Source organism: Lethenteron reissneri, chromosome 30, assembly GCF_015708825.2.
Source record: "Lethenteron reissneri isolate LAM-NWPU_2019-01 chromosome 30, ASM1570882v1, whole genome shotgun sequence".
Taxonomy (NCBI): Eukaryota; Metazoa; Chordata; class Hyperoartia; order Petromyzontiformes; family Petromyzontidae; genus Lethenteron; species Lethenteron reissneri.
In genome coordinates, this window is record NC_083808.1 from 14439310 (window position 1) to 14583488 (window position 144179).

General features: G+C 48.0%; 2 protein-coding genes and 1 long non-coding RNA gene across 7 annotated transcripts; all 3 read right to left on the bottom strand.

The window, feature by feature from the left end:
* Positions 1–992: 992 nt before the first annotated feature.
* Positions 993–20819, bottom strand: LOC133349566 (TNF receptor-associated factor 2-like). 5 transcript variants are annotated; one of them, XM_061563133.1, is made up of 12 exons: positions 20473–20812; positions 18910–19115; positions 15103–15181; positions 14142–14240; positions 13604–13768; positions 12890–12967; positions 9607–9696; positions 6540–6930; positions 5784–5941; positions 3128–3311; positions 2455–2585; positions 993–1452 (listed from the first exon to the last, which is right to left on the bottom strand). In XM_061563133.1, exons 1-12 carry the CDS (start codon positions 20665–20667, stop codon positions 1228–1230), a joined length of 2001 nt encoding a protein of 666 aa, XP_061419117.1. In that variant the 5' UTR covers positions 20668–20812; the 3' UTR covers positions 993–1227. The 5 variants fall into 5 exon arrangements, 4 of the variants coding, with proteins under 4 accessions (XP_061419117.1, XP_061419118.1, XP_061419120.1 ...); XM_061563134.1 differs by having other exon boundaries at positions 9619–9696; positions 20473–20810; XM_061563136.1 differs by having other exon boundaries at positions 20370–20528.
* A 10086-nt stretch (positions 20820–30905) lies between these two features.
* LOC133349567 (macrophage receptor MARCO-like) lies at positions 30906–67905 on the bottom strand. The gene is made up of 16 exons (XM_061563137.1): positions 67839–67905; positions 66736–66907; positions 64338–64442; positions 62885–62917; positions 61286–61375; positions 55036–55119; positions 52680–52796; positions 51617–51724; positions 50932–51093; positions 45722–45820; positions 44721–44897; positions 43329–43436; positions 42215–42376; positions 41389–41484; positions 34143–34310; positions 30906–32845 (listed from the first exon to the last, which is right to left on the bottom strand). Exons 2-16 carry the CDS (start codon positions 66857–66859, stop codon positions 32712–32714), a joined length of 1767 nt encoding a protein of 588 aa, XP_061419121.1. The 5' UTR covers positions 66860–66907; positions 67839–67905; the 3' UTR covers positions 30906–32711.
* Positions 67906–116050: 48145 nt separating this feature from the next.
* Positions 116051–128218, bottom strand: LOC133349605 (uncharacterized). Its single transcript, XR_009755965.1, has 5 exons — positions 127678–128218; positions 121917–121967; positions 120032–120062; positions 119713–119793; positions 116051–116872 (listed from the first exon to the last, which is right to left on the bottom strand). It is a non-coding gene; the product is annotated as an uncharacterized LOC133349605 (long non-coding RNA).
* Positions 128219–144179: the final 15961 nt, after the last annotated feature.

The following is a 144179-nucleotide window of genomic DNA, read 5'->3' on the forward strand; positions in this document are numbered from 1 at the left end:
AATAAACAGAGTGTGCCTCAACTTCGACATCGTCTCCTCGAACTTACTACACATCTATAATTTATCTTATCCAGTCAATATATCAATGCATCTCATCCCGTCTGAAGAATATGTTCACCATCTCACTATTTTCGATCTCATCTAGAAATACTGACACCACGTCTCCTGCATATTTAATTTAATGTATTACTGTATACACGTGTATTACTGTATACAGTCATTGCATCAAATGGCAGCAGAATACCAATTCAGCCATTTCACTTTATATGAAGCTGGCTGCATCTTCATATATGGCCAACAGAAAGTGAAGAGTTTTGGGTACAGTTTGGGATAACCCAACATGCAATTAGTTTTATGGTATTAAACCAGTAACGAAATAATTTTTTTGGTTATCATTCCAGAGCAAAACTTTTTCACATTTAGGTTACTGAAAATAAACTATTAAACCTGTTTACCAGATCCAGTTTTTGTTTCTGCAGGGACTCCTCTACTTAAAAATGAGTTAGGTTCCAGATATCTGTTCCTAAGTCACAACTTTACTCCTGTCGATTCAAAATATGTTGTACATGTACACTAAATACATGCTTTAACAGTTGCATAATCTGTCGATGAAGATTCCACTGATTCTTCATGTTTTGCAGATGTAGATGCCACCTCCGCCATCTATTGCGCGGCGGTTGAACTTATAATTCTCGGTCCAAAGAGGCAACTGGACAGGTTTGTTTGTATCTCTTCAAAGTTCGTAAGTCGAATGTATGCAAGGTGTGCCTGAACTTGGCACACGATTTCTTAACGCGATGGCATTGCTATGGCGTGAAGAGAGATTTAAAATAGCATCGTTAATTCAAAAAATAAAATCCTTACACCTTACCAAGCCCCGGTCTAGGGATGAAAGACTACCCAAAGCGCGCAATCCCTAGACACTTACTTGTATGCTCATGTGCTCCAAGTTGACTTGATTTGGGTTCAATAAAAAAACATTAAAAAGGAAATCCTGTGTCAAACATTTAATCTTTGAGCAGCATTTTACGTGGTATCTGGTGACGTATGCGGATCCAACAATGTCACAGCTGCACACGGTCCCCGTCGGAACAAACGATGACATGGCTCGCCTGAGCAAAACCGACCATGCACAAAGATGAACCATTTCACAACTGTAACCTACTTTGCATATTAATCACATGCGGCGATGGCAACTGCACTTTGGCAAGTTGGGGTGCGGGTATTTTAAGTGTCTTCAACCTCTGCCTTTAAAAACAAACATTCTTCACCATTGCTGGTGACGTAATCCCGCATCTTGGAAAACTGAAGGAACCCGACTTCCCCGAAGGGTGGATTCCACCCCCCTGCGGGGCGCATAAAAGACGGATTTGATGGCTGAGTCCATGGCTTTATGTTCAACGATACTTTTTTGCTTCTTCTCTGAGCTGGGTTTTGTATGTAGATGGTTGTCTGAAACATAAGAGTCAAACAATAGCATTCATCAAATCTTTAGTGTAAAATAATCTTGAGTGTAAAAAAAGAAAAACCCCAACAATGTAATTTTGGCTAAACATCTCAATGCCATAATGACTAAATTGGGGTCACACAATGCAACGAGCGAATGGCAATTGTTGATGCCGGCTCAACACCTGGCTGTCTTCCTGCTTGTCTGTGGTTCCTCATACGTCTCATTCTCTTTGCATATTTCAAGTTTACACTATGTTAAACAAACGTGGCAGGACCCTTCTAAAAACGAGTCCTGAGACTGTGAGACTGAGACTTTCCTGGGAAAACATGCATAATCATAATAACAAACTGATATCATTAGCTGGCTAACAAACAAATCACGAGTGTTTACATACTGGACTCCCCATGTAACAAAGCCAAAGAGACATGCACAGCTGTCGGAGGATTACTGTGTGACCAACACCGTGTTTCCATGATCACTGAACAGCCGAGGCCTGTGAGCTCCACCCAGACGACGCAGCTCCCTTGGTGAAGTGCGAGTTGGGCCACTCTCAGAAACAGCCATCGCATCACGATGTCCATGTGCACCATTTACCGAGTCATGGGAAGTCAGTTTCAGGACCTTGTTTTAGTTTCTAATGAAATGGCAATAGAAATACAAATTGGAATCGGTATGACCCATGCTGGAGTCCAATCTGGGCTGAGCCAAGTCTCCACCAGTGCCATGGCCTTGCCTAGTTTCACTTCCCACGATTCCTGCACACCCAACCCTACCTATCCTGTAGCCTTGTGTCCAAGTCTTAATTGGTCTAAAATCTAGGCAAGGATGGAGATAGTGGATGTTTAAATTACTTAGTATGTGTTAGGTTCATTTGGTGGGCCAGCTTTCAAAGGTATCAGCTTCACGGTGTATAACAGCTGGAGATGTGAAATATTGGGAGCATCTCCACTTGTGTGGGTGCTACACTCATGGAACTCATGTTGGGTTGGGTGTGCCAGGGTTACCTTCAGCTGGTATGGCCAGGCTAATGTTGCATCATAAGGTCCAGGGCCCAGCATGGCATACGCAGACACGTGCTCACCGCTACGACAGAGCCTCAGTCGTAACCTGTAGCCATATCGTGTGGTGAAGAAAGCTACACAGGGGATGGTGGTTGGAGAATGCAAGTTGATTTTCAGAAATGAACAGCAAACCCCCACCAAGTCGGATTTCGCATTTGGCTGCACCAGGTCGGCTAAATAATAAAATAATTACATGCAGCCTCCCGAGCTCCTTGTAGCTCCACGTGGCCCGGTCTCTCTCCATCTTTCTTAGTTTATTTCACTCCATTTTGTGTTGTTTTTTTATCTCTCAAGAGAGCACCAATACAGCTCAACTGTGGGTGCCATGCAGCACACGCACCACCATATCAATTATTTTATCAATCCCATTTCAAACTGATCCCAAGCGAGATTTGAACGCCCCCGGTGTAAACCGCTATGTCAAAAACTCATCATTGTTATTTGAAAAATGACCCGCAAATTATTCAATGTCATTGCACGTAGCAAACACCGGCCCCCCACTGCGGAAAGTTGGCAGTACTCTAATGAAAGTGTTACACTAGACAAGTGTAATAATAATAAATAATTACATGCTCAGTTATAATTTAAATACTGTAACGTTAACAGAAGCACTAACCCGGGGAGTCTATTTGTGGAGGGCGTTCAGCACCGCTCCCTGCCTCCCTAAGTCTGTTGATCACGTGTTTTATTTTCCACAAAAACATGCCATTGTAGGCAGTGTTCTCCAATTCAGCCAGTCTACGTGTTAATCCCAAGAGACTCCGTTCTGTCTCTTGGTCACTGTGCTCTACACGGGCCATCTGAAAGGAAGGGCAGAAAGACACACGGGCAGGGAGAAGAGTGACGAACAAAGTATATGTGGAGAACCAAAGAACATAGATACAATTCCAAGGTCTACACACACAACTTAGGGCTGTAATACGGCCCAGCGGTAGCACCTTTACCGCTTGTATTTGGTCATTACTACAGGCGTATTAACCATAAAGTTTTCGCTGTCTGTTTCACAGTGGACGTTTGACAATCCCTTGATGTAATTTGCCTCTGGCACACAATGACTTATTTTTTTATTACGTCACGAGATATTTCATGTCCAATGTGAAGCAGACAGCGCAGATAATTTTATGGTTAACACGCCCGCAGTAATAACTCAGGCCTACTGGATTTAAATTGCGAACCTCTACAATAAGCATCGAACGCGGTATTGCTGGGCGATACATTATGTATGTTGAACTCCTTTTGCACTGTACGTAGCCAACCGTGCTAACCGGAGGTGTGGGCGAAGTACAACAAACTAAACACAAAAAGCAGTTCTAAAGAAATTAGTTTTCAATATAGATTTAAAAGTGAGCTCCAGTGGCTTCCTAATATCGAAATAGCTTCCCAGACGGCCGCAGTATTCAATGTGTGTACGGTTAGTTAATATTGAACTGTGTTTTATACCTTAATATGTAGCTTATTTTATTCACGTCTATCTTAGCACCGCATGTAAAACTGTGAGCTTCGGCGTAAGCATCGATTTACCTGCACGCATCATCGTAACAATGTGTGCCGTGTCACCAGTGCGCACATGTGCATTGGTAGCCATTTGCGATCTCATCGGCGGATCTGAGTGGGGAGCAATGGGGGCGATGCCACCACCCCTCACCTTCTCGAAACCCTGAAAATTGGTACCTTATTGATGTTTACCAGAGAGAACACGCTGAATGTTTAACATGTGGGCTTTCGCAATCGATGTTATGTCTCAAAATAGAGGTTTTTTAGGTTAGATCGCGTAAATATATAAATGTGTCGTTAAAACACCACCCGACACAGCCAACTAGTAAGGGTTGTCACGTGAACAGAACGTGCCAATTCGTCACTAGTACAGCACACCGGTGTGTTGGAGAGCCAAGTCTCAACATTTACAATCTCAGTACGACGTTTCAGCAGTAATTACAGCTAGCTTAATCTATTATGGATATTGGTCGCAAAAGCCGACGTGTTAAACTGATGTGTTATGACTCATTATTGTTTTTTTGGGTCAGATCGCCACGTGATTAAAATGCCAATGTGTGTTGTACACCCTCTTCCACCCAACACAGGCCAATAAATTAAGTCGTCACATGAACGCGCACATTTGATTATTTATTCAGCATGACGGTGTGATGTTAAGCAAGCCGTCACATTTAAACAAACTTCAAACCAAATTGTGTACTATTGTGGACCACTCTCCAAAGTTAGTGGTGTGCTGAAGAGTTATACAGGGAGGAACAATGTTCCACACTGCCCACCAGGGATTATTTAGCTGTCTGTCTGACTGTCTGTCTGTCGTACATAAATAAATATATAATACACACAGCTCTTTGATTGGTGGAGACCTTACAAACAGCTCTTTGATTGGTGGAGACCTACTGCCGGGTACGGAGAGGGGAGGTGCCTAAGGGAGGAGGGTCAGGGGAGGGGCCTAAGGAAGGGGGGAGTCAGGAGAGGGGCCTGAGGGGGGGGGGGTTCAGGGGAGGGGCCTGAGGGGGGGGTCAGGGGAGGGGCCTAAGGATATGGGGGGGGGGGTGCTCAGGGGAGGGGCCTAACAGAAGGGGGGTTAGGGGAGGGGCCTAAGGGAAGGGGGGTCAGGGGAGGGGCCTGAGGATATGGGGGGGCGGGTGGTCAGGGGAGGGGCCTAAGGGAAAGGGGGTCAGGGGAGGGGCCTAAGGGGGAGGGGCCTAAGGGAGGGGGGGGGATAGTTAAGGGGGCTGTCTGCCTGGCTACCTAAAGTCAAGTTATCTTTTATACATACAGGTAGGAACAACAGGTTCCACACTGCCCACCAGGGATTATTTGTCTGTCTGTCGTGCACGAATGCGCTGTCCAACCAAGTTCCTACCTGCCCACTCCGAAGGAACGTGTTACAAATTGGTGCGTTTGTTCACGTGACAACTTACATTTTTCGGCTGTGTCGGATGGAGGAGGGTTTTACAACACATATTTCCATTTTACTCGTGTGGCGATCCGGCCAAAATTAATAATCCATGTCATTTATTTATTTAGTAGGGCCCATATTTAAAAAGCCTGAAATCTCAGGACTCCCCCCTCCTGCCACCCCCTCTTTCCTGTTGGGAAGTTTCTAAATCTGTCCTTCCGCACCTCCGATTAACACGGTTGGCTACGTATGATGCGAAAGAGGTTCAACGCACATACGTACATCTGCCGCCGGTGCATCTACACGTCACCGTGTGTGGGTTTGTTTACAGGTGGCCATGGCAGAGACTGTGTGCTGTGGTTCTTGCGCTCGCCACCTTGTTCTGCAGGCGAGCGGTCCCGTCTCGGTCGATGTTCCCCTGCCGCGTGGAGGCCTCCGACACGCGAACGTCTCTCTCCACACGCTTTGCGACTTCCTCCATTCGCCTGTCCATCGCGGCCAGCTGAGCCTCGGCGGCCACAAGGCGAGCTGAGACTGACGGGCACCAACACACATCATTGGGGGTTTCATTATGATGAGATTTTTATATGTATATAAAATATATATATAAAAGAGCCACCCTCCTTTGCGTCAGGGCATCTCGAAGCGCTTTACAGGTGATAAGCAACTTGCACCGCATCTAATCTCAACACATTTGAAAGGGAACCCCCAGTGGCAGCTGTCTCTGGGTGGCACAAGGTGACTGCACATAGCTTGAAAATGGGCACGAGTCGGCCAGGAAGGGTCGATGATTGCCACTGTGTCATCCCATTTTATCAATTTGTGGGATTCCTTTTTATAGATTTGGCAAGTTTAGACTATAACACTGGCACACAATGGCCTTTCGTTTCGAATATCATGAGATCCTTTACGTCCATTGAGAACCAGAGGGTATGTATTACATTTATGATGAATACACCCATCAATCCTTTCTTCAACTCACTCTCTTAAACTGGCTCCCTCCTTCAACTCCCTTCCTGTCAATTCAAACCATGAATCTGTGCAACAAGTGGCAGACGCATGACCGTTGGACCGTGTCACCATTCCTGGGTTACACCGTAAAAACAGCTGCTTGTTATGCCGTAATGCTTACCTCCTCTCTCAAACCCCTCTCCACCTCTCACGGTGCGCACATTCCGGACAGATAGTAATGATGATGGCGACAAGAATAAGGATGCGTTGGACTCGTTCTTCAACGCTTCTGCTCTTGCTTCTAAACTTTGCAGCTGTTTCAACAATTCGTCTGCTGCCAAACGACTGGTGTGCGACCATGCGTGCGGTGCCTGCATTTGCTGTTGTGCGTGGTTTCTCGTCTTTGAGAGGCAACATTGCATTTCGTCGAGAGTCGGTTTATGTGGATGCTTGATGTTGTCCGTGTGTCCCTTGATAAGCTGCTCGAATGTTTTTTTGAAGGCGTCGTAGACTATGGCGAGGTGAACTTCCACCGAGTTTTTCTCGTGATCGTGCAAACTTTCTCCGTGTCCCTGCAAAACACGAACACAACATTCAAATCTGTGTGCTGATTATGAAACCAGACGCAGAATAACATTCAGCTAATTGCATTGGCCATAGACACTTTAGCTCACACTATTATTTTACGTAAGAAATCCATGGATTACCCTTTTACCAACTGCATATTCACATGCTGCAAAACTGTACACTTGTGCAAAGGAACAAATGTAACCTTCCCCAAAATTTCGCTAAAAATTATACAGCTCAAAATAAATTCTACATTACAATTACATCAACTAAAACGCACGTCAAGATGCCATTCCAGCCAACATTCCTCTTCTGCCACCAGCTCCCAGTACAACCTCAGATCAAGTTAAGATCACACTCACCATCTGCAGGACCCTCCACCCACTCTCCCCTGCCTACCTCTCCCCTCTGATCTCACTCGACTCCTCCCACCCTCTCCTACCTCTCCCCTCTCATCTCTCATCTCACCCGCCCCCCACCGCCATCCGTGCTGTTGACTCCCTGCCCCTGTTCAAGTCCAGACTCAAGACCTTGCTTTTTTCCTTTGCCTATGTCTTCTCTCTCGCTATAAAATTCCCATTGTTCTTTAGGTTGTAATTATTTGTGGATGCTACATAAATCCAAATTGTGTGTAATAGAGTTCGTAATTGCTGAAAACTGGTCTCCATCACTCATCTGCACTTAAATTTCGATTTAAATCTTTCGTGACTGCAGGGATTCATCTTCTTGGTTCTTTCGGTAAAGTCACGTAGAAGGGAAATAATAAAATAATAAAAATAAAACATATATAGTACGGGGTAGACCCATGTGATGTAAGAGGAAAAAGTTTAGCTGGAGGCATATTATATTTTTTGCGACATAGAATTGTAATGTATGACTTACTGTTAGTAGCTCAGCTTATTGGAGAGTATATTTAGTATATTGATGATACTGATGTAGTTTATATTTTAGTTTCTTACGTGGTGGTTTAACTGCTGCAGCTCCATACTATTAACATTCCTTCCCTTTATTAATGCTAACCCTACTCCCTCCCTTTGATGCTGCTAATCCTGCATAATGCACGGGCATAATGACTTTGAAAACCCCCCGCCCACCTCCTACGCATTTCACAAGTAGTGACTAATCCCATATCTGCATTTACCATAAATATGCTAATTTCCTCTTGATATGCAAATTCCTTTATCAAGGCGCTCTTCCCCCTCCAACCCAGCTTAAATATACGCTTCCAAGCCTGGTGGTGTTCATTCAGACACTGTCTTTCCGACAGACCTGTTCTTCACCTGAGGACGGCTGCTTGCGTTGTGGCCGAAACGTCGTGAGAATTATTTTATTATGTTTACTTTTTATTATTTTATTATTTCCCTTCTACGTGACTTTACTGAAAGAACCAAGATAATCTGCACTTATTTTGCTCGCCCTGTATTTCCCTCGTATATATAACATTGATGATCTGTAACTTGCTTTATTATGACCATCACAGCTGATAGACTGAATCAAAACTAGCACCACACCTAGTCACCTTTGGCCATCATGACAAATAAAGAATTTGAGACCAGGATCACACCTCTGTGTCCCAAGCATTGTTTCTAAGCCCGATAATAAGAATTATTTGTTTTTGATAGAGTGCCCTTCATGTCGGGGCCTCTCAAGAGTGCTTTACATTTGTAGTGACTGTGTATGTGACTCTGTGGTGCCGGGCTTACGAAGGCACGGCGGATAATGTGTTGGCAATATGCGTAGCCCGCTTACTGGGTGTAGTACCAGCCCTAGCGGGGCTTGGGTGAGCACTGGTCAGCGCGGAGGCACCACGTACAGTGTGCGGTGCGGGCTCCCGGTGAGGGAGCGAGAGGGAGTGTCAGCCAGCCAGGGTTACGTTGGGGCATGATAAGCTGGTTGACCTGCCGACACGTGACCGGATGATATTGGAGAGGGGCCACCGGTGGACGGGGGCCGCTGGGCGGTCACTTGGAATAAAAGAGCTCTCGGGAACCTTCGGGGATAAAGGTCGAGAGATCTAGAAGGTGGGCGGGGCGAGGAGCGGAGCCAGCACCAGCCCGGGCGGATATAATGGGGGCCCCATGAGGGGCTCGGGGTTCTTCATGTTGCTGGTGAAGAAGATCCAAATCGGGTAAAAGAAGCCTCTAGCCACGCGGTCCGGGACCCAGCTCGTGGTCCGGGCCGGGATAGCGAACTGTGTCTAGTTCTGCCGTAGCGTGTCTAGATGGGCATTCAACACGCAAGCATAGGTTATGTTATGTTGAAGTTACTGGAATAAATAGTGTTGCTCCAAAGACAACGTCTGTGACTCAGTTGGACTCACTACACATGCGATTATCAACTTACATCAATCACACCTCATCTCAAACATTTTAAAAAGGGCAGCTGTTCCTGTGGACACAAGGTGACTCAGGATCTGGTGTACAATCGGGTATTAGTCTGTCAGTAAAGGGCAAGGTTAATCTGTAATCCCAGATGAGTAATTTAAGGGTAACTTTTGGAATTTGTATACATTTGGACCAAGATGCCGATACAACAGCATCAAGGCACCTTTGACATTCACTGTGAAGCAGACGGCGTGTATTCTTATGTTAATAAACCCGCAGTATTAACCAGGGTGGGCTTCGGACCTGAACCACAATGTCATCATGAGCCAGACATCACACAAGCCCAGTGCAACCCACCGCAGCACCCACCCTGTAGAGACAGCCGAGCGGGGAGTACGGGCAGGTGTCGCGATTCTTCATGCACCTCCGCTCCTCGTGGTGCTGCCACTGTCCACACCAAACATATTGTCATCAAGAACCTCGAACACCCAATAAATGGTCATCGCAAGGGTAGACCGTACAAGCGTGTGCACAAGCGTTTAAGGTTCAACTTTCTGGACCATTATTCTGACTAGCTGCATCTTGTCTCGATGCTTGACACAGTCTCAAGTGAATTGTCATACCTAAATGCAAAATTAGGCTGTGAAATTTGCTCTTCGACTTACCGGTGAGCTGAAAGAATAATTGGCGCGTCATTAAACTCATGTACACGTGACTATTTAATTTGTCCGTGATGGGTTGTGGAGGGTTAACGACACAAAATTTGTATAGATTACATGGCATAACTAAAAAAGTAAATTATGAATTATATTGGCTGTAAAAACATAAATTAAATTAGTAGTTAGGAAAGCATATCACTGTCAAGGGGCCACGTCAGTACCAGTGAGTTATATGTCTTTTTTAATGTTTAGGTTAATGCAAATACATTTCAGGTGTGTATGGTTCAAGCCTAATGGGACAATCACGTTGGGTCTGATCAGACCGAGTTTGACTTGAACTCATCGGGTCAAGCCTTATAAAAATCCAAATCCTTGTGGACAAGGACCTCAATGGGTCTGGATTTTAACTCATGGACAGTATCCTTTAATGCAAATGTGGACTTCTTAAAACATAAATCCCATTGTAAGTCAAGCTTGTGCTGAATAGGTTCGGGGGGGCAGAGGCAGTAGCGGGATAGGTGGCACACTTAGGTACGTCTGATGACATGGGAAGGTTATTTGTTCAATACCTAAATTCTAAAACACACGTGGGTTTTAACATAAACTAAAATCTAAATTGCCACTCCAGCCACATATCTAGCCTGTAACCATTCGGACAAAACCTAGTGTTCTACCCCTCTTGGTCAATGGAGAGACGCACTATATGATGGCTTAAATGTATTTGGCCAAAAATCACAAGATAGGATCAAGGAGCCAAGCCAATTGTTGGTACCAGATTCTGGTTGTTTTCCCACTCGTGTGTGGTTTTTTGCACCTCTGTGCGCATTACATATTCTGCAGCATTTTTTAGATTCAATTGGCATGAATTCTTTCTAGCGTTGTTCCCGCTGTGGCGCAGGGTCCGCTTTTCGGCATTGTCGTCTCCATTTGGCTCGGTCCAGGGCATCTTCAGGGGATGCGTTGACCGTCTTCATGTCTTCCTTTATTCGGTCCATCCATCGCTTCTTCGGACGTCCGCGTGGACGGCGGCCCTCTGACTCAATACGCATGGCAGTCTTGGCCACTGATGACTCTTCATTTCGCATCACATGGCCGTACCACCGAAGCCTTGCCTCAAGCATCTTGTCCGCAATGGGGGCCACACCAAGTCGCTTCCGAACGTCTTCGTTCCTGACACGATCCCATCGAGTGAGCCCGAGGCTCCATCTGAGCATCCTCATCTCCATGGTGTGGAGAGCTTGTTCGTGCACAGTTGTGGCTGGCCAGCACTCGGATCCATAGAGTGCCACCGGTCGGACGATGGTCTTGTATATTTTTCCCTTTAGCCTATCCGGCATTTTCCGATCACAGAGGACTCCGGTGACTTGCTTCCATTTCATCCACGCCGCATTGACTCGTGACCTCACATCAGTCGTGATGCTACCATCTGAGCTGATGGTGGAGCCCAGGTACTTAAAGTCCGTCACTTTCTTCAGATCTTCTCCGTCAATACTGATGGTGCCGTCGGTTTGGGGGCCACACTCCATATACTCCGTCTTTTTGATGTTGAACCTCATCCCGTTTTCGTCCAAACGTTCCTTCCACAGGCGCGTTTGTCTTTCCACTTCTCCTCTCTCTTCATCTGAGAGGAGGACGTCATCCGCGTAGAGAATTGACCATGGAAGGGGCGTGTGCAGGTCGGCAGTGATCGTGTCCATGCACAGGATAAACAGGAGTGGTGACAGGGCCGATCCTTGGTGCACTCCAACGCTGATGGGAAATGGCGGTGATATGCCCACTGCACACCTGACTGCACTGGTGACGTTCTTGTATAGGAGTTGCAGCCAATGCACGTAGGTTTCAGGGACTCCATGGGATCGAAGCGAGTGCCAGATGAGGTCGTGGGGGACCCTGTCAAATGCCTTTTCAAGGTCGAGGAACGACACGTGCACAGCTTTGTTCTTCTCTCTGTGCCTCTCCAGCAGGAGCCTCGCTGCGAATATGGCGTCCGTACTGCCACATCCTTTGACGAAGCCGCATTGGTTGGGTGATAGGGTGATGATGTTTCTAATCCACGTGTCCAAAACTCGCTCAAAGATCTTCATTGCATGACACAGGAGCCTGATTGGCCTGTAATTCGAGCATTCTGCCACGTCCCCTTTACCCTTCCAAATTGGAACCGTCGTGCTGGTCGACCAGGCTTCTGGGACCTCACTGGTGCTCGTGATGGTGCTGAAGAGCTGGGTAAGGAGGGCAGCACCCTGCCTGCCAAGGATCTTCCAGGCCTCAGCAGGGATATCGTCCGGGCCAGTCGCTTTCCCATTCTTTATTGCCAGAACATGTAAAACCTATTCTTATTATAAATAATTTATTATAATTATGTTCGGGTACTACAGATTTCTAACAGTGAAATATGTATTAAAAACATACCATGACTGTCATGTAATGATGCTTGCCATGATTGTAAAATTCAACAATACACCAGACAGGGCCAACCTTGGATTACAGCACTGTGAGATCCTTGACAGGGATTACGGATTGGGCTACTCCTCGAAGCATTCTCTCATCTGCAACTCCTCTACATCACCACAGAAATGTGTGTGTGGATTAATGTGTATGCATGTGTGTGGTGGTACAAGAAGTGAAAAAGCAGTGATTAGCATGCTGTGCTATATACCCGGCGACCCGAGTTCGATTTCTGCTCATGGCCAACATCACCTATAAATATAAATTAGTACCAGGTGCAAGGGATAAACATCAGCAATGGTGGCTGAGCTTGATGCTAGCCAAACCACCCCCTTGTGCCATGTTGGCCTTTATTCGCTCACCAACAGTACTTACCCCGACATCCTGCGAAGACATTAGAGAGATCTTTGTATGTGTGGCACCTAGCTTAGCACAGCCGCTATGGTGATGCCGCTTTGTGGCAAATTGCGGCCGTTTTATGCGCATTATATGATCGTCATTCAGTGCAGTCTGCGTTTTAATTTCATTTCACAAACCTTGTCTTCTGGTATTGCTTTCTGGCCACACAATTTGCATTCACGAGTCCTTCTGGAACAGCAGTGCAGTTGATGTTTCTGAATAATAACCAATATCAAAAACACAAATAATTAAATACAAGGTCACCTTAACTCCGTCCATTACGCTTGTTTACACAGTAGAGGGCGATGTTAATATGTGTAATCCCAATTGAGTAATTTTTAATTGAGTAACTTTCATCATTGTGATATTTTGCTAATACCAGTCACATTGTGTTTGCTTATTTTAGTTGTGGAAGGAAAACGGAGAACCGAGAGGAAACCCATTCTGAACATAGAAAGAACATACAAACTCCATGCAGAAAGGCACCCCAGTCAGGAATCAAACCCAGGCCCATCTTGCTGTGAGGCACGGGTGTTACCACGGTGCCTCCCAACTGCCCCACAGGCACATTTCCAGTACACACAGAACACCACACACCTCCACCCCCAGTTCGTAGTCATCTGTTTGGAGTCTGAATGTCTCTCCCCGTGGTCGCGTGTATTTTTCCAAGTTTTTGGAAACATGCGTTTTAGAGTATTTGGTTGCTATACATTTCCACACGATAAGTCACTTCGTTGAGCTATCATTTTTGGCCAGGTCACTTCTAAAAAAGAGCTATATAGCTCTGTAGGCCTTATCTGGTAACATAAAAATTAGTTCAATTTATAGTTTAGAATCTGCACAGTGAGCACCTGCAGCTGTCGGTAAGGCAGGAGCTGCGCACACGCGGCGCACGGCACAGGCCGCACAGAACACTCCTGGGCGACGTGACGGTGCAGTTCCGCGCGGGGCAGCAGCAAGGCACAGCCCGCCAGCAGGCACGGCACCAGCACCCAGTCACAGCGCTCCACGTGGGCCTGCGGGAAAAACATACGGCGTCACTCGCACAGGGGTGCAGAGGTGTGGGTGCGCTGTGTGTATTAGCCTGTACGTGCATGTATACTGGCCTGTGCGTGTGTACTATTGGCCTGTGCGCGTGTATGTGTACTGGCCCTGTGTGTGTGTGCGTCGCCTCAGCCTGAATTGAGTACCTAGTGCGGTGTAAAAACATTGCCACGAGGGAGACAAAGGCGGCCGGGCGTGGTGCTGGCTACCCACCCCCTTATGTGCCGTTCTGGCCTTCATAGGTGCTCGCTAACAGCACTTTCCTGAACAGTCTGTTAAGGCCATACTCGAGGATCTGTCTTTGTTTGTGTAAAGTTGCGTGTGTAATGTGTGCATGTTCCTTACATCATATTCCAGGAGCAGGCCTCTCCATTCACAGCCCTCACTCACACATCTGACCGGCAATACGCCCATCTCTCTACGCAGAGCCGCATCTGGAAAAAACTGAGTTGGGAAGTAAACCAAAAAAATGTAATTCATTAAAGTGCATTGCAAGACTAAATTATCAGCTTAAAATATCAAGTGAGCTGGTTGTGGTGGGTGCACACCTGTAATCTGCATAGGCAGCGCTACTAGACAAACAACAGCATTCGCACTCTATGAAGCAGCGTGCCACTTATTGTCATAACAGTTAACTTTTTTTTTACTTCCAACAAAGGTCATACATAGGTCATATAGGGTGGGCAGGTTGGCGGAGTGGTAACACTTGTGCCTCAATTCAAGGGTCTAGGTTTAGAATCCCAACTGGGTTGCATTTCTGTGTTGAGTTTGTATGTTCTCCCCCTGTTCTGTATGGGTTCTCCGGTTTCCTCTCATAGCTAGAATAAACCCTACAATGTAAGTGGCATTGGCCAAACATCCCCATGCTGAAAATGTATCTATAATTGACTCAATTGGGACTACACACAACATTGTACCCTACTATAAAAATTTGGCAGGACCCTCCTGAACAAGTCCTGACACTCATTGAGTCTATTTGGATAATTCAAAGTGCTCGCTAAGAGACATCACCTTCCTGTTTCTTTTCACCAGATTCACTACTACTTAATTTTCTACGCTTGTCAGTGTGTGTTGTTGAAGGTAGGAAGAGCGCAGAACAATGCATTTATTACGCCTGCTCTTTGTGCGTGTCGGTCACTCATCCAAGCATTACCCAGACTCTAACCATGCTTAGTTTCCTAGATCTGATAAGACTGGGTGCATGCAGGGTTATCTGATCGTTGGCAAATGGCGACAATGAGGGGTTTTGTTGCATGAGAGTGATGGGCGTGAGGCACATTTGTCAAAGACACAAAGAGTCACCCACGCTATTTAGTGACAGAACACTCTCCGTGGTCACTGCGTTCTCATCTTGGCAAAGTGGGCACAGCGGGTTTACGTTTTGCCTGTAAAGAGATGCACACAAAACACAATCAAATGGGTATATGTGTACTAGTACACTTTAGAACGATACTGTCTTTTTAACATGTAGGCATTAGCGTACCAATATTATCCAGAGATAGAGGTGTTTTTTGGTTTAGATCATGTAAAAAAATAGATATCCATTGTAATTTATGCAAATACATTAACCCCCCTTCTGGGTTTTGCACCTGATTGGGTCACAAGTGACGGCATCACATGTATCTCTCTATTTTAGACTGAAACAAAAGGATGTCTCCACAACTCTGGCTGTTGCCTGATGAGGGTGGTAGTTATGACCGGCGAAACATCGTATAGTCATACCTCGGTATACGACCGATTTGGAATACGTCAAATTTGGTATACGTCGTGTTTTGACGATAAAAAATGTCTTGGGATACGACGTCTTGCTTGGGATACGACGCGCTTGCTAGAACTTGTATGGGTCAGGATGAGTCACCGCGTACCCGTGTATACCCCGTTCACGACTGAAACAAAGCGCCGCTCCTCAGTCTGCCTGTAGATCTCGTTCAGTGCACAACCCTTGCTATAACTCTATGTGAATTTTCACTTGTTTTTTTGTCATTTTAACTCCTCTCAGCAAGGTAAAGTGACGTAATTTTTTTTTCAAATTTTTTCTATTTATTTATGCATTTATTTTAATTTATGTATGTATTTTAGTCATAAGTCGTGTCTAAATAATTTAATACAACCCCATTAATGTATAATATGCCATATAAAATAGAATTTTTTATACTCTGGAACGGATTATTTCCTTTCCCTTTATTTCTTATGGGAAAAATTTGTTTGGTATACGTCATTTTCGGTAACAGGACCCTGCGGGGTGGGCTGGTAGGAATAATACTTAGTACTGGTACAGGGATATCGACCGGGTATAGAGGAGTTAAAGAAAAAATTACTGTACTCTAGTGTAACGTTAATTAAAAGTGTTTGTTTTGACAAGAAACGCTTAGCGAAGCCTTCTGCACTAGGCCTCGCGAAGCCTGCCGCACTAGGCCTCACGAAGCCTGCTGCACTAGGCCTCGTGAAGCCTTCTCTGCAGTAGACTTAGCGAAGCCTTCTGCACTAGGCCTCGCGAAGCCTGCCGCACTAGGCCTCGCAAAGCCTGCTGCACTAGGCCTCGCGAAGCCTTCTCTGCAGTAGATTTAGCGAAGCCTTCTGCACTAGGCCTCGCGAAGCCTGCCGCACTAGGCCTCGCGAAGCCTGCCGCACTAGGCTTCGCGAAGTCTTCTCTGCAGTAGACTTAGCGAAGCCTTCTGCACTAGGCCTCGCGAAGCCTGCCGCACTAGACCTCGCGAAGCCTGCTGCACTAGGCCTCGCGAAGCCTTCTCTGCAGTAGACTTAGCGAAGCCTTCTGCACTAGGCCTCGCGAAGCCGCGCTTTTCGTGCACAAATAAGGCGATTAAATGTATCTCGTCTCTGTGTTAATAAGCCTGCCGCACTAGGCCTCGCGAAGCCTGCCGCACTAGGCCTCGCGCCGTGCTTTTCGTGCACAAATAAGGCGATTAAATGTATCTCGTCTCTGTGTTAATAAATGTATCTTGTCTCTGTGTTAAAAAAACGTGCTGCGTTTCAGTAAAGTAATTAAAAAAAAAAACGTGCTGCGTTTCAGTAAAGTAAATTTGAAGCGAAGTTTAAAGTTTCGCCGTGAGGCGCCGGAAGCGACGGCCATCTTGTTTAGTTGACAGATCGCAGGGGGAGCGGGCGGCCATCTTGTCGGACAGGGTCATGCCAAGTGTTTGCAGTAGGGGGCGATGTTGATACACGGACGGACGGACGGACGGACACATTAATCTATTGGTGGTCTGGTCCACTTCGTTCCTACCAGTATAAGTCCTACCTTCTGGAACGAATTAACGACGTATACCAAGGTACCACTGGACTTGAATTGTAAATGTTGTGGGTTTATTCTCCAACACACCGGTGTGCTGAACTAATAACGAATTGGCATGTTTTGTTTACGTGACAAACCTTACTAATTGGCTGTGTCGAGTGGTGGCGGGTTTAACAACAGATTTATATTTACATGATCTAACCCAAAAAAAAACCTCTATTTTGAATACTGTCTTTCAAATGAAATAATTTACACATTTCGCATTTGTGCCATTCTTATAGTGCTTCACAATCAGTCTGCAGTAGTTTCAGAGCGGGAGGCAGTGTTGCTCTGTGTAATCCCACTTGAGTGATTTTCCAGGTAATTTTTTTAATTCATGAACTTTGGATCGTGACTGACACACAATGGCCTACTTGTTTCAAATTACGTCACATGATCTTTAACATTCACTGTGCAGCAGAGTGCACATATATTATGGCGAGTACACCCCCAGTAATAACTAAGACGGCCTGCCACATTAGAACTGCGAGCCTCTGCAACAAGCAGCAAACACGCTACGCTAGGCCATGTCGCTGCCCTACTCTGTCAAATAGGTTTTATAAGTCAAGGTAAGCAACGTGATTACTAATGGATAGGAATAAAATGCGACTTTTGGAAATGTGTTTACAGTCCTCAAACAGGTATACGCATACATAGAATCCACCGACTCAAAACAACCCACACTAAATCCCATGCAGGTCTTTTGAATGTTTGAGTCCTTTCTCAATCGACCGCTGGATGATGGCCACCCCAAGTTGTGTTGGTTGTGGGATTGTTTTACCATACCTCCCCAGTCTGATAGTGCGAGTTGTTGAAGGGGTAGGTGCCCAGGGCTAGTTATCACTTGCTATGCATGTTGACTGTGAACAGGAATCGAATCTAAGGCTAAAATAGTGCAAATATTCATATTGGTTTAAAAGATAATTTACGTGAATTTGAGGGGGCACTGCTGTGGCGAGATGTTAAATACCCCACACGGTATACGGGAGGTCGTGGGTTCGATCCCAACCCTGACGCCTACTGTATATTTGGAGATTTTTAACTGGGTCCTCCGGTTTTTTGCTCCATATTGAGAAACATACGCATAGAGTATTTGGCTGCTATACTTTTTCAAATGATAAGCCACTGAGCTATCATTAGTGACAGCCAGGTCGCTTATGAAAAATAGCTACTGTATATAGCTCAGTGGGCCTTATCTGGTAATATAAAAAGTAGTTGTGTGCCTGCGACCAAAATCCAGCGTGCTAACCCACCTGTTTGTACCACATTTTACATTTCACCGAGTTTCCAAGGTTGTGGATAAGGAAAAGACCCCCGTATAGCCTTAACAGATTGTTGGGGCAAGTGCTGTTAGCGAGCACCTATGAAGGCTGGAATGGCACATGAGGGGGTGGGTTGCCAGTACCACGCCCGACTGCCTTTGTCTCCCCAGTGGCGATGTTTACACACTGCACCAGGTACTCATCTGAGGCCGTGTCGACCTAGGTGGAGGCCCTGGACCGGTTCCAAAAATAGCCGCTGGTGTTGGCCGTGAGCGGAAATCGAACTCGAGTCGCCGCTACACTACTGCTCCCCACAGTAGCATACAGACGCACACCAGTATTGATATACCCTTAGCAGTGCCTACCTTATTACAGACCAATTCAGACCTTGTTGGTCACAACGTGTCTCAACTTTCATCGTACAAAGTCCCATCACCAATAGACAAAAACATGTTCCTGTATTGAAACGGCTACACGCCGTATGGACCTCAAAACTATATTTCCCTGTACAAGAATATGGGGTAAACCGTGTGGATTGAGACGCATCGATGTTACTGACGTGATCAAGCGAGCTATGCAGGGCCTGCAGAAGCGGTGTCCGCAGTGGGTCTGCACGGCGTCGCGGAGGAGGCCCTCGCAGGAGCCGCACGCGAACCGCGCGGCCGCTCCAGGCGCGCCCCCGCCGGGGCGAGCGAGCAGGGCGCGAGGGTAGCCGCACATCGCTCGCTCGCCTGGGCTCCTGCCCTCGGCCATGCCGTGCGCATCCTAGAATGGGGAGGGGGAAAAAACCACGTGAAAGGGTGAAACGTCGTCGTCGACGTCCTTCTACACCGGTTGTTGTTCACCAGAGGTGCGCGTCACCCTGGGAAGTGCTTCTTGTGAACTGTTACAGATAATAGGATTGTTATTTTTGACTTCACAAAACACCACGTGTGTGGTTTTTAATGTACATTGAAAAAACAAACTATTTAGACCGCATTCGTGCCTCTCACCAACAGAGCTGGCTGACTGAATCAGCAGATTGCTGGCACGGGTTTACTGATGCTGGAGAGTCTCCAAACATGTTGGGGGAGCCACCCTTCTACATTGCACCAATCCGCATGATATCAAATATTGACACCTCCGATGAGCACGGGTGGCTACGTGTAGCCTGTGACAGGCTATTTGGGGCAAGTGCTGTTATCGAGCAGCACCTGTGAAGGCCGGCATGGCACACGAGGGGGTGGGTGGCCGGCATCACGCCGGGCCGCCTTTGTCTCCCCAGTGGCGATGTTTACTACACACCGCATCAGGTACTCATTTGAGGCTGAGTCGACCAGGGGAAGAGGCCCACGACTGGTTCGGATAATCGTGACCGGTGTTGGCCGTGAGCAGGAATCGTCGGGTTCGTAGCGCAACGCGCTGCTGCTCCACCACCGCTCCCCGTTCAACAAAGACACAGAGACACTCACAGACGATCAATACGTTAACTCGAGCGAATTTTGGACAGCAGTGGCCCTCCACGGCCGCGCACGGGACTCGCAATTCCAGACGACGTCGCCGGCTCCATCTCCCGGCGCGGCAGCTGAGACCACCACCCCCCCCCAACACCACCCCCCCACCATCACCCCACCCCCCGAAACCACCACCCCCCCCCACCACCCACCACCACCCCCCCACTCCCCCCACCACCCCCCCACCACCACCACCCCCCCCCACTCCCCCCACCACCACCCCCCCCCACTCCCCCCACCACCACCCCCCCCCACTCCCCCCACCACCCCCACCACCACTCCCCCCACCACCACCCCCCCCCCCACTCCCCCCACCACCACCCCCCCCCCCCACTCCCCCCCACCACCCCCACCACCACTCCCCCCACCACCACCCCCCCACTCCCCCCACCACCACCCCCCCCCCACTCCCCCCACCACCACCACCCCCCCCCACTCCCCCCACCACCACCATACAGCGGGTAGAGGTGGCAGGACGCGTGCGGTCTGCCACCGATACTCGCGTGTCCATCGGCGTATTCGTTACCGAGTATCCACTGGTGAACCGTCCCAGATTCCCTCAACCCCGCGCCGCTGTCGGAGCCGGTAACAGGTTCTCTAAACGGTTACCGGTTCTTCCAAACAGTTACCGGTTTTCGCGGCAGGTTTTTTATTATCTCGGACCCCCGACAGGAGCGCTCGGGCACGGACCCCGGAAGCGGAAGCCGCGAGGCGGCGCCCACGTGGCCCGGCAGGAGCTGCAGCAGCGGAGGGTCGCGGTCTCTCCACTGCTGGATGGAGTCCGCCTCCCACACGTCTCGCCGCCTCCTGGCAGCTGCGTCCATGGCTGAGCTTCACCTCCGTTTCCCAACCTTTGGCTGCCGCTTCGTCGCTGCGTCTCGGCCACCGTCCGAGGCGTGAGGCGACCTCTGCGCTCCGACTCGAATCCACGACTCGCTCGTTCGCATTGCCTGCCTCGGCACGGCTCTAGGCGTCCGTCTCTCTCTCTCTCTACAGCAAGGGTCTTCGTTGCAAGGCCCGCGAGCCACTGGCGGCCCCTGGTGGCCTTTAGTGGGGCCCCCGACAATATTCAGCACGTGAAAAACACCACCCCATCATCATCATCCTGCTGCTGCTGTCAAACCCCAACAATGGTTTCAAATGTGGTGGTGAAAGTGGCCGCCCTCAGAGCATGAGTGAAGAACACCGCTCTCGACTGCGCATTTCTCAGCAGTGCTGGGACCATTGGTCGAGTCTTCGACTACAGATTGCAATCAAAGTTTTATTTTTTTTACGGTCGATTGCTCGGGGCCCCTCGAAGATGAATAATGTTCGTCACCATTTAAGTATTTTCTTAGGCCTAGCGTAACATGGTTGGCGACGTCACCAATCCCCGCCCAGCACCTCCCGTCCAGCGGCACGCGGGAACTGTGAATGTGCGCAGGGCCTAAGTGCATTATTTACAAAACGGGACAAAAGCGAGGGTCGAGGGGACCCGGGGCAGCAACCCTTACTAATTGGCTGTATCGGGTGGTGGTGGGTTTAACGACACGTTTACGCGATCTAAACAAAAACAACTATTATAACATGGTGCGACAGAAAAGTTACCATTTTATGGGATTTACTTAAAGTTACCATAGTATTGAGTTAAAAGCAGTTCCCATGGTATGACTAACTCGGTCAAGGGGCGAGTGTATTCGAGTGTGAAGTGTGCACGCTCGCCTCGTGAACACTGCTGCCGCAAGCGGCGTGGTCAGCGCGAGGAGCGAGTGAAACGGGAACAGACAGCCGGGTGAACGTGTGACTCGTGAACTCTGGTGCCGCAAGCGAGAACAGACAACCGGGTGAACGTGTGACTCGTGAACTCTGGTGCCGCAAGCGAGAACAGACAACCGGGTGAACGTGTGACTCGTGAACACTGGTGCCGCAAGCGAGAACAGACAACCGGGTGAACGTGTGACTCGTGAACACTGGTGCCGCAAGCGAGAACAGACAACCGGGTGAACGTGTGACTCGTGAACACTGGTGCCGCAAGCGAGAACAGACAACCGGGTGAACGTGTGACTCGTGAACACTGGTGCCGCAAGCGAGAACAGACAACCGGGTGAACGTGTGACTCGTGAACACTGGTGCCGCAAGCGAGAACAGACAACCGGGTGAACGTGTGACTCGTGAACACTGGTGCCGCAAGCGAGAACAGACAACCGGGTGAACGTGTGACTCGTGAACACTGGTGCCGCAAGCGAGAACAGACAACCGGGTGAACGTGTGACTCGTGAACACTGGTGCCGCAAGCGAGAACAGACAACCGGGTGAACGTGTGACTCGTGAACACTGGTGCCGCAAGCGAGAACAGACAACCGGGTGAACGTGTGACTCGTGAACACTGGTGCCGCAAGCGAGAACAGACAACCGGGTGAACGTGTGACTCGTGAACACTGGTGCCGCAAGCGAGAACAGACAACCGGGTGAACGTGTGACTCGTGAACACTGGTGCCGCAAGCAAGAACAGGCAACCGGGTGAACGTGTGACTCGTGAACACTGGTGCCGCAAGCAAGAACAGGCAACCGGGTGAACGTGTGACTCGTGAACACTGGTGCCGCAAGCGAGAACAGACAACCGGGTGAACGTGTGACTCGTGAACACTGGTGCCGCAAGCAAGAACAGGCAACCGGGTGAACGTGTGACTCGTGAACACTGGTGCCGCAAGCGAGAACAGACAACCGGGTGAACGTGTGACTCGTGAACCAGGGGGCAAGGGCTCTGTTAGGCGCGCTGTCACAGGATACAATTAATCCGTGACAAAATGATAAATTATGGTCAAGTTCGGCTATGATATTTTGAAAGCATGTGCCTGTTAGAGCATTGATCAAGCTTTGTATCGTATATGTAGGGCTGTTACAGAAGGGCTGTTTGTGTAGGGCTGTTTGCATAGGGGCTAACGGATAACAAACACAGTGGGCGGGGACTCCGTGAGCACACGGGGTGGTGCCCGCAACGACGTCCGTACTGGACGGCGTGAGGGGGGTTTCGATCCTCTAGGGGGGTATAAAAAGGGTTGAGCCAGAGAGCTCGGGGCTCAGTCTTAGTGTAGTTAAGGGAAGAGAGAAGACCGGCCAGATAGGCCCTGGACTCCCCCTGGGACGCCGCCCTTGTAAGGGCAGTGCAGGCTGGAGCCAGTGGCGTGGTCCCGGAACCAGAGTCAGACCTCTGGGATTCCGGGTACCGTAGCCCGACTGACCAGTGTCGGGCCAGACAGCCTCCCCTAGCCCGTTAGCGGAGGACTCGGCTAGGAAGGCTAGCTAGGGGTGAATTCCCAGTTGTACGGGTGAGGGGGCCGATACATCCCTCCAGTATTGTAAGACATTGTGCAAATAAATACGTGTGCCTTACCCCGTTGTCCACGCGTCTTCAAGAACACTTCATCTGGCGTCAGAAGAACCAAGAACATGGACACGCGCCAAACAGCTCGAGCCAGGGAACAGCAAACGGAAGACGCCGCCGAAATTGTCGAGCCCGAGATGGCTCAACAAGACGACGTGCAGCCGGGGCCGGACGCGTTCTTGCCGGAGCGTCGCCATGAAGAGGAGCAGCGGACAGACCACCTGAGGCTGGCTCACGAGAGGCTGGCGGAACTGCTCTACGCCGCTGCCGCTACGCTGGAGAACATCACACGGCTGGGGGCTGGTGGTCCACCGCGGGGCGAGGGGAACCGGCGTCCGGAGCGCCTTCCCGCCATTTCTGAAGATTCAAATTTTGAATTTCCCGCCATCGACGCGGCGACCGCTAGGGGCGTGGCCAACCTCAACCTGGGGTCCGACATCGGCCGCGCTGGGGCTGCCGCATCAACGACGGAGGAGGGCGCGTCATCAAAGCTGCGACAGGCGATGCCATCTGCCGTTCGCGCCGAGACGCAGCCGGGTCGGGGAGACAGCAGCCCACGGGACTCCACGGCAACTGCTGCGCTGCATCAAAGGCTGCCCCCGCTTAAAGAATTCGTGGGCGCAGAGGGCGACTGGAGCGGCTTCCGAAGACGCTTCCTCGCCCACCAAGAAATGGCTAAATGGACAGACGCAGAAGCTCTCAGCGCCCTGCCGGCGCTCCTGGACGGCGACGCGCTTGCCGCCCTAACATCGGCACCGAAGGAAAGGCGCTCTACGTTACCAATGGCGCTGCAGCTGCTGGGAGGGGTCTACGGACCATCGGCGGAATGCAGACAGGAGTTCTACGACCGCAAGCGGGGAGAAAAGGAGTCGCCCCTGGCGTACCGAACGAGCCTCCTGGCGATGGCCAAGTCGGCCTTCCCCCGTATGGATGACGACGGCATCGACGCTATGGTGACGGAGAAAATACTCCTCCTGGCTGACGATCTTGACATCGCTGTCGTCGCACAGGAGGACGCGGAAATGACATCGCTCCAGGCGGCGTGGCTCCTCCACGCAAACCTCCTGTCGCTCCGGCGAAAAGCCAGCAGGGCATCGGCGGGGCGTGCGGTGGCTGCAGCCACCCTTCCGACGGAGGAACTCTACGCCGTCGACCACCGACGGCAACAGGCGACGAGTGCACGGCCGGGCCAGGACGGGTCGGGCCGTTCCGACCATTCGTCACCTCCGACGTCGCTCCCGCGGTGCTTTAACTGCGGCGTCCGGGGCCACGTCGCCTCGGGGTGCCGCTCTCCTCGTCAGCGCGGGACGACACCTCACCGGGACGACGGGCCTCATCCCAAGCTCCACCATCAAAAACCGGCGAGTCGCGGCACCCCACACGTTTGGCCCACACACACACCCGTCACGCACTCAAACTCCGCGACGAGAGGGGGGCCGGTATCACGCACCATCGCACCATCACGCACCACTCCGGGTACCCATATCGAACCCGGCCAGTGGTCCGTGCTGGCCGATCGTGTGGTTGCCGCATCGTCGGGGTCGTCGGCCGTTGTGGGGTATATCGACGGGGTTGAAGTGCGCATCCTGGTCGATACGGGAGCATCGGCGACTATTATTTCGGAATTAATTTATAATATTCTCCCTGTCCGGAGTCGTCCCTTGATGCCAGTTAACATACCATTCTATGCGGCTAACGGGGGCTCACTTGGCATCATCGGACAAATTCGTGCCCAAATTTGTATCGGGGAAATAAAATTGTCTGGGCCGATTTTTGTTTCTTCCTCGCTGGCGGTTCCGTGCCTGCTGGGGACGGACTTCCTGGCCAAAATGCCGATTGTAATTTTGATCGACCAGGGGTGCATAGAGCTTCCATCGGGCAGACGCATGGCGTTTCTGCCATCGCCGGTTGCGACTCGGACGGCGTTCGCGACGGTGCCGGCGCTCGTGGAAAGAACGGTACGCGTTCCTCCGGGGACGCAAATGCTGGTACCCTTGAAACTTCGGCGGCCCCTCGTTAAGGGTGCTGGGGCACAAGGGGTACTGTTGGGACCGTCTAGGGCCGGGGTTAGTGGACCTGACTTACTACCGGCCCAGACCATAGTGAGAGGGGATGGTGAACCCTTCATCGCGGTCCTAAATGTGGGCTCGCGGACGGTGGTGATCCCACAGGGGACCGTGCTTGCTCACGCAACGCCGGTGCCGTGTGAGGAACCCGCCGTAAATTGCGTCAACACTGTCCCTGCGTCGCGACCGCATTCGGACAGCGATGAAGGGTGGCTCGAGGCGCTTTGTGCGGGATCGACGGACCTGTCCGATTCAGAGCGTCAACAACTTAAAACATTACTGCGAGAATTTTCCGACGTTTTTAGTCGAAATAAATATGATTTGGGTTGCACTCACTTGCTGCGTCACCATATTGACACGGGTGACAGCGCGCCAATTCGCCAAAATCCGTTTCGGTTGAGTCCCGCCGAAAAGGACCATGTCAAATCGGCTGTTGATGACATGTTGGCCGCGGACATCATTTCTCCTTCCACCAGCCCTTGGGGAGCGCCGATCGTCCTGGTTAAAAAGCAGGACGGTTCGTTGCGGTTTTGCGTTGACTTCCGGCGTCTTAATAAAATTTCGGTTGCCGACGCATACCCGCTCCCTCGGATGGATGAATCGCTTGACGCCTTGGCGGGAGCGCGATTCTTTTCCACACTCGATTTACTTTCGGGATTCTGGCAGCTTCCTCTGGATGATGAGTCAAAGCCTAAAACTGCTTTTCGTACACCGCACGGCTTGTTTCGATTCAACCGGTTGCCGATGGGCTTACACTCAGCGCCGGCAACTTTCCAGCGTTTAATGGAATTGGTTTTGGCTGGACTGCAATGGGAGTCGTGCCTCATTTATTTGGATGACGTTATCGTCTTTGGAAAAACCTTTGATGAACATCTCCAGAGGTTGCGGGCGGTTTTCCTAAAGATGCGGGCTGCTAATTTGAAATTCAAGCCCCAAAAATGCCATTTGTTGCGTGATTCGGTGCGTTATTTGGGGCACATCGTGGGACGCTCAGGTATTGCTACCGATCCCGCCAAAAGGCCGTGTGTCAGCTCCTGGCCGACTCCCACCTCGGTGGGAGAGGTCAGGAGTTTCATTGGGTTCGCGTCGTATTATCGACGGTTTGTTGCTGATTTTGCGACAATTGCTAAACCCCTGCACGCTTTAACATCTAAAGGGGTTCGGTTCCACTGGGGTCAAGAGGAGGAGGCTGCGTTCCGCTCCCTTCGGGACGCCCTGGTGAAAGCCCCTCCCTTGATCTACCCTGATTTTTCGAAGCTCTTTTTGCTCGACACCGATGCGAGCAACACGGGTATTGGGGGTGTGCTTTCCCAGGTGGTTGATGGCGTTGAACGGGTGGTCGCATACGGTAGTCGGGTGTTGTCTCCTGCGGAGCAGAGATATTGTGTCACCCGTAGAGAACTGTTGGCAATTGTTTTTTTCATCCAACAGTATCGCCCATATCTGTACGGTCGGCATTTCACCGTCCGCACAGATCATGCGGCACTACAGTATGCCCTGCGGGTTCAACAACCATCGGGACAGTTGTCTCGATGGTTGGAGGTTCTCCAGGATTTTGATTTTGAGACCACTTACCGTAAGGGCGTTCGCCATACCAACGCGGACGCTCTGTCACGCATGCCAACCACCTCGGAATGTGCATGCCTCCTGGGGTCGGGACGTTGCAGACCTTCAGGGGACGCATCGGTTCCGATCCTGGCAGCCACCGACGACGACGAACCACTGCCTGATAATTCGATCGAACAACAGGGAAGGGATTCCCTGTTGGGGTTGCCCGTCACTGAGTGGGGGCGCCTCCAAATGGAGGATACCTCCCTCCTCGGGTGGCGTCGTCGCGTCGGGGGTGCTGGCCGGGTGAAAGGTGATTCTGGTGCATGGGAAATGGTACAGGGTCTGCTCATGCATTGGGACGCAAAATTACAGCGACATCGGCTGGTCGTCCCTTCGGAGTTGCGAGGCAAAGTGGTGTGGGCCGCGCATGAGCGCCTGTTACATCTGGGGACTCTAAAGACCCTTGCACTGATACAACTAGATTTTTTTTGGCCTGGTATGACAAAGGATGTTGGGGATCTTTTGAATTCATGCCCGCGGTGTGCGCAACGGAAACCGCCGGCACGGGAGTCTAACCCGCCTTTACAATCAATCAAGGTGTCCAGAATAAATGAGCTTGTCGCGCTGGACATCTTGGGCCCATTTCCCGCCACCCCCAGGGGCAATAGGTATTTGCTGACAGGAGTCGAGTATTTTACGCGCTGGCCCATGGCCTGGCCCCTTGCCAACCAGTCGGCAGCAGCCATTGTGGACGCCTTTGTTCAGGGATACGTCCTGGACAAAGGTGCTCCGGAACGGCTGCTGACCGACCAGGGTAAACATTTTTCAAGCAAATTACTTAAACAAGTTTGTGACCTCTTAGGCACAAAGAAAATTCGGACCTCCCCGTATCACCCACAGACAGACGGAATGGTCGAGCGCCTGCATCGCACCATTTCGTCAATGATGGCACAGCAGGTCTCAGATTCTCAGACTGATTGGGACCTGCATATTCAGGGGGTCTTGGCGGCATACCGGATGGCACCCCATGCAGCTACGGGATTTTCCCCCTTTTACCTCATGTACGGTCGCGAACCCGACCCGCCTGTTCGCGCCCAGCTGCAGATCCCCGACCCGCAAGGAAAAACTAAATTGGCTGACCACGTCAAATTTAATCTGGCTAAATTAACAGAGGCGCGGGATGCTGCGAGGTTGAACTCGGACCTCCGTCAAAAGGCGAACGAGCGCCTCAGGCTGGGTCGGGCGCATGTAATACACTGGAAACCGGGGGACAGGGCATGGTTGCACTGTCCCCAAGTACCCCTGGCCACCTCCCCTAAGCTGGCGCGGCCGTGGCGGGGCCCCGTGGAAGTGGTCGAGGTCTTGCGACCACAGTGCGTGCGCATTCGTTGGGGGAAGCGGCGATGGTTCGTGCACCCCTCTCGGTTGAAACCTTTCGTCGCGGTACACAAACCCACTTCACACATGCGTGGCCAGACGTGTGGGGGGTCGACCGACTCGCTAGCTCCGTCTCCACCGCGCTCACCTAATGCCTTGCCGGCCGTGCCACCTCCAGGTGCATCGGGACTGACGAGCCCGCACCCACCTGCTGCTGCAAGGGACGCCGAGGTTCCCGCGACGTCAGACGCGGACTCTATACAAAACGAACAACCGCCACCGGCGGGTTCGCCACCCGGGATTGCCCCGTGTGACGGGCCTGCAGCAAGGACACGCGCAAAAATGCGCAGACTCTTATAATGCATTGGACGAACATTTTTGTTTCTTCTCTCTTACGTACGGTTGCGTGGTGCTGCGTCGGTGGGGAGCTCCTAACACATTTTTTTTTGTGTTGTGTTGCATGTGTGCTGCGAGTTCCCTGCTTAACCTGTATATATGCGTCGCTCTTACGGTATTCGTATTTATTCAGGGGGGGTGCGTCGGATTGTTCCCTTCGGGGTTGTGGGTTTTGTTGTTGTCATTGTTGTTGTTGTTGTCGTTGTTGCTGTTGGTTCCTTCATGTTAGCGTTAAAAACGTTTTTTTAAGGCACACGCGGGTATCCAGGGGTTAAATAGCCTTTATTAAAGTTGTTGCAGCCGGGACGGCTGCGAGCTGTACAGGGGGGGGGTGATGTAGGGCTGTTACAGAGGGGCTGTTTGTGTAGGGCTGTTTGCATAGGGGCTAACGGATAACAAACACAGTGGGCGGGGACTCCGTGAGCACACGGGGTGGTGCCCGCAACGACGTCCGTACTGGACGGCGTGAGGGGGGTTTCGATCCTCTAGGGGGGTATAAAAAGGGTTGAGCCAGAGAGCTCGGGGCTCAGTCTTAGTGTAGTTAAGGGAAGAGAGAAGACCGGCCAGATAGGCCCTGGACTCCCCCTGGGACGCCGCCCTTGTAAGGGCAGTGCAGGCTGGAGCCAGTGGCGTGGTCCCGGAACCAGAGTCAGACCTCTGGGATTCCGGGTACCGTAGCCCGACTGACCAGTGTCGGGCCAGACAGCCTCCCCTAGCCCGTTAGCGGAGGACTCGGCTAGGAAGGCTAGCTAGGGGTGAATTCCCAGTTGTACGGGTGAGGGGGCCGATACATCCCTCCAGTATTGTAAGACATTGTGCAAATAAATACGTGTGCCTTACCCCGTTGTCCACGCGTCTTCAAGAACACTTCATATACAATCGGTCGATTTTGATTTAATCCAGCATTAAATAATTAAAAACACGTCGATTCCCGTTCCAGTATTCCTTATATGGGCAAAGCCATGCACAATTACTCCATACATGGGTATGGTCTAAAGTAGTAACATAATTATCATTCATTCTGTCGCGGATTCATTCATTTTATCCTTGTCTATATCAGCTATTATTTCCGACTCTCTGTCTTGCTCTCTGCATCTCTCTCCGATCTCTACTCCAGTGACCTGGGTTCTGCCGCGGGGTCCACTTTCTGCCCCCCCTTCTCTCGCCCCGCCCCCTTCTCTCTCGCCCCGCCCCCTTCTCTCTCGCCCCGCCCCCTTCTCTATACCCCCCCCCTACTGCCGAGGCCTATATAACCTCGTTCCACGGCAGATCTCTCGCCTACTTCAGCAGTTTTTTCTTGCTGTGGTTTTCCCACCTGATGACGATTGCTTGTGCTGCGATCGAAACATCGTGATCTATTATTTTTCTACCTACGTGGCTTTACCGAAAGAACCAAAGAGTATGGATTCCTGCAGTCACGAAATATTCAAATCAAGATTCATTTTATCCTGTTACAAGCACAGCCTTCAAACGCTCACCGCGAGACCACATCTAGCTCGATTCACCTCCCTCTACCTGCTCCCAACACTGTTCCGGGTCTACGATACGGTCGCCCTGACGTATTCAGGATCCTCCATGGACTTGTTTTCTCCTCCGTTTGTCTTTGTTTCCTCTTCGTCTCTCATTCGTTTGTTTTTTTGTGTCCTCAAGTCCCTCACCACCTTCCGGATCAGTATGAAGTCACCGCTGCCGACTTCTCTCTCAGTCCCTGCTTATGCCCCTCTGCTCGAGCAGATCAATTCACCGTCAAGGATCGCTCACGGCCAATTATCACCACTCCAGAGCCATACAAATAAAGACCACTTGTGGGAAGTAAACATTGGTGCTGAATGTGGAACTTCCACCACTGGTTGAGGGCCTCCGGTAGGGATTCGTGCCACCCAACACTCAACAACCCTTTGTACACTGGACACGTGTCAATGTAATGTGGAGATTTTTGGTGGTGGAAAGTCTTTATGAATCATTTTGAATGTGGCATTTATATTGAATATATAAGCTAATAGCTGCTTTATCCAATATAAAAAATGCGAACCAGAATCCAGGATTATAAATCTTTTGAAATATATTTTATATTTTTCATTATTGTAAAAAATTGTTATATGCGGATACTGCTCACTGGACTGATGTAACTCACATCCAACACGAATTCAAATACATTTGGCAAGTTCGGAAATAGCATTTTAATTTTGTAATCATGATATACTGGATGTGAAAGCTACTGAACATGATAGGTTGTCCAAAATAATGATTTCACACTACGTAAATTAACAAAACTTGATAAATACGTTATTAAACATCTTAGCACGGTTGTTACCTGTAAAAATAAACAATCAACTGTGCCTTTAACAGAAACATGACTTGATTGAATGCTCTACAGTATACTGCACATGTAAATATTTAATGAACGTAAACATTTCTTCGTTAAATGCTTTTTTGTTGTGTTCTTAAATTGTTACTTATGTAACCCGGTTCAGTTTAACACGTAGGCTTTCGCGACCAATATCCATACTATGGATGATACCTAAATCACCCTTGCAAAGAGGCAATGCGATTTCTTGAGTTAATGAAGGATGTATAAGAACTGGACGTGGCATTTGGTTGTGAATGTTATGGAAGTTTTTTTGCAACATCATAAATGGAAAATGTTGAATGCCTTTTTCACCATCAAGGTACCTTAACCATCCCAGTTATGATTAAACGTGGAGACTCGTGTGTGTATATGTACCTAAAATCCTACACGTGTATGGTGGCGGATTTGCTTGTTGCATAACGCAAGTTGTCTTTTTTGCAATCATAGAAATATGAGTCATGAGTGTAATGGCGTGCATTGTATGATTAGGCAAGAACATTGCGGATGGAAGCTGAGGGTGTGTGCAGTTTAAACTGGGGAATTCCATGGTGTGTGCTCTTCCAAGGTCACCATGGAAGAGTAGACCAAATAGCCTCTGGAGTTCTCTGGTTGAGGCCCTTCTGTCAGCAGTGACGTGAGCAAACAATTTCAGGACTGCACCGCTACCAAGGTGTGTGTGGAGCCCTCGGCGGTTTTGATTGCATTTACAGCACAGAGTAATCCCTACATAATTATCAGGCTGTAATGGGAAGTAAATCTGCTTTCGAGTTTGCTGGCAGCAACCATGATGAGGAAGCGGAAAGGGCTGCGATGCGTCTCGTCGCATTGGTGATTATTTTACAAAAAATACGAAGTTGGAAAAACATGCTTATGCAGAAAATATGCAGCTTGTCGGTGAAATGTCACGGCATCCTGCTGTTACGCCATAAATGAATTGGACCATTTCTTGGTAACGCATGGGTTAACATCATTACACTGTTGTTTGAAATACACACGCAGCATTAACATTTTAACAAAAATGTAATGTTATGATTGAATAAAGTAGAAACATTAATGCGTTTAAAGTATTGATGAATGCCTTGTGTTAGCTACATACCGAAATCTAAAATATTCCATAGAACATGGTCATTGTTATTCTGTATGGTTTTTTATGTACAGGTTTGATTGAACGCAGTCATTAACAAAACATTTTACAAAAACTGAAAAGTGCATAAAGAAGCACGGAGAGACGCATGCTTGGAATTACACAGAGACAGAAGAGGAGTAGAGGACGTACGCTGAGTGGGCTTGGGCCAGGATGAGTCACAGCTAGAAGGGATGATTGACGGTGGTCAAGAATAATCATAGAGTGGCAGCCAAGGAATGGAACGCGTCTGACGGGGACGTTCGCCAACGAGATTATGCAATCGTGGGAAGTAGCAGCGGCTTGTGGAATTATCAGCGCTGATGATTATGAACGATGCTATTGACTGTTGGTGAAGGAGGTCGATTCTTAGATAATGGTGGTGGGCGAGTGTGAGAGCAGACTGCTGTTTCATTGTATGTAATTATATGCCTTATTCCCCCCCCCCCCCATTTTCCTTCAGTGCTATGTATTTGATGTTTTGAATAGGTTTAAGATGATGTTAGTGTATAAGTGGTTAATGAAAGCAAAAGCCCTATTATTTTGGAATAATATATTGCCACATTCCGTTTATTTTTGAGCTGGTGGTCTTGATACATGCGATGCTGTACACATTTTGCTTGTTGCTAATTTGACGCGTCTTAAATTTCGCACCTGACTCCGACATCCTCATTGTGATTGCAATTGTGATTCCCCCAATCACGGGCAGGACAGAGTAGCAAGCTCATCTCGTCACCAGCGCAATTCACATCGTCCAACCAGATGCGGCCACTGCCTAAGAGAGAAAATCAACAAACTCACAATGTATGCTTGCTTCGAGTGACAAATTATAATGTATGCAATCATAAGGTAGGGATGTTCAAGTTAAGACTTCAAGTAATTAGGTATGAAGTTAGCAGCTGGATATGACGTTTTGTGGCCGAAGCGAAAGGTAATTCTGTATCATAATATTGGCTGCAAAAATCAACGTATTAAGTGAAGGATTGGCTTGCTTGACATTTAGTGACTTAGCAGCTGAACTGTGGACCTCATTAAAAACATCTCAAACGCAACATTTTTTTACCCTCACCCCGCCCACAAAATAAAAATGTAAAAGTCGTAATTTCCTGCCCAAATGAGCATTGAGGCTATGCTATTAACAGCCCCGAGCCATTAGGGGAATTTCCGCATTCCTGGGGCATCGTAGAGTCTATCCATAGTACAGACACTGCTGACTTGCCCACAAAGTGATACTCATTTTTTAAATCCTTTATATTAAGTTCGCATGCTTGCTTGCTTGCTTGCGTGCTTGCTTACGACCGTGCAAATCTTTCGGTCGTTTTTTAACCCACTTCCCGTGATCCAATCGAGCTGACATTTTCCACACAGACTCGTTGTGCCAGACAATTAATGTTCGTGAAAAAAAATTCCCAAAATTTTACACTTTTTAGGCAAAAAAAATGTATTTTACATATATTCAAATAGAACTCATTCATGGCTTTGGCTGAACGTCACAGTATAAGAGCCCAGAGCGTAACCACTCCACAGGCCGTGGCGGAGTAGCGCAGTTGGTAGCGCCCTCGCTTCCCATGCCAAAGGTCGCGGGATCGATCCCCGCATCTTCCACAGGCGAATATATTTTTAAATCCTTTATATTAAGTTCGCTTGCTTGCTTAGGACCGTGCAAATCTTTCGGTCGTTTTTTAACCCACTTCCCGTGATCCAATCGAGCTGACATTTTCCACACAGACTCGTTGTGCGTGACAATTAATGTTCGTGAAAAAAAATTCCCAAAATGTTACACTTTTTAGGACAAAATATTATATTTAATTACCAATTGCTTAATGGTGCAATGCAATCATCTGACCCATAGGTGGCAGCTATCTCAAGCCAGAGGACGAGAGGACTCTAGCCGCCACGCATATAAAGGATTTATAGTGAAAAACTTTGTTTTTACGGGTTAATTTTTATTGACCTCGGACCGATGACGAGTAAACCCCCCAACCGCCATTTGCAACCTTTTGTGAGCCGCTCTCTACCATTTCGATACCTGGCTTATAATGTGAAGATGTATATAAATGTGTTTAACTTACCAGCTCCATGTTTCTGCATCTGGCCTGCCCCTCGGAATCCCAGCATGCGGCACAACACCAAGATGTTGTTTTGGTTGTCCCATTTATCATCGCACACGGTGCCCCACTCTCCGTCGTGAAGCACCTCTAAGCGCCCAGTGTGCCTGCCCTGGCCACCGGTCAGCCGCACTATGGGAGTGTATAGGGGACGATATCGAGCACAGGTGTTCAAATAACGTTAACGCTGACTTAACGCAAGCACTGCTTTAGGATTTACAATTGATATCCAGGTTTGGACACAATGATCTGGCCAAATTAAAAATGCATTCTGACCGTCTGGATTTACCTGAGGGTGTTTGACATAGTTGGAAGTGAAACGTGAGAATTTAGTCTAGCAGCTATATCTTCAGAGGGCGTTACATTTTTAGTTAGTTCACTCATAAAGCTAGAGCATTTCTGATGGTGCCATGATTTAGTATGACACACTTCTGAAGTGGTGTAGTTTTTTTACAGGTGGGTTTGTTGAGGGAATTGGTACCGCAAATAGGCCATCAATAAAAAACATGTTTTCGATTGTGTGTGTAGCCTGGTAGCTTTATGCAAAACAATCTGATTACACACTGTTGCTGTTGTAAAAGAAAGGAAACATTTGAAGTCAATAGGACTATAACATATTTTATATCACAATGAAAATACATTTCATAACTAAATACCATTGCTAAATATAAAGGTTGTTTAATAAGATTTTTATATTTTACTCTATTTCAGATGGATTCCAATCCTTTAAGATGTATTATGCCACCCAAGACTCTAATTTAACCCTAGCAGATATGTTATCAGATGTGTTATATCCCAGAAACAATGCAATGAGGATGTCAGACAAAGAAGAATGCACTGAGACTTGTTGTAGCCTTGTCTGCCTTTGAGAACAAAGATGAATCTTAACTCAACACTCACAGTCTTGTGCTTGAAGGCGTATGCTTTGAGATATATACTGTATTTTATTCACAAGACAAGACTGCTAAGAAATAACTAGTAAATAAATAATCTTGAAATTATCATATTTATGATGCCTATTTTAGACAAATGCTTGGAAGAATCAGTTCAGTCAAGCCAGATATCATTTTGAGGCATAATTAAAGAGCTTTATAGCTCATCGGATTCATCCAGGATAAATAAAAATTCTGATTATGAAGTACATTTATTTATTGTCATCTCGTAGTACAGTAAATTAAGATTATCTTGAAATAGCCATTCTTCAGACATATATTTATATATCAGAATCCCTCAACAAACTCCTTTGTCGGAAGAAAATAATATTGCACCACTTCAGAAATCCACATCCACCCTTGCCCACAAGGGTCATAGAAAAGCATGGCACCATCAGAAACGTCCCAGATTAATGGGCAAACCTTTCGAAAAATGTTGGTCCTAGCTGCTAGACTAATAGTTCAACTTACCAGTGAGCAGAAACATAGCAATTGGTGCTTTATTAAACGCTCATGCGCCACGTGACGATTTAATTTGTTTGGCTGCGTCGGGTGGTGGAGGGTCTGACGACTGCAAATTGGCCAGATTATTACATGGTGGCCAATCCCCAAAAATCGATGATGAATCAACGTGAAGACTGCATTATGTTTAAAGTCAATGTTGAAACTTTCAGTTCAATACATTATTGAATCAGCAAAGTTTTAAAATCGCAATTGCACGATTCCTCTGCTTAGCTTGCACCCGTTCCAACCGTATGCCTGTGCATGACCACTTCCTGCAAACCTACCACCGCCTCCTATACGTGGCGACAATATCCATCTCATTCTCGAATGTCATTCCAGATTATTACACGCAATTAAAGAAAACATTTATCAATGGGCTTTATCCCGTCCAAGCCAGTTCGAGTTGTCTTAACAACCACAACAATTCTTAAGGCTGCAGTATTAGATGGAAAAAAAAACACGCCAAGAAGAACAGGTGAATACTTTCAGATGCTGGGGCACACTGATCATGGAAGATGGGTGGTGTGTCGCGGAATTGAGATCGAGGAATGGTTGACAAGAACTCCAATTGAAACAGTGAAGAAGATATATACCTACGTGAATTTCGATTTAAAGCTTTCGTGACTGTAGGGATTCATCTTCTTGGTTCTTTCGGTAAAGTCACGTAGAAGGGAAGTAATACAATAAAAATAAAACATAATAAAATAAAATAATTCTCACGACGTTTCGGCTACAACGCAAGCAGCCGTCTTCAGGTGAAGAATGAGACACTGCCAAGCTAGGAGCTTATATATAAGCTGGGTTGGAGGTGGAAGAAGAGCGCCTTAACAAAAAGAATGTGCATATCAAGAGGAATTTAGCATATTCATGGGAAATGCGTAGGAGGTGGGCGGGGGGGTTTCAAAGTCATATTATGCCCATGCATTATGCAGGATCAGCAGCACCAAAGGGAGGGTGCAGGGAGTAGCATTAACAAAGGAAAGGAATGTTAATAGTATGTAGCTGCAGTTACTAAACAACCACGTAGAAAACTAAAGTATGAACTACATAAAAACTAAAGTATAAACTGCATAGCATCATCAGTATACTTACTATACTCTACAATAAGCTGAGTTACTAACAGCAAGTAATACATTACAATTCTACGTCGTAAAAATTATATAATATGCTTCCATCTAAACTTTATTCTCTTACATCACACGAGCATACACCGTACTATATACTGCCATAGACAAATCCAACATTAAATTATATACTGTATTGCTATAAACCACCCTATACCTTATACATTTTAATATAACACTATGTATTATTCTACCCGCCCTAATGTGTATCACACTGCTATATGTTTACTATACAATTACGATACTATATATTACTTTGTACATTGTATTAAGCATATAAATGTTATACTATTTGTTATTATACACTGTACCATTGACCGTCGTGTCAATGGGTGAGTCGTGGGGGGAAACTTGCAGCGGAGCAAAGAATCCATTCCCTGCGGAGAATACAATGCCAGTGAGTGGAACGCGGTCTGAAAGTCACCGTAAACGTGAACACAATCAGTTAAGATACGAAATGGTTTATTACGTCCTTCCAATGATTGCTAAGCCAGAATCCATCTTCAACAAGCTCCGGGATAAGAAGGCTCAGCTAATCGAGTCTCTCACCTTTCTGAAGAGATGCCGCGACTCTAAGGTAATACCAAACGCATTTACACTAACATCTGCTGCTGTAACTTCTTCTAATGCGAAACGAATTCTGTCTAGAACTAGCTTAGCTCTTATCTCAGAGAAAATCAGACTTACACGCACCGAACTAGATCAGTTAGACAAGACACTCTACAAATCACACTTATCTTTGAGTGCAACAATGTCCACATCGGATTGGGAACATGTAGATAAAATGACTGCCTCTTCAGCTGCCGCTATGTCGACTAAATGTAAGGACAACTTGATTTCCAAATTCAACCGCCTCTCAAACAAGAAACCGGACCCACACATTGAAAAGCTAGATGTTAACAAAGTCGTAATTAATCGCAGTAACAGTTCTATTTTTGAAGGTCTGAAATCCGTTTTAGCTAAAGGACTAAACTTTGCAGTCACACCTAGACACATACCAGTTAATGATATAATTGCTAGAGTAGATGTAGCTCTCAAGGGCCTGAGTAACATCGCTGCAGACGTAGCAAGATCTGAAATCTCTGTAACCCTCAAAAACGCTAAGATGCCAGCTAGCAACATCAGCAAAGATGAGCGTTTTGAATTAGCTCAATTAAAAAAGAGGGATGACATTGTCATCCTCTCAGCCGACAAAGGCAATGCCACTGTCATCATGGACAAAACAGAATACAACAACAAAATCCAAGAACTACTCAACGATGGCAGCTATACAAAAATAAAAAGAGACCCCACCAACAGCCTCGTCTCAAAAACCAAGCAAATCATTTCTGATTCAACCGCATTAATTGATCATACCAAACAGTTCTCGTTGAAACCTTCTGCAGCCAGGCCACCAAGATTATACGGCTTGCCAAAGATACATAAAGAAGATACACCTCTTCGTCCCATTGTCTCTACTATCAACTCCCCCACCTATAAATTGGCTCGTTTTTTGTCTGAAATCCTACGGCCTTTCACTGGAAAAACCACCTCTGCGGTACTAAACTCTACTGACCTGGTATCGACAATCAAAGGGATTGCCCTGTCCCCAGACGACCTGCTTGTCAGTTTTGATGTGGTTTCCTTATTCACCAAGGTTCCTGTACCTGACACCATCGCAATCATTGAAGACTTGGTTCATCAAGGACTGAATGCTGGGGTACCCCCCCTGGTGAGACACTGCTTAACCAATACATACTTCACCTGGAATGGAACTTTCTACAAGCAAACTGAGGGCACCCCAATGGGCTCCCCCCTATCTCCGGTTGTAGCCAACATCTTCATGGAGAAATTTGAGACTGACGCCATCCAGACTGCCACTCTACGCCCGACCTTATGGAAGAGGTACGTAGACGACACTTTTGTCATCTGGCCACATGGCCGGCCTGCTCTAGACAAATTTCTCGACCACATCAATTCCATACACCCAGCCATCAGATTCACCATGGAAGTCGAAAAAGATGGCAAGCTACCCTTTTTGGATGTCCTAATTAAAAGGAGACCTGATGGTTCAATGAGCCACTCTGTCTACAGGAAAGCCACCCATACGGATGCTTACCTAAAACCGGATTCCCACCACCATCCATCCCAGAAGAATTCCCTCATCAAGACTCTATACCATAGAGCCCAATGCATCTCCGACCAGGAACACATTGCCAGTGAACTCAAACGCGTACGCCAAGCTCTTAAGGCTAATGGTTACTCCGACTACACAATCCGCAAAGCCATCACTCCAACCATCAAGAAGGATCCTGTTGAGGAGCCTTTCAAGACCATCACCTTACCCTACATTGCTGGGGTCACAAAAAAGATCTCCAAAATCCTGATTAAACACAAGATCCAGGTCCGATTCAACACAGTACATCCGTGATCTGGTCCCGTCTGTAAAAGATGTGGTTCCAGACATACAGTACCCTGGCGTCTACAAACTAAGTTGCCTCTGTGGTAGCAGTTACATTGGGGAAACCAAATGACATGTCTCAGACCGCATCCGTGAACATAAAGCAGACCTGAAACACGGTAGGACAAACACCTCAGCCGTGGCAGATCACTGTTACAACTCAGTGGGCTCACATGACATTGACTTCTCCAAGACAGAGGTTCTCTGCAAGCAATCTAGCTATCATGAGAGATTCGTTCATGAGGCGATCCACATATACAAACACAGAGACAATTTCAACCGAGAAGATGGATTCTGGCTTAGCAATCATTGGAAGGACGTAATAAACCATTTCGTATCTTAACTGATTGTGTTCACGTTTACGGTGACTTTCAGACCGCGTTCCACTCACTGGCATTGTAATCTCCGCAGGGAATGGATTCTTTGCTCCGCTGCAAGTTTCCCCCCACGACTCACCCATTGACACGACGGTCAATGGTACAGTGTATAATAACAAATAGTATAACATTTATATGCTTAATACAATGTACAAAGTAATATATAGTATCGTAATTGTATAGTAAACATATAGCAGTGTGATACACATTAGGGCGGGTAGAATAATACATAGTGTTATATTAAAATGTATAAGGTATAGGGTGGTTTATAGCAATACAGTATATAATTTAATGTTCGGTTTGTCTATGGCAGTATATAGTACGGTGTATGCTCGTGTGATGTAAGAGAATAAAGTTTAGATGGAAGCATATTATATAATTTTTACGACGTAGAATTGTAATGTATTACTTGCTGTTAGTAACTCAGCTTATTGTAGAGTATAGTAAGTATACTGATGATGCTATGCAGTTTATACTTTAGTTTTTTATGTAGTTCATACTTTAGTTTTCTACGTGGTTGTTTAGTAACTGCAGCTACATACTATTAACATTCCTTTCCTTTGTTAATGCTACTCCCTGCACCCTCCCTTTGGTGCTGCTGATCCTGCATAATGCATGGGCATAATATGACTTTGAAACCCCCCCGCCCACCTCCTACGCATTTCCCATGAATATGCTAAATTCCTCTTGATATGCACATTCTTTTTGTTAAGGCGCTCTTCTTCCACCTCCAACCCAGCTTATATATAAGCTCCTAGCTTGGCAGTGTCTCATTCTTCACCTGAAGACGGCTGCTTGCGTTGTAGCCGAAACGTCGTGAGAATTATTTTATTTTATTATGTTTTATTTTTATTATTTTATTACTTCCCTTCTACGTGACTTTATCCGAAAGAACCAAGAAGATACCTACGTGACTTTACCGAAAGAACCAAAGAGTAATGATAGACAAGATGATGGTGCAGAAAAGTGGACACTAAGACAAATGAAGTGACACCGTTAGAATTGTTTGGGATGTGGCTTTGGAGGATGCACAGTGTAACCGAATGGAGAAGATGACCAACTGCATTTTGGTAGCATTGGGAAGGAAAACTGTATAATCAACAGCCTTCATTAAACATGTGTAGTGACGGCGGAGCGGGAGACAAGGGTTTTCAGAAGACACCTTATTAACACCTTCACACTTTACAGGTTCATCCTAGTACTCTCAATAGTTGTCTAGCCTAGCCTAAACACAACCCTGACCATGTAACACTGACGGCGCTGACCGAGACAGCCAATAACTATCCGGCCGCGCAATATCTAGCGAAGACGGCAGCGAAAAAGGCGGTGAAGACGACAGCGACAAAAGGACGAGTCCACTTCCAGAACTGGCAGCCCTGAGCTCCTGCTCTCAGCTGCTTTTATGCTACCCAGCGCGCCTGGCTCCGCCCTGGCCGCGCCTTCCTTCTCGAACCCACTAGCAGGTTCCAGGGGCTTCCAGATGGGGGTTTCCGTAGCCCTTGCCCCAGTTCCTCCGCCCTGCCGACACACCCGTGTATATGCCCACTGTTTGTCCACCGCAGTTGCCGTTGCTGGACAACAGTCGGCATTATTACACTACACATACTTAAAGGTAGTTCTTAATGAAAAGCATATTGTCGTGCCACCGTAGCATGCCATCATGCAATGCGACCGCCCTCCGGTCTAGCCACTGCTGTTAGGGGAGTTCTATTGGGAACGGCAACCACCTGGCACCAGACCCGTCTCCGGGCTCCACGTATTCGACCTCATCCTCTGCGCCTTCCGGAAGAGGAAGTCGAGCTGACAAGCTGGTGTCAGTCCACGCATACTTACCCATATGTGCATGTGAAGATACTCCCTGTGGACCAGGCAAGCCCTGAGGCCCTATCGGGCCACGCTCTCCCTGAGATCCCACTGGCCCAGGATTCCCTGAATGGAAAAAAAAATATCAAAGCATAGCAAGCATCGCAAAAAGTACTCTTACCTCATTACACAGTTTCATTAGCCAAAGAGGTGGAATAGACTACACCATGACATTACGTCAATGTTGCTGAAGAAGCCGAATTACAGGACACATGCAATCCAACCATTGCTGTACTGGCTCCTCATGACAGTCACTATTGTAAAACAATGATCATACTGATTTGCTTTTAATATAGCTCCTGTATCTTTGGGTATTTTAGAGCACTTTAAACATGACAAGTGACTTACATCACATCTAAAATATCTGAAGGGCACTCTCAGTGGCAGCTGTCTCTGCGTGACACAAGGTGACTCAGCAACTGGTCTGCACGTGGAGACTAATCGGCCAGTCAGGGGTAATGGTCACTACGTTGTAATTCCAACTGAACAATTTGCAAAGTAATTTTTTAAATTAACAAATTCGAACCGTGACTGTCATTTATAAAAACGCCAGTGTGATTAGTCATGGCTAATGATGATGAAGCTGTCTATGGCTTAACGCTACAATTCTGCGCCTCGGAGGAAGGCAGAGCAAATCTCACCCACATCGATATGTGCATGTGTGTGTGCACTTCCGAGTCAGGTCTGATTGCTCGTTTCACTCCGTAGGTGCGGCCTGCATTGGAATTTCACAAAAGCATGAAAACGAACTCTCCATGCCAGGGCCCATTGTCTCTGCAACACTCCCAGCTCTTACCAGGAGCTCCACGGGGTCCTGCAGCACCTGGGGCGCCAGCTTCCCCTTTGCTCCCCTGCACACCTGGGGCCCCGCTTAATCCACGTGCCCCCGTGTCACCTTTGACCCCTGGAGAACCCATGGAACCCTGTTCGCCTTTTGCACCACGCTGTCCATTTGTTCCTTAAGAGTGGAATGGATAAAACTGTTTAGATAAAACATTATTACACTTGTAGTGAGCCGTAGACGTTCTTCAGAGGCAACACATTTATTACGCAACACGTATATATACAAGGGGTAGCTGCCCCTTTACCATATACAGCCTAGGGTGGTGACCACCCAGCTAACTACACTACCATACAGCAGTTATGGCTACAACGGACCGGACCTCCACTCGGGTCCTGGGCCACGTGTTGGTGCCTCTTCAGATGTAGAACGTGGAGCTTCCAGTTTGCAGAACGAAGCGACCCCGGTCCCTCCCAGGGACCCAACTTATATCCTCCAGGGTCGGGGCCGGCTCTGCCCTCGGCCCTGCCCACCTTCGAGAGCGTTCCAGCTCTCTCTCGATCCCTCTCTCCCCGTACATGTGATCACCCCTAGCCCCCCCCCCCCCCACCTGGGGGCTCCCTATAGACACTCTGGATCACGTGCCTACGGGGTCAACCAGAGTGCCATGGCCCGGGGCAACCCTGTCCCTGGGCTGACACTCACCCACTCCCCCTCATGTGGGAGCCCGCACTGCACGCTATGCGTGCAGTGCCCTCGCTATCCCAGTGCTCACCAAGCCCTGCTAGGGCTGGTACAACACCCACCTACGGGGTGTACTCGATGACAGTGCATCACACGCCGTGCTCTGCTAGAGACGGCCTCACTCAGCAACACACACGATGCTGTCCGCGATGTAAGTACATCGCACGCCATGGCCCTCCAGGGCTGGCACCACACAGTGACATCCCCAATGTCACTCCACACTTAATAATCAGCGCGAAAGATGCCATGGATTGCCCAACGCTGATTATGCATCACAAGGGAGTTAAGGTGTACCCCGGGCTATTACAGACAACACTGCAGAGAAAACTAAATGTCTGTAGCGAGGCATAGTGACAGCAGTGAGCATTGGCCACGATGTTGGTACCTGCATCGCCCTTCGGTCCAGGCAAACCACGTAGTCCAGGATCTCCAATGGAACCCTTCTCTCCTTTTGTGGCTGGAATACCTGGCACTCCCATCATGCCCTTTTCACCTGCAGAGACGACATCAGTCTGAGTAAGTCAGAATGATTATAAATGCTCAGTAAAGTATTCAATACATTTACTTGAGACATCATCCCAAATTAGTCCGAACAAATATATTCAGGGCATCCATTCCACTAGAATGTAAACAGACAAGGATACATGTCAGATACAATTGCAAGTAGAGTTATCAGAAGGACTTGACAGCTTAGCATCGAATTGTGATGCAGATGCTAAGCATCGCCAATCCCAGCAGGCAATGCGGATCCATCGAGGGCAAGCTCAAGGGAACTAACTGTTCGAGTGGCGGCATCATACATCCTTGCCGTACCCATGTACAGCCAGGATGTACGGTGCAGCAAAGTTTATAGCCAACGCTATAAATAGTGTATACAAAAACATACATAGATCCCCTGTATGGCCTTAAGAGACTTTTGGGGCAAGTGCTGTTAGCGAGTACCTATGAAAGCTGGTGCAGCACACGAGGGGGTGGGTTGGCCGCACCACGATGGGCCGCCTTTGTCTCTCTAGTGGCGATGTTTACACACAGCACCAAGAACTGTACTTGTTTGAGGTTGAGTCGACCCAGAGGAGGCCCAGGACTTCTTCAGATAATTGTCACTGGTATTGGCCGTTTAGCTGGAATCGAACCTGGGTCTTCATGTTCATAATACACAACATTAACCACTACACTACCGCTCTCCACATATATAATAACAACCGTCATACGCCACTAAGCGGTGGTGGCGTCAACACGGTGATAGCGCCATGCAGGGTGTACTTTGAGGCCATGTGGAGTGTTGAAGGCATGTTGGCTATACACATACGTTGTTCTGTGTATCGCCTAAGTCAGTTGAACATATAGGCAGAAAGCCCTCTTGCCTGAACATCTTATTCCGAGCGTTTGTCCCACTAGGTAGAATTAGCTTTCTGAGTCCTCTCCCCTCTCCAGTCTTCGATCCATCACCTTCTCTTCGCTGACAACTTCTCATGCTTTCTTCGGTCACCACCCTCAACTGACTTGGTCTCAACTTTCTTTCCAACGTAGTCTTCTGCCCTTCTGGCCACGTGTCCGAACTATCTCAGCATATTCTTGCACAACTCGTTCTCCTCGATATCAACGCTCCCAAAACCATGAGATCAGACCAATTTTGGGTGATACGCATCAACGATGCATTACAACAGCATCTCTTAACCCCCGACATTGCTCTCAGAGGGCACACAGCAGGTGTCAGATGCGCACGTACTTTGCAATCACAAGCATCGCCTTCAGTGCATTTGATTAGCTCTCTTACCAAGTAGTCCAGGGGGTCCACGTGGGCCGGCAGGTCCAGCCTGCCCCACAACAGCATCCCCTTTGTCCCCCTTGGCACCTGGAGTGCCATTCTCTCCGCGTTCCCCTGCGTGTCCTTTGAGGCCAGAGAGACCAACTCCACCCTGGACACCCTTTTCTCCGGGATGTCCTTTCACACCTGAAGATATGTAAAGCAACTGCTGGTACATAGGTTGTGTAACATCGCGAACAGTAACATGTACATCGTAGATTGCATTGGCTTTCTGGATTTCCCTGAAGATTCGAAAGGTCACATCTAATCGCTAAATCTGGTTGTGATATTCGTTTTACAACTTACTGGGGAGCTAAAGCAATCGTAATTGGCGTGTTAAACGCTCGTATGTTTGAATATGTCGGATAGTGGAGGGTTTTACAACGGTAATTTGGTCAGCCTGTTGGGCTTGGTCCGTGACAAAGTGGATAGCCTGGTGCCCATCGTGCCAGCATGGCTGATGGCTCATGGAGGTGCAAGGCAGTCTGATCTGAGACCAGAGTGGAGTGCAAAAGAGTCAGCATTTCAGAGAGTATTAAGCAAAGGTCATGCGTTGAGAGAATTATAAATTTGTGAATTTAGTGTGAGGCCAAAAGCCGTGAATTTACAGTCGTTGAGTGATTTGGTCGTTAAGCGAGAATAGGAAATACATGTTAAAGGCTTAATTCGTCTGATAGCATCGAAAGTTACCCTTTTTCAACCAAAAAAGTAGTTTATTATATTTTAATAATGGATTTTAACATATAAAGATACTAACAGCATAAAACACATAATATTAAAAGAAACATGGTCAATAAATGCATTAATTAGTATTTACGATACCTACAACAGTCTGTCATTAACAGGGGAATGGTCGGTAAGCGAACACATTGGGCTCTATGGAGGCCTGTCGTTGATCAATTAGTCGCTAACAGCGGTGGTCGTTAAGAGGTGTTCTACTTTATTGCAAAGGGCCCGAGGCCGCACGGTACCAGTGTCTCCCTTTGGTCCGGGCTCCCCCCGCAGTCCGCTCACCCCCGATGGACCCCCCTCTCCTTTGAGCCCCGGATGGCCAGGTAATCCCACACTCCCTGCAAAGCAATTGTCATCACCACGATCAACAATTCTGTTTTGAATTGAATTTAATCTAGGCTCTTTTTCCAGCCGGAATCAATGATGTATAGAACACGATTTTCAGTGGTCCTTTTTAAAATAAAAAAATAATCGTGAGCATTGCTGTGGAGAATATATAACAAAATAAATACGCAGACAATTCGACTGTTTCACAAAGTTGCTTCTCCAAACAATAACAAATATATATACACAATAAAAAATATATACCATATGTATATATATATATTTAAAAATATATATACAAATATATACACAAAAATATATATGTATACCATATGTATATATATTTAAATATATACCATATGTATATATATTTTTATACATCACATTGGCCACGCAGACTTCCGGGAGTGCATCATTTCAGCAGCTTGGTTCCACACAAGCAGACTCTGGGACAGTTTTGACATTCAGTGGCTCATCTGCAGATGCCATTTTCTCCAACTTAGTCTCTACCCTTTCTTCCCTGTGGTTTGGATGTTTTGTATTCTGCAAGGTATAGATGCACAGCTTACATGATTCACTCAATTTCAGGATTATTTGGCCATTCATGATGTCTCAGTTAATTACTTGGCAAACTTTGGTTTGGGCCTATGTATGTTGAACTTCTTTAGCTCCGTACGTACCCAAATGTGCTAATCGGAGGTGCCTATGTGCCTCTTCAAACTCTTTCAGCTTGAACTTTGATTTCCCATCTTCACCCCTCCAGTAGACTAAATCTTGAATGCACATTTCTTACGACAATGCCTGTGGAGCTGTGCCTAGCAAGCAAACGAAACAAGTTAGGAGCTGGAAGGGTGAATAAATGGCCCCAGCCTTGAAAAATGGCTGAAATGACTTCCGAGAGATGTTTTTCTCTTGGAGCCAAATTTAAAATATCGCAAACAACAAGCATAAAGAGTGTGAATTTTAAAATAACATAGATTTTGGATAAAGACACCAATTTGCATCTTATGCACATTTGCAAGTGTTTTGAAAACCTTACAGTGGCCAAAATGGGTTGAGATATTTGGATGCTGTTTGCTGTTATGGACAAAAGAGACTCAAGATGGAAATGTTCAGCAAAGCTTACAAAGCATAAGCATAGCACCACAGTGATAGTCTGTATGCTGTAAGAATGGCGTGAATACTAAACATATATTTTTGCTGTATTGATGTGCATCATGATAACGATGTTGCTGTTGTTGTTTTCCTCGCACTTTCTGTTTATAGGTGGCGTTTTGTCGCCACTTTGGAAGGGTTTAGCCAGAGATCAATCGATTACATTTTTGGCCCGCGTTCTGGGCAACTGAGGAAATGGGAGACGTCTTCTGGCGTTGCTTGGCACAAAGAGCAGCAGTTTGGGACGTTTGGGTCGATTAGATTCTGGTAATCGGCTAGCATGGAGCAGTAACCTGAACGGAGTTGAGCCAGTTTTGTGCGAGTTGCTCGGGTCAAGGATTTTTCGTCATCTGCTATGGGTGGGGGCCAACCCCCTAGCACGACATTGGGCTTGTAGGCGTTCATGCAGTGCATGGTGGCAGCGGTGTGCAAGTGGTTTAAAATTTATTTGGTGGTGCTATTTGGTGGAAGAGCGTTTAAAGTAGATTGCATGTTGGCAGAGCTGAAGGAAAGCAAGGTGGATTTCATTTTCCTAGCAGGTGCAGGGGCTTTGAGTAGCTTTGTGCAAGGATGCGTTGTCGAGTGGCATGACGCCAGATATTGATCGGTAAGAAGCTTGCAGTGTTCTTGAATCTGAAGAACTTTGGTTTCTTGGTGGAGATGGTTAATGAGCGCCATGAGGTGGCATCCTGTAGCTCGGCGAAGAGCTTGGTTTTGGGAGGTTTGGAGCTTTTGGTAACCTGTAGAGGAGAGTATTGGGCACCAAATGGGACTGGCATAATTGATGATGGGACGTCAAATGGCTTTGTAGGTTAGGAGCAAAGTCTCCTTTTGTTGACCCCAAGATGTGCCGGCTAAAGCTCGTAATATGTTGTTTCGTTTGTTAACTTTTGCATGTACGTTTCTGCTGTGTTGAGCGAAGCTAAACATGGTGTCAAAGGTTACACCATTAATTTTTGGGTTTTTTGCTAATGGGAGGCATTGGTTGTTTATTATGACGTTGGGATGTAAGTTGGCTTGATGAGGATCAGGTGTGAAAAGGGTGATTGTTGATTTAGATGTTGAGAGTTGAAGCGATCTATTGGCTAGGAAAGTTCTGAGCCGTTTTAGATAGGAGTTGATGGAGTTTTCCATTTTGGGTATATTTTGATTAGAAGTGTAAACTGTGATGTCGTCGGCATAGCTGACTACTTATACTCCTTTTGGAGGAGTTGGTAGATTGTGGAGGTAGGCATTGAACAGTGCTGGGGATATTATGGAACCTTTGGGTACTCCTACATGAATGTTTCGTGAGGAGGATTGCATATCACGAAAGAGAGTGTGTGATTGGTGGTAATTTGTAAGCCAGCAAACAAGGCCTGATGGTAGCGTAGAACCCTGTATGATGGTGATGAGTGTGAGGTGGTTAATGGCGTCGAAAGCCTTTGTAAGGTCAAGGGAGGCGACGATAGTGCGATATGGGGGCTTTTTCTCATTGAAATCATTTGAAATTTGGGTGGTTAGGTTGAGAAGAGCTGTTGTTGTTGAGCGTGCAGGGCGAGATGATGGAGGTAAGTTGGTGGTGATGATTGGAAGGATGAGGGCCTCTAAAATCTTGATTGATGGGCAAAGTAGGGAGTCAGCCTGTAGGACTTTGTTTGGTTTAGGTCTTTGCTGAGTTTGGAAGTGGGATGATTGTCCATGATTTCCAGATGGCCGGAATGAGGTTGCACTGTAGTGAGGCGTTAATGGTGGAGGCGAGAAACTTCATGCCAAGGGGGCCGAGGTGTTTGAGATGGGGCATAGCTATGCCATCCGGGCCAATTGCGGAATATTTTTTGGCTTTTTTGATAGCTAGTTTCATCTCTTCAAGGCTAAATTGGGGGGGGGGGGGGGCGTTTAGAGGTAGTTCCTTGATTTGATGGATTTTTTGACTGGCGGATTTATTGGAAGAGTGTGGGACGACTGATGAGAAAAGTTTGTTGAAGTGGTTGGCGATGTTATTGTTGTTTATGACGGATTTGTTGTTAAAATGTATTGCACAATTGGGTGGCAGTTTGGAGTGTCCCTCTAAGGCTTTGATGGTCTTCCAAAGTTTTGATGAGTTTTGCCGATGGTCAAAAGATTCAACAAACTCGTGCCAGAATTCTGTTTTGGCTTGATTGATTAGCTTTGTGATTTCAATATTGAAGGCGGGGATTTGTGGTGATGTAGGATTTTTAGTCCTCAGAGTATTTCGTAGGTTTATTAGCGTTGAGACTTCTTTAGGGAGGCAGGGAAGGTGTTGCTTGTAGCAACCCGCCGGGATGGTGTGCTTGGTGGTAGTTGCGATGATGTTTCTGAAAATCTTTTCAGAGTTATGTGTGGATGTGTGGATATGGTTGATGTTGTCGGCGAATAATGCTTCTGATTCTGAAGTAAAAAGTGGTCAATTGGCTTTTTAAAAGTTGTAATACAAGCAGTTTTTAGGAGTTTGTGAAGGCTTGGCGGCATTGAGGGTCAACACATTTGATAGGTGGTCGGATCCAAGGGCAGTAAAGACTTGCCAGTCGATTGATGAGAGGAGGTTTCCTGATGCTATTGAGATATCTGGTGAGGATGAAGGGCCAGCTGACGGAACTCTGGTTTGCATATTTTCATTGAGTATCCCATAGCGAGAGCCGTTCAAGATATCGGCAATGAGGTTGCCACGTGCACCTGAAAGGGAAGAGTGCCAAAGTTTGTTGTGGGTGTTGAAATCTCCAATAACAATTGAGTCGTTGTTTGGTAAAAGTTGATTTATATTGAACTGATAGTTGCGAGGGCAAGAACTGGTCGGTGGGATGTAGACGTTGATTATAGTGAGTGGGCATAGATGGGATTTGATACCGACGCTTAAGACTTCTGTGGTGATATCAGAAGAAGGCATTGAGATTTTATCTTCTTCAAATTGAATGCTATTATGGATGAGAAAAGCTAAACCGCCACCAGCTATTGGTCGGTCTCTATGGAGGAAAGTGACATTTTTTAAGTTGGGCGGTCGATAAGTGGATTTAAATTTTGTTTCTTGGATGGCGGCTATATTAATGGAGTTTTGTTGTAGAAAGATGCTGAGTTCAAGAGATGTGTTGTTGATGCTGTTGATGTTTAGTTGAGGGATTTTTAGGTCGTTTTTGTTGTGGACGTTTTGTTGTGGTTGAAACGGTGGTTGCGATGGATGAGGTGGTGGTGCTAGTGTGATTGTGCAAGGTGGAGTTGTTGGAGTGAATGATGTACAATATTTGCAGAACCAGCTGGAATTTGAACTGGGGATGTGGGCTAAAGTAGTGCAGCGTTTGTGGTACCAAGCTTTACAATCGTTGCATTGGATATAATTTACATTGACGTTCTTTCTGCAGCCGCCACAAGGGGAAAACGGGCCTGGATTCAATTTGACATCCCCAGCAATAACAAGAAGCCAGCCCCAGTATGCTTGGGAGGCCTGGGCTGGCTGGCGAAAAACAGGAAAGTGCGAGGGGTGATGTTGCCATTTGCAAGTGCTTTCGTAGTACTTGGTCTCTCCACTTCGAACAAACGGAAACACTGGAGAGATGATGTTGCTGTTGATGCTGCTGTTGCTGATCATGCTTCTGCTGCTTATGGTGAGGATGAAGCAGATGATGAAATGTTCACCAGAGCCATCTGCAGTATTTCATCATCTTCATCATCAATGTCTGCATCATCAACTTGACAATTTCAAAAAATTTGCCACAAATTACTCATTTGGGATTACAGAGCAATCATCACCCCCCTACTGGCACACTGACACACCACTATCTGTGGCTTGGTGCTACAATTCCGTGCCTCATTGAAGGGTGGGGCAAACCTCACACATTATCGATGTAAGAGTCTGATGAACCCTGATCGCTCGTCTCACTCCTGTAGGCGCGGCCTGCATTGGAATTCCACAAAGGCATGAAAACGAACCCTCCAGGCCAGGGCCCATTGTCCCTGCAACACTCCCAGCTCTTACCAGGAGCTCCACGGGGTCCTGCTGCTCCTGGGGCGCCAGCTTCACCTTTGCTCCCCTGCACACCTGGGGCCCCGCTTAATCCACGTTCCCCTGTGTCACCTTTGACCCCTGGAGAACCCATGGAACCCCGTTCGCCCTTTTCACCGCGCTGTCCATTTGTTCCTTAAGAGTGGAATGGATAACACTGTTTAAATAAAACTTTATTACACTTCAAGAATACATAATTTAGGTTAGGCTACGTAATGATCTAGCCAAATTTTTGGTGTGTAATTCTCCACCCCCAATATAGCCAAACTCGCTCACTGGTAAGTTGAAGAACAATTCTCACAATCATATTTTGCAATTAGATACTTTTTTTAAACTGCGTCAAACATCCAGTTAGAAACTATAAAGTCAGAATAGCCATGTCACCTCACCCAACTTGTTAAATTATTAATTGTAATATTGGCTGTGAAAACCTACAGATACAGTACTACATACATAATCAGCAATTCCCATAGAGCGCTTTTGGTGTCAGGATCATCAGTGCAAAAGGTGCCATGGATTACCTATGGCGGAAACGCAGATTATGAAAAACAAGTTAGTTGAGGTGTACTCCAGACTCTTACAGAAAACACCACAAAGCAAACTAAATGTCTGTAACAAAGCATGGTGCGGCAGTGGGCATTGGCCACGATGTTGGTACCTGCATCGCCCTTCGGTCCAGGCAAACCGCGCAGTGTAGGATCTCCAAGGGAACCCTTCTCTCCTTTAGTGCCTGGAAGGCCTGGTACTCCCACACTGCCTTTTTCACCTTCAGAGACGGCATCAGTCTTAAGTTAACATGTATTGTTTTACATGCTTATTATATTAATTTGAAGCTTTCGTGACTGCAGGAATCCACACTATTTGGTTATTTCGGTAAAGTAACGTAGGTGTCTCACTGGCTTGCCTCTCACTGCGCCACAGCTTGTGTTACACATAGACATGACATTAACCTGCTAATCTCTCTGCATAATCTCTCCCATCAACATAGTGCTAATCTTTTATTAACACTGCAGTTGTGCGCATATGCGGGGGCGATACTCTTATAAGGCGACAGAATCTAATCTCTCTCCCTAATCTCTCTCTCCATAATCTCCCCCATTAACACAACTGACGTGCTTTCGTGCGAAGATGGAATTCCTTTCCAGCTCTTTTCTTGCTGTGGTTTTCACACCTGATGATGATTGCTTGTGCTACAATCGAAACGTCGTGAGAATTTAATAGTTAAATGTGTATTATTTTATTATTTCCCTTCTACGTGACTTTACCGAAAGAACCAAGAAATTCGCATTGCTTGCACTTTGTAATGCTCATCAGATACTTCAAAATGAAGTTTCAATCAGTACACATTGCTCACTAGGCAAATTGTTGAGAAAATATGGACCCCGCAACAACGTAGTTCGGGTTGCGTAGCAGGTCCCGCACGGGCACCCAGCCCCGGAGCAGGACGCTGTCCCCGTGTAATGCCAAACAAGCACCGCCCACGCTGCTCTATCTACGTAACAATTTTCACCATCGATTAGTGACTCCAAATTTAGAAAGTGGTTATCATTCTCTTTATGCAATTTTAGTCTCGGTGAGGTAGGCCCCACCACACGCAGCCTGCCAATCGCCTAAATGTGCTGTACCCTGGTTTATAGACTGTAATGCTGTACTGCATCTTGAGAATAAGCAGCTCTTTGACCTCTGCACTGCTCACACGCCCCTGCGCATGTGGGACGTACCTGTTTCCCCCTTGCTGCCTCTCTCGGCCATTGGCCCAGGGCTGCCCGGTGGCCCAGGTCTCCCAGGCTCTCCCTGGGGCCCTGCAAGACCTGGCAAACCGGCCTCTCCTTTGAGCTCTGTTAATTTATATAAACATGCACACAGATGTAAAGGAATATATATGAAACAATAACACGTGAAAACAATGATGAAAATCATGCAATTTGCACGGATTCTGTAGCATTTCCCAACTATTCCCAGAAAAACGTGATAAGCAATTGTAACGATATGTTTAATTGGCGATCATAACATTAAATGCATAATTGAATATTTACGTTTATCGTATAATTGGAAATGCAAATATCAATATGGAATTGCCAAAGTTTCCCATCCTTGAAATGTATACAACTGAATCATCTCCATCAGCCATAGACCTCCCCCATCCTCATTCCTTCAATGGTGATTTTACTATATTTGCATCTAAATAGGTTACGATTAATACAACTGCGCTAAAGCCAATGTAAACCTGCTCATCCAAGCAGATGTCAGACACATACCACGAACTCGACTCCCATAGCGCAAGCCATTCTAACAAGCAGCTGAATCCCTCACCATAAAATTTTGATTCGACACAAAGAACATTGGAGGACAACGTTGAGCTAAGCGACGTCCCGAAAACAATATCTGGAAACCGGATCCCACCACCGAACTACTCAGCGCTGCCCTTCCCTGAAGTCAATGGAGCACATGACTTGATCGAATCCGCACGACCCATCATCACGCCAGATCTGGTCACGACCTTCATGAGTGGAACATCAAAGGAAGCCTGCAATACGACTGCAGAGATCCTGTACAAACCGTCGAGCATGTTGTGAACCACTTCCAATTTTTCATTTTATTTTATGGAGGCGCAGCAGCAGCCGCAATTCAGATCTCGAAGTTTCTACTCACCCGTTCCCCACATATATAATAATAACAACCAAATCTAAAAAGGTTACGAATGGTGATTCCAAGAATTAAATCTTGACTTAAAGCTTTCGTGACTGCAGGAATTCATATTCTTGGGTCTTTTGGTAAAGTCACATAGATAGGTTCAAAGAAAATAACAAAAAACTACCACGTTTCGATTGCAACACTAGCATTCATCATCAGGAAGAGAGGGTTAGCTTCTAAAGGTAAACTGTTTTTAAAGGTTTGAAATGGGCGTAGCTCAAATGTCAGCAGCCAATGTTGATGTAAGTGGTGGGCAGGGACAATAAACGGTGGTGGGTTTTCCCACCAAAAGGCTGCCCAGTAAAAATTTTCACGATAATGTAGGATCATTGAGCGACCTCCACTGCGGGCGCCATGAGGTGGCTCTGTTAATGTGAGAGATTAGTATGTTAATGGATAAAAAAAAGATTCGTTCATGAAGCCATCCATATATATAGACACAGACACAATTTCAATCGAGAAGATAGGTATAAACTGATGAACCATTGGAAGGACGTTATCAACCATTTTAAGTCATAACTGGCTGTGCTGTTCCCATCCTACCACCTTCCAATGTTAGTTGTTATTTTCGGATCTCTGACTGTACATTAACAGGTAAAAAAATTCACCCTAACACAGCCACATCGCTCACCGTGCTCGAGGTTTTTGGTTTGCAATCTTCCATTAACATGCTAATCTCTCACATTAACATAGCCACCTCAGGGCGCCCGCCGTGGAGGCTGCTCAACGATCCTACATTATCATGCAAAATTTTACTGGGCAGCTCTTTGATTAGTGGGAAAACCCACCACCGTCGCGGTCATTGCGCACCACTTACATTAATATTGGCTGCTGACATTTGGTCTATGCCTATTTCAAACCTTTATAAACAGTTTACCTTTAGAAGCTAACCCCCTCTTCCTGATGACGAACGCTTGTGTTGCGATCGAAACGTCGTAGTTTTTGGTTGTTATTTTCTTTGAACCTATCTATGTAACTTTACCGAAAGACCCAAGAATATGATTCCAAGAATTCCATCAGGATTCCAGACAAGGGATCATAGGCATTACACAGCACACAAAACATGAGAATTACAAATCAGATTTTTAGCACAGAAACCATGAATTTGTGGACTCGTCGTGTGGCTGACGTGGGGTACTGTGCTCATAATGAACATGTGAATGCCACTCATTCTATTCCCATAAGCTTTGCTCAGTCATCTTTCCCAACCAAGTTACATTTTTTAACGAAACCCTCAGCCTTCATTTATTTTATGAAGGCACCTATGCATGATTATTAACGAATACATGCTACAGAGAGCAATGCATATCCAGTCAAGACCCATTCTCCCCTTCAGTTAAATTGTCACTGCAGTGAGAACTCCTCAAATTCCATTGCACTTACCTTGAATGTTAGACAGCTTGAATGTTATAGCTTCCATTTCCACTGTTAGTTGATGTATTCTCTCTTCCACAGACAGCTCTAAATCTGCAGAAAATCAAACACACAGCATCACTGAACGTAAAAACAAAAGCCCCCGTTGAACATGAATACAATGGGATGTGGCACATTTTGATCACGACGCTAGCACACAATGGCCCACTAATTTCGAATGACGACAGGGAATATTTAACGTCCAATGTGAAGCAGACAAAACGTAGTAGTTTTTGGTTAATACACACCATGGTAATAACCAGGGCGATATGGTAGTTACCATGATGGTGTGTTGTTATTTGGCTGCTAGAAATTTCCACGTGATAAGCCACTTCGTTGAGCTATCACTTGTGGACAGGCCATTTCTGAAAAAGAGCTACATAGATCTTGACTTAAAGCTTTCGTGACTGCAGGAATTAATATTCTTTGGGTCTTTCGGTAAAGTCACGTAGGTAGGTGATGGTTTTGATTGGGTCCTCAGATGATTATTTCCCACTGGTTTGGGTGATAGCTTTACGGATTGTGTAGTCTGAATATCCATTCATCTTGAGAGCTTGGTGTACGCGTTTCACTGACTAGGTGATGATGGTCAGAAATACATCTAGCTCTATGGTGTAGAGTTTTGATGAGGGAATTATTCTGGGATGGATGGTGGTGAGAGTCAGGTTTTGCCATAAATAGCAGGGGTCACCAAATGGATTTCCAAAATCATGAACAAACACAAGATCCAGGTTTGATTTAACACAGTACATAAAATTCGTCATCTGATCTCGTCTGTGAAGGATGTGATCCCTGACATGCAATACCCCGGCGTTTACAAACTAAGCTGTGTCTGCAGCAGTACTTACATTGGGGAAACTTAAGCGAAATGTATCGGACCGTGTTCGTGAACATAAGGCAGATCTGAAACACGGTAGGACCAATACTTCGGCCATGGCTGATCATTGTTTCAATGCAGTGGACTCACACGAAATAGATTTCTTGAAGAGGAAGGTACTATTCAAACCCACTGGCTATCAATAAAGATTCGTTCATGAAGCCATCTATATATATATAAAATCGTGAATGTCTGTCTGTCTGTCTGTGGATGTCGGACCATACGCACTTTCATTGGACGCCGGTTGCCCCTGCCATCGGCTAGCGACGCCTTCGCCGCTTTCATTGGACCTGGCAACGGCTAGCAACGCCTTCGCCTCTTTCATTGGACGGCGGTTGCCCCTGGCAACGGCTAGCGACGCCTTCGCCAAGGGCTGCAGTTTCATTGGACGGCGGTTGCCCCTGCCAACGGCTAGCCACGCCTTCGCCACTTTCATAGGCTCCGTAAATAATTAAATAATAGCCATTACACAGTATTGTTGGAGCGCTAGGTGGGGGGGGAAGGAACGCCACCCGTACCCTGCCTCTGCCGGGTGGCCAATTTTGGCGAGGCCGCAGGCTCTGCACGCTACTAGGCCTCGACACCCACCACGCCACTCTGAGGTAAATTCCTCAAAGTTTTTCCTACTCTTCACTGCACCCCCACCACAATGTGTGCAATTTATATTACTTTTAAACCCAACGCGCCAACAATCGATTACTTAAATGTTCACTGTACAAATAGTCATTAAGCTGGGTCAGTGTACTGCCAGTCTATCATGTAGACTCTAGCCTGCTTATTAAACTCGGTGAGCGTACTGCCACTCTATCATGTACACTCTAGCCTGCTTATGAAGCTGAGTGCGTGTACTGCCAGTCTACAATGTGGACTGTAGCCTGGTTATTATAATCGATTATTTATATGTTCTTTGTACAAATAGTCATTAAGCTGGTTGAGCGACCCCAGTTCGATTCCAACTCACGCCCACCACCGCTGACGATTATTTGAAACGGACCTGGGCCTCCCCTAGGTCGACTCAGCCTCAAACGCGTAACTGCTGTCGTGTGTGAACATCGTCACTGGGGAGACAAAGGCGGCCGGCCATCGTGGATCCAAGTCTCGGGCGAAGCCGGGTCATGTGTATGTGTGTATGTGTTTATGTGTATGTCTGTGTGTCTCTATGTATGTGTGTATGTATGTGTGTGTATGTGTTTGTGTGTATGTGTGTGTGTATGTATGTGGGTTTTTTTGTATGTCTTTATGTGTATGTCTGCGTGTCTGTATGTATGTGTGTATGTACGTGTGTGCATGTGCTTGTGTGCATGTATGTGTGTGTGTATGTATGTATGTGCGTGTATGTGTTTCTGTGTATGTATGCGTGTGTATGTATGTGTGTTATGTGTGTGTCTGTGTGTCTGCATGTATGTGTGCGTGTATTGTGTATGTGTTTGTGTGTATGTATGTGTGTGTTTGTGTGTATGTGTTTGTCTCTGTCTATGTATGTGTCTGTATGTGTGTGTATGTGTTTGTGTGTATGTGTGTGTATGTATGTGTGTGTATGTGTTTGTATGTGTTTGTGTGTTTACGCGCATTACACAAATGTGTTGCAGGTCTAAGGCGTTCCTCACGCAGCATTGCCGCTTTATTATTTCAGTCGTTTACTGCCGTACGCACCCTGAAAGTCGTGTGTCTGCAGCAAGCGCGTGTATGTGTACCTATGGACGCGCGCGCGTGTGTTGTGTAGGGGGAACGGTAGTGTAGTGCTTAGCGTGCTGTCTGTGTCTGTGTGTGTGTCTGTGTGTGTGTCTGTGTGTGTGTGCGTGAGCCGGGCGGTAGTGTAGCGGTTAGCGCGCTGCGCTGTGAACCTGGCGACCCGGGTTCGATTCCCGCTCACGGCTAACACCATGTGACGATTATCTGAACCGGTCCCGGGCCTCCCCTAGGTCGACTCAGCCTTAAATGAGTACCTGGTGCGGTGTGTAAACATCGCCACTGGGGAGACAAAGGCTGTTGGGCGTGGTGCTGGCCACCCACCCCCTCGTGTACCGTTCCGGCCTTCATAGGTGCTCGCTAACAGCACTTGCCCCTACAGTCTGTTAAGGCTATACGGGGGATCTTTGTGCTGTGTGTGTGTGGGGAACGGTAGTGTAGTGCTTAGCGTGTGCCGTCTGTGTGTCTGTGTGTGTGTGTGTCTGTCTGTGTGTTGCTGTGTGTGTCTGGTGTGTCTGTGTGTGTGTCTGCGTGTGTCTGTGTGTGTGTTGTGTGTTGCGTGGGTGTCTGGTGTGTGTCTGTGTGTGTGTCTGCGTGTGTGTCTGGTGTGTGTCTGGTGTGTGTCTGTGTGTGTGTGTCTGTGTGTGGTTGTGTGTGTGTCTGTGTGTGTGTCTGTTGTGTGTCTGTGTGTGTGTCTGTGTGTGTGTCTGGTGTGTGTGTCTGTGTGTGTGTCTGGTGTGTGTTCTGTGTGTGTGTCTGTGTGTGTGTGTGTGTGTCTGTGTGTTGTGTCTGTGCGTGTGTGGTGTGTGAGGAGCGGTGGGTGTAGTGCTTAACGCTACGCTGCGCTACCAACCCGGCGAACCGAGTTCGATTCCCGCTCACGGCCACCACCGGTGACGATTATTTGAACCTCCCCTAGGTCGACTCAGCCTCAAACGAGTAACTGGTGTGGCATATTAACATCGGCACTGGGGAGACAAAGGCGGCCGGGCGTGGTGGATCCAAGTCCCGGGCGAAGCCGGGTCATGTGTATGTGTGTATGTGTTTATGTGTATGTCTGTGTGTCTGTATGCATGTGTGTATGTATGTGTGTGTGTTTGTGTGTATGTCTGTGTGTGTATGTATGTGGGTTTTTTTGTATGTGTTTATGTCTATGTCTGTGTGTCTGTATGTATGTGTGTATGTACGTGTGTGTATGTATGTGTTTGTGTGTATGTATGTGTGTGTGTATGTATGTGTGTGTATGTGTTTCTGTGTATGTATGTGTGTGTATGTATGTGTGTTATGTGTGTCTCTGTGTGTCTGCATGTATGTCTGTGTGTATTGTGTATGTGTTTGTGTGTATGTATGTGTGTGTTTCTGTGTATGTGTGTGTTTGTGTGTATGTGTATGTCTGTGTGTATGTATGTGTGTGTATGTGTTTGTATGTGTTTGTGTGTTTACGCTCGCATTACACAAATGTGTTGCAGGTCTAAGGCGTTCCTCGCGCAGCATTGCCGCTTTCTTTTTTCAGTCGTTTACTGCCGTACGCACCCTGACAGTCGTGTGTGTCTGCAGCAAGCGCGTGTATGTGTACCTATGGACGCGCGCGCGTGTGTTGTGTAAGGGGAACGGTAGTGTAGTGCTTAGCGTGCTGTCTGTGTCTGTGTGTGTGTGTCTGTGTGTGTGTGTCTGTGTGTGTGTCTGTGTGTGTGCGTGTGTGGTGTGTGGGGAGCGGTAGTGTAGTGGTTAGCGTGCTGTCTGTGTGTCTGTGTGTGTGTCTGTCTGTGTGTGTCTGCGTGTGTCTGTGTGTCTGTCTGTGTGTGTGTCTGTGCGTGTGTGGTGTGTGAGAAGCGGTGGGTGTAGTGGTTAACGCTACGCTGCGCTACAAACCCGGCGAACTGAGTTCCATTCCCGCTCACGGCCACCACCGGTGACGATTATTTGAACCTCCCCTAGGTCGACTCAGCCTCAAACGAGTAACTGGTGTGGCGTATTAACATCGCCACTGGGGAGACAAAGGCGGCCGGCTGTGGTGGATACAAGTCCCGGGCGAAGCCGGGTAGTACAGCTAGTCCATATATATAGACACAGACACAATTTCAACCGAGAAGATGGGTACAAACTCAGCAATCATTGGAAGGACGTTATTAACCAGTTTAAGTCATAACTGGCTGTGATGTTCCCAGCCTACCAATTTCCGATGTTAGTTGTTATGTTCGGCTCTATTATTTTTTACATTAATAGATATAATTTCTCACTAACACAGCTACTTTGCGCGCCATCCTCGAGGCTGCTACTTCACAATCTTGCATTAACATGCTAATCTCTGACATTGACATAGCCACCTTGGCGCACTCGCCGTGAAGGATGCTAATTTTTGTCTGGCAGCCCTTTGATTGGTGGAAAGCCCCCCACCGTCACGGTCGCTGCCCACTACTTGCATTGGCATTGGCTGCTGACATTTGGCCTATGCCCATTTCAAACCTTTATAAGCAGTCGTCTTTAGAAGCTAACCCCCCTTTTCCTGATGATGACCGCTTGTGTTATGATTGAAACGTCGTAGTTTTTTGTTATTTTATTTCAACCTATCTACGTGACTTTACCGAAAGACCCAAAGAATAGAGCTACATAGCTCAGTGGACCGAACCTAGAAGAATAAAAAAATAGTTAAAATATATTTTGTATTGTTTAAATAGAAGTTAGAACCTCTGAAAATTAGCGTTATATGCACGACCACTGGGCAGGTCCCCGCCCTACCTGGTTTCAACATTCTGGTGAGCGCAGCTGACCCCGCTGGGGGAGTGCTCCACTCACAATGCAAAGGTCATGCAAATTCTGGAGCCCATTGCTTGCTCAGTTTATAAAGTAGCTAACATGTGGAAAGCTGACAGTAAGTGTACTAATATAGGTCGTCACCTAGGAATGTGGAATTTCCACCATTTGCTGCCAGCTGTCAATGGAGATGAGCACTGGTTGATTCTGATTTGAGTACGAATGCAATTTTACTGAAAGCAGTCACGATTACATTGAGGCCTGTATTCTTAGTCACAACTCAGCTCAGGTTCGAATCTGGCTCAAGTGAGCATGGGCCCAGCCATGCTCGGGATTTCCATGAGCCGAGTCTGCGCCGAGCCGCTCATGTGACTTTAGAAGTAGCTGAGCGGCTCAAGCCTGAGCTAGGCCTGAGTGTTAGAGGCTGAGGCAGAGCCAAGCCGTGGCTAAGAATTCGGCCTAAACATTATACAGGCGTGTCTTGCTTAATGAATAAGTCCCTAGAAAATTGCTCGGCAAGTGAACACTCGTAAAACGATAATCGTTTTCCCATTCACTCCCATGTTAAAAACTGAAGTACGTTTCAACTCCAAAAGTTTCCACTCTTGAACAAATAAAGTAAGAAAATATATAACACTTACCACACATGACAAACCACAGTGCTTGCAGATCTCTGTCCTCAGCGTTTGTAATTAATTAGCGCCACCGCCCCCCACCGACCCATTACAGCACAACTGGCAAACAAACAGCTGCGAGCCGCCGTGTGCCCCGTCATCTCCGCTCGCTAAACAAACATTTTGCTCGTTTTGCGAACAAGTTGGTCTAAATTAAAATTGATCGTTTTAGCGAATTCTCATGTAAATAACGCTCGTTAAGCGAAACGAGCCTGTGGTGTCTCACCTGTGTTTAAAGCATGATGAGAAGAGTCAGAGTGATTATTCATGTCACCTCTTGGCATTATATTCTTCCCAAAAACTCCCGATGGTAAATCTGTATTGTACAGTGCAACACACCCAAGACATGCATTGCGACCCATGCATAAATATGAACCACTTCACACACTCTGGCCAATTCACTACGCAATGCGTCCATTCAGTCTCGTCCTGTGCTTTTATTTACAGAACTCTGCATCAGACATCTCCCGCCTCTCTTTTCCTAAACATTTACATTCTCTTCTACCTTTTCTGAATACAACGCTCATATCCTATTATGAATATATATTTATTCTATCTCTTATTTTTCTCTCCACGTATTCCCTGTATATTCTGAATACATCTCTCCTGTCTTCTTCTGAATGCACCTCATTAGCCTCCTCCGGTAGGTAAGTATGAGTTGGCTTGGCCACGTAGCCCGCATGCGCAGCCACTCCACGGCACGTGCTAGAGAAGAGTTGGACTGATGTGGTACGGGAGGATTTGAAGCTGAGTGGACTTGCAGATGACTGATACCAGCGGTGCCAATATCGGCCTCCGTGAAAGAGGCTTGTGAAGGACGCTACTGGGCAGTGTGCTAGGCTAGGTACACTCGAAGGCTACTGGGCATTTGGAGGCATCTCTTTTTAGCGACAACGGGGGGCGTAGGAGCGACAGTGAACTCAATAATCAGAGTGCCGGGCAGCTAAAACACAGCATGGTGGCATGGGTCTGTCACGTCATCTCCGACCAGACACACACTACTCACCAAAAAAATCTTGCCAGATACTCTCTATTCACCAGCCACCATGCACCGCACACCCGCCACTCACTAGACACTCACCTGGCACAATTCACCAGTCACTCATCACTCCCCTAACATTTACATAACACACTCACCTGACACTCACATCTCATCACATCAGAAACTCCCATGACAATACATATTCATCAGACAATACTTACCTGACACTCACCAGACACCCACCAGACACCACTTATCATGCACCACACTCACTTCTCACCTGACAATCTCACCAGACATTAGCCACTCACCATTCACCTGACACCTCTTATCAGACACTCACCAGATATACACAATTCACCTGACATCCAATTATCATCGAACATTAACTATCCAATCTCAGTACTGACCGTACGTGACTCACCTGACAATCCCCACTCACGATGCACTCTCCACTCACACCCAGCAGCACCACCGCTGTGTGCAGGTCTTGGTCTTACCTTCGCGTCAGCCTTCAGAGGCGCTCGCTAACAGCACCTTGTCTAACAGTTGGTCTCAACCCAAGGACACCAAGTTCAAAGAGCAGTGTATGTAACGCGCACGAAGGGTGATGTCCAATGAGGATAGAAGCAGAAATTAGAACACCCGAAGGGCGAGGGTCACGAGATTTTAAGCGTTTTTTAGAGGGCCCTACATTAATTTAAAAGTATGCAATGTACATTATTTGATGAATATCAATAACTTAGGGGACAATCTCCCCGTCACCTCCCCTCGGACCGGTCATTAGGGATGCTCTGCGTGGCTGTGAATGAATTGTTTCAAATTTGCTTAAGAGGTTCTTACTTTTCGGTGGAGTGTTTTGAGTGAAGAATCGTTCTGTGGAAACAAATATTTATCACAATTGCAATTTAGTCACGGCAACAGTGATCATTATTATTCACTACGCTTGTTAACCCAGAAAAGCCTCACCGAGACTCTTTTTTAAAGAGGGCCCTGCCGAGTTTTACAGGTACTTGAGAATCCGGATAAAACCCATTTCAAACAGGGGGAGAACACGCACACTCCACAGAGAAAGGCGCCCGAGTTGCGAATCCAACACAGGCGCTTCTTGCTGTAAGGCACCAATACCGTACTGTACATGCATTTGGTAATTTATGTCCGTGTCATATCGTTATTAAACAACGTAAACTGAAGCTATTCTAATTTATGTATTATATATTTATATTTAATGATATTCAGTACATTTACTGAGTAACATTGAGGCTATAACCCAATATAATATAACGAGAAAAGTCATTCCTTTCACAACCTACTTTCTTTCTCGAGGAGTCTGGTTCACGCTGATGTTAAACTAAAACAATTTTATATTTGACCAGGTAAAGCCTACTGAGCTATACAGCTCTTTTTCAGAAGGTACCTGGCCACAAATGACATCTCAGCGAAGGCTTATTACGTGAAAATGGATAGCAGCCAAATATTATAAAAACACACGTTTCTAACTCGAATACTCTAAGCGCTTATTTCTAACTCTAAACGTTTGTTTCTAACTCTAATACAATACTCTAAAAACACATTTCTAACTAGAATACTCTACACGCATGTTTTTGTAACTCTCCCACCACCCTCCAACCTGCCCGGCTTTCCTCTGCAACGCTTCAGCCTCTTCCTTCTCTCCCTGACCCTCTCCCTCCGATTCCCCTTCCTGATGGGCACTCCCCCCACTCTACTGGCGGCGCTCTCCCTCGTGTGCGGCATGCAGCACCTCCTTTGGCTCACCTGTCGGCCTCACCAAACTACCCCCTCCCTCGGCTCTGACAACCCAAACAGTCCCCTTCTTCGCGTGTACATAATTAACATACTTCGCTGTACAATTACAGTAACACCAATTAAACCCCATGAGCCGCTTTATATTTAAAATACCATTCATATGCAGCATTTTTCTTCCGCATTATCTTGATAATATCAATGAACCTCCGTAATCTCTTGAAACGTACTTACTGAACCGTTACCCAATTTGATTGATATCATTACTCACCAGCCCTGTTATATGATTAACGATGACGTTTGCGATATGAATGTCTAGCTCTGTGCCTCGGTCGATTCAACCTCAAATTAGTACCTGGTACGGTGCGTTAACACATCGCAACTAGGGATACAAAGGCGGCTGGGCGTGGTGCTCCCACCCAAGCCTTCGTGTGCGGTTCTGGCATTCATAGGTGCTCACGAGCAGCACTTGCCCCAACAGTCTCTTAAGGAAATACGGGGGATCTTTGTCTTGTCTTTGTCACATCCGTACCATAGTAGAGGAATCCGCAAGCGACGAATGAAACTCCACTCAGTACAAAGAGCACAATGAGCACGAACATCAACCAGCATGGCATCTTGTGTTTCGCCTCGCCATCTAATCACCACACAGTGCACACACACGCATCAAACACACGCATGTAAGCTAGAACCATTAGGTATGCAGTACACATAATAACATCTCAGAGCCGCATACGCATAAGTCACAATTTAGAATATGCTGAAAATGGACATGTATTTTATTCATACTTTGAAGCAATCACAAATTTATTGCAAAATACAGCCATCAACGCATTCATTATGGCAGGCATCAAGCATCTATCCATTAACTAATGCATCCATACATTAATTCGATTAGTATTTATTTTCCATAATAGAGGTTTTTGGGTTAGATCGCGTAAATATAAATGTGTCGTTAAACCCGCCAACACGACGCAGCCAATTAAGTAAGGTTTGTTACGTGAACAAAACGTGTCAATTATTTACTAGTTCAGCACACCGGTATGTTGGAGAGTAAACCAACAACATTTACAATTCGAGTATTAGAGTTAGTTTCTGGCCGTCGCCTGATGAGGCGGGTTGTGAGTACCGGCGAAACGTCGCACTCGAATTCATATCTACGCAATCTAACCCAAAAATCTCTTTCTGGATAATATTGGTCGCGAAAGCCTACTACGTGTTAAACTGATTCATTATTTTATTCGTTCATTCATGATTTAATTCATTAATCCACTCATGCATGCATTAAATGATCCATGCATCCCTTAATGCATTCAACCATTCCTTCATCCACGCATCTCGGCATCACTGTAGTTTACGCGCTGTCTGTGCGATGCGCGCTGCCTGTGTCATGACCAAGTCTGGACCTTGTCGCAGTCAGACGGGTTCACGTTTGATTTTAACTTGTAACTTCATCACTCGAATACAACAGCAACAACGACTGTGTCCTCAGCGTTAGTGTGTGAGTATGTGACTAAACTGTCCTGTCTCCTCGTGCTGCTCTGCCCTGTTTCTCCCGTCTCTCCAATTACTACGTACGGTGCGAAATAATTCGACATACGTCTCTCGGTCTCGGTCTCTCTCGACCTCTACACAGCGCCTTCCCGTCCGTCCCTTGTCATACCTCTGCTAATTCACCCTGCCTCCTCCTACTCTTCCCCTCCGATGGTTGACGCCAGCTCTCTTCTTGCCCTCTCGATCTCCCTCCTGTCGTCCCTTGTGGCTTCTTCGTCCTCCTGCTATTGGCGTCTCTTCTGCACTTTGCCATTCCCCTCATTGTCAATGACGCGGCTAGAGGCTCCCGCACGGCGACCCCAACACCCTGGGCTGCCCGCCTGCCCGTACCTCCCCCACCCATCCGCCACAATGCCTGCAACCCTCCGTCGAAGTCCTGCGAATCGGGGAAAAAGGTCGCCTTCCCATTCACCAGGACCTCATGAACGTCCCTCGTCATCGCTTCAAGTCTACGCCGCAAGCCCTTTTGGACCCATGGACTCAACCTTCAACAATGTGAGTTCAACCCCGACGAAGCTTGGAGAGCTGAATGGCATTCAAAATAACTCACAAACAAACACCTTGTGAAAGACCAAACGCAGGAGATCTCTGAGTTTCATCTTCCACGAAGCTCATTTTCCACCCTAAACTGCATCCAATGCACAAACCATGACAGATGCGGATACCTGACGCACAAAAGGACGATGACCATAGTGTGCGACTGTGGTCATTCAAAACAACATATAACGATCCATAAATACGAAGGAGATATCACAGCGATATACTCCGCTGCTCCTGACGCGGTTGTCTGGCTGAGACCGCCTAAATGTGGAATTGTAGTTGTTGCTCTGCCATCTAGATCAGCAGCCGGACAGAAGAAGAAGAAGACACGGCTGGAGCGACGCGGGGCTGTGTCGCTCTCCTGTTAACCGCGCAGTTCTGGTTGCCGAGAAGAGGGGACTGAGCGACACGTTCACCCTGTTATCTGCACACATCCACTTTTCCTTACGGATAAGGGGATGCACAAAATACAGATAGCCTGCGTGTGGATAATAGGACTGCCACTGTTGAAAATCATAAGGGGAAATAAATAAAAGCGGAAGCTGGAGCCGAGCGTCTGGAGCGGTGGCTCGATTTACCATGCCACGCATTACATTCTGCACGCTACCATCGTGACTGCTCGTATTGATCAGCGTCTCCTTCACGAGTCTCTCCCTTCGCATAAAACACACCCTCCACACGAGTCTCTGTTTGTCCACATCCCGCCATGGCAGCGTTGTGCTCTTGGGAGCGCACAAAGCGTTTGGGGCATCTCTCTGGAGGTGTGGGTGCGTGTTGCCTATCGGTGCTGCTCCTGCGTTGTTTCCCGGCAGCTGTGAGGGGATCGGAGCCCGTACCCTGGCCGAGGCTGTACTCCCCGGTGGGGCTCAGGCAGCGTCGGCTGGATGACGGCTCCGCGACGTTGCTCATCAGCAGCTCTTGGCCACCCAGATTGATCCACTCCGCGGCGGCGGCTCCCATCCTCTCCTCGCGTCCAGGGTCACCTCTCCTCACCTCCTCGCCCGCCTTCTATGAACAGCCGTGCGTTTAGCGTCATCGACATCTGAAAGTCGGGTTTTTTGTTTACATTTCATCATCAATTCACATCTATTTGTTTTAGTTATATAAATAATAATGACCTATTTACCCAGGAAATTCCCATTAAGTTAGAATACTCCTTTTTCAGGAGGGCCCTGCTACATTGGGATACTTGACCAACACCAATAACATTGTGGGCGTGTTTAGCTATGAAACCGCATAACCTGGAGGAAACCGATGTAGAACAGGGGAAGAACATACAACTTACACTCTCCACACAAATCTCGCAATCTTACTCACACCACATTCACACACTCACACCACATTCACACACACACACTACTCACACCACATTCACACACTTACACCACATTCACACACTCACACATCACTCACTCCACATCCACACAAAATACTAAACACATTCACACATGCTAAATTCCTTTTGATATGCAAATTCTTTTGTCAAGGCGCTCTTCTTCCCCCCTCCAAACCAGCTTAAATATACGCTCCAAGCTTGGTGGTATTTCATTCTTCACCTGAGGACGGCTGCTTGCGTTGTGGCCGAAACGTCGTGAGAATTATTTTATTATGTTTTATTTTTATTATTTTATTACTTCCCTTCTACGTGACTTTACCGAACGAACCAAGAAGACATTCACACACTCACATACCACTCACACCACATTCACTCACTCACGCAACACTCACACTCTGTAGAACAGGAGAACATACGAGCTCCGCACAGAAGGTGCCCGAGTCAGGAATATAACCCACAAGTGTTACCACTGCGCCACCCAGTTACCCAAGCAAGTAGCACGGTAGATACAGACTCCGGTGTGTACTGCACGTGTCATCGTGAAGGGTGCTCACTCGCGCGCCCTGAGTGAAAAGAGAGGAAGCGGCAAAGGAGTACGCGTACCTGAGTCTCCCCGCGTCTCCCTCTGAGTCTCCCCGCGTCTCCCTCTGAGTCTCCCCGCGTCTCCCTCTGAGTCTCCCCGCGTCTCCCTCTGAGTCTCCCCGCGTCTCCCTCTGAGTCTCCCCGCGTCTCCCTCTGAGTCTCCCCGCGTCTCCCTCTGAGTCTCCCCGCGTCTCCCTCTGAGTCTCCCCGCGTCTCCCTCTGAGTCTCCCCGCGTCTCCCTCTGAGTCTCCCGGAGTCTCCGGGACCTCAGTTGGACTCCTCCTCTTTATACGAGCAGGGTCGGTCTCCCCATGAGTCCCCTCCGTGAGTCATCAACATCCTGAGGTAATCCATGCGTGAATCTCAGATTGTGAACATTTGCGCAGTGGTGGAACTACTTTTGCTGTGTCGTGAACAAGTAAAAAAACGAAATCTAAACCGCTTCGGTTAGCAACTAATGCGCAGTGAGTTACAGTGCAGTCAGTGAACACTCAGAGCGAAAATCACGCAGCCTCATTTGTGAGTTATAATGCAAACGAGTGACTTCCGAAATGCAATGTTGTGTGAAAACACCATATATACTACAAATGCGATGTTAAAAGAGAGACAAGAGATCGTAGTGCATGTTTTATTGTTAATTTCTGAAAATAAAAGCAACAGCCTATGTTATGATTGATAAAATATGTTTGGGTTATGCAACATATATTTTGTGTTCTTTTGCAATATTGGTGATCGATGCCACTTTTGGTCTATTGAGTTGTCACCGGGTTAAACAAAATACATTTGAAACCTAAAACTATTATCACAATACAGAGCAGTAAACTGTGGGCATGGTTATGGTGACGCCAACATTGGCGGGAAGGTTTCGCTGGTTCATGCAGAATGGCAGAGAGCGCAACGTGGGGGTGTGGCATGTGCGGAAACACTCCGAAGGCATGGATGATCGTTCCACGCAACATTCAGGGCAGCCTTTTTGTGCTCTAAACTTATCGGAAAGTGGCAAGAATGAAGGATTGGGTGCATATGAAATGAACAGTGATGATAATTAACGCAAAATAATACAAAGATGGCGATGTCGATGATTGATGAATGCTGCCCGCATGTTGAAAGGGTCGCAATGCTTCACCATGAAGAGATCAGCGTGAAAGTCCTGAGCGACTCATTAAAAATCACGTAATTTTACTTGCTGCTTGTGAAAATAACAAATAAAATGCAGGGACTTACGGTCGCTGTCATGTATCGACTGCCGTCTTCATCGCTGTCAGAATTATTTTCTGAGCTTCCAGGTATGTTCGACTGTGGGTCACGTGGTTCTCACTACATCATCTGGAATGACCTGAAGTGTCCCGGACTGACCGGTTCTTAAATACAAAATTATCTCGCAGAGATTATCAATAGTCGCAACATGTCGCTCAGGAAATATACTGGATCACATCTTCACATCTTATGATGCCATAACTGTGACCGACGTTGTTATCGAAGATGTGGATATTTCAGATCACAGTCTCGTGACGTGCAAAGTGGCATTTTCGATTATTCACCCACCTGTTACAACGATATCAGACAGAGACTGTAAAACGACTGGACCAGATGCTACATGTCAGAAGATCCGGTCATAATCGGCGTGTCTAAGTCCTGCAGCGACCGTCGATTAATTTGCATCACAACTGTTCTTGATGAACCCATACCCATCCGGTCACGCAATACAAGAACAGAGAAAGTACATAATAACTGGCTGTCCCGGAGGCAATCACTGCAAAGCAGACGTGGAGGATGCTGGAATGAATTTGCAAGAAAACTGGTTTCGAGGCTCTCCGACTGCAGGTCTGCCAACGGACTCATTATTGAATCTCACGGATCTTTCTGTGCTCTGTGTGTCAACAAGTCAGCTCGCAAACTCCATCCTCTGTGGCGGGTCGTGAAGGGTCTGCTGCACTCCAAACACCCATCAACTAGTCAATCCGGTCTGTGCACAGTACTTGCGATGTTCTTCGCCAATAATATAACGATCAAGACGGCAGTTTCCAACTTGAATGCAACGCATTCTGCCAGTCTGCCATCTGAGTTTGATCAACCTGGAACCAATACAAAACTCGAGATCCTGGCACCAGCGTCGGTGGCAGAGGTGTCGATCTTCATCATATGGCTGCCAAAAAAGACATCTCCGCTCGACTAAATCCACGCGTCGTCGATTCTCAAATCACATTCAGACGTGCTTGTGCTGCTAATTTCCCACCTGGAAATGTTTTTGTTCAGACCATTTAAAAATAGCGCAGGCAACACCACTCCTGACATAAGCTGGCTTAAGCCATAGTGACCCCACAACCTGTCGCCAAATCTCAAACCTGAGTATGATTTCAAAGGTCATAGCGTGCCTTTGTCTGAAGCGGTTACTTCCCCCACATCGCTGCAACAGGCAGATGCAACCCGTTGCAGTTAGCATACTGGAAGTTCCACAGGACTGAGACTAAAGATCACTGATGACCTCTACAAGATCACGGATGACCGTTGCGCCGCATCGTTTATTAGCTTTGATCTGTCAGATGCATTCGACACCATCGACCATGGGATATATATCGGGGACTGCACTGAGGTGGCTTGAGTCATACCTACATTGTCAATCACAGTTCTGCAAGATGGGTGACGAACAGTCATCGCCTATGCCGTACCTAGTTGGCACACTACAGGGGTTCGTCCTCAGTGCCTTCCTATTTTAAACATACATCTCTCCAATTGCCGATGTCATCTCATCGCATGATATCAAGTTCCATCAATATACCGATGACACAATTATACACCGCAGTGAAGTCAAAGTTAGATATGGAAAGCCTTGGTAACCTCGAAGATTGCATGTAAGTAATGCACGTGTGGTGTGCACGAAACGAAATGCTGCTTAATCCACAAAAATTGGACGTCCTGCTGTTGGCACTCAGGCTCAGGCTAAACAATTTGTGGGAGGTCCAGGTGTGGTGGTTGTAGACTCCAGGAATAATTTTTCTACTCATCTAAAGAGCCTCGGTACTGTACTTAACCAGAATATGTTCTTTAATCACCACGTGCAAAATATAGGTCCTGCAATTTTCATATCAGGGCTCTATGACACATTCAACCATCATTGAGTCGTGGCATAGCCAACACGTGGCGGGTAGCATTGTATCGACAATCCTCGATGATTGCAATTCACTACTCAACAGGACGTCTGTAAAAAAACTCGACCAAGCTGCAGCGTGTACAAAATACTTTGGCATGTGTCATGACGGGTACTTAAAGATTTGACCGTGTCCATCCAGTGGTCGCCGAGCTGCATTGGCTTCTGGTTGCCGAATGAATTCATTATAAGGTCGCACTCACGATACCTTGCTGATCTCGTCAAGGAGCATAAACCATCACGTGAACTCCAGTCATCTTCGCAGCGACTTTTGGCTAACCATCGAACAAAGACAGTCACTGCATCACACGCTTTCATTTGCACTTCTGCGGCTGTTTGGAATGCTCTTCCTTCCATTATTGGGAAGCCACTGGTGTTTTACAATTTTAAATGTAGATTGAAACTCATTTCTTTAGAACTGCTTTATTTTTAGTTTGTTGTCTTTCCCCACGCCTCCGATTAGCACAGTTGGCTACGTATGGTGTGAAGGAAGTTCTACATACATACATACTGTATATACATTATGGATACATATGAAGTATTGGAAATGACGGCAGGAACTTCTTGACGGGTAACACACTTTTATTAAATCTTGACGTGTCACAATACAACGTGTGGTCTCTATTCTTTGTACTATACACTCCACTTAACTCGTGTAGACTCTATGCCTCTGGCTACACACAATACACTTGACTCGTGTAGACCCTATGCCTCTGGCTACACACAATACACTTGACTCGTGTAGACCCTATGCCTCTGGCTACACACAATACACTTGACTCGTGTAGACCCTATGCCTCTGGCTACACACAATGCATTCGGCTCGTGTAGACCCTATGCCTATGGCTACACACAATACACTCGCCTCTGGGTTACACAGAGTCCCGGTCCCGTTAGGACAGCGGGACTAGGTACCGCAGGGCCCTATATCTTCGATCCCCGTCTTCATTCTTCGCTGGTTACATACTGCCCTTACGCCTGTGTGCCTCCCCTTTTATAGCCCCTGCTCACGGGAGACGGAGCTGATGCGGACGACTACGTGAGCATCGCTCCTTAGTTAACCAATCACGACGCGCTCTCTCTACGATCCGTTTTCCCCCAGCGCGTGTTAACACTACTCCACCAATCACACCGCGCTGTCACCTGATCACTCCCTCTCAGCGCGTCACCGGCACACAGCCAATCAGCACCCCGTAACCCACGACCCCGCGCTGACCCCTGATCCTCCACCGTCAGCGCGCGTCACCACATACACAGCCAATCATTACGCGCTGGCATACGATCCCTAATCCCAGCGCGTATCACCACTACATCACCCCCTCCCACATAGCTTGCAGCCGGCCCGGCTGTTAACCAACAACACAACCCAACGTCAACGCAATAATAAAAAAAAAGAACCCCACCCCCCAGTGTGCCCCGTAACGCAACAACGACAACACAACAACAACACTTAAATAAGAAGCAATATACAGCCCGACGAACAACACAATAAAAGCGAACTCCAGAAACCGAACGCGCCAAGTGTCTCTGTGACTAAACGCAGTGACGAGGCGCTCCGGCTGCCTCGACTCCTCACGTGGTAGGTCATAAAAAGTAGCGCGACCTAGCGCGAGTCCGTCTGGCCGGTCCGTCGTATGGGACGGGACGCTGGCGACCGTCCGGTGGCTCCGGCAGCTCTAGACGGCGCGGATCAGGCCTGGAAGGACCGGCCCCGCCGCGAAGATCCGGCCGCCGATGGTCGGCAGCTGTCAGTTCCGAGACACCTGGGAGCGGATCAGGCGGAGACATGTGAGGATCAGGCAAAGACATTTCCCCCTTAGGGTCGTCGGTCACGTCACATGCTCGGCCCTCACGACACAAGGGGAGGCCATGTGGAGGCGAGAACGGTTTCAGTCGGGAGGGGTGGACGTACCATCGGCGTTTTCCCCATTTTATCTGAATGCACTGGGGGCGTGCAACCCGCACGACCTCCACGGGTCCCCGCCATGGCTTCAACAATTTAGGCGACGTAGCCAAAGGTGCCTGAGGGCAATGCAGCCAGGCCCTGTCACCTGGTTCCCAGTTGTGCACGGACACCTTTCGTGCACGCAACCGCTCGTTTGCAATTTGGCGAGCCCGCGAATTAAGCCGTGCGGCCTCCCTCGCCTCTGTCAGCTTATGAATATTAAATTTAATATGCTCTGCCAATTTTGAATTAGTTCGTGGTGCGGGCAGGCCCAGCTGCGTTTCCATGGGCGGGTCGGCCTCCCGACCGTACATCAGATAGAACGGGGAAAATCCCGTAGCTGCATGGGGGGCCATTCTATACGCGGCGAGGACCCCAGGGACCTGCAGGTCCCAATCAACATGTGCCTCACACACCTGCTGGCACAGCATAGAAGTCAATGTCCTGTGGAGTCTCTCCACCATCCCGTCCGTCTGCGGGTGGTACGGGGAGGTACGCACCTTCTTAGTACCCAACAGGTCGCACACCTCTTGCAGTAATTTACTCGAAAAATGTTTCCCTTGGTCGGTCAGCAAGCGTTCGGGAGCCCCCTTGTCCAGGACGTAGCCCTGGACAAAGGCGTCCGTCACAGCCGCCGCCGACTGGTTGGCGAGTGGCCACGCCATAGGCCACCGGGTAAAATATTCGACCCCCACCAACAGGTACTTATTACCTCTAGGCGTGACTGGAAAAGGCCCGAGAATATCGAGTGCAACGAGCTCGTTAGTGCGCGAGACCTGAATAGATTGCAGCGGTGGATTAGCTGCCACAGGCGGTGGTTTCCGTCTGGCGCACTCAACACAACCCTTCAGAATATTCACCACGTCACTCCCCATCCCCGGCCAATAATAGTCACGCTGAAGCAGGGCAAGCGTTTTGTTAACTCTCAAATGCAAGAGGCGTTCGTGTGCGGCCAAGACAACTTTCCCCCTCACAGCAGAAGGCACCACAATCGCGTGCCGCCGGGACAAACTGTCCCATCTCATTAACAGGCCTTGCTTAAGTACGTAGGAGCCAGTTCGTTCATGGTCACCTTCGGAACCCCCCGTCCTGCGGCGCAATGCTAGCAGGGAGCTGTCCGCCATTTGGAGACGGCCCCACTCAATCAGCGACAATGAGAGCAGCGAGTCCTGACCCCCTGGGGTAGCAGGAACATCCCCAATTGGTGTGCCCGCGGTCGCAACCAACGCCCCCATACCTTCCGTAACTGGCGGTTTACAGCACGCCGATCCCGATAAGCACGCACATTTGTGACAAGGCAACAATCGCGACAGAGCATCGGCATTTGTATGTCGCAACCCCTTCCGGTATGTAGTCATGAACTGATAGTCCTGGAGGACTTCCAACCACCGTGACAATTGGCCCGAGGGCTGGGCGACCCGCAATGAATACTGGAGCGCCGCATGGTCCGTCCGGACCGTAAAGTGACGACCATAGAGATATGGTCTGAATTGTTGTACGAAAAAAACAATGGCAAGCAGCTCGCGACGGGTGACGCAGTAGCGCTGCTCTGCCGGCGACAACACCCTGCTACCATAGGCGACCACCCGTTCGACCCCCCCAACGACTTGGGACAGCACCCCCCCAATGCCCGTGTTGCTAGCATCCGTGTCTAGCAAGAAGGGACTCGCAAAGTCAGGATAGCGCAAGGGTGGGGCACCTACCAAGGCGTCCCGGAGGGAGCAGAATGCAGCCTCCTCCTCCGGTCCCCATCGGAACTTCACTCCTTTCGCCGTTAGAGCGTGCAAGGGTTTTGCAATGGTGGCGAAGTGCTCAACGAATCGGCGATAATAAGAAGCAAAACCGATGAAACTGCGCACGTCCGAAACTGACGTGGGCGTCGGCCATGAACTGACACAGTCCGTCTTCGCAGGATCGGTAGAAATCCCCGAAGAGTCGACAATGTGACCCAAGTATCTAACGGATTTACGAAAAAGGTGGCATTTGGCCGGTTTAAACTTTAATTTAGCCGATCGCATTCGCAAGAACACCCCTCTCAATCGCTGGAGGTGTTCTTCAAACGTTTTACTGAAAACAATGACATCGTCAAGGTAAATCAGGCACGTATCCCATTGCAAGCCCGACAAAACCAACTCCATAAGGCGCTGAAACGTCGCAGGAGAGGAGTGAAGTCCCATGGGTAACCGGTTAAACTGAAACAGGCCCCCTGGAGTCCGAAATGCAGTCTTAGGTTTAGACTCTTCGTCGAGTGGCAACTGCCAGAATCCAGATAATAAATCAAGAGTCGAAAAGTATCGCGCACCAGACAATGCATCGAGGGACTCGTCCATCCTGGGGAGCGGATACGCGTCGGCCACAGAGATCTTATTCAGGCGACGGAAATCGACGCAAAATCGCAAGGACCCATCCTGCTTTTTAACGAGCACAATAGGTGCTCCCCAAGGACTGGAAGAAGGCGAAATAATGTCGGCTTCTAGCATATCGTTAACGGCCGACTGAACATGTTCCTTCTCAGCAGGACTCAGTCGGAAGGGATTTAGCCTGACCGGTGCCGCATCGCCCGTTTCAATGTGGTGGCGTAACAGGTCCGTGCAGCCAATGTCATACTTATGTTTACTGAAGACATCCGAAAATTCAATCAGCAAGCCGCGCAGCGCACCCAACTGTACCGCTGACAAATCGTCACAGTCCGCGCACAGCGAATCGACCCATTCGAGGTCCTCCTTTGGTTTAACGTTTTGCGTGGGGCTCGAATCAGCCTGCGCAACCAGCCGCTCTTCCGCAGGGACCCGCGCCGCGTGAGCTAGCACAGTGCCCTGCTGAATGACGGCCGGCCGCGACCCAGCGTTTAAAACCATCACAAACGGATCCCTGTCAGCCCCAACCAAAGTGTGAGCCACTGACAAATCGAGACCTCCAACAGCCCTATTAGAAGGAGCCAAAAGCATGCCTTGTTCCGAGGCCTCCCTCACCCATGGTTTCCGCAACCGGAGGGGAATTAACATTTGTGAACCCGGGGGCACGTGCATGGTCTGTGTTGCTAACGCTTGTATCGTAGCGCACGCCGTCCGAATTTCAGTAGGGTTCGTCAAAAAAGAAATACGGCGACCCGATGGTAGTTCAATGCAACGCTGATCAATGAGAATTTTGATGGGCATTTTTGCCAAAAAATCAGTGCCCAATAGACAAGGAACCGCCAGGGAGGACGAAATGAAAACGGGTCCCGACAATTTGATATCTCCAATGCAAATGGACGCCCTAATCTGACCGATAATGCCCAATGATCCCCCGTTAGCGGCGTAAAATGGCACATCCACCGGAAGTAGCAGACGACATTGTACAGGGAGAATGTTATAAATGAGGTCCGATATAATAGTCGCCGATGCCCCCGTGTCCACTAACACCCTGACCTCGACCCCATCAATAGATCCCGTAACGACGGATGAACCCGCTGAGGCAGCCACCATTCTGTGCCCCAACTCCGACCATTTAATGTCTCCCCGGTCCCGGCCGAACCCCCCTCGCCGAACCGAATCCCCGAACCCTACTCGGCCCTCCTCCGCCGCAACGCGACGGCCCATGCGTGTCGAGTGTGCGGGCCGAGCATGTGAGGTGCCGCGACTTGCCGGGGTTTGTAGGGATGACTTGGGGCCTTGTTCGTCGTCCAGCCGAGGTCCCATGGCGCGCTGACGTGGGGCGCGGCAACCGGAGGCCACGTGGCCCCGGAGGCCGCAGTTATAACACGTGATGACAGTCGTCGGAGATCTCGGTTGCTCCAGCTTGCGGGCCGATCGCAGAGGCGAACGACCCCCCGACCTCCAGTCCCCCGGTCGTCCCGCGATGAACGCCTCCTCTCGTGGGCTGACGACTTGGGGTACGGTGACTACCGGGCCCGGAGCTGAGGCCACGGCAGCGTTGCAGACGACCCCCTGTTTACGTTGAAGGACCTCGTGTGCTTGTATACTCGTAGCGACCCGTAAGGAAGAAATATCGGTCTCGTCGGCCGTGTTGATGGGGACCCCCAGGTCCTGCGCCAACTTGAGCAGCTGCTCCAAAACCATCGCATCTTGGCCCTCCTCGTCCATACGAGGGAACGCGGCGTCGGCGAGAGCCAGCAACGCCGTGCGATAGGCGAGCACGGTCTCCGTGTCCGCCTTCCGTCTTGCATAAAAATGATGGCGACACGCCGAGGGAGGACCGTAGACCTTGGCCATGAGAGCCAGCGCATCCTTGAGCGAGGAGCGGTCCGACCTGCGTGCGGACGTGAAGGCCGCGAGCGCGTTGTCGTCCAGCATGGCAGGCAGTGCCCGCAGTGCCGTAGCGTCGGACCAGGCGGACATCTCCTGATGCGCCAAAAACCTGTGCTGAAATTGGCCCCAGTCCCCGCCTTCCGCCTTGAAGGCTGACAACGTGGGAAGGCGCTGTTGAAAGATGAAGTCGTCCTCCGCCTCGTGGTTCCTCTCCGCCGCCCCGTCGGTGTGTAAGATGGCGGCCCCAGTGGCGGGTGTTTGATGGCGGTCCGCAGCGCGCGTTGGTGATGTAAGCGGGCGCGCTTGGAGAACCGCTGCCACGTGGTGATGGCCGTTCCCGCCAAAAGTCGGCGCAGATGAAATGGCGGGAATCGCCAAGTCATTTTGGCGGGAATCTGCGGGGCGACCCTGTAGAATGTCCGCCGCCGTCCCCGCTCCTCCCGACGAGCTGATCTCCGCCAGGATGGACGCGGCGGCGAGCAGCAGCTCCGCCAGACGGGAGTGCACCTCGCGGAGCACGGCGTCGGTCCCCCGTCGCTCGTCCGGCGCCGTCGGCGGATCCTGCAGCGTGGGCAATTCCTCGTCCTCACCCCCCGATGCCAGCTGGCCCGAGTCGTCAAGGTTGTCCCCGCGGTCAATCCCGTGGGTCCGACGGGTCTTCCTTGTATCCATGCTTGGAAGACCGTTTCACTTCTGACGCCAGTTGAAGTATTGGAAATGACGGCAGGAACTTCTTGACGGGTAACACACTTTTATTAAATCTTGACGTGTCACAATACAACGTGTGGTCTCTATTCTTTGTACTATACACTCCACTTAACTCGTGTAGACTCTATGCCTCTGGCTACACACAATACACTTGACTCGTGTAGACCCTATGCCTCTGGCTACACACAATACACTTGACTCGTGTAGACCCTATGCCTCTGGCTACACACAATACATTTGACTCGTGTAGACCCTATGCCTCTGGCTACACACAATGCATTCGGCTCGTGTAGACCCTATGCCTATGGCTACACACAATACACTCGCCTCTGGGTTACACAGAGTCCCGGTCCCGTTAGGACAGCGGGACTAGGTACCGCAGGGCCCTATCTCTTCGATCCCCGTCTTCATTCTTCGCTGGTTACATACTGCCCTTACGCCTGTGTGCCTCCCCTTTTATAGCCCCTGCTCACGGGAGACGGAGCTGATGCGGACGTCTACGTGAGCATCGCTCCTTAGTTAACCAATCACGACGCGCTCTCTCTACGATCCGTTTTCCCCCAGCGCGTGTTAACACTACTCCACCAATCACACCGCGCTCTCCCTCTCAGCGCGTCACCGGCACACAGCCAATCAGCACCCCGTAACCCACGACCCCGCGCTGACCCCTGATCCTCCACCGTCAGCGCGCGTCACCACATACACAGCCAATCATTACGCGCTGGCAAACGATCCCTAATCCCAGCGCGTATCACCACTACACATACATTGTTGCTGATGCGATGATGATAATCAGTGGTGGAAAAACCTTTCCTCAATTCAGCGAGTCAATAGTTGGTTGACCCTTAAAACTTCCATAATTCAGTTCCCTAAGAACTTTGTGAATAGTTTGTATGCTTGCAACATGACATGGATGGGTGTGCATTATTTAAATCAGTTTCGTTTCCCTTTCTGAAAAGTAGAACGATTGTAACATCATGTCATGATTGAGTTGTTCATTTTACTACTACTCCAAAACCTTTCCCATTGCGGGTTTTCCCATACAGATTGCACTATTCCCACCAAATGTATTGATGAACAGTTCGCCCATTGTACCCGTGGCTTGACCCATTGGTGGCCGCGACGATGCTACCGTGGAAGAATACAAATGCCGATTTAAAGCTTTCGTGAGTGGAAGGATTCATATTCTTGGTTCTTTCTACTTGACTTTACCGAAAGAACCAATAATATGAATACAAATGCCGTCTTGTCTCCCATGCAGTCAGTAACAGAATACGACTAAAAATCACCACAGGAATTTGTAGACACACCAGCCCAAATCCGCGCTATGGGCAATTTTTTTTATAGTATTGTGCGACAAACTGTATACTAGTAGCTAGATTTGTCATGTGACATATTTGCGTGACTTTCCATGTGATCTCATTGGCCCATTTGAGCTCGGTCTAAAAACATATGGGTCGGTGATGATGAACCTTTGGGGCTGCCGTATATGGGATTTAATGCAAACTGAGAGCGTCAATAAGCAATGAAGTGTACACAGAGGTAATAAAATATTTTAAGATTAATTTTTTTGCTCTGATCACATTTGCAATTTCCCCACACAGACCGGCCCACTTGCCCTCGGAATCGACTGGCCCAGATTGCTGCCCAATGGCTAGTCTGGGCTTGCGTGTAGCCCATTGCTGGTCCCAGTTGATGTGCGTGCTCCCAGCACCCAGTGAGGGGGACAGTCGCAATATTTTTGTTTATCAGTGCCCTTGTTTATTGTTTTGCAATGGCTCACAAAACAATTAAGTGGCAATAAATCTGGTGAAAAGAAAAAGAGGAAGGTGATGTCTCTTAGCGAGAACGTTGAATTACCAGATTGATTGACTTTCGAAAGGTGAGAGTGCTGCATCTGTGGGTAGACATTATGGTATCAACGAGTCCACTGTCCGATACATTAAGAAAGGGTATAATGTTGTTAGTCGCTATGACCCTTTTATTGAAAAAATAAGGAAGAGGCACTGAACGTACTGTATATTCGTAGGACCAGACTCAGAAAAAATGGCCACTAAATGGACCTTTGATTCGTGAGAAGGCTCTGTGGCTGTACCAGAACTTCGCGCAATTGGAAGGCGCATCCAGTACCAGCACATTCAGTGCCAGCAAGGATTACTTTGATAATTTCAATAAAATATTTGGCCTCCATAATGTGAAGATGACTGGGGAAGCTACCGTCAACTGACCTAGAAGCTGCAAAGGAGTTTCCAGCTCAACAAAAAAACATAACAGAGGAGAAAGGATGCAAGCCGGAACAGGTATCTACTGCTGGTGAAAACGGCTTATTTTGGAAAATGATGCTGCACAGAATCTCCCTTTCAAAAGAGGATAAAACAGTTCCTAGTTTCAAGGCAGCAAAAGATTGCCTAACTGTTCTACTATTAGCAATGCTTCAGGCGACTTTATGGTCAAACCTGAGTTGGTTTATTGTTCTCTCAACTCGCGTGTAGTGGGAAAATATAAGCAGCATTTACCCGCGTATTGATAGATAAAATGAAAAGTTTGGATCACTGCCAACCTGTTTATGAAGTGATTTCATAACTGTTTCGTTCATGAGGTGGAAAAATACACGAAGGAAAACTATTTAGAGTTTCAAGTTTTCCTCATCCTCGATAATGCTCTTGGACATCTACAGAAAAATACAGTTTGCATATCCGAAGGGTGCAGTGGTGTTCCTGCCACCCAACACCACCTCCCTTTTGCAGCCATTTGATCAGGAACTAATAGCGACCTTCAAGGCGTACTACACACAAGATGGGCATTCCGTCGCATCTTTGATGCAATAGACACGGATCCATCTGTCAGTGTAAGCGATTGTTGGAAAACATATAGCATCGCGGATTGCATAATACATATGAAAGAGTATTTGGTTGAAATGACACCTGCTACAGGCAAGGCCGTCTGGCGTAAAATCTGGAAGTTGGTGAACGACCTCCAAGGGTTCCCCAACATCAGCAAAAAAGTTATAAGGATCGTGAAGATTGTCAAAGATGTTGGTGGAAAGGAGTTTGACAATCTCGATGAAAAAGTGGTGGAGGAGAAGCATAAACTTTAATACAAATATAATGGCTGTTATGAATCCAAATAGAGAGTTCTACAAATCTATTAAAAAATAAATCCAGACAGGCCACCATCACGAGCTTCTTCAGACGACTGAGACCACCACTGCTGTCACCGCCACCACTCCGTCGCCCTCGCCTCGGATGACCGTCAATCTGCTAACCCCGCCAACAACATCCTCATCATCATTCAGAGTACGCAAATATATTTATAATTGGTTATTTTTTAAACTGCATAATATTTACTTTACAGTACATATCATTCATCTTATCTTTATTTTCAGGTCAAAATTTACGTATACAGTATTGTACAAATTATCTTTATAATCCTATACATTTACTGTACGAGTTATAATTCTTTTGGTTGCCGACCAAGTTTTCCCAATCATGCCATTCAATTTGCGGATCGCGGAGTTGCTGATTGCGGCTATTTTCAAGAACCACCTGAAGACGGAAGCTGGTGTTGCCTCCGAAACGTCGTGATTTTTATTGTTTTTTTTTAATTAATTTTAATTTCATTTTTTTCCTACGTGACTTTACCGAAAGAACTAAGAGTATGAATCCTTGCAGTCACGAAAGCTTTAAATCTAGAATTATTTTTAAGAACTTAACCCCCATGATGTGCAATCCAGCACCGTGAGGCAAGGGTTGGCAGATCACGCACGGATGCTGTGATACTCCCTTCCCGTGGGCGTCGAGGAGGTGCTAAACCGTAGTTCGACAGGATATGGCGATACAGCAAAGTGCGGACAAATATAATGTGTATGTATTTGCAGTACAGTGTTGCAGCATAACACACGGGTCCTCATAACAGTCTAACATCAACATTGTAACCGGCAATGTCGCTGTTGCCCTTGAGTTAGCTGCATACTCTCGATCAGAAGTTGCCTTCGATTCAATAGCTGCTTTGCCATTCGAATGTATGACATGATCGTGTTCTTTTGATGCCTACGTCCACCAAAAAAATATTCTGGAAATGAATCGAGGAACCGTCCGACCAAGTCTAGGGCACGAGGAGTAAAATCTTGCCTTTGGAACACGGAGCAGCCAATTGTCTTTAGACTGGGTGCTGCTATACGGCAGCAAACTAAAGCTTCGTGTTCATCTACTCATGACATTCGTCTTCTGACGGCTTCGACATGACAGTAACTGATTTTGACGCACGCTGCAAGATTTAGTGACTGGGGTTGCGAATCGCGGGGAAATGAATAAATATTGAAAAAATATCTGCTTTTTTTGCACTGCGCACCAGTGTATCCCCAATACGTTCATATGTCCCTTCTGAATGGGATATAATGTTACCCCCTCACACGCGTGGGTTTTCTCCTGGTGCTCCCATTTTCTCACACATGTGTAGTGTTGTACAGACGGACTCCTCAACGTCTTTTGTAGCACACACTTTTATTCGTCTTATGAACACAGTCCCTATGCACTGAGGGGTATACGGTCCCTTCACCCGTTACACTCAGAACGTACAAGCCTCCGCACCCTACAGGCTACTTAATATCCCGCTCTTTCAATGTCCTCTGACTGGACATAGGGGATGTCTCCCCGACCACTGGTTACACTGAACCCTAGCCCTTATAAGGGTTGGAGGGCTTGGTCCAGGGTCCTAGGCTTCTTCCACTGTCTTGGGTCTTCGTGTAGTCGAACTCCCTCAGAGCTCTGAGCGCTCTGGCTTTATACTTGTTCGTGGCCGGGTTGTCCAATCCCCGGCTACCTTGTGGAATCCTGTGATTGGTCGTTCCCAATCTGCTTTTGGATCCCAATTCACCCTATCTGACCCTGACCGTTTGGTCGCGCAGGAAAACCTTGTTTACGGTCAGCTCTCACAGCTTGTGAGACCCTGACCGTTAGTTTGAGCGGGAAAACCTTGTTAACGATTTGCTTTCCCAGTTTGTGAACATCGAGTAGTTAACTCTACTACATCACCCTCCCCTTCGGAAGCCTCAGCCGTCCCGGCTGTTACAAGCAGAAAATCCCCATCAATGAATCAAAGTGTGTGCCAAAACCAACAAGAACAGGAACACCCACTATAAATACCCCCCCATCAACAACGCAACATATGTACATGGTCAGAACCAATCACAAATAACGACATTTGCGACGCACAACGCATGCAGCATTCAGCTGCCGCAAAAAAGATGGGCAATCAAGAAAACCGACGCGATCTTGCCCATGTGTATTTCGCGGGCCCATCGTAGGGGATGGGTGCCCTTTTCCGGGCTGCAGGCTGACCAGGCATCCTGGCAAAAATGTCAGCAGGGGCAGGAGGCCTCTCTGCGGAGACCCTTGGAGCTGACGGGTCGGGCAGCCTGGCAAACATGTTGGGCGGGACAGGCATCCTGGCAAACATGTTGGGTGGGTCAGAAGGTCTCTTTGCAGAGATTCTTGGTGTAGACGGGTCCGGCATCCTGGCAAACATGTTAGGTGGGTCGGGCATCCTGGCAAACATGTTGGGTGGGCCCAGAGGCCTTTTTGCAGAGACTCGTGGCTCGCCCGGCTCCCTCAGTCCCGCATCATCTGCGGGAGGAATGACACGTCTGCGCTGTGGGTTAGGTACTAACGGGGCGACATCCTGCTCGTCAGGCATATCACACGCTCGGCCCTCGTGTTTTGAGTGTGACGCAGAGCCGCGCGGAGCAACAAATGGCTTCAGACGAGAGGGGTGCACGAACCAGCGACGTTGTCCCCAACGGATTTTAACACATTGTGGGTGCATTATCGATGTGGACACCGGCACCTGGGGGCAATGAAGCCACGCCATATCACCTGGAGCCCACTGATGCACGGACGTGCGAGGGGCTTGCAACCTTGAATTAGCCCGCTGGCGGGAGGCGGAATTTTCGATCGCCGCATCACGAGCCTCAGACAGCTTTTGTAGGTTGAACCGCAAATGGTCAGTGAGCTTCGATGACTGTGGAAGCTGCTCTATCCCAAGCCGCACGTCAGCGGGGAAAATGGCCTCCCTGCCATACATTAGGAAAAATGGGGAGAACCCTGTCGCTGCATGTGGCGCCATGCGGTAAGCAGCGAGGACCCCTGGGATCTGCAGGTCCCAGTCTACGTGGGATTCGTCAACCTGATGGCATAGCATAGAGGTGAGGGTTCTATGCAACCGCTCCACCATGCCATCTGTTTGGGGGTGATAGGGCAAAGTGCGCACCTTCTTAGTGCCCAACAGGCGGCATACCTCACTCAGCAGGGTACTTGAAAAATTTCTTCCCTGATCGGTCAGCAACCGTTCTGGAGCGCCCTTGTCCAGCACATAGCCTTGAACAAAGGCGTCCACCATGGCTGCTGCCGACTGGTTGGGGAGGGCCCAGGCCATAGGCCACCGTGTAAAATACTCCACCCCAACCAGAAGGTACTTGTTTCCACGAGGCGTTGTAGGGAAAGGCCCCAAAATGTCGAGAGCCACCAGCTCGTTCACACGGGATACCGTGATGGGCTGCAGCCGTGGGCATGCCGGCTTCGCTGGAGGTTTACGTTGCGCACATTGGGTGCAGCCCGTTAAAATATCAGTTACGTCGCGAAGCATGCCTGGCCAGTAAAATTGTAATCTTAGTAACCCAATGGTTTTATGCACACCCAGGTGCGACAATCGCTCGTGTGCCGCGCACACAGCCGAACACCGCAAAGCCGATGGCACTATAATTTTGTACTGGCAAGAATCAGCATCCCAATGCATGAGCAGACCGCGGCACATGGCAAAAGAGTTCGATTTACTTGAACGTGAGGACGAATCACATGCGCGACGACGCAGAGGCAACAATGACGCATCGTTCATTTGGTGCCGACCCCATTCGTCCAACGTTATCCCCAGCAAGTCGTCACTTGCTCGCGGATTTCCGTGGTCCGCACCCGGCGCAGGATTGGAAGGAAGGGCAGCAGAAACCGTTTCAGGAGTGCAACCGGGCGTACTATTTGTGGTTTGCACCGGCCAGAACCCGTAAAACAGGTGCATTGTTCTGACGGGAGGCGAGATAGCGCGTCCGCATTATTGTGCTGTGTACCCTTACGGTAAATCACCATAAAATTGTAGTCCTGAAGGACTTCAAGCCATCGGGAGAGCTGGCCAGACGGTTGGTCAATGCGCAAAGCGTATTGTAACGCAGAGTGCTCGGAGCGCACGGTAAACCGTTGACCGTACAGGTATGGCCTGTATTGTTGTATAAAGTAAACAATGGCCAGCAGCTCGCATCGGGTTACGCAATAACGTTGCTCTGCAGGGGACAAAACCCTGCTTCCATAGGCAACCACCCTCTCAACGCCATCAACGATTTGGGACAGCACCCCGCCGATCCCGGTGTTACTGGCATCGGTGTCCAGAATAAACGGCTTTGCGAAATCGGGGTAAGCCAGGGGCGGTGCTGCTACAAGAGCGTTCCATAAGGAGTCAAATGCGGCCTGTTCCGCGTCTCCCCAATGAAATTTCAGCCCTTTCGCTGTAAGAGCGTGTAGTAGCTTGCCGATTGTAGTGAAACCAGCCACAAAGTGTTGGTAGTATGACGCGAACCCGATAAAACTGCGAACATCCCCAGCAGAAGTGGGGGTAGGCCATTGGCTGACACATTTAGTCTTTTCAGGGTCTGTGGAAATACCCGAGCGGCTGACTATGTGGCCTAGATAGCGCACAGACTCCCGCAGAAGGTGGCACTTCTGCGGTTTTAATTTGAGGTCCGCAACTCGCATCTTTTAGAAAACAGCGCGCAACTGTTCAATGTGTTCGTTGAACGTGCGGCCAAAGATGATAACGTTATCAAGATAGATAAGGCATGAGTCTTACTGGAGCCCAGCGAGGACCAACTCCATGAGCCTCTGAAATGTCACTGGAGCCGAGTGGAGCCCCATGGGCAATCTATTAAACTCGAAAAGGCCCTGTGGTGTCCGAAAAGCAGTCTTTGGCTTTGACGCTTCGTCGAGGGGGAGTTGCCAAAACCCTGACAGAAGGTCCAAAGTGGAAAAATAACGCGCCCCTGCCAGAGCATCCAATGACTCATCCATACGTGGAAGAGGATATGCGTCAGCCACGGAAATTTTATTAAGGCGCCGAAAATCTACACAGAATCGAAGACTGCCATCGTGCTTTTTGACCAGCACTATCGGAGCACTCCAGGGGCTGTTGGAAGGAGAAATAATATCAGCCGCCAGAATGTCATCAACTGCCCATTTAACATGCTGTTTCTCCGCAGGGCTGACCCGAAACGGGTTTTGGCAGATAGGGGTAGCATCACCAGCGTCAATGTGGTGATGCAGCAGCTTGGTGCAGCCAATATCAAATTGTGATTTGCTGAACACATCCGAAAATTCCCGCAAAAGAGCTCGCAATTTACTCTGCTGTGACACGGATAAATCGCCGGCATCCGCGCAAAGAGCGTCAATCCATCCCTCGTCTACGTTATGAGGGCGAGGCTGCTGACTGTTTGCTACGTGTCCAACAACCCCAGTCCCCAGGGGTGCCACCGTCGCATGAGCGAGCACTGTCCCCTGTGGAATGACAGTGTCGGACAAACCGACATTCAAAACTTGCATAAATGGCTCCCTGTCGCCCGCTACAAGAGTCTGTGCGGCCACCAACGATAGGCTCTTAACTCCTGTGTTGGAGGGTCCCAATAAAATGCCATTTACCGAGGCGGTGGGAGCGAGCGGTTTCTTTAACCGCAAGGGTACGAGCATTTGTGCCCCTGGCGGAATGCGTACGGCGCAAGCCGCAAAAGCTTGTACGGAGGCATTTTCCGTCCGTGAATGCGTGGTTGTGGGTAAAAATGCCATCCGCCGGCCCGACGGAAGTTCAATACATCCCTGATTGATAAGGATTTTAACGGGCATTTTGGCAAGAAAATCGGTTCTCAGAAGGCACGGCACCGCAAGGGAAGAAGATACAAAAACAGTGCCGGCCAATTTAATATCACCAATGGCAATTTGCGCCCGAATTTGCCCGAGAATCCCTAGCGAACTTCCATTTGCGGCAAAAAATGGAACGGAAACCTTTTCCAATGAACGACATCGCACCGGCAGTATGTTGTAAATTAACTCGGAGATGATAGTGGCCGATGCACCGGTATCGACAAGCACGCGCACTTCTACCCCCTCGATCGAACCAACAACCACCGAGGAACCCGCCGTCGCTGCAACCACTCTATGGGCCAGCTCTGACCACTGCCCGGGTCGTAGTGGTCGCGAAAAGTCGCCCGAATGCCGCGCGTCATACGCCGTATTTCGAGCGAAGTCAATGGTATGTTGTGGTGTGTATGAGGACCGAGCGTGAGGGGTGGCGCGACTCGCCTGGTTATGCTGCGCCACTCTGGAAGCTCTGTAGTCCCGGTCTCGGGATCCGGAGAAGGTGCACGGCAGTCGGAAGAAATGTGGCCTCGGCGGCCACAGTTGAAGCACATCACGTCGCCACGGGGGAAGGACCGTCCCCGCTCCCGGTCGTCGCGGCGTCCGATGCGATCCGGTGATTGCTGGAGCGTCGTGGTGAACGTCGAGAAGACTCGATCTGGAGAGTGAGCGTTGTCCCTGCTGGCAGGCCCCACTGTCGTAGCCGATGCGGTGATGGTCTCGTCTTGGTCGAGCATCAGGTGAGCATGAATGCTCCGGGCAGCTCGCAGTGAGCACATATCCTCATCATCCACGGCCTGGATGACAAGGCGCAGTCCCCTCGCCATCTCCAACAGCTTCTGTAGGACGAGTGCGTCGATAGCCTCATCGTCCATGCGGGGATAAGCCGCTCTTGCCATGGTGAGTAGCGCGGTGCGGAACGCCAATGGCGACTCCCTTGGCTTGCACCGTCTCTCGTAGAACTGGTGGCGTGTGGCGGAAGGCGGTCCGTAGACATCAGACAGCTGCCGAAGTGCTGCTTGTAGTGTCGCCCTTTGTCGCTTGGGAATGGAGATGAGTGCAGCGAGAGAGTCGTCGTCCAAGGTGGCTGGCAGCGCATGAAGTGCTTGTGCATCCGAACAGCCCACCATCTCCTGGTGGCTGAGGAAGCGACGCTGAAATGCTGCCCAGTCGCCCCCTGTGGACGAGAATTCGCGAAAGACAGGCAGTCGTTGCTGTAGAGCAGCTGTGTCGTCGTCTTCATCAAGGTCTGACTCGGTTCCAAACGCGGCGATCGCTTGGTCGATGATATGTACTGTACGGTGTCGCAACCGTGATGACGTGGTGTTGCTGGATGGTCCTGCAGAGGCAGCGTCGTGCTCTGATGACGCGGTGTGTCGTGATTGGCCCCCGGAGGTCCCAACATGCACTTGGCTTCCGCCTCCGGCGGAACCACGTGACCCATCGGTGGGAAGGACGACCTCTTCCGGGTTTGCGATGGCGGAGACGTTCGCTGTCGGCCGTTCCTCTCCGCCCGCAGCCCCCAGGGTAATTCCCTCCAGGATGGCTGCTGCAGCATGCAGTAGCTGGGCGAGACGGGCGTGAGCAGCCTGGATGCCGTCGTTCGAGGCGGTCGGCTGCACTGCTGGTGGTGGGACAGCTGGAGACACGCCAGCGTCTTCAGCGCCGCCCTCAGCACCCACGGGTGAGTCGGAGCTTGCATCGTTGGGACTTCGCGTGCGGTTCGTTCGTCTTGTTTCCATCTTCTGACACCAATGTAGTGTTGTACAGACGGACTCTTCAACGTCTTTTGTAGCACACACTTTTATTCGTCTCATGAACACAGTCCCTATGCACTGAGGGGTATACGGTTCCCTCACCCGTTACACTCAGAATGTACAAGCCTCCGCACCCTACAGGCTACTTAATACCCCGCTCTTTCAATGTCCTCTGACTGGACCTAGGGGATGTCTCCCCGACCACTGGTTACACTGAACCCTAGCCCTTATAAGGGCTGGAGGGCTTGGTCCAGGGTCCTAGGCTTCTTCCGCCGTCTTGGGTCTTCGTGTAGTCGAACTCCCTCAGAGCTCTGAGCGCTCTGGCTTTATACTTGTTGGTGGCCGGGTTGTCCAATCCCCGGCCACCTTGTGGAACCCTGTGATTGGTCGTTCCCAATCTGCTTTTGGATCCCAATTCACCCTATCTGACCCTGACCGTTTGGTCGCACGGGAAAACCTTGTTTACGGTCAGCTCTCCCAGCTTGAGAGACCCTGACCGTTAGTTTGAGCGGGAAAACCTTGTTAACGATTTGCTCTCCCAGTTTGTGAACATCGAGTAGTTAACTCTACTACACATGTGTAGTGTAGCGTAACCAAGCGGAAATGACGAATGTTACTCAGGCTGCTTGCTGTTTATTTACACACACCGCATCCTACACTCACACCAGTTGTAGGTGCACGCTACCCTTGGTCCTTCACACGGACACCCCGCAAACTATACAATGCGCTGCTAAGGTGACCCCTATCTCTTCTCCTCGTCTGCCCCGGGCGGGGGATCAGCCAACACTGCCCGGTGACTGAGATGAGATGTCTTCACAGCAGGTCCCTCACCCTTGCCCCTACGACGACAGCGAGCGCAGGCAACAGTGTCCCTTTAAACCTCCTGCGTGGCTCCTCCCTCCGGCTAGGCTCCACCCACTTTCTGAGAGTACTTTCAGCTCCATCCACTTTCGGAAAGTGCTTTCCGAAAGTTACTTACGTCACCTCTCAAAGTTACATCATCCATGCCATTACAAAACCTCTCAACCAACCTGCACTTTCCTACGCTCGCCCCTCATTGGCTACTCTCGGTACTCCTCTACACATGTGTAGTAGATTCAACTGAGTCACAGACTTATTATTTGGAGGCAACACATATTTATTAACACCAACACATAACACAAACGGGTTACTGCCCCTTTACCAGATAACCTATGGTGGTGGACCACCAGGCTAACTACTCTAGCTACTGCGAGTAGCTACAACGGACAGGACCCAGGCTTCGGTTCTTGCCCACGTGTTGGTAACTTCTTCTAGCAGGTACCACCACAGTCGGTATGCACTGCTGTAATCATAGCAGGTCCCACCACACTCAGTATGCACTGCTCTAATCATAGCAGGTGCCACAACAGTCAGTATCCACTGCTGTATTCATAGCAGGTACCACAGTCAGTATGCACTGATGTAATCATAGCAGGTACCACCACAGTCAGTATGCACTGCTGTAGTGAAAACAGGTGCCACCAAAGTCGGTATGCACTGCTGTGGTGATAGCAGGAACCACCACAGTAGGTATGCAATGATGTACTTAAAGCAGGTACCACCACAGTTGGTATGAACTTCTGTGATAGCAGGTACCACCACAGTCGGTATGCAGTGCTGTAGTGATAGCAGGTAACACCACAGTCAGTATGCACTGCCGTGGTGATAGCAGGTACCACCACAGTCAGTATCCACTGCTGTAATCATAGCATGTACCATCACAGTCAGTATCCGTTGCTATAATCATAGCATGTACCACCACAGTCAGTATGCACTGCTGTGGTGATAGCAGGTACCACCACAGTCAGTATCCACTGTGGTAATCATAGCATGTACCACCACAGTCAGTATGCACTGCTGTAGTGAAAGCAGGTACCACCACAGTTAGTATGCACTGCTGCATTGAAAGCAGGTACTACGACAGTATGCACTGCTGTAATCATAGCAGGTCCCACCTCAGTCAGTATGCACTGCTGTAGTGAAAGCAGGTACCACCAAAGTAGGCACTGCTGTAATCAGAGCAGGCCCACCACAGTCAGTATGCACTGCTGTAGTGAAAGCAGGTACCACCACAGTATCCACTGCTCTAATCATAGCAGGTACCCCCACAGTCGGTATGCACTGCAGACGTGATAGCATGTACCACTACAGTCGGTATGCGCTGCTGTAGTGATAGCAGGTCACACCACAGTCAGTATGCACTGCGTTAATCATAGCAGGTCCCACCACACTCAGTATGCACTGCTGTAATCATAGCACGTGCCACCACAGTTAGTATCCACTGCTGAATTAATAGCAGGTACCACAGTCAGTATGCACTGCCGTGGTGATAGCATGTACCATCACAGTCAGTATGCACTTCTGTAGGGAAAGAAGGTACTACCACAGTCAGTATCCACTGCTGTAATCATAGCACGTACCACCACAGTCGGTATGCACTGCTGTAGTGATAGCAGGTACCACCAAAGTCAGTATCCACTGCTGTAATCATAGCATGTACCACCACAGTCAGGATGCACTGCTGTAGTGAAAGCAGGTACCACCACAGTCATTATGCACTGCTGTTGTGAAGGCAGGTACCACCACAGTATGCACTGCTGTAAATCATAGCAGGTCCCACCACAGTCGGTATGCACTTCTGTTGTGAAAGCAGGTCCCACCACAGTCGGTATGCACTTCTGTAGTGAAAGCAGGTACCCCACAGTATGCACTGCTGTAGTGAAAGCAGGTACCCCACAGTATGCACTGCTGTAATCAAAGCAGGATCCACCACAGTCGGTATGCAATGCTGTCGTTAAAAGAGGTAGCACTAAAGTTGGTATGCACTGCTGTAGTAATAGCAGGTACCAACACAGTCGGTATGCACTGTTGCAGTGAAAGCAGGTACCACCACAGTATGCACTGCTGTAATCATAGCAGGTACCACCACAGTCGGTATGCACTGCTGTAGTGATAGCAGGCACCACAGTCGGAATGCACTGCTGTGGTGATAGCAGGTACCACCGTAGTCTGTATCCACTGCTGTAATCATACCATGTACCACCACAGTGGGTATGCACTGCTGAAGTGATAACAGGTACAACCACAGTCAGTATCCACTGCTGTAATCATAGCATGTACCACCACAGTCAGTATGCACTGCTGTTGTGAAAGCAGGTACCACCACAGTATGCACTGTTGTAATAATAGCAGGTACCACCACAGTCATTATGCGCTGCAGTAGTGATAGCATGTACCACTAGAGTCGGTATGTGCTGCCGTAGTGATATCATGTCACACCACAGTCAGTATGCACTGCTGTAATCATAGCAGGTGCCACCACACTCAGTATGCACTGCTCTATTCATAGCAGATGCTACCACAGTTACTATCCACTGCTGAATTCATAGCAGGTACCACAATCAGTATGCACTGCTGTAATCATAGCAGGTACCACCACAGTATGCACTGCTGTAGTGAAAGCAGGTGCCACCAAAGTCGGTATGCACTCCTGTGTTGATAGCAGGAACCACCACAGTAGGTATGCAATGCTGTACTTAAAGCAGGTACCACCACCGTTGGTATGAACTACTGTGATAGCAGGTACCACCACAGTCGGTATGCACTGCTGTAGTGATAGCAGGTAACACCACAGTCGGTATGCACTGCTGTCATGAAAGCAGGTACCACCACAGTCAGTATTCACTGCTGTAGTGAAAGCAGGTACCACCACAGTATGCACTGGTGTAATCATAGCAGGTACCACCACAGTCGGTATGCACTGCTGTGTTAGCAGGAACCACCACAGTAGGTATGCAATGCTGTACTTAAAGCAGGTACCACCACAGTTGGTATTAACTTCTGTGATAGCAGGTACCACCACAATCGGTATGCACTGCTGTAGTGATAGCAGGTAACACCACATTCAGTATGCACTGCTGTGGTGATAGCAGGTACCACCACAGTCAGTATCCACTGCTGTAATCATAGCACGTACCACCATAGTCGGGATGCACTGCTGTAGTGATAGGAGGTACAACCACGGTCAGTATCCACTCTTGTATTCATGTCATGTACCGCCATAGTCAGTATACACTGCTGTAGTGAAAGCAGGTATTACCACAGTCAGTATGCACTGCTGTCGTGAAAGCAGGTACCGCCACAGTCGGTATGCACTGCTGTAGTGAAAGCAGGTAATACCACAGCATGCACTGCTGTAATCATAGCAGGTAGGGAGCTCTGGGTTTAGGTCAGGGGTCCTCAAACTACGGCCCGCGGGCCACATGCGGCCCGCCGAGGACATTTATCCGGCCCGCCGGGTGTTTTTGCCGCCGCTGCCTGTCTGTTACTTTTTTTCTACATGAGAAGGACGGTCATTGGTGGAAGAGAGAGAGGGGGCGGAGTTCTCCCCAATCAGACTGCATTGATGGGCAGTACAGTCTGTATGTCTCTGTGTGGGCAAAGTTATTGCTGGTATATTGTTTTTGTAGCGCTGTATATATATTGGTATTTTACTAATAGCAATTTTGACTCCCTAGGAAACAATGATGTCAAGAGAAAAATTTACTCGGAGTGTAGGATATTCAAAGAACAGTGGACTTATGATTACTTTTTCATGCAGTACAAGGAAAGAGCTGTGTGTCTGATATGCCAGAATATAGTGTCTGTGTTCAAAGAATACAATTTACGTCGACACTATGAAACTCAACATAAAGATAAATATGCTTGTTTGGTCGGAGAAGTGAGAAAAGATAAAATATTAAAACTGAAAAATACATTAACAACTCAGCAAAATACTTTTGTGAAGCAGAAGCAGCTACATATTTCATCACTGCGAGCAAGTTTTCAAGTTGCCAAGCTAATAGCGTGCACTGGCAGACCATTCGTGGAGAAAGAATTTGTTAAAGAATGCCTTCTTTCTGTTGCCAAAGAGATGTGTCCAGAGAAGGCCGATTTATTTAGTACAGTGAGTCTTTTAGGACCTACAATTACACGGAGGATTGAAGAAATGGGAGACAATTTGCATCAGCATTTGCAAAACTCCACAAAAAAACTTTCCTATTTTTCCTTGGCACTCGACGAAAGCAATGATGTTCGTGATTCTGCACAACTTCAAATTTTTATTCGTGGGACGAATGACTATTTCGAAGTCACAGAAGAGCTTGCTGCACTGCAAAGCATCAAAGGAACAACTACAGGAGAGGATATCTTTCGATTTAAAGCTTTCGTGACTGCAGGGATTCATCTTCTTGGTTCTTTCGGTAAAGTCACATAGAAGGGAAGTAATAAAATAATTCTCACGACGTTTCGGCCACAACGCAAGCAGCCGTCCTCAGGTGAAAACCAGGTCTGTTGGGGAGACAGCGTCTAAATGAAACAGCACACGAGCTTGGAGCATATATAAGCTGGGTTGGAAGCGGGGGAAAGAGCGCCTTGACAAAAGAATTTGCATATCAAGAGGAATTTAGCATATTTATGGGAAATGCAGGAATGTGATTAGTACTACATATGCCCGTGCTGCATATGTAGTACTAATAACATTCCTGCATTTCCCATAAATATGCTAAATTCCTCTTGATATGCATCTCTCTCCTCTGAGACATATCCTCATCTCAGGAACCATGCACTCAAAATGGCAACCATCTTTGGCAGCACTTATGTCTGTGAACAGACTTTTTCCAGAATGAAACATTTGAAATCTCCAACCAGATCTAGACTAATGGATGCACACTTGCATCACTTGTTACGACTAGCAGTGACAAATATGGAACCGGACATTGACCATCTCATTAGCCAAAAGCAGGCCCATAGTTCCCATTGAAATACTGGCAAGTTTGTTGATTTAACTTTACTTGTTCTTCATTTTAAATATTGTATTTGTTCCCGTTTTGTTTCTTCACTTCAAAATAAGATATATGCAGTGTGCATAGGAATTTGTTCATAGTTTTTTTTTTTACTATAGTCCGGCCCTCCAACGGTCTGAGGGACAGTGAACTGGCCCCCTGTTTGAAAAGTTTGAGGACCCCTGGTTTAGGTAGTACCTTTGTTTTCTGGTAGCTGCACTAAATTTTGAGTGGATGGAAACACTGGTCCTCATCCATCTCCTAAATCTCTCACGTCTGGCTCCTAGTGCCACACCCCCCTTAAACCGCTTCAGCTGGCGGGCTAAACGACGTGAGGGGGTGATGTCAACACTGCATCACTGGGCGAATGAACTCCCACGACGGAGTCACTGGCCAGGGTGGAATGGTCTCGTTAGGACCCAACGGCCAAGTGTTCGGGACTAAGGCGTGCCACTTGGTTACTGTGGACTGCGGCTGTGGCCTACCAGCTATGGTTTGAAATAGCAGGGAAGGGGGATCTCTTCAGCCTTGGAAGGCCATCTACCTGGGAGAAGGAAACTCTGATGTAAAACCTACGGCCCGAGGACCTCGCTGTCACCGTCCCAGCTTGCTAGGCCATAGCAGACGAACCCCGGGTTTAAAGGGTGGGGTCAGTTCTGCACACACTGCACTCCACTTGAAAGCTCCTTTGCGCAGGCAAGAAGGAAATATTCACGTCTACTTCTCCCCTGGTCTCACTAAGTCCTGTAGCGATGGGAAAGGGGCGAACTCAGCAGGTGTAAGATGACACTGGCAGCCACAGTCTCAATCCTGCATGCAGGTGGCTCAGGCGCTAGTGGTCGTCTGATGATGACCTGGAGACGACATCATCACCCGGCAGCACCCTGAGCGACCAAGCAGCCTTTTCTAGGGACAGCACTGCTTGCTCCACACGGAGAGGGGCCTAGAAAAGGTGGCCTAAACAAAGCTCCTCTCCTCCTCCCTTAGTTGGCTTACCGCGGTCAACGGGCATCTTCATATGCGGTCGAACTATATCAAAGAATCAACGGCGCATCCCACTCGCCTTAAAAGGTGGGAAAGGACTCAAACTCGCATGCTGGAACATCAGAACCATGCTAGACTCAGCTGGCAGCACTCGACCTGCTTGAATTGCACACGAACTCGCTCGGCTGGATGATGACATCGCTGCCCTCAGCGAAATCCGCTTTTCAGAGGAAGGCAGTCTGAGGGAGCATGGCGCAGGTTACACTCTCTACTGGTTAAGCAAACCAGCGACAGAGAGACGCCGTTCAGCTATCGGCGTCATGATCAGGGACTCTATCGCTACCAAGCTTGCAAGCCTGCCAACTGGCCACTCTGACCGCATCATCTCAATACGTCTACCACTTCGTGACCAGCAACACGCAACACTGCTCAATTTGTACGCTCCAACTCTCCAGGCAGATCCCGCTGACAAAGACAAGTTTTACTCTGACCTACGCAGCCTTCTGCAGGATATCCCAGCTGACGACAAGATTGTCATCCTTGGCGACTTCAACGCCAGAGTGGGCAGAGACTCAGAAACCTGGAAAGGCATACTTGGACGGCACGGTGTGGGCAGCTGCAACGACAATGGACGCTTGTTACTTGAACTCTGCGCGGAACAGCAGCTTTCCATTACCAACACCATATTCCAGCAGAAAGACAGTCTGAAGACAACCTGGATGCACCCTCGGTCAAAACATTGGCATCTCATAGATTACATCCTAGTGCGCCAGCGTGACCTAAAATATGTCTTTCATACCAGGGTAATGCCCAGCGCCGAGTGTCACACAGACCACCGTCTTGTCCGCTGCAAACTCAGTTTCCACTTTAAGCCCAGACCAAGAAAAGGAGGCGCCCCGAGGAAGAAGCTCAAAGTCTGCAGCCTTCAGTCTGAATGCGGTCAAAGCAGCTTTCCAGAAAAGCCTACGATCTAGGCTAGAAGAACCGAGCTGCCTAGCAGACTCGCCTCCGGTTCCTGAAGTGCTGTGGGACCGCATCAAAACTGTTGTTCTGCAAACATCTGAAGATGCTCTCGGATTCCCCACGAAGAAAAACAGAAATTGGTTCGATGAGAACAACTTAGAAGTCCAGGAGCTGCTGTCAAAGAAGAGATCAGCACACCAGGCCCACCTGGCCCAACCATCCTGCCCGCACAAAAAAGCAGCACCCTCCAGCGCAAGCTTCGAAAAATTCAAAACGAGTGGTGGACCAACCTTGCAGTAAAAACTCAGGTTTGTGCTGATACTGGCGACTACAGGGGATTCTACGAAGCTCTAAAAGCGGTATATGGCCCCTCATACCAAATCCTGAGCCCCCTGCGGAGTGCAGACGGGAAAGAACTGGTCACCGAAAAGGACTCAATCCTGAACCGATGGTTTGAGCACTTCTACACGCTCTTCAATGCTAGTCGATCAGTCCAAGAACCAGCGATTGATCGCATCCCACAACAACCAGTGAAAACCGAACTGGATGTGGCACCAACATTACAAGAGACTGAGGAAGCCATTAAACAGCTGACGAATGGTAAAGATGCAGGAGTTGATGGCATCCGTCCTGAAGTATGGAAGAATGGAGGCCCAGCATTGCACACCAAACTCCATGAATTATTCGTCTGCTGCTGGGAGCAGGGTAAACTCCCTCAAGACCTCAAAGATGAAGTCATCATCACCCTGTACACGAACAAAAGGGAGAAATCAGACTGTTCTAATTATCGTGGCATAACACTTCTGTCCGTCGACGGCAAAATTCTCGCAAGAGTACTGCTGAATAGACTGGTACCCGCAATAGCTGAAGATCACCTCCCAGAGACCCAGTGTGGCTTCAGAGCCAACCGGAGAACCACAGACATGGTGTTTGTCCTGAGGCAGATTCAGGAGAAGTGCCGGGAGCAAAACAAAGCGCTGTTCGTCACCTTTGTGGACCTGACAAAAGCGTTTGACACCGTGAGCAGGCAGGGACTTTGGAAAATTCTGGAAAAGCTAGGCTGCCCACCGAAGTTCCTCACCATGATCGTCCAGCTTCATGAAGACCAGCTTGGACAAGTCAGACATAACAACGATCTCTCGCAGCCCTTCCCTATTGCAAACGACGTGAAACAGGGCTGTGTTCTTGCTCCCACGCTGTTCACCATTTTGTTCAGCATGATGCTCTAGCAAGGCCACAGAGGACCTCGACGACGCTGATGGCGTATACATCAGTTTTCGTCTCGACGGGAGCATGTTCAACCTCAGGCGTTTGCAGGCCCACACAAAGACCAAGGAGCAACTGATCAGGGAGCTGCTGTTTGCTGACGTAGCCGCCCTCCTTGCTCACACAGAGGCAGCTATGCAGCGAATTACGTCCTGTTTCGCAAAAACAGCTCAGATCTTCGGTCTTGAAGTCAGCCTGAGGAAGACTGAAGTTCTTCATCAGCCCACACCCCATGAGGAGCACCATCCACCAAGCATCTTCATTGAACAAACAGAACTGAAAACTGTCCACCAGTTCAGCTACTTGGGATGCATAATCTCGTCTGATGCCAAGATCGACAACGAAGTCGACAACAGGCTGGCCAAGGCAAACAGTGCATTCGGCAGACTATACAAACGTGTCTGGAACAACAGCAACCTTTAAAGAGACGCAAAGGTCAACGTCTACAAAAGCTGTTGTGCTGACCACTCTCCTGTATGGCGCTGAGTCCTGGGTCACGTACCGTCATCACCTGAGTCTCCTCGAGCGTTTCCATCAGCGCTGCCTCTGCACAATCTTCAATATTCACTGAAGTGACTTCGTCGCCATCACTGAAGTCCTCGAGTCAGCAGAGGTCATCAGCATCGAGGCCATGGTCCTCAAGATACAGCTTCGTTGGGCAGGGCGCATCGCCAGGATGGAGAACCACCGCTTACCTAAGATTGTGCTGTATAGGGAACTGTCCTCTGGCCATCGCGACATAGGGGCACCACGAAAGCGATACAAAGACTCCCTGAAGAAGTCCCTCACTGCTTGCTGCATCGATCACCGTCAGTGGGCAACACAAGCAGCTGATCGCAACTCCTGGCGGCACACAGTCCACCAGGCCACCTCCTTCTTCGAAGATACTCGCAGGGCCCGTATGGAGGACAAAAGGAGAAGGAGGAAGAACCATTATCCCTCAGCACCCATCCCAGATCAAACCCATACTTGCAGCCGTTGTGGCTTGTCCCGCATAGGCCTCGTCAGCCACCAGCGTGCCTGCAGAAGACGTGAATGTCCTTCCTAGATCTTCGTTCGCGAAGCCAAGCCATGAATGAATCATAGCAGGTTCCACCACAGTCGGTACGTACCATCACAGTCAGAAAGCAGGTACCACCATAGTCAGTATCCACTGCTGTAATCATAACAGGTACCACCACAGTAGGTATGCAATGCTGTAGTTAAAGAATGTACCACCACAGTTGGTATGAACTTTTGTAATAGCAGGTACCGCCACAATCGGTATGCACTGCTGTAGTGAAAGCAGGTACCACCACAGTATGCACTGCTGTAATCATAGCAGGTACCACTGCAGTAGGTATGCAATGCTGTAGTTAAAGAAGGTACCACCACAGTTGGTATGAACTTCTGTGATAGTAGGTACCACCACAGTCGGTATGCACTGCTGTAGTGATAGCAGGTACCACAGTCGGTATGCACTGCTGTACTGATAGCATGTACCACCACAGTCAGTATGCACTGCTGTAATCATAGCAGGTACCACCACAGTATGCACTGCTGTAATCATAGCAGGTTCCACCACAGTCGGTATGCACTGCTCTTGTGAAAGCAGGTATCACCACAGTCGGTATGCACTGCTGTAGTCAAAGCAGGTACCACCACAGTATGCACTGCTGTAATCATAGCAGATACCACCACAGTCGGTATGCACTGCTGTAGTGAAGCTAGATACCACCACAGTCAGTATGCACCACTTGTATCATAGCAGGTACCACCACAGTCAGTATGCACCATTGTTATTATAGCAGGTACCACCATAGTATGCACTGCTGTAACCATAGCAGGTACTACCACAGTCGGTATGTACTGCTGTAGTTAAAGCTTATAAAACCACAGTCGCTATGCACTGCTGTGGTGATAGCAGGTACCACCACAGTCGGTATGCACTGCTGTAGTGATAGCATGTACCACTACAGTCAGTATGCACTGCTGTTGTGATAGCAGGTCACACCACAGTCAGTATGCACTGCTTTAGTGGAAGCAGGTACCACAAAAGTCGGTATGCACTGCTGTAGTGATAGCAGGATCCACCGCAGTCGGTATGCAATGATATAATTAAAACACGTACCACTAAAGTTGGTATGCACTTCTGTAGTAATATCAGGAACCATCACAGTCGATATCCACTGCTGTAATCATAGTAGGTACCACCACAGTCAGTATGCACTGCTGTAATCATAGCACATACTACCACAGTCAGTATGCAATGCTGTAGTGAAAGCAGGTACCACCACAGTATGCACTGCTGTAATCATAGCAGGTGCCACCACATTCAGTATGCACTGCTGTAGTGAAAGCAGTTACTACCATAGTCGGTATGCACTGATGTCGTTAAAGCAAGTACCACCACAGTCGGTATGCACTGCTGTAGTGATAGTAGATACTGCTATCGAGTTGGTAGATACTGCTATATAGAGTTAGTAGATACTAAAACAGTCAGTATATACCACTACAGTCAGTAAATACTGCTACAGTCAGTAGATTCTACTATACAGTCAGTAGATACTACTAAGTTCAGTAGCTACTAGAGTCAGTGGATACTACTGAAGTACCGGTGAAGACACTTGACGCCGAGGTGGAGGCACACGGATATTTATTCAACACAGCTCGTATGTGACATACAGCACTGGAGGGGGTATCGGCCCCCTCACCCGACTAGCTAAGGATACACTTCCTAGCTAAGTCCTAGCCTGCCTCACAGTCCTCCACTACTGGGCTAGGGGAGGCTACTTGGCCCGACACTGGTAAGTCGGGCCGGTACCCGGAGTCCCAGACCAGCTCTTAGAAGAGCACCGGCTCTGGCTTCCGGGACCACGCCGCTGGCTCAGTCCTGTTCGGCCCTGATAAGGACATCGAACGAGGGGAGTCCAGGGCTCTATCTAAGACGTCTTCAGCCTTCTTAGTTAACTATAACATAACTGAACTCGAGCCCATATAACGTCCCCTTTTATACCCAACCCTCCTTGAGGGGTGGGGCCCCGGGGGATCATAACGCCAAACCAGCCCCCCCCAGGGTGTCTGGCTCGGACGTCGCAGAGGGCATCTCCCTGTGCACACACGTAGCCCCGCCCACTGTGTTTGTTTCCCATAGACTGCCATACATAACGGCCCTCTCTCTAACACCCCTACATCACCCCCCCCCGCATAGCTTGCAGCCGTCCCGGCTGCCAACATACAGAATGACAATACAAATGAATTTTTACCGTAACCGCGCGTGTGCCTCACTAATTTTCAACAATAACAAGTACGGCAACAAGAACACCAAAAAAATGCACAGCAAGAAGAGAAAACAACCCGACGCACCCCCCCTTGAATAAATACGAATTCCGTAAGAAACAAGCTATACAATTTGCAGGGAAGCCACCATACACACAACAGCAGGTGAGCACAACGTATGTAAATTCAATGGGCAGGGAACACACCCCCCCACACAACACACAATGAACACAACATATATACACATCTTGCGGTCTCACAACAGTCTGCGCATTTTTGCGTGTGTCCTTGCGGCGGGCCCCTCACACGGGGAAACCCCGGGTGGCGGACCGTCAGGTGGTAATCGTCTGTCCCGGAGTGAGACCTCCTTTGATGCCGCGTGACCGTTGGTATCCCCAGAAGGGGTGGTCGGGCGTGAGCCCGTCAGTCTCGATGCACCTGGAGGTGGCACGGCCGGCAAGGCATTAGGTGAGCGCAGCGGAGACGGACCTAGTGAGTCGGTCGACCCCCCACACGTCTGGCCACGCATGTGTGAAGTGGGTATGTGTACCGCGACGAAGGGTTTCAACCGAGAGGGGTGCACGAACCATCGCCGCTTCCCCCATCGAATGCGCACGCACTGTGGTCGCAAGACCTCGACCACTTCCACAGGGCCCCGCCACGGCCGCGCCAGCTTAGGGGAGGTAGCCAGGGGCACTTGGGGACAGTGCAACCATGCCCTGTCCCCCGGCTTCCACTGTATCACATGCGCCCGACCCAGCCTGAGGCGCTCGTTCGCCTTTTGACGGAGGTCCGAGTTCAACCTCGCAGCATCCCGCGCCTCTGTTAATTTAGCCAGATTAAATTTGACGTGGTCAGCCAATTTAGTTTTTCCTTGCGGGTCGGGGATCTGCAGCTGGGCGCGAACAGGCGGGTCGGGTTCGCGACCGTACATAAGGTAAAAGGGGGAAAATCCCGTAGCTGCATGGGGTGCCATCCGGTATGCCGCCAAGACCCCCTGAATATGCAGGTCCCAATCAGTCTGTGAATCTGAGACCTGCTGTGCCATCATTGACGAAATGGTGCGATGCAGGCGCTCGACCATTCCGTCAGTCTGCGGGTGATACGGGGAGGTCCGAATTTTCTTTGTGCCTAAGAGGTCACAGACTTGTTTAAGTAATTTGCTGGAAAAATTTTTGCCCTGGTCGGTCAGCAGCCGTTCCGGAGCACCTTTGTCCAGGACGTATCCCTGAACAAAGGCGTCCACGATGGCTGCTGCCGACTGGTTGGCAAGGGGCCAGGCCATGGGCCAGCGCGTAAAATACTCGACCCCTGTCAACAAATACCTATTGCCCCTGGGGGTGGCGGGAAATGGGCCCAAGATGTCCAGCGCGACAAGCTCATTTATTCTGGACACCTTGATCGATTGTAAAGGCGGGTTAGACTCCCGTGCCGGCGGTTTCCGTTGCGCACACCGCGGGCATGAACTCAATAGATCCCCAACATCCCTTGTCATACCAGGCCAGAAAAAATCCAGTTGTATCAGTGCAAGGGTCTTTAGGGTCCCCAGGTGTAACAGGCGCTCATGCGCGGCCCACACCACCTTGCCTCGCAACTCAGAAGGGACGACCAGCCGATGTCGCTGTGATTTGCCGTCCCAATGCATGAGCAGACCCTGCACCATTTCCCATGCACCTGAATCACCTTTCACCCGCCCAGCACCCCCGACGCGACGACGCCACCCTAGGAGGGAGGTATCCTCCATTTGGAGGCGCCCCCACTCAGTGACGGGCAACCCCAACAGGGAATCTCTTCCCTGTTGTTCGATCGAATTATCAGGCAGTGGTTTGTCGTCGTCGGTGGCTGCCAGGATCGGAACCGATGCGTCCCCTGAAGGTCTGCAACGTCCCGACCCCAGGAGGCATGCACATTCCGAGGTGGTTGGCATGCGTGACAGAGCGTCCGCGTTGGTATGGCGAACGCCCTTACGGTAGGTGGTCTCAAAATCAAAGTCCTGGAGAACCTCCAACCATCGAGACAACTGTCCCGATGGTTGTTGAACTCGCAGGGCATACTATAGTGCCGCATGATCTGTGCGGACGGTGAAATGCCGACCGTACAGATATGGGCGATACTGTTGGATGAAAAAAACAATTGCCAACAGTTCTCTACGGGTGACACAATATCTTTGCTCCGCAGGAGACAACACCCGACTACCGTACGCGACCACCCGTTCAACGCCATCAACCACCTGGGAAAGCACACCCCCAATACCCGTGTTGCTCGCATCGGTGTCGAGCAAAAAGGGCTTCGAAAAATCAGGGTAAATCAAGGGAGGGGCTTTTACCAGGGCGTCCCGAAGGGAGCGGAACGCAGCCTCCTCCTCTTGACCCCAGTGGAACCGAACCCCTTTAGATGTTAAAGCATGCAGGGGTTTAGCAATTGTCGCAAAATCAGCAACAAACCGTCGATAATACGACGCGAACCCAATGAAACTCCTGACCTCTCCCACCGAGGTGGGAGTCGGCCAGGAGCTGACACACTGCGTTTTGGCGGGATCGGTAGCAATACCTGAGCGTCCCACGATGTGCCCCAAATAACGCACCGAATCACGCAACAAATGGCATTTTTGGGGCTTGAATTTCAAATTAGCAGCCCGCATCTTTAGGAAAACCGCCCGCAACCTCTGGAGATGTTCATCAAAAGTTTTACCAAAGACGATAATGTCATCCAAATAAATGAGGCACGACTCCCATTGCAGTCCAGCCAAAACCAATTCCATTAAACGCTGGAAAGTTGCCGGCGCTGAGTGTAAGCCCATCGGCAACCGGTTGAATTGAAACAAGCCGTGCGGTGTACGGAAAGCAGTTTTAGGCTTTGACTCATCGTCCAGAGGAAGCTGCCAGAATCCCGAAAGTAAATCGAGTGTGGAAAAGAATCGCGCTCCCGCCAAGGCGTCAAGCGATTCATCCATCCGAGGGAGCGGGTATGCGTCGGCAACCGAAATTTTGTTAAGACGCCGGAAGTCAACGCAAAACCGCAACGAACCGTCCTGCTTTTTAACCAGGACGATCGGCGCTCCCCAAGGGCTGGTGGAAGGAGAAATGATGTCTGCGGCCAACATGTCATCAACAGCCGATTTGACATGGTCCTTTTCGGCGGGACTCAACCGAAACGGATTTTGGCGAATTGGCGCGCTGTCACCCGTGTCAATATGGTGACGCAGCAAGTGAGTACAACCCAAATCATATTTATTTCGACTAAAAACGTCGGAAAATTCTCGCAGTAGTGTTTTAAGTTGTTGACGCTCTGAATCGGACAGGTCCGTCGATCCCGCACAAAGCGCCTCGAGCCACCCTTCATCGCTGTCCGAATGCGGTCGCGACGCAGGGACAGTGTTGACGCGATTTACGGCGGGTTCCTCACACGGCACCGGCGTTGCGTGAGCAAGCACGGTCCCCTGTGGGACCACCACCGTCCGCGAGCCCACATTTAGGACCGCGATGAAGGGTTCACCATCCCCTCTCACTATGGTCTGGGCCGGAAGTAAGTCAGGTCCACTAACCCCGGCCCTAGACGGTCCCAACAGTACCCCTTGTGCCCCAGTACCCTTAACGAGGGGCCGCCGAAGTTTCAAGGGTACCAACATTTGCGTCCCCGGAGGGACGCGTACCGTTCTCTCCACGAACGCCGGCACCGTCGCGAACGCCGTCCGAGTCGCAACCGGTGATGGCAGAAACGCCATGCGTCTGCCCGACGGAAGCTCTATACAACCCTGGTCGATCAAAATTACAATCGGCATCTTGGCCAGGAAGTCCGTCCCCAGCAGGCACGGAACCGCCAGCGAGGAAGAAACAAAAATCGGCCCAGACAATTTTATTTCCCCGATACAAATTTGGGCACGAATTTGTCCGATGATGCCAAGTGAGCCCCCGTTAGCCGCATAGAATGGTATGTCAACAGGCATCAAGGGACGACTCCGGACAGGGAGAATATTATAAATCAATTCCGAAATAATAGTCGCCGATGCTCCCGTATCGACCAGGATGCGCACTTCAACCCCGTCGATATACCCCACAACGGCCGACGACCCCGACGATGCGGCTACCACACGATCGGCCAGCACGGACCACTGGCCGGGTTCGATATGTGTACCCGGAGTGGTGCGTGATGGTGCGATGGTGCGTGATACCGGCCCCCCTCTCGTTGCGGTGTTTGAGTGCGTGACGGGTGTGTGTGTGGGCCAAACGTGTGGGGTGCCGCGACTCGCCGGTTTTTGATGGTGGAGCTTGGGATGAGGCCCGTCGTCCCGGTGAGGTGTCGTCCCGCGCTGACGAGGAGAGCGGCACCCCGAGGCGACGTGGCCCCGGACGCCGCAGTTAAAACACCGTGGGAGCGGCGTCGGAGGTGACGAATGGTCGGAACGGCCCGACCCGTCCTGGCCCGGCCGTGCACTCGTCGCCTGTTGCCGTCGGTGGTCGACGGCGTAGAGTTCCTCCGTCGGAAGGGTGGCTGCAGCCACCGCACGCCCCGCCGACGCCCTGCTGGCTTTTCGTCGGAGCGACAGGAGGTTGGCGTGGAGGAGCCTTGCCGCCTGGAGCGACGTCATCTCTGCATCCTCCTGCGCGACCACAGCGATGTCAAGGTCGTCAGCCAGGAGGAGTATTTTCTCCGTCACCATAGCGTCGATGCCGTCGTCATCCATACGGGGGAAGGCCGACTTGGCCATCGCCAGGAGGCTCGTTCGGTACGCCAGGGGCGACTCCTTTTCACCCCGCTTGCGGTCGTAGAACTCCTGTCTGCATTCCGCCGATGGTCCGTAGACCCCTCCCAGCAGCTGCAGCGCCATCGGTAACGTCGCCCGCCTCTCTTTTGGTGCCGATGTGAGGGCTGCGAGCGCGTCGCTGTCGAGGAGCGCCGGCAGCGCGCAGAGAGCCTCCTCGTCTGTCCACCTCGCCATCTCTTGATGGGCGAGGAATCGTCTGCGGAACCCGGCCCAGTCCCCCTCCGCGCCGACGAACTCTTTCAGCGGGGGCAGCCTCTGATGGAGTGCAGCTGTCGTTGTTGATTCCCGCGGGCGGATGTCACCTCCACTCGGCTGTGCGTCGGTACGAGCGGCCGATGGGATCGCCTGTCGCGGTGGTGATGACGTCGCGGCTTCAGCGACGGCGATGCCGGAGTGGATGTGTAGGCTGGCCACGCCCCGAACAGCTGCAGCGTCGATGGCGGGAGATTCAAACTCGGGCTGCTCCGAAATGGCGGGAAGGCGCCCTGGTCGTTGGCCCGCCTCGCCCCGTGCTGAATCACCGGCCCCCAGCCGCGTGATGGTCTCCAGCGTGGCGGCAGCGGCATATAACAGCTCCGCCAGCCTCCCGTGAGCCAGCCGCAACGCGTCTGACTGTGGTCCTTCTTGACTCAGATGCCCCGGTAAGGAGACATCAGGCCCCGGCTGCACCATGGCTTGTGTAGCCGTCTCGGGCTCGACGATCTCGGCAGTATCTTCCTCTTGCGGTACTTTGGTCCGCGCTGTCTTCCGTGTGTCCATGTTCGAGTTTTACTTCTGACACCAGTTGAAGTACCGGTGAAGACACTTGACGCCGAGTTGGAGGCACACGGATATTTATTCAACACAGCTCGTATGTGACATACAGCACTGGAGGGGGTATCGGCCCCCTCACCCGACTAGCTAAGGATACACTTCCTAGCTAAGTCCTAGCCTGCCTCACAGTCCTCCACTACTGGGCTAGGGGAGGCTACTTGGCCCGACACTGGTAAGTCGGGCCGGTACCCGGAGTCCCAGACCAGCTCTTAGAAGAGCACCGGCTCTGGCTTCCGGGACCACGCCGCTGGCTCAGTCCTGTTCGGCCCTGATAAGGACATCGAACGAGGGGAGTCCAGGGCTCTATCTAAGACGTCTTCAGCCTTCTTAGTTAACTATAACATAACTGAACTCGAGCCCATATAACGTCCCCTTTTATACCCAACCCTCCTTGAGGGGTGGGGCCCCGGGGGATCATAACGCCAAACCAGCCCCCCCCAGGGTGTCTGGCTCGGACGTCGCAGAGGGCATCTCCCTGTGCACACACGTAGCCCCGCCCACTGTGTTTGTTTCCCATAGACTGCCATACATAACGGCCCTCTCTCTAACACCCCTACACTACTATAGAGTCAGCAAATACTACTATACAGTTAGTCGTTACTACTATAGAGTCGGTAGATACTACTATAGGACCAGCAGATACTACTTCGGTCAGTAGTTACTACAGTCAGTAAAAACTACTAAACAGTCAGTAGCTACTACTGGCTCAGTATATACTATTGTACAGTCAGTAGATACAACTACAGAGTCAATCGATACTACTTCCTCTGTTGTAGAGTATGAAGTGTGTGCAGGTATATATACCTATGCGGGGTTAAATATATTTTTTAAGGGGGGGTCGACAATTTTCAGAAACCTTTTAGATCAACTATTTACCCCCCACTTTCTATAACTTTTTGGACTCGTGCAAGCCTCTTATTATTTTGTTTGTGGAGAAATGGACAAACGTCCCACCGGGCTTTCACAATACCTTAGGATCTGTGTTTGTATATGTACACTAAGTTTTTAAGATAAGTTTTGAAATATATTTTTCGCCTGGCAAACGTCAGATACTTCCCGCTAGTCTATCTTACCTATAAACGTCACTTTTTGTCTGTCTGTCTGTCCATCTGTCCATCTGTCTGTCTGTCTGCGTACGTGCGCTTTCGAAGAATTTGGCTCGCGAACCGTGGGGTTTATGTTAATTTTTTGCTGGATACCACGCAGTAAGCCCCGTGCTTGGCATAGGCTATTCCTTTTCCATGTCCATCACCTTTAAATTAGTAAAAATAGCGTTTTGTACGATTTCTCTTCATTTAATTATTTTTCTGCTCCGTTCTAACTGCACGGGGCTTGCCCCTGGCAAAGCACGCGCATCATCGGTGGAGGGTGGGGGGGGGGGATTTCTTCTTCGCGTTCAAAATGCTAAAAAAATACACACAACACTGAGGTAAATTCATCAAAGTGTCATGTCCTCTTCTCTCCCCCCCCCCGGTAGATGCTAATACTATAGTGCTTAGATAGTATTATTGTAGCTCGGGCGAGGGGATGGTGGAGGGGGGACAGTAGCGGCCCAGCACCCAACATGGCAATGTGTCACCTCCTCCGGCTGGACAATCTAGGCGAGGCCGTGGGCTCTGGACGGGACTAGGCCTCACCACGGCAATGTAAAGTATTATTTCATTGAATCTTTCGCTAAGAACTCAGGTTCATTGTTTACTATTATGAAACAAATAAGTTGGCAGATATTACAATAATAATGCTTGTGTGCAGATAAGAACTCAGGTTCATTGTTTACTATTATGCAACAAATACTTGGTAGATATTACAATAATAATGTTTGTGTGCACAAAACAAAATTTTCATTATTAGGTTGCTAAATATTTCCTTTTTTAGCTGTGTTTAAATGACGCTGAGACAGTGTACTGCTGTGCTGTGGCCTGCTGCCTGCTGATTAATTAACGTCAGTGCACTGGCACTCTATTATCTACACTGCTAATTTTGCTTTTGCCCATTATGAGTGTATGCCAATCTATAATCTGTTGCCTGCTTCTTTACCTCACTCAGTGTACTGCCAGCCTTTCATGTCGACTGTATCCTGTTTTTCAGCTGCTGATCGTATTGCCAGCTTTTTATGTCGATTGTAGCAATGCTTATCTCATTGAGTCGGCTTACTGGCAGTCAATAATCTAGACTGTAGCCTGCTTCTCAACTTACCTGTGCGTACTGCTGCTCTTTAATGTAGACTTATTTCAGCTTATTTGTTCAATGCATTTATATTGTTTCGATTGCTCACGTCCCGCTTTTTACTGATACATAGTACTGTGATGTTGATTAATATGTTATACTGCTAAATACGTTGGACTTTCTTAGCTACAGCCCATTGCATTTCGTTTATCGTTTCGTTACATTCGTGGGAACATTACCCATTTATATTTTGCCATACCGCACCTTTACTTTCTACAAAAGCGGGGAGCACGCAGGGAGGTTCAATGCCCCAAATATTGTTGATCTTGCTTTCTTATGGTGGGTGAGGGACATTGTGAGAAAAACATTTTCTTCCATACCAAGAAAACACGATCGCACGATTTCCTGACACTAACAGAGCATACGATGCCCTACAATAACACATTTTCCTGTCGCAAGGTCAAGATGGGTACCACGTCAACATTCCTCCAATTACAAACATGCAGGACAAAGACATCCTCACAAAACTGTCTCCTCTAAAAAAACTTCTATTCCTTCGTGATCATGGACAGAGGAGGAAACCGCATTTTATGGTGTGCATACCTCTTTCACTAGTATGTTGTCGATGAGTATGCCAACATTGAGAGTGAGCCCCTTTTTTACATTCTACTGAATCAAAACCGCCTGCGTGTGAACAGTATGCTCATCTCTGGGACGCCATCAATGCCGAAGGAGATGCAAACGGTCACAATGTGGGCTGATTAGTTATTTTGCCTTCATCCTTCACAGCTCCAACAAGATACATGCATGCGTAGACTCAGGATGCCATGATGTACATCAGCCAATATGCCACGCCCCATCTCTTCATCACCTTTACTTGCAATCCCAAATGAAAGGAGATCCAGATTTACCTTTATCCAAACCAAAAGCCACCAGACAGACATGACATCTTAGCGAGGGTCTTAAAACTCAAAGTTTATGACTTCATGATGCTTATTATGACCAACGAAGGCAGCAGTAACTTGCACACCATTGGGTGGCAAAAACGTCGTCTTCTTCATGCTCACATTTCGCTATGGATGAGGGAAACAATTCATGCAAGTCACATTGACACATTTATCAGTGCTGAGCTACCTCAACCCCATCAACACCATGCCCTTTTTATATATGGTCTGCAAACAAATGGTCCATGGCCCGTGTGGCCAGTTCTATCCAAATGTGCCATGTATGCAAGACCACAGGTGTACCAATAAGTATCCACGGAACTACTTGAAAGACACTCAGTCGGCCCATCATGGCTATCCTCTATATCGTCACAGAAATACTGAGCATGGTGGATTTCAAACAACGCTCAAACCTGCCACTAACTCGCTAATTAAGGTTCACAACCAGTGGATCGTTCCTTGCTGCCCTCTTCCAGGTCCACTTTAATGTGAAATGCTGCTATTCTAAAAAAAAGCCATCAAATATGTTTGCCATTACATCAACAAAGGCTCTGACATGGCTGTCTTTGCCTTACAGAACAGAGGAGCAAAGTGTGCATGAGTTCAAACTTTTTTTCCAAGGAACAATGAGGCCATTTCCAGAATTCTTGGATTCTCCATCCATGACCGTTCCCCCACAGTCGTCCATTTGGAACTTCACCTCCAAAATAGTCAACACATCGACGTCACCAAAGGAAATGCCCAACAACAGGCCCTGGCGTTCTCTGTTTTGTGCCCAAGTGACCCATTTGCTGACAACCTGCTCTACCATTATGTTCCCTCCTACTATACATGGACTGCTAAAAAATAAATGGAAGTGACATCCTGCTGACGGTGAATCTGATGTCTTCGGACGAGTCTACACAGTTCATCCCAAAAATCAGCAGTGCTACTTTCTTCCAATGCTTCTTCATGTTGCCAAAGGGCACAAATCCTTCCAAGACCTCTAAACAGTGGAAGGAGTTGTCTGTCAAACATACAGGGAAGCTTGCAATCTTCGTGCAATTCTTGCGCATGATTACCATCTTCATAAAGCTATGACAAAAGCTTCTGTTGGTCAGTCCTCTTTCCAACTGACATTGCTCTTCTGCATGGATCTTTAAGTTTGCAGCCCATCTAAATTCATGGGACTGGCAAAAAATATAAAGAGGGCATGAGTGAGAACATCATCCACGGAGCTCAATGATAAAATACAAACCTCGACGTCAACTTTTCTGATGTCATCTTCAAACAGGCCATCATTCTCCTTCAGGACAAATTGCACTCCATTGGTGGAAAATACCTCACGTCTATGGGACTACCAACACCCTACAGGGACAACCTGCATGCCCTTGCTCAAGAGATGCTACGTTAAATATGCTATTATGCTTTACAGCTTCTTAAATGTATTTAGGACAATAAGTTGATGGATGAACAAATAGAAGCCTACATGATAATCTTGGAAGACATTGAGAGTACAAATCGAGTATTTTTTTTCCTTGATGCACCTGCCAGTACTGGAAAGACCTTTGTTTTCAAACTGCTCCTCGCTAAGGCTCGCCAGAGAGAGAAAATTGCTCTAGCTGTGGCATCATCGGGGATTGCTGTGTAAGTTGGGCTCGCCCTCCCATCAACCGGAGGCGAGGAGTGGTGGTCGTGGTTACTTATGCCCCACTGAAGATGACCATTCGTGGAGGAATGCAGGCAACATCCGTGAAGGGATGCAGGCAAGGCCGATTAGTCAGCTAAAATGGCCCCTCGGGATAGAGTCATCTTGTTGGGTGACTTCAATTCCCGAGTTGGTCATGATGCTGGCACCTGGCCTGGAGTAATTGGAAGGCATGGGCCTCATCAGCTCAATAACAACGGCAGGAGGCTGCGAGATTTTTGTACAGCCCATGGGCTTGTAATTACCAACACGCTATTCCGGCATCGGCGCATCCACACCACATCATGGATGAATGCCGGGTCCAAGCAAAAACATCTGCTGAACTACATAGTGATGGAACAGCGGATGCAGGCCTATATCCTTGACACCAGGACCTACTGTGGAGCTGATCTGCCCACTGACCATTGACTTGTCATCTGTCAGATGTGCCTGCCATTCTTCCACTCCGGTGGTGGGTGTACACCCAGGACCCCATTCAAACCCTTAGTGGCATGGTCTCAGCTAGCTGATGAAAGTTGCAAGCGAGAATTTCATCATCACTTGCAGCTGGGGTTGGCATCGTCCCCCACTCCTCCTGATGTCGAGGGGAAATGGGTGAGGTTTAGGACTGTGGCTCATACAGCTGCAATGGCTGCTTTGGGTACACGGTACAGATCTCCCCAGAGACCTTGGCTGACAGAGGAGGTGTTCAAGCATCCCATGAGGAGGCTTACCGCAGCCTTCGCTCGGGGTTCCGAGAGCCGTGAGGCGCTGCAAGGATGGGTGGTGGTCACGGGTTGCTGAGGAGATGGAGTCTGCCTCAAGTTTCAAATTTAATTTATTAGGTATAGCCCTGTGAGCCATGCGGCTCTTGAGTCAGGTGCAACCGCAAAAAACAAAATATGAACAGAGAACATCTTAAAGCGACGACATGCATCAGAAACACCCTGGATAAACCAGCAAATCTTCCAGAAAAAACACCGTATTACAACGCTGTGTGCAAAAATCCCAGTGTGATACAAGTCAAACAATAACAACCATAAGACAATTTAGATTAAAGTTATCAGGCCAACTCCGCACTTCCGCAAGAAACATGGTTCAACCATATGTTTTCGAAATCACCAAAATAAAGCTATAAAAACAATGTAACAACAATAATCATAGGAACTGTGATTCAAATTTAACAATAAACGATATACATAACGTGTACGACCAAACTTGCAGCCATAGTTGGCAGCATGACACTCCCAGTGTATGATGTGTGAGTGAGTCAGCGTATGAGGAGTGAGTCAGTGTATGATGTGTGAGTGAGTCAGTGTATGATGTGTGAGTCAGTCAGTGTAAGATGAGTGAGTGTATCACGGCATCCTCCCCGCCATCACGGCCTCCTCCACGCCATCACGGCCTCCTCCACGCCATCACGGCCTCCTGCACACCATCACGGCCTCCTCCACGCCATCACGGCTTCCTCCACGCCATCACGGCTGCCTCCATGCCATCAAGGGAGAAACCGTCCCGAGTTGACGCGGATGCAGAAAAAAATTGCGCGCAGGCGAAGGACGCGGCGCGAGGTCGAGCGCAGCGCTGAACGCCTCCCGCGCGGGGGTCCGCATGCATGATAGCAATATGAGTGGCCGCGATCACAAATCACTCTTTAATTCCATCAAAAAAGTAACCTGCTGAGCCACATCTATTACCATCATTAGGGGAAAGAACGGTGATCCAATCTCCGACTCCCAGGAACAGGTTTGCAGATTTGTTGAGCATTTCTGTGAGGTCCTGGGGGAGGGGAAATCCCTCAGCCATGAAAACAACGTGGGACAAAGAGGGGATGACCCTGCTGAGGCTGCGCTGCCTCAAATATTGGAGGAGGAAGTCACCCCTTTGAGTTGCTAGCTGAGGTGCTATCTGTTGAGGAAATACTGAAGGCGATCCAAAGTCTGAGACCAGGAAAGGCTACCGGGCAAGGATGATCTCCCAATTCCTCAGTGGCCCGTGATCACAAATCACTCTTTAATTCCATCAAAAAAGTAACCTGCAGCTCCACACATATTACCGTCATTAGAGGAAAGAACGGTGATCCAATCTCCGACCCCCAGGAACAGGTTTGCAGATTTGCTGAGCATTTCTGTGAGGTCCTGGGGGAGACGAAATCCCTCAGTCAAGAAAACAACGTGGGACAAAGTGGGGATGACCCTGCTGAGGCTGCGGTGCCTCAAATATGGGCGGAGGAAGTCACCCCCTGTTAATGGTTGGCTGAGGTGCTATCTGTTGAGGAAGTACTGAAGGTGATCCAGAGTCTGAGACCAGGAAAGGCAGCGGGCAAGGATGATCTTCCAAGCGAAATTCTGAGGGAGGGTGGCATTTGTGCACAGACTGCCCTACATGACATCATAACAAAAGTCTGGATCACTGGACGGGTTCCGCAGGATTGGAAGGATGCCCTGGTGGTCCCCCTCTTAAAGAAGGGGGACCGCACAGACTGTAACAACTACAGGGGCATCTCACTCCTCAGTGGGCCGGGAAAGGTCCTGGCAAGGATTATTCAACATCACCTTGCTAGGCACGCTGAGGAGAGGCTTGCGGAGCCCCAATGTGGTTTCAAGAAAGGGCGGTCCTGCACAGATTCTATATTTTCTGTCCGTCTGCTACAGCAAAGGTGTAGGGAATTCCAACAAGGCCTACATCTCTGCTTTATTGACCTGGTCAAGGCCTATGATACCATCAGTAGGCCTGGGCTCTGGGTTGTTCTTCCTGCTTCCGTAGTCCCTGACCGTCTGCTCACGACCTTCATGATTTCAATTTAAAGCTTTCGTGACTGCAGAAATTCATGTTATTGGTTCTTTTGGTAAAGTCACGTAGAAGGGAAATAATAAAATAATAAAAATAAAACAATAAAATTCTCACGACGTTCATGAGGCTATCTACATATACAAACACAGAAACAATTTCAACCGATAAGATGGATTCTGGCTTAGCAATCATTGGAAAGATGTGATAAACCATTTCAGGTCTTGATTGATTGTGTTCCTCCGTTCCGAGCATAGATGCACTCGTTTGTCTGAACAACCGCTAGTCGCTGTCCGTGGTGCTAACGTTAAGAAAAAAACGCCACTTTTTTCACAAAATTTCTTGCTGTTGTTTTCACACCTGATGATGATTGCTTGTGTTGCAATCGAAACGTCGTGAGAATTTAATTGTTTTATTTTTCTTATTTAATTATTTCCATTCTACGTGACTTTACTGAAAGAACCAATAATATGACCTTCATGATGGTGAGCGGGTGCTGGGTAAAACTACGTGGCCGGGAGTCAGAGTCATTCCCTGTACACCTTGGGGTGCGACAGGGATGTCCTCTGGCTCCCACATTATTTAACATCTATTTTGACCACGTAGTTCGTGAAGCCTTCAATAGCTGTACTGGAGGAATTTCCATTTGGCACATATACAATGGGAAGCTGATTGGATGCATCAGCCAGTCATCTCAGTCAGTCGACCTGTGGCATTTTGGTCTGCCCCGTGATTTCCTGCCAGTGGGCGTTCGACACTTCACGTGGCCTCAAGGTGCACATAGCCTAGCCCAATCGTCGTGGTGACGTCACCGTGTAAGTCCATGTGTGTGTCTCTTAGTCGATGTATGTGTGTGTGTAAGTCCATATGTGTGCTTAAGTCGATGTGTGTGTGAGAGTCTACGTATGGTTGTGTGTGAGTCGCTGTATGTGTGTATGTCGATTTGTTTGTGTAACTCCATGTGTGTGTATCTAAAGTGGATGTCTGTGTGTGTGAGCCCATATCTGTGTGTGTGAGTCCATGTGTTTGTGTGTGTGGGTCAATGTCTGTGTGTGTGCCTAAGTCGATGTGTGTGTCTTTTTCACCCGGGCATCGCCGAGTACTTCCCGCTAGTAGGTAATAACTGCAAACCTTTAGTGCACTGCCCCGTACAATTGCTGGCCATAGTATTGACATCATGTTCATCATCTGCTGGTGTGAATCTGTTCCTTAGATTCCCCGTGTAGATTTTTAGATATGAGGCAATATAGTTAAAATATCACGTCAGATAAAAAAAAAATCTAAAATGACTAAAACAAAAACATTTTGTGAATTCCAAATGTTCGAATGCAAATACTGATTGAAGTCTTTGAGATTGTAAGTATCGGCCTAAAAACGTCGCGGATGCCGCACCCACAAAGGGCAGTTGAGTCGGAATGCTCCACGGCGACGGGAACTACAAATTCATCAACACCATCGATATTATCCATAATATAGTTTTTTTGGGTTAGATCGTGTAAATATAAATGTGTTGTTAAACCCGCCACCACCCAACACAGCCAATTAGTAAGGTTTGTCACGTAAACAGAACATGAAAATTCGTTTCCCAGTAATTACAACGAGCATCATCATGCGGACAGCCAGATCTGGTTGTCCTGCTGATGCGTCATACTCAGATTGTAAATATTGTGGATTTGCTCTCCAACACACCGGTGTGCTGTAGTAGTAACACATGGGCATGTTCTGTTTACGTGACAAACCTAACTAATTGGCTGTGTCGTGGTGGCGGGTTTAACGACACATTTATATTTACGTGATCTAACCCAAAAAAAATCTATATTATGGATGATATTGGTTGCGACAGCCTACGTGTTAAACTGACCATCGATATTGTTGCGGCCCAAGTCGTTTGTTTGCTTGTTGATGTGGTACAAAAAGCTTTTCACATGAAATATCAACTTTAAAATGAGTTTGACTGAATTGTATCACACTGGAAATTAAAAACTCATAGGGTTTCACCTGTGTAAAAAGTGCCAACTTTTTTATTTCGACTTGCTTATCAGAGTATAATAAATAAACTTTAAATGTAACACAGTGCAAAATATATAATATTAAATACGGCTAATTTTCCTTAAATTCCTGAGTTATTTGGGAGATGAGATGGTTATGACTGAAGATAGTTTAAAACCTTAATTAAAAATACATGTACATTTAGTTCTTACTACTAACAACACCATCAATATGTAAAAACATGATAATTTAAGCATTAGTAATGAAATACTTTGACTGTATTTTACCCACTAATTGTTTAGAAGTGTCACAAAGTTGTTGAACTTCTTTCACACCATACGTAGCCAACCGTACTAATCGGAGGTACGGTGATGTGAAACTCAGTAAATTAATGCAAGACATGTATAGCTACTTAATAATACATGATGAAATATCATCAACATCAAGTACTCTCCTCTTCCAGTAGGTAAACATTTATATATGTTAACTCATTTTTTGCTGTGACGTTCTCCACAGACACATTCACAGAAATACTATCAAGGGCATTCAACTTGTGAAGTCCCCAAAACAAAGACGTCCACACAGTGCTTTTGGTCACAGGACCAAATGCATACGACTTGACGAGTTCTCTTGGAAGATTGTAATTCTTAGACAAAACCATTATACTCGCTGTTGGTGTAACAGTAGGGTTACGACAATGAAATGTAATGCGAGCGGTGACGCTGTAAGTTCCTTTCTTGGGCACGATCAGATGGCGTTTGTCGTTGTGGCACTTCATGCCCCCCGACATCAGGACGTCTCCATGGGTAACTTTGCAGTCCCACTGCAGGACCTTAACGCTGTGCGTGGTAGTGTCTGCAACAAAAATAGATTGTTACCACTTTGCGTTTGTGTTGTCGTTCATTTGTGCATAAACATGGATTTAACATAACACATAGTCAGGTGACACTTTTATTCTGACTTTTTGAAGTGTTGTTCTGATTTCCTGGATCTTGTCCTGATGACGTTCGATGCAGTTTCAAACCAAACATCTTATCTAATTGCTAAATGTGGTTGTAAGAATTGTTCTTCAACTTACTGATGAGCTGAAACAATAATTTACACGTTCAACGCTTGTATGTGTGACTATTTAATGGTGTGGCTGTGTCGGGGCATAGAGGGTCTAACACAAAATGTGGTCCTGTCATCACGTGGCTTAACCGAACATCAATTATTAATCAAAACTTGGATTTATGACTACAATAATTTAGGTGCCATGTTTTTCATTGTAGCATTATAACCTCCATATTATTCATCTAATTATAATCAGCCATGCTTCAGAGCGCCGTGCAGCTAAAACGCATCAAATTGGCACAGTGGGGAGCACATGTGTGCATCTGCAAGTTATCTCAGTCAACCCATAATACCTAAATTTGTCTTCGTGAAATGTGAAATTTGCCTTTTTTGCCTTTCACATTTCATGTGGCCTCAATGTGCACCTAGATTATCACAAGCGCTGGTGATGAAATCACCGCCACTTTGTAACGAACGGCAATTGTTGTTGTATGTGTCTGGAAAGCCTTCGTAGTTCTCTCCTGGTTAAACAAAAAAAGCTGATAAATGTAGTAACTTATCATAAATGCTCAGGAATGGCGCTTGCCCCAAAAATCTATGAAGACTACATGGAGTATATGTTTCATTGTTTACAAACATGATTAAATGTATGCATGAATGGGAAGTGGTAGTGTAGTAATGAGCGCACTGCTTCGACCCTAGTTCGATTTCCACTCATAACCAACATCGGTGATGAATATCTGAAAACCAACATCAATAATGAATATCTGAACTGGTTCTGGACATCCCCTAAGTCGACTCAGCCTCAAAATGAGCACCTGGTGTGATGTCAGAACATTGGGACTATGGAGACAAAGCCGGGCGGGCGTGGTGCTGGCCACCAACCCCTTTGTGTGCTGTGCTGGCCTTCATAGGTGCTCATATAACAGCTACACCGGAAATATTTGTCTTCTTTCTATATATCTATGCATCTTTGGGACTGACTCAAGTAGAGTTTTTTCTACACATTTGTGGAATTCTGGTATCAAGAGAAAAATTCAGCAAAATGCGTTCTGCCTCATCCACGTTGCACTTTCCTGACACGCACCCGTTCCTGCAGGCGGACAGCCAAGCGTAAACAAACCAATTACCAAATACAAGTCACTCCATGAGTTATGCCTCACACTTGATCGCATCTATAAGGGCCTCGTATCGTATTCTGAATGCTGGGGCAGTCGGCATACGTATTTACCAGTGGTGAAAAAGGGCCGGAATGCCCCGGAACACTGTGGTGGGAGTGCAAATTTTAATTTGACCGCATTCCGAAAAGGAATCAAGGATTCATCTCGTACATTTTTTCTTCTCCCTAACTTTCCACGAACTATTAAGGTTTCCATACGGAAATATTTACTCTCCTGTGTTCTGACTGGACTGCCCAGGACAACGCCTCTGTATTTTCAAGCCAATAGAAGTGATTTTATAATACACAATATATATGTATACTCAATATCTACTTTTTTGGTTAGTTCTTAAAAAGCCATGATTAAAGAATCACATCTAAAACACGGTTTTCCTCTAAATATGCCCGATAAGATAACACTATATTGGGGGTCACTCGACCTCCAATATAGTGTTATTGAGGGAGCCGCTCGATTTGGGTACTGCGGGGTACGGAGCTATAGCTCAGACGTTGGTGTCCGACAACCAGGAACCTTGTGTTCAGATTCTAAATTCTGGGTTGGACACCACGGTCATTCAGAAGAATATGGAGTTGGCTCATGCAGCTCCGGCACGTCTGGTAGAGGGCGTTGTCGGGAATGCGGATGCTGAGCCTTGCACGCGACGATCCCGGGATGTGGTTAATTGCTGTGTTGTCCGTCCCTCTCGCCTGGAACCGGATATCACGCCACGCGAATTCATCTAATCTTCATATTGCTGGGGTCGAGTGTCGAGTGCGTCCGGCGACCCGGGGTGGGTGCCCACTGCAGTTGCTCCCAGGCAAAGCGATTCTGTTCTGCCCCCGGGCGCTGTACACCTGGTTTCCCCTGAATGGGCTACACCCATTTCAAACCTATATAACATCCTGCTTTAGCAGCTCTCCTGGTATATTTTTTCCTGCCTCAGCAGCTCTCCCGATATATTTTTTCACCTGATGACGAATGCTTGTGTTGCGATCGAAACGTCATGATATTTTTTATTATTTTTATTTCTACTTGGCTTTACCAAAAGACCCAAAGAATATGAATTCCTTCAGTCACAAAAGCTTTAAGTCAAGAATTGTACTCCTGCCACGGCATTCCAGCCCATTTCCACCACTCACTGTATGCAATACCAATTGTGGAGATTATTTGTTTAGATTATCGGACTGATTTACATTTCCACATGATAATCTACCCTCGTTGAGCTATAAATTAGTGGGCTTTACCTGGTAAATAAGTACAATTGTTTAGTTCAGAGTAATTTTCTAATTTGAACCACGACGCTGGCACATAACGGCCTACTTTTTTCGAGTATCGGCACGAAGAAGCAGATCGCGTTTATTTGCTTGGTGAGAACAGTCATAATCAGGGCGGCCTGCCGGATTTAAATGACGAACCTCCACAACAAGCAGTGAACTCGGTACCTCTGGGCCGCGTCACCGTCGGGTACGTTTATGAGAGTACCTTTATTGTGCGCCAACGTGAGATGGGCGATCGGTGTTGGGGTTTTCTTGAGCAGCTCGCTCATGTCTTTGAGGGAGTTAACTATTATAGGAGACACAGGACACGAGAGATGGAGTTTAGAATGATTGTAAAATGCCTAGAATGATTGGAAAATGCCGTTTGTATGACTCACCGTGTGCACTGCGATTTCGCCACCTCGTCGTGCAACCTCAGCACTCGAGAGCGTGCCATGACATTTAATGTACCACTCGAAATCAGTGTGATCATTATCACGAGGTTATAAGGACATGCAGTGAGGTGGACAGTACACGATGCTTACCAAGATATTCCGTGAAGTTAGACCTTGATTGCTGTCAAAAAAGTAACATGAAATAAGTGGATGGCATAGTTATGAATAAGAGCACGTAGATATCAACCCATGTCTATAGTAATAGTCAAAGCGGTAACTTTACACCTCATTCATTGAATTTGGTGCAGCAGTCTAGGAGGCGCTCTACAGGCACAAACACACATAACAGATTAAAATCTGCCAGACTTGTGTAAAAATACTGTTGTGTCAGATGTTATTGGCAAAAGCATTCCATCTGAATGATGGCAGTTCGTTCAACACAAAGCCCATTGTTTGCACTGTATACAGACTTATTGTGCGTTGTCGTGGGGCATTATGCGTTATGATCTTTAAGTGAATTGTAAGCGATATGAATTTCTTTACATTAACCGGCCAACTTTAAATCAACAAAAGTGACGTCACAGTAGAAGGATAGAGGAACATTATAGGTTAAAGCCAAATAAGCGTACACAACACTGAACACATTAATCAATAACATGGTGGCCTCAAAAGGAAACAATATATGGAGGCGGTGTCCGGTTTACGACGGTCAAATTTACAACGATTGACATTTACGACGTTTATATTGCTCCACCATGGGTCGATTTACAACGCAAAAACTTGGTTCACGACGTACCTTCCGACGTGACTCCGGAAACATTTGAAGGGAGTCAGTCTGGTTCCTATGTGGCTTGGCGTGCAGCTTTTATTATTTTCAAGTGGTTATGTGGATTTTTACTCATTAAACCCAATTAAATATGGCTGACAAAGGGGGAAAAAACGTAGGCAAGTGATACTGTTTCTACTTTCTGGGAAAATAGGGTCCGATTTTTACGACGGGGTTTCCAGGAAGGCATTCTAACATCGTAAAATTGGGGACAAAACTTGTTCTTGCTACGAGAAGGGCAATTGCCCAAAACGCTGCTTATTACGTAATTTTTATTTAAAAGTCAGTGCTTTACTCACGACTATTTGGAGTTGTTGTTAATTGTGCTTGCGAACCACTGCCAACGCAGCAGCAGAAGCATCACCAGGTAATTGGTTCTATGTGTAGTGACATTGGGGATATCACTGTATGGTGCCGACCTGGGAGGGCCATGGCACGCGATGCACTGTCATCGCATACACCCTGTGAGCGGGTATAGTACCAGCCCTAGCGGGGCTTGGTGAGCGCTGGATAGCGCAGGCACTACGCATAGCATGTGGTGGGGGCTCCCACGAGGGGGAGCGGAAGAGTGTCAGCCCAAGGACAGGGTTGCCCCAGACCATGGCACTCTAGTTGACTCGGCATACACGTGATCTGGAGTGTCCATAGAGAGGCACCCAGGTGGGGGGACTAGGGGGTGATCACCTGTCCAGGGGGAGCTCTCGAGAGGGATTGAGAGGGAGCTAGAAGGCTCAAGAAGGCGGGCGGGGTCAAGGGCAGAGCAGCCCTGACCGTAGGGGGATATAAGGCGGGTCTCTGAGAGGGACCGGGGTCGCTGCAATCTACAAGCTGGAAGCTCTACGTCTCAAGCTGGAAGCTCTTCAAGGCAGCCACGTGGTTGCGGACCCGAGTGAGGGCCCGACCCTTCGTAGCAGTAACTCCTCTGTATAGAGTAGTTAGCTGGGTGGTCACCACCCTAGGCTGTATCTGGTGAAGGGGCAGTTACCCCTTGTGTTACGTGTTACAAATAAATGTGTTGCATCTAAAAGGAACAACGTCTGCGATTCAGTTGGACTCACTACATATGTAAGCGTAGAGGGTGCTGGCTTGTGGTACGCATGTAGCAATGCACACCAAGAGGTTCAATGGAATTCTGCCTTGGCAGACCGCCATGGGCAGGGTTTGCGTAATCAGGCGGAATGACGAGTGCATGGCGTGAGAACTCCTTACCCATTGTGCGTGCGCATTCGCTTCGTCGTCTGTTTTCCAGGTCGATATTAACTGTGGGGTGAGCGCAGACAACACAGTGGCCATTGTATTTTAGTTGTGTTTGCTGGCAAAATGTAAAACATTATTACACTTTCAAATACAACCGATGCATTCATTATATATTACTCAAAATATCTAACAGTGAACACTGTGTGGGTATAGAATTCTCTACGCTCGATCAGGGCGGCTCTGTACCATCCGCGACCACACGCAGTGGCGACTCCGACGATCGCTCGGATTGTGTGGAGCGCTGTCCGCACTGACGATGCAGCTTACAGAACCCCGTATTTCGGTTTCGTGGCTTTTTACACCACAGTACACTACTGAATTTCATACCTGTCAACCCCTTATCAGTGCCTACCTTATTACAGACCAATTCAGACATTATTGGTCACCCCGTGCCCTTATAAATCTCAACGTTCATCCTACAAAGTCTCATCACAAGGGAGAAACACAAACAAATAGATGAAAAAATTTCCTATTGAAACGGCTGTACGCTATATGGACCTGAAAACTCAATTTCCCCATACAAGAATACGGAATACACCGTATGGGTTCACAAGTATGTATTTCAAAACAACAAAACGAGCGGCGGTAATGGTGACGATGGATTTCTCCTCTCACAGTGCGTGCCGGGTGGCCCGAGTCGTGAGTGGTTTCACTTCATGGTGAAAGTTGACATTGACATTCCACATCCGATTTGAACTCGATAGTTTAGACAAGACTCTCTTGCAATCACTTTTAATGTTAACACAAAAAAAGTCCCCTTCCGATTGGAAACGCGTTGACAACATGACAGCTGCCTCTGCTGATTCACTGTCAGCCAAATTTAAAGCTAACTTGATCGCTAAATTCAACCTCCTATCAAAGAAGAAGCCAGAACCACACATCACAAAGCTGGATGTTAACAGGATCGTTATCAATCAGAGTAACATCCCGATTTCGGACAATCTGAAAACGGTACTGGCTAAAGGGCTGAATTTCGCTGTCACCCCTAAACATATACCAGTAGAGGATGTGATCTCTCAGGTCGATGTAGCCCTCAAAGGCATAGGACACATCCAATCGGACACTGCGAGAGATGAAATAGCCACTATTCTCACGAATGCTAAGAAACCCATTAGCAACATTAGCAAAAACGAACGCTCTGAACTCGCAAATTTGAAAAAGAGGGATGATATAGTCATCCTCTTGGCCGACAAGGCCAATGCTACTGTTATCATGGATAAAAACTCATACAACAACAAAATCCAGGACCTACTCAATTATGGTAGTTACTCCAAAATTAAAAGTGATCCGACTAACAGCCTAACGACAAAAACCAACAAGATCATCACCAGTTCGACTTCCCTAATTGAACCAACCAAACGTCCCTCCCTAAAACCCTCGGCTGCGAGACCTAGCAGATTATATGGTCTTCCCAAGATCCATAAAGAAGGTACCCCACTACGGCCCATCGTGTCCACGATCAACTCACCTACTTACAAGCTAGCCTGTTTTATATTGGATACTTTGCTTCCCTTCACTGGCAAGACCACCTCAGCAATACTTAACTCAACCCAATTGGTTTCTATGGTCAAATACATTGTACTGTCTCCTGACGAGGTCCTCGTTAGTTTTGATGTGGTCTCTCTGTTCACCAAGGTTCCAGTGCCTGACACCATAACAATAATTGAAGACTTGGACTGAACTCGGATTTACCTGCGCTGGTTAGGCACTGCCTCACCAACACTTACTTTACCTGGAATGGTACCTTCTACAAACAAAATGAGGGTACCCCTATGGGTTCCCCCCTGTCACCAGTGATAGCCAATGTTTTCATGGAAAAATTCGAATCAGATGCCATCCAGACATCCACCCTTCGTGGATGATACTTTCGTCATTTGGCCACATGGCCTCCCAGCATTGAACCAATTTCTAGACCACATCAATTCCAGACACCCATCCATCAAATGTACCATGTAAGTGGAGAAAGATGGCAAGCTACCATTCTTGGATGTTCTGTTTGAGAGGAGGCCCGATGGCTCTTTGAGAGATTCTGTTTACAGGAAGTCCACCCACACAGATTCCTACTTGAAGCCTGATTCCCACCACCACCCGGCTCAAAAGAATTCCCTCATCAAAACACTATACCATAGGGCTCATTGCATCTCAGACCAACACCACCTGGCCCGTGAATTGAAACATGTACAGCTGGCCCTCAAGATGAACGGATACTCTGACCATACTATCCGCCAAGCTGTTTCTCCCACCATGCAGAAACAACCACCTGAAACTCCGATCAAAATCATCACGTTGCCATACATAGCAGGCGTTACCAAAAAGATTTCCAAAATTCTAAACAAACGCAAGATCCAGGTCCGATTCAATAAAGTACATAAAATCCGTGATCTGATCCCATCCGTAAAGGATGTCATTCCTGACTTACAGTACCCTGGTGTTTACAAATTGAGTTGTGCCTGTGGTGACTGCTATATTGGGGAGACGAAGCGACATATTTCTGACCGAATTCGCGAGGACAAATCAGATTTGAAACATGGCAGAACGAATTATTCGGCCGTAGCTGATGTTCATGAGAACCCGTTGTATCATGAGAACCCATTGTGTTTCAACACAACGGGTTCTCATGATATAATTTTCTCTGATACCAAAGTACTCTGCAAACTTCCCGGTTACTACCAAAGATTTGTCCATGAAGCCATCCAGATATAATGTACAAACATAGACACAACTTCAACCGAGAGGATGGTTTTAAACTAAGCAATCATTGGAAAAATGTCATCAACCAAGCCAAACTCTAGCTGCCTTATAATTGTACAGCCATAGTAGTTTTTTAGCTTTTCACAAACTGCTTGCCTGCAACCCACCGGCGTGCATAACAAAAGGCAGCGTAATTCTTGCTCTCTTATCTACTTACGCCATCTACATCACAAGGCATCGGCTGCCGCTCCAGGCATAGCCGCAGTTGCAGCACTGGTCGTCACCTCACCAGCTTATACCCCCCCCCCCCCCCACGGACCATCTTGGCTCCTCCCCCCTCCCCTTAACCAGTATATAAGGTCGTGTCTCTTAGAGCTCTCTTCACTTGATACAGTAATTTTGCTGTGACGGTTCCACCTGAAGGCGGAGGCTTGTGTTGCCTCCGAAACGTCGTGATTTAATTTATTTGTTTTCTTTTTAACCTACGTGACTTTACCGAAAAAACCCAAAGAGTATTCCACATCCTGCTGCGCATGGGGGTTCTCCACTTTCCTTACGTTATGGATGTCATCCCAGGTCACTGTGGCAAATGAGATTCATCCTGGTCTTTTGCATTCTCGCCGGGTCAAAACAAATTACTTGACGATGCTAGTGCTGACCTCACCCAGACAATCCCTGCTCCCCAATAGGTCTCAATTCATCATCATCATTGCCATGATCAATCCACTGCTTGATGAAGACTTCCCCAAACAAGCCGGCACCACCTCTCACGATCCACCACCTGCACCGGAGCTGATCTCATTGCTCCATCTTCTCGGTGGATGTTCCATTGTCCATCAGCCCTCCTATCCGTCACGCAGCCCCACACGTTCGACTCAGATCTCACTTAAAATTGAGATCGGAATGGCGAGCAGTACTTTGTAAGATACGTTTGTGTGTTGTGTCTGTCTAGTTTGTTGTGTCTGGCTCGTGTGTTGTGCCTGTCTAGTCTGTCCTTGCACGCCGTCGTTTCCCGCACCTCCGATGAGCACGGTTGGCTACGTACGGTGCGATATAAGTGGAATATACTTACGGTAGTAGTCTCACTTGTATTCTCTGATCTGCACTCTATCCTACTGCTGCCACGTGTTCTGACACTTCTGTACTAGTATATCGATTGGCCTGTGAAAGTACAGCATCTAGATGTATGCCGTCATGTTTCTTATGTTGGGATTGTTAAACGGTAACTTGTTTAAGAATCGGCTACTGTTTCCGTGGGTAAGGAACCAGTAACTGAGTCCAGTGGAATAAAAAAAAACGAATGCACTGATTAAAACTCGCCCCTATTGTTTCAAATGCCACTCCGGGAGATGGAATTGAACCGGTGACTCCTTTGGGTGGCGAGTCTCGTGTGCTGCTGCGAGCCGTGACACCGCTATAGGCAACGCCCTTCATTTTTCAGTTGACTACCGAAACCCTTTGCGTTTAATGCTCGAGACATTCATGTCTGTGCGGCAAACCGGTAACCGGTTTTACCCAGTTCTCTCGATACCGGTAATGCAAAGCGCCCGGTTGTGACCGATCCCAGGTTGGCATTGTCTGTGTTTGTACCACACGTATTTGTTGAGTTTGCTCCCGTTGTCTCATTTGTGCTGCCTCATTTGTCTTGTCCTATTGTCGCGTTTGAAGCATGGAGCGGTTGCGCGGTGGATCGCGCAATGTGCAACGTACCAGCGGGCACCTGGGTTTGATTCCAGGCCGCGTCTATAGTAACATGAGTGGCGAGTGATATTTAAACTGCAGGTTCTAGACCTTCCTCCACAAACATGCACTGACCAGCATGGTGAAGTATGGTCAAATCATCCCCGTGATCCACACGATGTGGGGTGGTCATCATCCAGCAGCGGATTAATAAATAGGTTATGTTGATTTATTTGGTATTAAGTTTGTACTCTTTAGTTCGCTCTCGTGTGTGCTCTCATTTCACAAACTTACATACACAGTAAAAACAAATATATGATTTGTCCAATACAAATGTATAGCGAATGTAATAATTATAATTGCGACTTATAACGCGCAGTGTTCGCTCACTCCCATAGATAGAGGACGCCTCAAGAGACGCAAGGAACCACAGACAAAGCAGGAAGGCAACCCATGCGGTGAGGCGGCGCTCACAATTGCCCAAGCTCTGCGGTTCTCTATGTAGTAAAGTGGCATCCGCCAATTAATGAGTGTTTACATATGGGAGCAAACCGGAGCACCGGGACAAAATCCACACATGGGAGGGGGACTCACTCTACCCCATTCATAAGGGACAGGTGGGGTCCACACTTTGCTGTATTGCGATCTCCTGACGAGCCAGGGTATGGCGCCTCCTCGACGCCCATTATTGCAGGTGATCCATCAACCTTCGCTGCCTCCACAGCGCTGGGTTACAGGCTACGTACATCGCCCCCACAGACCGGCAATGATTGTGAGCGATGGAATATTACATGGCGAGCAGACTCAGCTAGCCATGTAACATTCTACAGAATCAGAATATATATTTATACTGGAGGAATCCGATGAGCTATGAAGCTCTTTTCACAGATGTCCAGTAGGGGTGGGTAATAACGTTTCAACAACAAGCAATACAAACACATGATAGTAGAGCAAAGTACAACCAAGGTAAACAAATCACCCAAACACATACAAATAAAACTAAACCATCCCCATCCTACCAGACAAAGCCCAATGAGGTATTAAGTTGTTTTTCAAAGAGACCTGGCCACAAATGATAGCTCAAAAGTGTTTTATCATTAGGACATTTATAGCAGCAAAATAATCTAAATAATCTCAATGCATGTTTCTAAATGTAGAGGGAAAACCAGAGGACACGGATAAAAAATCCACGCAACTACGAGGAAAACAGGCAAACTCAAAATATACAGCAGGCGTCAGGATCGGGATCGGAACCCCCCACCTCCTGCATACCAGGCGAGGAAGATGACATCACACCACTGTGGCGACACGGGAACGTGGGTGAGGAGTAGGTGAAACTCACGTGGCCGTCCTGGTAGCGCAGGGGTCGCGGCAGCACCGAGAGGACGAGCAGCGCCATCAGTAGCAGCAGCGCCGCGCCCTGCGCCGTCGCCCGTGCCCTGCGCCACGCAGGCGGCGGCCGCGGTAGCGGCGACGCCACGAGCACGGGACCTCCCGCATGGGTGCGCACAACGGGGCCGTTCGGCCACGTGGTGGGTGTCCCCCCCGTGCTTGTGATGATGCGGGGGTGCCCCCCCGTGCGTGTGATGATACGGGGGTGCCCCCCCGTGCGTGTGATGATGCGGGGAGTTCCAGCTGTGTGCTTGCATCATCGCGGCGCCGTTCCCCGAGTTCTGGCTTCGCAGATTTTCGCTGCGATTCTCAACTCTCACCGCTCAAACAGATCCTCCTTTCTATCTACTCAGGGGAGCAGTGCTCACACGTATGTATGTTGAACTCTTGGACAGTACGTAGCCAACTGTGCTAATCGGAGGTGCACATGTGTGCATGAAGTGTCTCGATATATATGCCCGCGGTGTGTCGCAGCGAGGAGGTCACTGGTGGTGGAGGTGGAGGAGGTAGTTGAGTCTCCCTCGAGCTCTTGACCGCAACTGCCACGGAAACTCGGAAGGGGGCAGTGCCTGTTGCGTCGCCGTGACGGCACCACGAACCTGACCGTCAGCACCTCCTCCACGAGCAACGAGCCAAGCACCTTCTCCTGGATGAGCAGTCCTATAGCCTCCTCCCCACCCTGCCTCCCAGCCTCGCACGATCTCACCTGCCATCAAAACCACCACCACCTCAAGTGACCTTGAGCGACGTGACAGGGCTTTGTAGACGACGCAGGGGCACTATAATCACGACCCGCACGTAGCTTCGCCTCCCCACACGAACACCGCGTGAACCAAGGCGCAGACCCTGGTGGTGGAGGGGGGCACGTGGAGCCAATGGACGTGGTTCTCGCTGTGAAACACGCCGCGTCCCTCGCTGCCAAGTCAACGAGCAGGCGATTCGCCCTCCGTCTCAGATCTCTCCCTCCACATAACGAATACACTAACGTACGGCGGCATATCGTGTCACAGAACTGTGACACAACTAATACCGCAGTGAACTCAATGCGTGTTGTGTTGTATTTAACACGCATCATGCGAGTTACCGGTTTAAGCACTGTCGTTGAGGAGTGCTAAACACTGGGCTTCGCGTGGCACAAAAATGCAGTTTTGGGACACAGAGAGACTCACAATTTAGTTTTCCCTGCAGTCACAGCTGCAGCTCTGTGTTCGTAATTCACGTTCACGACACCGGGTTTTCACGATAAATGAGTGTAATGGGTGCACGCGGCGTTCGCGTGATTATGCGCCCACATTAACCACACGTTTTCCACAACGGTATTTCCTGCCAGCTCCTGCAGCAAGTCGACAGAAAATCGCTGAGAACGCAAATAATACAAGGCGCGTAGGGTTGCAGTTTTGCTCAAGGCAGGGTTTATGAGAAATGGCACGAGCTGAACTGATCAAATCTGACAAGGAAACACTACATCTGGATGTTCTGAGCCTATGGACACGCCACTGTTTCCTTAACTGAGCCATACGCGTCCACAATTTCAACGGCGTTTTCACAGCGAATTCAAAGTTTCCCCATGCACAAAGCAGCCAATGAGTGATTTTTTTTTATTTCATTCGTTTTACCCAGGAAAGGATCATGACTTTTTTTCAGGAGGGTTCCTGACACGTTTGCACAGTACGGTATCGGGCGATCTTGCTATGTATCATTTGCAGGCATTTTTTTTTCGTTGGGGTGTTTGGCCGATACGAGTTACTGAATGTTTGTTTGTCGCTGTGGGGGGACGGGAGTGCCGGGGAACTCAGAGGAAACCCATTTAGAACAGGGGGACAAAGATAGAACATACAAACTCGACACGGAGAGGCGACTAAGTCTGGAATATAAACCTGGCGCTTCCTCTTGCTGCGAAGCGCGAGTGTAACCACACTCACCTAAGATAAAGATCCCCCGTGTAGCCCTAACAGGCTGTTGGGGCAAGTGCTGTTAGAGAGCACCAATGAAGGACGGCACGGAACATGAGGAAGTGTGTCGCCAGTACTACGCCCGAGTGGCGATGATTACTCACAGCACCAGGTACTCATTTGAGACTGAATCGACCTAGAGGAGGCCCAGAACTGGTTCAGATAATCGTTACTGGTGTTGACCGTGAGCGGGAATCGCCGGGTTTGTAGCGCAATGCGCTAACAGCTGCACCACCTAGCCGAATTCAATTAAGGTCGCTGTGACTGCAGCGCTGCACAACGATGGAGATGAACTCTCCCTTGAATTGTGATCTACTAAAATAGCAAACGAGTCATCGTGGTAAAGTTTATATTTGAGTAGTTATACGATTTTGAAATGGCCAATTACTTTATATAGGACAGAACTGCATTATTGTCATACCTGGGAAGAGTGCCCAGGTTCCACCCAGAGGTCGCAATCAGGTACCCGATACCTGTACCTTACCCGATACCCGGCCGGGTACGGGTAAGGAATTAAAACCCCCTTCTTCTTGGTTCTTTCGGTAAAGTCACGTAGAAGGGAAGTAATAAAATAATACAAATAAAACATAATAAAACAATTCTCACGACGTTTCGGCCACAACGCAAGCAGCCGTCCTCAGGTGAAAACCAGGTCTTTCGAGGCGACAGCGTCTGAATGAAACAGCACACGTGCTTGGAGCATATATATAAGCTGGGTTGGAAGGGGGGAAAAGAGCGCCTTGACAAAAGAATATGCATATCAAAAGGCATTTAGCATATTTATGCAGGTATGTGATTAGTACTACTCATGCCCGTGCATTCTGCAGGATTAGCAGCATCAAAGGGAAGGGATATGGGAAATGTAGGTATGTGATTAGTTGTGGCCGAAACATCGTGAGAATTGTTTTATTATGTTTTATTTTTATTATTTTATTACTTCCCTTCTACGTGACTTTACCGAAAGAACCAAGAAGATGAATCCCTGCAGTCACGAAAGCTTTTAATCGAGAATTAAAACCCGTTTGCGACCTCTGGTTCCACCTCACAGTTGCACCAGCTTGAGTGAATAATGATCCAACACTTACATATTCACTCCACTCACTCGCCCCCTCCTCATCATTCTTATGTCGCTACTACCATGGTTACTTTTCCCCTGAACGTCACTCATTGATTCCTCCCCCAATGTTTATGACTCGGTCTACTAGACTGTTTCGTCGTATCCACACTGTATTCATCCACCACACTATAGGTCACGACAACACATTATTCACTCACTCACCCGCTCACTCACCCATTCACACGCTCACCCACAACACAGCAAGTCACACCACTTCTCATACCGCTTCTCTCGCATTGCTCGATCTTGGAAGTTCCTGTCGTTTTCTATTTTCCCAAACTCTAATCATGATAACCTTACTCAACTCTAGATGTGCGTTAACCCCTACTGATTACAATTTTTGGGAGTGCTGTTTTTGCTGACGATTTAACATGTTGGCCCTTTGCTCTGAAACTGTTAAAATATATATCTTCCTCTTTTAACTCGTATAGCATTTGGAACACGAAGGATACCTGACAAGAATTTTCACAACTCCTGTATAGCGTTTGGGAAAAATATGACAGCACATTCAAAAATATGTTTATGCTATACGGAATTTGCAGCAAGGTTCAATACAAACATGAAACTAATTTCTGTGCTAGTTAAAAAATGTGCCTTCCTAACTGATTTATTTTGTACTCTTTGGTTCTTTCGATAATATCACGTAGGTATAAAATACAATTAATTACGACGTTGTGGGCGCAACACAAGCGTCCATCATCAGGTGGGAAAAATAACCAAAGAGTATGGATCCCTGCAGTCACGAAAACTTCAAATCAAGATTGGTTTATTTTGTATCCGAAAGGCAAAGGTACAACCTTCGTTGATCACGCCACTGCTGGCGAAGGACCTTCACTGTAGAGTCAGCTATAGAGGATATTTTGTCTACTCTTCCACATTGACCGGACGTGTTGAAGAGGTAGTAGTACCCACACTGTACCCCACCAAACGTGCCTTGCCGATCAGCTCACTGTGGTGAACTCATTTATACTGCTTGGTGGAAATAGGAAGGAGTAAAAATAACTACTGATGTTTCAACTGCCGGGTCGGAAGCAGGAATTGAACCTGCGCGGTCTGGAATAAACATCCATCGTGCCGTGGCAGCTCCCTTCCTATCGTTGGGAAAGTTTATTTATTTATTTGTTATTCTCATGAATACCATATGGTATTTTTTGAAAAAATGTTTTTTTTCTAGTCAAATAACCTAAAGTCGAATAAATATATAAAAAATAGTGGAACGGAAGAATTGCCGTTTAAGCTGTCTGGCCTTCTTTAGGAAACCCTTCGGGTTCACAGCTGAACTGAGCCTTAGCGAGGGAGGTTGGTGGTCAGTGATGTCATATGATGACTCACTAAATTGGCGCCAGCATTTCACATATTTTTAATCCATCAAGCCCAAGCCGACACCACCTCTCGCGTTCCTGAGATGCAACAATTCACCCAGACCCGACACACTACGAAGTGTGATCTCATCGCTCCATCTCCGAGGTGGACGCCCTCTTGAACGCATTCCATTTTGTGTCGCTGCCACTCCGTTATTATTCTTTGGCCACCGTCCAATGCCATACGTTATTATGCAGATTGTCTAATTGAAGTGTATTTAGTTATCTCATTGTGGGGAAAACCCCATTCAGGGTGTTTAACGGTCACATACATATTTGGTGTCAATATAGAATGTGGCCAATATGGGGCTGTTTAATGAAACATGTCATGGAGAATATTGTTATTGTGAATAGTCGATTGTAAAAGGGCTTGCACAGCAAGTTGTATACTGTCCTGCTGTGTGCATGATGCCACATGGAAAGTTGGGGCGGCAGGATGGCGCAGTAGTGACGAGAAGGGGAATGGGTTCAGTTTCCGACTCGAGCCCCTTTGTGCGTGGAGTTTGTACGTTCCTTCCTTGTTCTGCAGAGTGTGGGAGTGAGTGTGTGCGAAAGCGTGAGTCGAAGTGAATTTGTGTGTGAGTGCGCGAGTGTGTGTGTGGGAGTTTGTCCTTCTCTTCTGCATGGATTTCCTCTGGGTTCTCGGGTTTCCTCCCATAGCTGAAACACATATAACGTGACTGGTACTGTATCGGCGAAACCTCCCAGTCCAGTACTTAAAAATTACCTCCACATTACTCCATTTTGATTCCACATAGCAACATTGCCCCCTACTGTGAAAACTTGGAAGGACGTTCCTAAAGTTGAAACTTAGTGAGGACTAGGCTAGGTAAACACGCGTCATACTATATGAAAAAAAATATTTGCTCGCTGGATTCATGGCTACCTGCCTGGATTCCTGGATGATGGCTGGCGTGCAAGTGCACGTGGACGTTCCTTCACCGCACATATCTTGAGGATGACGTCACCGGCATCCCACAGCATGGAGCCGAGTTGGTGCATCGTGCTCACATCACGCCTCCCCCCCACACCCACGCAAATATGAGAGAGGAGAGGAAGATTGAGAAGGGAGACAAAGGAGGGGGGAGTAAGTGAATGGAGGAAGAGACGAAGAGGAACGGAGAGGAAGGGGGCAGGGAGTGACAGGGCGACAGTGAGGAAAGAGAGAGCAAAACAGAAGAGGAGAATGAGGGAAAGTGACAAGCAGCGGGAGGAAGGATTAGGGAGAGACAGTGGAGATTGAGACGGGCAAGGGAGAGGTGGGAATAAGGAGAGGGAGGGTGAGAAAAGAGAGAAAGCAACAAGGAGAGAAATGGGGGAGGGAAGTGGGTAAGATAGAGTGGAAGGACAAGAGGAATATGGAGGGAGAGGTAGAAGAGTGAACATAGGAATATAGAAGCAAATAGTCAGAGACGAAGTGAGAAATGTAGATAAATTGGGATGTGCAGCACAGATAAAGGTGGAGAGAGACCAGGTTCTGTATAAGATTACACGTTCACTGGCTTGCTGTATAGGAGGGATGGACAGATGGTCACGTCCAAATGATGTTTGGGTTGCTAGTACAGTATGAATAGTGCAGACGAGCGATGCACGTGTGGTTTGGACGAAATTAAATTCCGCTTAATCCAGAAAAATCGTAGGGGCTGCAGGTTGGGACTCGGGAAAAAAAACATTTGTGGGAGGATCAGGTGTGGCAGTCGCGGACTCCAGGATTCCGTTTTCTACTAATCTAAAGAGTCTCGGCACCATACTCGACCAGAATATGTCGTTTGATCACCACGTACAAAATATGGTCCTGAAATATTAAGATCAGGTCTCTACGACACATTCAGCCACGACTGAGTCGTGACGTAGCCAATTATTGCAACTCACTACTGTACGGGACATGTGACAAATCACTTTACGAAGCTGTAGCGTATACAAAGCTTGCTCACACGTGTTGTGACAAGTATTGCAAGATCTGACCATGTCCGTCCAGTGCTCGCCGAGCTACATTGGCTTACAATTGCCTAATGAATACATTATGAGGTCGCATTCATTACACACAAAGTGCTTGCCACAAGTGAACCACGATACCTTGCTGATCTGGTCAAGTTGCATAAACCATCACGCGAACTCCGGTCATCCTCGCAACGGCTTTTGGCTAACCATTGAGCAAAGGCAGTCACTGCATCGCGCGCTTTTAGATGCACTTCTGCAGCCATCTTGAACGCTCTTCCTTCCGATATTTGGAAGCCACTGGAGCTATGTACCTTTGAAACAAGCTTGAAAACGAATTTCTTTACAACTGCTTTTAGTATTTTGTTTTGTTGTATTTCCCCCACACCTTCGATAAGCATAGTATGTACATACATACAACACATTATCTAAATAGTGTATAAAATGATGGTAATATGGCTGTATAAGAGAGCATTCATTCGTGGCATTGGCCAACCTACTGTGTATATTAATAGGGGCAGTTTTGACACTTGCCACCACTAAATTGACAGAAAGACACTGCACTGGCAAATGAAAGCCTGAATCATCGAAGTACAAATTTAATTACGACAGAAGATGTTCATTAACATATTACTTTCATAGAAACATAAATATGGCTTTAACGTATTAATATCTCTTAACGAATGTGTATCACTGATTGTGGGGGAAGTGGCACTGTGGTTTCATGTTATCAACCTGATAACCTGAATTCGATTCCTGACCATAGCTAAAATCACTTGCGAGTGATATCTAAACCAGTTCTGGGCCTCCTCTTCACCAATCCGCACTGGCCAGTGTGGTGAAGTATGGTCAAACAATTTCGTGTTTTTATATCGCATCATTCATGCAAACTGCATCTCACACCATTGCACAATCCGCAGACACGGATATGTCTATACATTCAGGTGTTATCAGCAATTAATGTTGGAGAAAAGACCATCCAACGTTAAATGGGGAGGCAGTGGATTGAGAAAGGTCTGTAAATTGTAATTACTATATATAAAAAAAAATCTGCATACTTTAATTACAATAATATCAACCATGTAATGGACCACACAGTATTTACTAAATCTCAAAGAGAGAGAATGACTCAGAGGTGCGAGGAATCGCAGACAAGGTGGGAAAGGCAGTAGTCACGCATGGGTGCTCCAGAGATAACCCACACATTCAAGAAGGAAACATTCTATCCCATGCAGAAGTGTCACATTACAATTGTCCGCATTTTGCTGTACCACCTTCTTTTGGCAAGCCAACGTTTGGCACCTCCTCGATGCCCATGGGGAGTTTCACAACATTTCTGCGATCTACCAACCCCCCCAATCAGTGCTGGATTGCTAGCATGCGTAGCCACCATCGCCAAGCACTTTTTATTATTACTACCACTACCCTTTGTTACCCACCACGAAAGCCTCACTAAATCTCCAGACTCTTTACCTGTCAAGTTTTCACAGTTGGAGGCAATGGTGCTGCTTTGTGGAATCCTAATTGAGTGAATTTGCAGGTATTTTTTTAGTATTAGGATATTTGACCAATACCAATGAAATACGGGTTTATTTTTTTAGCTATGGGAGTAAACCGGAGAACCCAGAGGAAACCCATGCAGAATAGGGGGAGAACGTACAAACTGCACACAGAAAGGGCACTCGAGTCGGAAATCGAACTCAGAACTTGTTGCTTCAAGGGAAACGAGTGTTTCCACTGTGTCAGCGAACCGTATTCAATGTAAAATTATACTGTATTACTATCTAGCATTTGTCAGTAATGCCATTTGATAATGTATACACATAACTTTACTGCACACCTAAAATACGTGCTTGATCCCATTTGACAATGCTATGTTCTAAACTTTACTTGTTATAAGTTCCCAGAAGCATATGAATATATTTTTAGTTAACCTTTTACACTTGAAACCACACTCCAAGGGAAACCACACTCTGGTTGATTCATTGCCATGATTATTACGTCATGTACTATTGCTCACTTTTTTTCAAAATCGCAACTCAGAATTTTCCGTCAACCGCGTGGGACTTCACGTTGAAGAATTCTATGATCTCCTTCAGCACTGTGGAATGTGCTGTGCAGCCGAACTAACAAATGACTGTCACTATTGTAATAAATGACTCGGACGCTTCTCTCTGTCCTGTGTCCTTTATTTGGGTTCGATCTCTTTTCCCTCATGGCACTCCCCCTTACTCTTCGCTCTGCAGCCCCAGGCTGCTATCGCTCACGTAGCCCACTTCACAGCACTCCCCTATATACTCTTCGCTCTGCAGCCCCAGGCTGCTGTCGCTCACGTAGCCCACTTCCCTCCTTGCAGACCCGCTGCTGTCTCGTCGCGCAGACCCCCGCTGCCGAACTTCACCCTTGCAGACCCGCTGCTCTCTCTGCAGTCTCCTCGCTGCTCCTCCAGTCCCGGGTTCGGTCACCATTGGCCGACGGTGCCGATCCTCGGGGTGTGTGTGTGTGTGGCGATCTCGCCACTCTCTCTCTTCCCCACTCCACCCTGCGTGGCCTCACACTTTCCCAGTCTCCGATCACTCCCTACTGCTTCCGGTTTCTCCCCTTATAGACCTGAACCCTCTCCCCCACGTGACGTAACTCCTCCCCCCATGACGTCACCTACGGAAGGTCGTCCACGCCCGCATTACACCATTATGAGTAATTTCTTGACCTCTAAGTTTTGTACAGCCAGTGACTTGCACGAGTTCCCCCATGACATAACTGTGGATTTCCCACTAACATTAACAATCAGTACCAGTGGCGGCTCCTGCAAAATCTCTCAGGGGGGGCAAATGTCTGGATGATTGATAAGGATAAGGTCCACCCATGCAATGGATAAATTAACAGCTTAAGCATGTAAAGGCAACTTCACTTCTTTAATATTAATGAAAAATAAAGTGACTCTTACAATACATCTTGTTTGTTTCTATACTCACTATTAAAACAAACCACTCAAGTTTATTTTATTAAAGATTCCACTAGGTGGCCACAAATTATATTGTTGGATGAAACGTGCTTACGTATGATGACGTAAGCACGTATGATGACGTAAGCACGTTAGGGCGAGCCCTCCCGGAAGCCATAGAGAATGCATTGGAGCGCCCCCCGGTCGAAAAAAACCATCTTTGAATGTAAGTCTATGGGGCCACTCGGGGCGATTCTCAGCCAGAGTGAAATCGCCCAAAAAGAGGCGGTACTCCACAGAACGTGACATGACGCTGATTGGACTATATCCAGAGGATGACAGTGACGGCTAGCGTGACTATGTGGTTCAATGACATTGGTGGTGCGTCGCCCAATCATTTTGAGTGACACGGTGGTAACGCTCGTTGCCGGACAGCAAGTACGAGGTTACGATTTCTAGTTCTGGCCCCTGAGTGGAGTTTGTATGTTCTTCTCTGTTTTGCATGGGTTCCCTTCCAAAATAAAAAAAACCCATACTCTATATAAATTATATTGGCCAAAAATCCTAATGTTGAAGCATTACCTCCGAATTCCCCTATTGAAAGTATACGTGGCAGCATCTGCTCCTTCAGCTAAAATTTGGCCAGATCCTTCTGACAAAACTCTTGAAACTTAATGAGGCCTTGTTGAGCAAACAGGTGTAATTGTAACAACAATAATATAAATAATAAGTTTGACCTGTGATAACTTCAGTATCTTTCTAATACGTGATACATTTTTATTATGCACATTGTTGTTGCCGCCAGACGCAATACACAACACAATTGTGATGTCTCTTGAAACCACATTATCCCATAGGAAAATTAAGCAGGAAGAATTTGACCCAGCATGGTAGTGTGACACCGTCCTCACCTTGCTGTCTACGATGTGGTGAAATGTGGGCACTGTGGTTGGCACAACAGGAACTCGTTTGTGATGATGATTATGATAATGAGTGTTGAGGTAACACAATACACATATGATTTGATTTATATTAGTAGTGACGTAACAGGGACAGTTGTAATTCCACAGCCACAAATCGGCTGCATAAACTTTAAGCAGGGGAACCACATCGACTGTATCAACTACGGGGGCATCTCCTTCCTCAGTGTGCTGGGAAAGGTCCTGGCAAGGAATAGAGGCTTGCTGAGCCCCAATGTGGTTTCAGGTCACGGCTGTCCCGCACAAATGCCATATTGTATGTCTGTCTGCTACAGCAGAGGTGTAGGGAACTCCAACAGGACATACATATCTGCTTTATTGAGCTGGTCAATGCCTATGATACCATCAATAGACCTGGACTCTGGGTTGTTCTTCGTGCTTTCGAAGTCCGTGATTCTCTGCTCACAATCATGAAGGACCTTAATGATGGTGGGCAGGCCCTGGTAAAGCTACGTGGCCAGGAGTCAGAGCCACTCCCTGTTTACCTTGGGGTGCGAAAGGCATGTCCTCTGGCATCTGCATTATTTAACATATTTGTCGACCACATTGTTCAAGAAGTGCAACCGCAACAAACAAAAAACATGAACAAAAAAAATCTTAAAGTTACTATGTGACTGATTGCAAACATAAAATCCAAGAAAAGACAGCAAAATATTGCAGAAAAAACACCGTACACCAACGCTGTGTGCAAAAATCCCAGTGGGATGCAAGTCAAACAACAACAACAACAAGACAACTTAGATTAAGGCCATCAGTCTAACTCTGTACTACAACAAACAAACATGGCTAAACCAATACACTTTTCAAAATCACCAAACTAAAGCCATGAAAGCAATGAAACAGTGATCATAGGAACTGTGACGGAATTTTCACAATAAATGACATAAACAACATGTACTACCAAAACCCTGCAGCCATAGCTCGCTGCATGAGTCACTCCACAACAGCAGGAGCATCAATCGGAGTATTATAATTTTTCAATGCACCTTTAAGATCAGCACACTAAATCAAAACACAGGTCATACTTTGCAGCGATCATCCGGAGCGAAACATTTGATTTCAGGCCACTGAATATCACTGGCAGCTAGGGGTGTAAAACTCCTCTAGAGCCGTTTTGAGTGAAGATCTCATAGGTAGTGACTCAAGTTTCAATTTATTAGCAACATAATTCCAGACCCTGGGGGCATCAATAGCAAAGGCTCTTCCTCCAGTATATGTACGGCAATTGGGAATATGAATCTGGTAAATGAGTGTAGACCTTAGGTCAAATTTGTTCTTTGAAACAGAGAGGAGATCCAGCAGGTAATCTGCGGATTATTTTATAAGTACATCATGAATAAATAAGATCTGGCGCACAAGCCGTCGAACATTCAGATATGTTAAATTCGACCCAATGTAGAGATCACAGTGGTGAGTCCTATATGGGCAGTTCAATGCAAATCTTAAGGCCGAGTGATACATTGGACTGGAGGATGCTCTATCTGGTACAAATACAATGGGAGGCTGATCGATGCCCAGGTGAGACGAGTGATGGCTCCCTATTCGTAAATGATGTTACGTATGCTGATAATCTGGTGGTTGCTGCTCACTGAAAAAATGAGTTTGAGGCGCTATTGCTTGACCTGGAGCATGTTACAAAGAGGTGGGACCTTACCATCAGCCCCTCCAAAATTAAGCACCGGTCTGGGTATTTTTTGTCATCAAACACTCCACCGCCTTAACCCTCATTGGTGACGGGGCAGTTGTGGAGAGGGGAGAGGTTTCCATACCTGGGCACTGTGCTTATGACCAGCTCCGGTTTGACAGCAGAGGTATCACTCAGAATCAGTCGAGTGGCATTATATTTTCATCAGCTGCGTAATACTGTGTGGAAGCTATCTGGTTTGTTGTTTCACACAAAAGTTCAGGTCTTCTCGGCCACAGTAATACCCTCCATTCTCCATGCTTGAGAAACATGAACCCCTATAATGGAACATCTTCTCTGGTTATAAACATTAAGGCTGGCCTACCTAAGATCCATCCTGGGTTTAACTAGCCTCGATTGTGTGAGGAGTTCACAAATCTATGAAAGATCTGGCTCATAAAGGACGTTACTGGGGAGTTGGAGACAGTTGCCCTCCAATAACTGAAGGCAGAGGACTGATACTCAAAAAAAACGAGCAGAGTGCCGGGCGGCTAAAACACAGCAATTCCCGAGACCTCCTGCCGGCGGGCGTTTTACACTTTACGTGGCCTTAAACATAGCTTGACACAAGCACCGTTAGTGGCGAATGGCGGTTGCTGTTAGGGGGTGGTAGTGGGGAGATCGGCTTTCTACCACACATCCATATATTAGGAGAAATGGTGAGAAGCCCATCGACGTGTGCGGAGCCAGGCGATATTTGGAGAGGGTTGCGGGGGTATGCATATCTCAGTCTGTGTTTGTTATTGACTACGTGGGACAGCATAACCGATAGAGTCCTGTTTATCCTCTTTATGATACCGTCTGTTTGTGGGTCATATGACGATATTATTATCTTTTTGGCGCCCATGATAGTGCAGATGTCGTGTATTAATTTGCACGAAAAGTTGTGGCACCTGCTCAGTCAAGAGACATACTGGAGGGGCCCTTGTCAACGACAGTCATTTAATTCATCTGCTATGAATTTGACCATTTGGCCAGGGAGGGCTCAAGCCACAGGTAAGGTGGGGAGCCATTGCTGCTCTCTCTGCCGATAGGTTGGTCTCTCTGGAGACTCCTGGCAGGACATGTGGAACAGGCCCCTTCCCTCCAACTGTTGGACGAGGATTGCCACCGTCTCGGGCAACCGGTCAACCACGCTCTCGAGGTGGGGGTCGTCCTCCTCTGCCCCTCCATGGTGTGGACTTCTTGGCAAGCCATGAGTTCTGGTGCGGGCACCTGGGGAGGGATAAACGGGTGGGGATCCTCGGGATCCTGAGTCCCCACCTGCTCCCATTCCTCCTCTCCCCCAGAGTCCCCCCCCCCCCCACCGGAGTCTCTTCTGCGTGGTGTTCTTAAGACAAGATCCCACTGCTGCCAATGGATGAAGGGACTCAGCTCATGCAGCATTCAACAAAGTTTTTGTATGGTAAAATAATATGATAAAAAATAATAATCAAATGAATGACTGGCTCTCTCGTTGTCTATGGGTATCACCAATCGTGATAATATTTTAGTCTTGCTTCAACATTTATGATTCTCGCTTTAACATTTATGATTCTCGTTTAACAATTATGTGTGCAATTGTGTCAGGTCTCGGGATTCACATCTGGCTGCAGGTTACAGATCGTAATTATGACAATGATGCACGAATTTAGGAAAGAAGCACTCGAAAACCTATTTTAATCTAAACAACTTTAATCTCAACTTACCCTAACATCCAACAACTCTTCTCATGCGAATTCCAACAACAGTGCCCATGCAAATATACGTACTCATCAATCCGTACTGGATGATCGTAAAGGCATCAATGGTCAAATCTCATGATCACGTGGTTAAACCAGATAAATAGGCAACACCTCAAAATGACAATATTCGTAAAGAATATGTTCTCATCAAATGCGTATCAAATAGTTATAAAACGTCAACGATCAGATTTCACAATCACGTGATTAAAATAATATAGACTGTCTCATTATAATGCGACCATACACAATTCCCTTGTTATGGTGTGTGAGGCATGCATGCTGACATTCTTCTTGGCCCACAACCTGTACAAGGTACAGTTAAAATAGTGAGTCTTGACTTGAGGTATTGTTCAGAAAAAATAATGAGAAACATTAACTTTAAATCTTCTTGGTTCTTTCGGTAAAGTCACGTAGAAGGGAAGTAATAAAATAATAAAAATAAAATATAATAAAATAATTCTCACGACGTTTCGGCCACAACGCAAGCAGCCGTCCTCAGGTGAAGAACATGTCTGTCGATGAGAAAGAGTCTAAATGACACGTCTTAGGCTTGGAGTGTCTTGGAGTTAAATCGAAAATTAACTTTAAATTCACTATTTTATAATGGCAGACTTGGTCCACAGCTATAGTGTGCTGGCGGCCCCGTTGCTCGCTGCTCCTTCGCACTGTTGTCTGTGCATCATGCTCGATCCATGCTGGAGGGTGCTTGGGGTTCCAGAGTCAGCACGCTTGTGGTCAGTCGTTAGCTGGTGCGCTGCACATTTGCAGGTTATTTGCTCCCCAGGCTCGATCTGCAGTTGGAGTGCTTTGTGGCCACGCTGCTCAACACATTACCTGTCAGCAGCTGCCTGCTTCGCTAGAGCACCCTTGGTGCCCTCTCCCCCTCCCTCGGGAGGTCTCCTGCTGTGCACAGGCCACGCTGCTTCTCTCTCACTCTCCAATACCCTCTAAACTCATAGAACATCAGTCACTTGGACAACATAACTCTTACAGCCTATCGCTTGGACAACATTTCATCTACACTCGATATTGGTGTATAACTCATATCTCCACTTAACTTCTCACACATCTTATGAAAATGCATTCGCACACCTCTTAGCTTCTCATAACTCTTAACCTAGTACAGTCAAACTTCTCGAAGTCCTTGATTCGGCAAGTGACTCAGAACATAAGGGAAAATGTAGAATACAAATTTTCAGTCAGCGCAGAACTCAACACTTAGCGACACAGAGCCATTGCCTCTGCAAACTTCAACGCTGTTGACTGCTTTACGGGTGCCAGTCCCTGAGTTTACCTCAGCAAATCTCAGCACTCTGGTTGATTTCGAGGGCCATACGCCGGAGTTTGCCTTTGCAAAACTCAACACTTGGCTAATTGCAGGTGCCCCCGGAGTTTGCCGTTGCAAGACTCGACACTTGGCTGGTTACAGGAGCCCCCAGAGTTTGCCGTTGAATACTCACTTGTATGATTTTCGTATATTGTTTTTAGGGATGTCTTCCCTAGGACACATCAAACGCCCAAAGCTCCTCCCACTATCACACCTCTCGGATTCATCCGGTCAGTTTTTAGTGCACCTTTTGATCTGGATGCCTGGACATCCTGACGCCAGTGGTTGTTACCTCGGCCATACTTCCCCCTTTCTCCGGAGGTCATCGCAAGGCTTGTGTGGATGCAGATGTTCTTAATTGCTCTTTGGAATGTCTTTTGACTCTCTGTGGAGCCTGGTTTACCCAGTTTGATTCTCCCTCAATCAATACAGTGTGGTTATCTGCTGGTTATGACTCCCTATTTCGGTCGACTCAACCGAAATATGAATACGTTGTTTGAGATATAAAATGTTTCCACTGGTAAGACAAAGGCGGTTGGGTGTAGTTTCGTTACGTTATCATTAATTTGTACCTGATTATCCCAGACTGTATGGCATAATTGTCAAAAACAGTACATTCTATCATCAAGTTAACGTTTAATATCATGATGTTTCAAAATATTACTATGCAGTGGTGGTCAATCCAACGTTACAACTTTTCCAAGCCAAGGATTGTGATTAATTAGCCTCCCAGATGCCGAGTTTCCTTTGTGTTAGGGACACTGCCGAAGCAGCAGGCGGTGCTCGTGTGGTGTCACGGCCGCGGAGCAACTCCACAAGCGTCGCGACTCCTCCCCTGACCCCACCCTGAGCACACGCTGCACACACACATAGTGTCCCGGTGGGGGATCGCCTGGCACAATGGGTTTTCATCCGAAGGAGCCACGAGGGGGGAAGTCCCGCGGTTTCCCGGTGCCAGGAGATTGGCCGACCCCCACAGGACAAGTCCCATTGCGGTGCCCCTAAATGTACTTAACATTGTATGGGCGCACAGGTTCACCAGGTCAGCCGCAATGAGTCATGCACGAGATTGCGGAGGAGGGCTGGGGTGATATATTAAGCGAGCAGAGCAGACAATGAGGTCAGGGGATCTCAGCGCCACAGATCAAATGCACATGGGCAGCGTGTGTATTCGCCAGCAGGACGTCCTTCTAGACTTAACAGGCTGAGTCAGGAATGAGTACAGGTGCACAGATAATAGGTCGAGAAATAACTGGCTCAATGGTTCATGTAAGGCAAGAGAAACGTTTGAAAATCACAGGTAGGCGCACGATTGGCTGCGCAATTAATATAGTTAACTCTTTCCCATTCTGAGATGACTTAAAGTTGTAGGGTTAAACCCGTTCACCGCTGAACCTCGGAACGTGCAAATGGCTCAGTGTTCAT

Coding starts and splice junctions, on each gene's coding strand:
- LOC133349566 (XM_061563133.1), bottom strand. CDS start 20,667: ATGGACGCAGCTGCCAGGAGGCGGCGAGACGTGTGGGAGGCGGACTCC. Junction 15,182..18,909: donor TGCATAGCTCGCTTGATCAC/GTCAGTAACATC, acceptor ATCTCTTTACAG/GCAAAACGTAAACCCGCTGT. Junction 12,968..13,603: donor TGCCTTACCGACAGCTGCAG/GTGCTCACTGTG, acceptor GTTATTATTCAG/AAACATCAACTGCACTGCTG.
- LOC133349567 (XM_061563137.1), bottom strand. CDS start 66,859: ATGGGAGCCGCCGCCGCGGAGTGGATCAATCTGGGTGGCCAAGAGCTG. Junction 62,918..64,337: donor TTGCGGATTCCTCTACTATG/GTACGGATGTGA, acceptor TTGTTTCCACAG/AACGATTCTTCACTCAAAAC. Junction 45,821..50,931: donor AGGACCCCGTGGAGCTCCTG/GTAAGAGCTGGG, acceptor ATTGCTTTGCAG/GGAGTGTGGGATTACCTGGC.